The sequence below is a fragment of the Prionailurus viverrinus genome, chromosome A2 (assembly GCF_022837055.1).
Source record: "Prionailurus viverrinus isolate Anna chromosome A2, UM_Priviv_1.0, whole genome shotgun sequence".
NCBI lineage: Eukaryota > Metazoa > Chordata > Mammalia > Carnivora > Felidae > Prionailurus > Prionailurus viverrinus.
In genome coordinates this window covers 163,560,617-163,682,512 of record NC_062562.1, presented here as the reverse complement: position 1 = coordinate 163,682,512, position 121,896 = coordinate 163,560,617, and the positions used below count along the sequence as shown (strand labels likewise).

Below are 121,896 nucleotides of genomic sequence, written 5' to 3'. Positions count from 1 at the left end.
TCCTTTCTCTCTGAGATGTCATTTTGATAAACTCCTTCATGCTGAGGTGCAACGGGAGGACGCCCTCTCACTACTCTTTTCGCCCAGAGAGATTTGTGGTGGTTGACTGGGACCCACCTGCATCTCAGACGCCGTCCACTGGAGGTTGGTGGGCGGAGGTCTTCTTTGACCTTAGCCTGACTAGTCTGGCTGTGAGAGAAACAGCTGAGGCTGACGCACTAGAACTTTATTTGGGGTGAAGAGGGCAGAGACATGTGCAGGCTGGGCCCGCCCAAGATGTCAAGGTGCAGCCCGGAAGACACAGATGCCAGGTCTAGAGCCGTGTGACGAGGTAGCAGGTGCGGTGGGAGGCAGACAGAGTCTTGGTGACGGCACAGGGAGGGGTGGGGGGCCTGGTGAGACCCAGACCACTGCGCTGGGACAGGAGGCCTTGTTCCCACTGCCCTCCCCTCCTGAACCTCGGTGTCACCCCCTAGACTGGACCTGCCCCTCCTCCCTTGAAAGAGGGAGCCATTTCTTGTTACCTGGGGCCCAGGCTGAGGTGGGGAACTTGGGTTCCATGGCTGCCCAGCCCTTCCTGAAGCTGTGGGAGGAGGGAGAGGGTCAGAGGTGGGGAGGAGTCCTCCCTCCCAGGACCAGCCAAAGTCACTGCACGCTCCTCCCCCACCATTCTTTCCTCAGCTGGGTAGGGATGGTGTTCTAGGCTTCAGGGGAAGACATTGGAGATGGCAAAGAAGGAAGAAGGGTTTGTTACCAGATTGGTGCTAGAGTGCCTTTGGGAGTGCTTCCGGTTCCAGAAGTATCCCAGGACCCTGTCTTGGAACACCTGGGGGCAAGCAGTGGGGGAAGTGGCCATTGCACACCTTCTCCTGGATCTTATGCACTGATTCCTTCCCCCTCCCCCAGCTGGGACTCAGGCCTACCTCACAGAGGTAGTCCAGGATCTCAAGGATGGTGAGCAGGCTGGCCCCGATGAACAGCCCCATCTGGCCCCCAATGTCACCTGTGGAGACCAGGTTACCCATCAGCTCACAGCCACCTGGCAAGCCCACACCTCCCCAGACTTCTGGATGACCTGGATGCGCGCGTGCGCACACACACACACACACACACACACACACACACACACACACCGAGCAGTTCTGACACTTCATAGGCCTTTTTCTGCTCCACGGTCTCATAGTTGAGGGCCTCAAAGAAGATGTCCAGCACGAGCACGTTCTCTCTGGAGGAAAAGAGGCCAAGAAAGCTCGCTGGACACCCCCAGGTGATAGCTGCTGGCAGGAGGGAGGTGCGCGATCTCCCGTCTGTGACTCCTCTTAAGAGCCCCGGACGGGTGTCACGCCCCGTTTGCAGAAGAGATGCTATCACAAAGGTTAAACAGCTCGGCCAGAGTCCCAGGAGCCCCGCGATGATGTACAAGCTGGGCTTGCACCCTGGTGTGCGCACGAAGGCTCGCCCGCGGGCGGGTGCCCCCGCCCGCGGGAGGGTGCCCCCGCCCTTCCCCCCACCCTGCCCCGTCTGGTCCCGGGTGGCCCGACTCACACAATGTAGGCCTCGCTGCGGTTGTGTTTCCGGGCCAGGTAGCGGGCGGCGGCGCGGCTCGGGATCCGCACCATGGAGAGCTCCTTGGCGTAGCGCGTGCTGGCGCAGGGGTTGGGGCAGGTGCACGCGTCCTTCCGCAGCATGGCGTCTAAGGGCCACCACAGTCACCTGAGTCAGGGCCACCCGGCCGGCGAGTCCGGGAGCCGGAGCCGAGCGGGGGTGGGGACGCGGGGGAGGTCTGCCCCTTACCCAGCGCCGGGTCCGCGCAGTCCTTGTATTGCTGGGGGCTGCACACTGGCGCCCCGCCTGGCGTGGTGGGGGAGGAGACCGCTTCAGGAGCAGCTCCCAGGCCCCTTCGCCGTACCTGGACCCCCGCCTCCGCCCCCACCAGCTCCTTACCTGGCATATGCATCATTCGGCAGCCACACTTCCGAGCCACATAGCGGGCCTCACAGGCCAGGCGACACCCCATCAGACTATAGGGGGCTTGGGGGCCTGGGCTGGGGCTGGGAGGACCTAGGGGACCAGAAGGTTCCGGCTCAAAGTCGGGGTCCAGAGGTGCGGAGCTGCAGTCACCCCAGGGTGGTGGCAGGAAGCTCAGCTGTAGTTGGTCGGGTTAAGGAGGCTTCGGGGAGAAGTGGGGTGACCAGGTGCAGTGTGAGTGGTCACCGAGACGGCATGCCGAGGGCTGGAGGCCCCTGGGATGGTCTGAGATGTTGCGGCTGAAGTAGGGGGTTGGAAAAACCCGTAGGGGGTTGGAAAAACCCGTGAGGATACTCGCTGTTGCTGGCAGGACACGAAGGTCTGGTAGCCGGGGGCTGCCCCGAAGCCCAGCTGGTCGATGGTGGGCGGCTCCTCCTGGCTGTGGATCTGCACTCGGACCCCCACCTCGAACGGGGTCTCCTCTGCAGGGGAAAGGGGGACCCTGACGCCTGTGTCCCAGGAGCCCCCCTGCTGCAGACGGTTCGCCCCAGGACTGTGACGGGCCAACCCTGCCCGCCCTCACCCCCCCCCCCCCCCACCGACTTCACAGGAGAGGATGTACTCCTCTGGGGCCCTTCCTAGCGCCTCCTCTCCTTCCCAGATCCTTTTGTACACCATCTCTGCCACCCCTCCAGCCTGACACGGGTGCCCCCATACCCATGTCCCTCCACACGGGAAGATACTCATCCTGCTGCACATCCAGCATGATCTCCAGCCCGTTGCCCATGCCGCCCTTGGGAGTGGTGAGCAGCTCTGCCCCATCCGCACCGGAGTTAAAGGTGTAGCACTGACCCATCCGGGTGAAGATCTGTGGGTGAGCAGATGGGGGACAGAGCTCACCAGGAGACAAGGAGCCCGGCCAGCTCTTTCCCCCAGGCAAACATGAGACCTCTCCCCTCCCCATCCTCTATGTGGTCTCTTTGAACACGGAACCCACATCTCAGTGCCCCCGGCCCCTCCCACTTACCAGCACAACTAGTTGGACCCTTGTGGGCTCCCATCACCGCAGCCCCTCCTCCCCCTTCCTCAGCCCCCCAGCCCCCCAGCCCAGGGCACAGCCTGTAGGACAAGTGTGTCTTCAGAGAATGGCAAGAAAGGAAGTGGGTCTCAGTTGCCCTCCTCCAGGACTGGCAGAATGTTGGAGAGGCAGAGGGAAGACAAGCCCACTCCCCCAGGCAGGAGAGCGTTCTGCTCTAGAACGGCCCCACTAGATTCCCCCAGGCCCCAGGGGCAGGGGCTCCACAGACCAGAGCTCGGGCCCAGAGCCAGCCCCAGTGAGTGCCCTGTGCTGGAAGGCATGACCTTGTACATTGCAGTCCAGCTGAATGGCAGGCAGGGGTCCCCAAGGAGGGCCGTCTCCTGGGCTGGACAGAAAGGCACTGGTGGGGTGTGGAGCCTGTTGCCCTGCTGGGAAGGAAAGGATCCCCGGCACAGGTGTGAAGGTCCCCTAGCTTAGGAGGAGCCTGGGCCAGCAAGGCTGGGGGAATTGCGGGTCCTGGGCAGGTACTGGCCGGGTCCCTGGTAGGCCGGGCCGGCAGCCAGCTCACCACGGTGAAGTTCTCAGGACCGCACGGCCAGCCTCTGTAGCGGCAATCCAGCAGCATTTCCTCCAGGGCGTGTCCGGCCCTGGCGTACAGTCGAGCCATGTCGAAGGTGGGACTGGGCATGAAGCCGGGGGGCGCGGGGGGCCGGCCCAGGGCGCGCAGGAAGGCGGCATGCTCAGCGGGCTCCACGCCCAGCAGCGCGGGCCCGGCCCAGTGCAGGTCGTTGGGCGTGAGGCGTGAGCGGCGCAGTGGGTTGATGTTGCACAGGGTGATGGCGGGGAAGGTGAGCCGGTGGCTTTCGCGCTCGTCCAGGGCTGTCTCATGGTGGAACTCCCCGTAGTAGCGCACCCTCTCAGCCACCTGGTAGAGGAAGGCGGCCAGCGACAGGAGCACGGCTGCGGCCCAGAGCCCTCGGCGAGGCGTCAGGCCCCCAGGGCCGAAGACGTGGCCCAGCCCATGCATCGTGCAGCTGCTGGCGAACACGCGGATGTCCGAAGCTGGCCGCCGGGCCTCCTCTGGCCCAGGATGGGGCTTCATGGCTGAGGTCCAGGGTGGGGGACACTGAGAGGGCTGGGGATTGGCGATCAGGCTGCAGGGACTTGGAGAGAGGAAAGAGGGTCAGTCCGAGGACTGGGAGGGACTGAGGATTTGGGGGGCCGGGCAGGGGTCACTGCAGGGAAGGAGAGGGGAGGAGAGAGTGGGGAGAGGGGCCCAAACCAAGAAGCGGGAAGGCACTGGCCGGGCAGGTTCGGCTCGGCTGTCTCGAAGGAACCAGCCGGGGCTCCACTAGGCTCGGCGCTGGGCCGGGGGCTCGGCAGGAGAGGCCAGGTAGGGCGCAGCCGACTTGGGAGGCAGGGGCCGCTCTGCTGGAGGCTGCTCTGCGGAGCCAGGGCTGCCGCAGAGGATTGGGTTTCAGCAGTGAGGGGGCAAGGGGGCCCGCAGAGCAGTCTGGGGGGCAGGGAAGGTCCCTGGGGCCCCAGGCTGAGCCATTAGTGCAGCGTGTTGGGGGGGAGGGGCGTGGCTGTGGAGGCCAGAGGCGCCAGCGGAAAACCACAGCAATCCCGGGTAGGGCTTGAAGGGAGTCTGGAGAGATGTCGGGGCTGGGGGTGCCTTAATGGCCCTCTAGGTTCCCAGCTGCGGCCCTTGCGGTTGGGTGGAGGGTCAGTTGCTGACCCTCGGCCCGGTCCCTCCCTCCTTTTGTCTCTCCTCCCTTCCCACTAACCTCACTTGGGATAATTTGCTCCTTCACAAAGAGAGGAGTTGGCTCTTGACCAGGCTGGAAAGTGGTGGGAAGTTTGGAGTGGGCAGATTCGAGCCCCCAGCAGCCTACGCCGCGTGGCCAGGGTCTCTGCAGGTCTCAAGTCCCGGAGTGGTCTGAGTGTCCTCTTCCCACCTCCCCACGCTGAGGCCTCCTGAGAGGCTGGCCTCTGCCACAGTGACTGCGGCACTCTCCGGGGGAACACGGGTGCCCTAGAATTTCACTTTTTTTTTTTTTCACTTAAAAACATTCTGGAGACTGGAATTACCTCGTACCTGGAAAGCTTCCCCATTTTTTAAATGGATGCATTCTATTCCACTATGTGGGCGGACCAAGTTTTATCTACTCACAGTCCCATTGATGAACACTGGGGGTTTCCAGTCTTCCACTGTAAACAATGGTGCTCTCAATACCATTGCATGGTTGTAAATTCCCAGAAATAGAACTGCTGGGTCAAGAGGCAGCTGAATGGATAATTTGGTAGATACCACAAAACTCCCCACTGTGGGAATTCTACCATTTTGCACACCTGTATCATGGTGGGCAGTGTGCCTGTTTTGCGGGAGTGGGCGGGGCGGGGTTTTTGTTTTTTAATTTTTAAATGTTTATTTATTTCTGAGAGAGAGGGAGAAAGGGTGAGCAGGGGAGGGGAGACACACAGAGAGGGGGAGTCACAGAAACCGCAGCAGGCTCCAGGCTCTGAACAGTCAGCACAGAGCCCGATGCAGGGCTCGAACTCACAAACCATGAGATCATGACCTGAGCCGAAGTTGGACGCTTAACTGATTGAGACACCCAGGTGCCCCTCTTCTTCTTTTTTTTTTTTTAAGTAGGCTCCGTGCCTAACATGGGGCTTGAACTCATGACGCTGAGATCAAAAGTCACATGTTCTACCCACAGAGCCAGCTGGGTGCCCCTGCAGGGGGGCTTTTCTAAAGGAAGAGATACAGTGCCCCTGACCCAGCTGGGGTGCCCCGGGCCACAGTGCCCAGCATGGCATGGCAATGCCAGCCTTGAGAGGGCAGAGCTGGTACATTTGACTGAAGATGCTGCCGATGATCCAGAGGAGACGATGGGGCAGCCAGGGCAGGACTCCCAGCAGCTGGAGCAGACACCTCCAGGAAGTAGAGCGGCGGTCCGAAAGGCTGGTACCTACTGGCCTGCAGTGGGCCAAATGTGTCGTGCTGATCCAAGGCATGGGGACAAAGGACAGCAGGAGAGCCTGGTGGCTGAGGGCTGGGGGGGAGGGGGAGGGGTGGGGTCAGCCCAGACACCCCCCCAAGGAGGATGGCCAGGGCCTGGTGTCCAGCCCCGCATTTGGTGAAGTAAATTTTCACCTGCCTGTTACCGGGAATGGGGAGACGCTGTACGGTAGGCCTGGGAGAACACAGGTTTACCTCCACTAATTTATTTACTGAAGCTTATTTCACTTGAGGCCGCCGGGCTCACACTGGTAGGCTCCTGGCCATGAGTGGAAGAAACACAGCGCGCCAACGGACCATGATCATGCTGTGCTGTCGTCACCTGTCCACCTGTCTGTCCTCCTGACAAGACTTTCACGGGGGGGGGGGGCGGGGACATCCTCACGCCCATGGCAGCTGTGCGGCACATGATACACGGATCTTGGAAACAGGGAGTGAACAACAGTTTATTGTACACGTGACCAGCTCCCGAGGCTGTGGCACTGGGAGTTTTAAGTACTTTACCACAGATCATCCCATTTCAACTCTTAAACTCTCGGGATGAGGTACCGCCAGGCTTACGACCCACGTTGAATAGTCGCTGGAGCCAAGGTTGAGGCTGAGGCCACGTGGCGAGCGTGAGGCTGACCGCACAACCTTCCGGCTCAAGGCCCGCCACAGACCTCACTACTTCCCTGGGTTGAGGGGTGGGTGGGCTGGGATTTGGAGAGGCCGCCCTGAAGAGGTCCGGAGAGACCGGAGTCTGGCATCAGGAGGGGTCTCTTGGGGGGGGGCTGGGGCTGGAGCTGGGGGAGCAGGAGCTTGTCTGCTCTCTCTCCCTGGGAGGGGTCTGGCAGGCCGCCGTGGACCCGGCTGGGAGCAGAGGCTGGCTCTGGGCTGTGCCTCCTGGGTGGGCGTTTAGCGGCAAAGCAACCCAGAGCCAGCCCACGCGCTGCCCCCCTGGGCTGTGGCCGCCCCGGCAGTGACCTCTGATCTGTAAGGAAGCAGGTATCAAACTAGGGTGGCTGTGGCCCGGGGACATTTCAGGTGCTTTGTCCCAGAGGAGCATCTGCTCCTAAGCCACACCCAGAAGAGGCTGCGGGGCCTCCTGCACTCACACCTGAGCCGCTGCTGCTTCTTCCAGGCTGGCCTCCGGCTACAGCGGTTTCTGCTGGTCCTACGCACGGCTGCCGCCCCTGACACAGGGCACTGCCTGTCCAACTGATTTTGTGTTTTGTCAGCCTGGGGGCAAAGTATCAACTTCTCCCTAGAGGTTTGGTGACCACCAGCACCATACGACCCCTGTGGCTGGAGCCTGGGGTGTGTCGGTTCCTCCTTAGTCTCCTTCAGGGCTGGGTGTCCTCGTGTAAGGGGGCTGTCCACAATCTCACAGGGTGACGGAGATGAGGTGCACGGGGCCAGGGCAGGGCTGCGATGGCTTGGTGAGTCGGAAGCTCCTTGAGGAACAGACCATGGCATGCCCTGCCCCTTCTCCCCCTTCCCACGGGCTGGAGGCATGTGGGGCACTTGTTCCGCTGGACGGGAGTGGGAGGGGGGGATGAAACCTAGAAAAAGGACCATTATTCACGGAGCAGGGAGGAGGGGAAGCTGTTCTCAGGATGGGGACTGTGGGTTCGAGGGGCTGGCCGAAGGGGCGGGTTCCTTCCCCCAGGGCTCAGAGAGGCAGTGGGGATGGAGGAGAGAAGGGAGTCAGGCTAGGACAGTGAGGTCCTGGCATGGGTATGGGGAACCCCAGTGTGAACCCCTGATTTGTACAGAGGTGGGGCCGGAAGCCTTTAGGCTATCAGGTAGGGGGATACTTGGCAGGGTTCCTGAGAGGGGTTGGAAGGATCTGGGCAGACGGAGGGAACAGAGCAGGGGCCTGGGGACTCTGCCTCCTCTGTGCAGCCTAATGACTCATGGCTCTGGCAGGAGGGAGGTAGGCAGGAGGGGGAAACGGGGGCGGGGGGCGGAGGGAGTGGTCCCGACCTCCCCGCCTCCAGCTCAGTGAGAGTCCCAGGTTGCACTGTGAGCAGGGGAGCAGCAGCCCACACCCCAGTGCACTGGTCTTCCTGGGTGTTTGGTCCCTGGGAGCTCCCCTGAGCCGAGCCCCAGTCCTGGGTGCCGATGCTCGGCGGCAACCAGACCTTAAACAGCTGCTCTCAGGACTTGGGGTGGCGGTTCCTGGGGCCTCTGGGCATCTCGGGAGCTGGGACATCCAGGGCCTGTCTCCGGATGAGCTCCGCATAGAGCCCACCCTTCTTTAGGAGCTCTTCATGGGTTCCCACCTGGAGAGAGGAAGGAGGGGCAGACGGTCACCCCAACACAGTTCACAGCCCTAGGAGGGCTGGCTTCTCATCAGCCATCGAGCTCACTGTCCTCTCAGCCATCGTCCCTCCTGGAGACACTATGACCCCAGAGCACCGGCACGTCTGAACTCGCTAGTGCCATCTCCCTGCTTAGCTGGGTTTTGGAAGAGCATCTCCCTTATGGAACCCAGAGACTCCAGCTTTCACTTGAGTGAGCAGCTGGGAGCTGGGGGCCGGGCCTCATGCAGCCTCCCGGCCTTGCTGCAGACCAGCCTGTGGAGAACAGCTCCCTGCCTGCCCCTCTCCAGGGTCCCTGGTGCTGCCTCTGCTGTACCTCAGCCCCTAGTCCCCTTCTCCCTGGTGCTCCACACTTCTCTGAGTCCCTTCCCTTCGGTTCTGGGAGTCATGAGGTAGTTCTACTACCCCACGGGACAGTGGAAGAAACGGGCCCTGGGAGGCCAGGGCAGGAATTCCTGAATCCACACAGGGTGTTGCTTCCAGAATACGCCCCAGGCTCCCAGGGCCAGGCCAGACCCTCACAGCTGAGCCACTCTTTCCACTGCGTCCACGGCTAAAACTGTCCCAACCCACTGCCTGGCCCCCAGCTGACCTCACAGACTTGGCCGTGGGCCATGACGACGATGTGGTGGGCCCCACGCACGGTGCTGAGCCGGTGTGCGATGACCAACACCGTGCGGCCAGTGCTGGCGCGGTCCAGGGCCTCCTGCACGACCCGCTCGGACTCTGAGTCTAGTGCGCTGGTTGCCTCGTCCAGGATCAGCACCGTGGGCTGCTTGATGAGGGCACGGGCAATGGCTAGGCGCTGCTTCTGGCCACCAGACAGGGTTGCACCCCGCTCACCTGGGGAGAAAGGGGACAGGGCAGGGCCTTGAAGCGATCTTCAGCTCTGCACTTGGGGGCGGCCCTACAAAGGGGCACCTGGGCTGTCTAGAACTTTCCATCTGGTCCCTCAGGCTCACCACCTTGCACCATGCACATTCGCCTGCCTTGGATGGGTCAGCATCCTGATCCCATAACCCTGTGCAAACGCACATGTGCACTCACACCAGACAGCAGGAGGGGCGCACACTCGGGATTCAGTGCACCCTGGAGACACCCAGTGCCCCTCCCACACCGGGGTGGGGTCTCAGAGCCATGCCTGGGCCTGTGGCTCCAGCTGCCTTCTCCTGGCCTGCTGGGTCTCCGCCACCCTGGGGACGTCCACGACCCAGATGTGGGCCCTGGAGTGTAGTGACGGCTTGCCATGGGGCATTCTGGGAAGATCCCACTTGGGGTCTACCATGCTCACAGGAAAACAGCAGAGGGGGCAGCCTGGGAGTGAAAAACAGCACCATGGGGATGGTGGTCAGAGGTCAGCAAGGGCAGACTAAAGCCCCAGATGAGCCTGCTAGTGTGCTGGGGTCAGAGGTACAAGGAAGGTGCCTCTCGAGAGGTGTGGGCACAGCACCTCCAGTCGGGGGAGTGTGGACTCTGGGTGGTGACCAGAATGGGCTGGATCACTAATACAGCGTAGATGATGGCTATAGACAGGGGTGGTACCACCCCTGAAGTTCAGCCAGACTGAGGCCTAAGTTTCAAGATGCGCCAAGAACCCCAGATATGCCTACACCTTGAGACGTGCCAGAACATTCTGCAACACAGCCAAGGACTGGGGGTGATAAACATGGCCCCAGAGGTTGAAAAAAAGACCCCTTTGTGAATGCACAAAGCCGCGAGCCGCGATGTGAATATTCTAGTGTGAGGCCGCAACACTGCAACGTCCCAGAACCACGAAAGCCCTTCTCTGGGTAGGTCAGAAGGGAGACCTGTTCAGTCACATCAATCCCTGTGGGTAACTAGATGGAAACGCTTTTAAATTAAGGAACAAAAGGGCAGGAATGAAACAGGAGCCTGAAGCACAAGGAATTACGAGAAGATTAGCAGTCCAGTGCTTCTGGTCCCGTCTTAGGACGTGGAGGCCTCTGGGAAGCTCTGAAGGTCCCTGACACCACAGACCCCTTGCAAGTGTCCCTGGCCGGGTCCTGCGCCTACACTTTCTGAGGCATCCCCGTCTCTGCAGCCTGCGTGTGGTTGAACCACAGACCTGTGTCTGCCCCCCTCGGCCACGGACCTAGCCTTCCCTGATGCCAGGCCTGTGTCCCTGTGGCCTGTTCACGCAGGCCTGGCAGATCCAAGCAGAACACTGTCCCCGGGACTCACCGACTACGGTGTTGTAGCCCTCGGGGAAGCTGGTGATGAACTCGTGGGCATTGGCCTCCCGGGCAGCTGCGTAAACCTCTTCATCCGAGGCACCCAGCTTCCCAAAACGGATGTTCTCCATGATCGTCGTTCCGAACAGGACTGGCTCCTGCGGTGGCGGGGTGGGTCCACATGGGACATTCTGACTTTGCCCCAAACCCCGGAGGGGGGCAAAAAGGCGATTTTGGCCACACCGGAACTGGCCTCTTGCAAGACAGGTAGGGGCAATTCAAAGTTACAAGTCCAATAAAAAAAGAGAGATCTGTCAAAGTGGGGAGAGGCCGAGCTCCCTGCAGGGCACAGGGTCCCTCAGGAGTGGGATGGGGAGGTGGCTGAGCCAGCTGGCCTGGCAAAACCTCTCCTCTTGGGAGAGATGGGGAAGAAGGGGGTGTTCATTCTAGCTTTCTCTGCAGTGGTGGGTTGGTGAGGGTGCCCTCTTTATCCAATCACGGGAGGAGGGTGGACCCTCGCTGGGGGGCACCGCCTCACACAGAAGGAAAGAAGTGAGGCTGAGGGCTTCAGGGTGGGGCCACGGGGGCTTGCTTAGTCAGGGGCGGGGGTCTCTAGACCTTCTGAACACCACATGTTTGTCAGAGGACCCAGGGGTCCTAAAATAGGGTCCCACTGCACCTGGTTGGATGGCAGTAAGGGAGGAGCAGAGTTCCTGCCCCGGGGAGGCAAGGGCAGAGCTGCGGCGGGCTGGGGAGGGCAAGCCCCAGATCCCATGACCGCTGGGGAGCCAGTCAGGATGGCCTCAGCCCCCTACTCCCTCCCCACAAAGAGAGCAGGGGTAAAGTGGGCGGGAGGGAGGAAGAAGGGGAAAGGCCCAGGTGCAGTAAGGACCGTGAGAAAAGAGACGGCGTCTGCAAGTCGGAGATGCGCTTCCCACCTGGCTGATGAAGCCGATGACCTGGCCTCGGAGCCAGGAGGGATCGAGGGTTCGCAGGTCCCGCCCATCCAGGGTCACTATGCCGGCCGTGGGGTCGTAGAAGCGCTCGAGCAGGGAAGCCACCGTGGTCTTTCCTGGGGAAGTGGGGTTGGGGGCACAGGGCGGTCAGGGAGGTGGCATGGTTTCTGGAGGCTCTGCCAGGGAAGAGGGACCCCCGGTGACAGGTGAAGGGGCCCCTCCTCCCACCCCACTCTGAGTGGTTACCGTAGGAAGGAAGGTCCTAGGGTGGGAGGGCGGGGGGTTCCTCTCACCTCCGCCGGACTGGCCCACGAGGGCCACGATCTTGCCAGGGGGCAGCGTGAGGCTGAAGTCTTCGAGCACCTGGAAGCCGGGGCGGCAGGGGTAACTGGAAGGAGCCAACGGAGATCCTTAGTTAGACCAGGTCCTGGCCCCTTTCTGCCCTGGCCCCTGCTCGAGTCTCACTGTACCCCGAGGGGGGGGCTCGTTTAGAGGGAGACACGGACCCACAGGGCCTCACGCCCCCATGCCCACCCGCTGATGCCGCTGACCTGAAGCAGACGTTGTGGAACGTGACGGCCCCGCGCAGGTGTTCTCTGGGGATGCAGCAGCCCCCAGCCAGCGGAATGCACGGGCTCAGAGTCATGTACTCAAACACCCGGGCACCCGCACTGAGCCCCCGCACCACCTGGGGAGGGGGTTAATTAAAGTCCGAGGTGAGGGAGGGGTGGGGTCTGAGGGCAAGGCTGGCAGTGCAGCCCCATCTCCTGACACCCCCTCCACCTGACACCTGGTTCCTGCAGCACACAGGTGATGCTGGTTGCTGACAGGACTCCAGCCCAGATCCGATGTCCACACCACGGGGCCCGCCCCCTGACTGCCACTCACCTGGCCGAACAGGACAGAGAGGTTGGCCATGGACCTGTGAGGAGGAGAGAAAGATTCAAAGAGTGGGGACAGGAGCCCCAGAGAAGGCTGGTGCCAGAGGGAAGGGTATGGGTCTCAGCTGCATGGGGGCAGAGAGGACGTGGCGCGTGAGGCTAGGAAACGGGCAGCCTGAAGGCGAACACAGAGGATGTTCCCGAAATCTGGGACAGCAGGAGCCCTGGGATCCAGCAACACCAGATAGTTCACTGGCAGGTCGCTTCTCCTTGCAACCACGTTATCTCCTTGTTCTCTCCTTGGCCAGATGAAGCTGACAACTGTCTGCCACCTCAGGCCTGGGGGCTCCGGGGAGATGGGCACAGGAAGCAGGCACGGGGCTCAGGGGAGCTGGGCTCTGTGCTGCCTGCCTGCACCAACAACACGAGGGAGAGCGCCAGCACCGTGAACAGGTCGGGGCCACGAGGCCCACGGGGCAAGGTCAGCTCTAGTGCGGTGGACTCCTGGGGGAGCAAGGGCTAATTAAGGTGGAAAATGGATGTTAATCCTTTCAGAGAAAGAAGGAACTCGAAGACCCTGGAGCATGTGACGGGTGGGGGATGGGCCCCAAAACAAAGTTCCATAGAGACGCTAGCGCGGGCTTGCCCTGTGTAAGGCATGGTGCGAGTGTGTCTCTGCCCAGGGGGGGTCACCTCCTCTGCCGTGCAAGGCTGTCGGCTGCTGGAAGGTGGAGAGTCATGCTTCTCAGTCACCGGCCCTGACCGGGCTGGCCAGTCCGCGACAGTGCGCGTGTCTGTGAGTGTGCATGTGGGTCCTTGAAGTGGAAAAGACTGAGCGCCTTGAACGGGAAAGTCACTTCCTCCAGCGCCAGGGGTGAGGAGGGGAGGGGCCTGCAAGGAAATGGTTCTGGCAGGCTCAGAGAATTACTGGCATTTGCCGGAGTGAGTGGAGAGGCATTGAGCAAGGAAGAGCCAGGACAGTGAGTTATCTGTGGACGACAAGGGAGAACATCCTCCACAAGAGATCTGGAGGCCATTAGGGCCTGGCAGAGGTGCCCGGCAGCAACCAAAAAGCAGATGCACATGACACGTTGGTGCGCGATGACCTTGCTCTCAGAGACAGCTCAGGAGGCAGCCCTGAGAGCCCTGGCGGGGGGGTGGCCCCTTCCCGGTGAGGACAGACCTGGATGTAGACCAGGTGGCCTGGCCCTGACTGTGGTCTGTCTGGGTACCGCTCCGTCTCCTCCAGAGACCCAGTGCCACAAAAAGAACACCTAGAATGGGGTCTAAAGATTGAGGCTGCCTCCCTCCCCTCCCTTGCCCTGCTGGACCCCAGGAGGAAATACATCAGCCTCCTAAATAGATCGAATTCCTCCAAGGTGGGTGGTGAAGGATCTCCACGTGGGGAGGGCCCCCCACAAAGGATAGTCCTAAGGCCCGTGGCTGTGGGAGCAGCTCCGTGTAGCAGCCAGAGAGAAAGACAGCATAGATGAACTTCCTAGGCTTTTCTGTTTGTAAGAAAGCTCTGCTAACTGGCTAGCCCATGCTGTGGGGAGGAAAGGAAAGGGTCGGAACTCAGGCCACAAAGGGAAGTGGGGGCCCAGATGAAGGGGAGCCTGATGGAGGAGGGCCAGACTCGGGAGGTGTAGGGAAAGGGAGACCTTCCCATCACTGCCTGTGGAGGGCCATATGGTGACTGTGTGCGTGGAACCAGGCGGGTTTGTCGGGCTCCTCAGGACCAGAGCACGAGGCCAGGGCCTAGCCTGGGGTCTGTGCCAAGTCCCACCTCTACAACAGTCCTCTCGGTCCCCAGGCTACCAGGGAACAGTTCCCAGGCTGGAGGAGGGATGAGGCCACCCAGGGTCTGAACTTCAGAGAAGGTGTGAATGGGCCCAGATACGGGAGCACCAGACACAAATGGGGCCAAGGATGGGAGTCCTTTCTACCAACCCATCTTCAGACTGGCTCCAGTCTACCTGGGACAATAACAAGGCTGATGACGAGGGGCGCTGTAAGAAACAGGCAGTAAGACACAATGCAGAGCCGGGCCACGAGTGTCGGAAGCAATGGGGGAGGGGCCCGGAGGGGTGTTTGGGGTGAGAGTCTGTTCTCTTGACGTGCTTGACAGTAATTTGGGTCTCTGCTCTTCAATGATTTATTACAGCATATTTGCTCCTCTGTTATTCATCACGACATCTACTTATGCTTTACGTGCTCTCACATATGTGGTGTGGGGGGGAGATGATGAGAAACTGCAGCAGGAACTGCTAGCGTTTAGCTCAGAAGAGAAAGGAAAGGGGAGGCCTTGGGGGTTTTGAGCAAAGGGAGCCGAGAGGTCCGGGCAGACAGGCCCAGTGGGGCAGGTAGATCGCAGAACAACGAACACAGTGAGCTCCAGGCTGGGAAGGGCAGGGGAGAGGCTGAGCCGCTCAGCCCTGGGAAGGTCAGAGAGGATGGCAGGTGAGCTCGTAAAGAGCATGTCAAAGACGGTCTATCCATACGTGGAATCTCACTCGGCCTTAAAAAGGAAGGAAATTGACACAGGCTACGCTATGGACGAACCTGGAAGATATGCTGAGTGAGATAGGCCCGTCACAAAAGGACAAACGCTGTGCAATCTCACTTACGTGAGGCACCCAAAGTGGGCAAATCACGGACGTGGAGGTTGTCAGGGGCTGAGGGAAGGGGTTGTGGGGGCTCAGCATTTAACAGCCGGTTTCAGTGCTGCAGCACGAAGGGCGGGAGACGGATGGTGGTAACAGATCCACAAACTCTATGCTTACAAACGGTTAAGATGGTAAATGTGACATTACGTGTGTTTTGCTACAATGACCAATTTTTTAAGAAGCTGTCTCGGAAATTTCGGAGCCGTTTAGGCGGCCGAAGATGTCAGCTGCATTCCTGAGCATACGGACGGTGAATCAGGTTACAGGGTGCTCACGGATGGCACGGGGGCACTCTCCCCAGCCAGCCCCTGGGGCGGGCCACCATCCCCTGTCCCTCCACTCAGCAGGGCTCCTGCAGGACGGGGACAGCCTCACACTCACCTCTGCACCGTCTGGGAGGCCACCAGGAAGGACATGAGGTCTCCCCCTGTCAGCTCCTGTCCAGCCACGAGGGAGCCCCCAATAAACAGAGTGCCTAAGACCATGCCTGCGTGTGGAAAGGGACAGACGGTCAGGAAGGCGTCTGCCTGGAATAGCGTCTACCTGTTTCATGCGGAAATGAGTGTGTGTGTGTGCGCGCACACGTGCATGTGTGGTGGTGGAGCTCACACACCTGGCACTCCTACAGATGTCTGAAGGACATCAAGCAGGCGGAGAGCCGCCCCTCCCCTGCGTGGCTGGGACCTGCCCTTCACTGCTCCACGCTCATCCCCAGCCGTGACGGGGCGCGCCCACACCCCGGGTGGGGACTTGCTCACTCACAGTTGAAGGCAATGTTGGAGAGCCCCTGGAACAAGGCGATGCCCCTGCCCAGCTCCTCTGCCTTACAGCGGGACCCCTCCAGCTCTGCTCCGTAGCGTCTGGGGAGAGAGGCCAAGCCCGGCTGTCAGGAAGCAGCCGGGCTGGGGTGCAGGGCTGCTGGGGTGCATTCAGGGAGTCCTCCCTGCTTCATGCTCCTCTCCGTCTGGGACTCACTCCTCTTCCCGATGCTCCATGGCGAAGGCCCGCACGGTCCGAACGTTGCCCAGGGCCTCATCTGCTACGCCTGTCGCCCTTGCAATCTGCAAGGAGTCCAGGAAGTAGGCGGCTGGCTTGGGGACGGGGAGGAATGGCGGGGCAGACAGAAATGGGGAAAGCAAGGATGGCAGGAATGCTGGTACCTGCTCCTGACACTGGCGAGACAACTTTCGGAGAGCTGAGCCCATTAGGGTGCCAACTCCCATAAGAATGGGTGTGGCCACCATCAGCAGCAGCGTGAGGCGGGGGGACAGCATGGACAGGGACACCAGGCAGCCAGCCACCTGGGTGCAGCTTCGCAGTCCCTGGGGGAGAGAAGGGACGCAGGAAGGCTGTTTGGCATCAGCACCACGACACGGGGACTTCACCAAGGGTCCACTGGCTACAGCGGCCAAGGACGCTTCCGAAGGCCAAGGCCATGAGTCTGACCCTGGAAGGCCAACCGGCAGTCCACCCAGTCATAATGCATGACCCTTTCTCTCCTAGCAGGCATGAAAGGCGTGGGTGAGAATGTCTATGGACCACAGCCTCCTTCCCCCAGACAAATCCCAATTTGCTTTGCCTTTTGCTTTAGGAACTGAAAAAAAAAGAATCGAGCAGGAATGTCACCCAGGGACTGCTACGGGCCAGTGTGAGGCATGACCCAGCAGCCACAGTGACCATGTGGGTGGATGAGAACAGGACATCAGTAATGCAGTAAAAAGCCTTTACTCGTTCTCGTTAACACTTGTCAGCATGCCAGGCATTCTGGGGGTAAGGCAGGCCAGGGTGATTTTGCTCTTGGCAAGCCGGTCCAAGAAAGGCTCTTGTCTGAGTCCTTGGGAAGGTTTTCCGGGGAGGTAGAATTTCAGAACAGGAGCGAAACAGCCTGTCCTGACCTTGGACGATACCACAGTACCTCCCTTCCGTGAACTTCCCCACTCCCTCATCCACACCCTCACCAGACAGCAGGCTTCTCACTTGGTGCGAGCCTAGGCTCAGAGCCCAACAGCAAGGCGGGTGGGACTGGCCTGATGTGTCTACACTGGGGTGTGTGTGTGTGTGTGTGTGTGTGTGTGTGTGTGTGTATACACACAGGGGGGCCTGGGGAACTGACCTGGGAGATGACGAGTTTGAAAGATGATTTAAACTCTTGCACATCAGCTGTCAGTCGGCTCACCAGCTGCCCTGTCTTTTTAGCATCGAAGAAAGCAATATCTTGTCTGGTGGTAGGTCAAGGGTACAGTAGGTTGGGGAGAAGAGGAGACATTAGTTTAGGACAAGACCCTGCCCCTACATTTGTCCAGACCTCTGGGGCCAGCAGTTCCCCCTGCCCACACCCTGCACTGGCAGTACCGAAGCAGGTTGCTGAAGAGGGCCCTCCGCATGTCCACGGCCATGCGCTCGCCGATGCGGGACAGCAATACCAGGTACCCGAAGGTCAGCAGGCCCTGGGAGAGAGGCCGGGGCACTCAGGGGCGCCCAGGAGGCTCCTTTGGGTGCCCCCAGGCCCTCCCTCCTGTTGTACCTGAATGCCATAGAGGATGAGCAGGTAGGTGCTGAGATTCCGGGACTCAGTCAGGAAGCTGCCCACATGGTCCCTTGTGTACTTGGCCACAATCTCCACCAGCTGGCCCAGGAGCAGGGGGATCTGCACATTCACCAGGGCCGCACCCAGTGCCAGCTTGGGGGGGGGGGCAGACATTTAGAGGGGGCCATATTCTTCCCCATCCCTGGCCCTGACCTTGGCCCTCCCTCTCCTGCAGCTGTTCATGTTTGGCTGTGTGCTTCTTCGAATTCCAGCCCAGGCTGCCAGAGCCTGGGGATTCCTGTACCCTGCACAGCCAGCTGCCCTGTGCGGGATCGCCTGGCATCCCTTGGCTTCCAGTCCCTGAGGTAGCCAGCCCTTGCTGCTTCCTGAGGTCTATCCTGAGACTTGGTGAGGCAGACAAGCCGCCCCTGTGCAGCTCCAGCTGGTGCTTCTGCAAACCCCTGGCTAGGTCCTTCCCGGTCCCTGGTGTGGGCGAAAGGGGAGGGGCATCTCACCACGATGGCTGCCGCCAGGACCAGCAGGTGGGGGCGCAGAAACTGCCAGAAGAGCTTCCAGTTAAAGCGGGAATCCCCGACACAAGGTCTGGAGCAGGCAGGAGGGGCCTCTTCTGCCTCACACAGCGCCACAAGGCAGAGGCGGGGGCACTTACTCAACAGCACGGGGCCCAGAAGGATGCCCCCGACCCAGCGCCAGGCAGAGGGTCTTTGGCTGGGAGCTGGAGGCGCTCGAAGGAGGTGAGCCCGGAGCTGGGAGCGCAGCTGGGCCACAGCCCTGAGGAGGTAGGAGCTGTGGCGGCCATCAGAGCACCTGTAGGGAGACAATGGCATCGATGGCTCACGGCCCCGAGTGAACTTCAAGGGAGCAACCAATCAGGCCGGCTCTGGGCTGAGGCCTCTGGATAGCATTTCTTCCTCCGTAGGGTCCTACGCGACCCCTCCCAGGGCTGTTCTTTAGCACCTCAGTTTCTAAGAGAAACACACTGAGGCCAAGTCGCTGAGGAGCAAGACAATAGTCGGCAACCAAGTCGGAAAGGTGCTCTTTGCCGTGCCATCAGACAGCTGGGCCCCCTCAGCCTCCAGCGGCCCCTCTGGTCAGGGGCCATCTCCAACCCACGCGCTTTCTGATCACGGGACATCACTTTGGACGGCAGGTCGTCTGCAGGCACTCCTTCTACAGCTGAGGAAGCAGAGGTCCTAAGTGAGTCTGGTTCAGAGAGGCAAGAGGAGAGTGCCCCCTGGCCACACCCGGCACTGGGCTGGCTTGCAGTGGCGACGCCTGGCCCACGTGGCCCCCATGTTGCCAGCCAATGGTCCAGCTGTGTTTGATCCTCCCTTCTCTGGGAGGGAGACGCCCTTATTCTCACTTGATGGAAGAGAATGTCACGGGGACTGAGAGAGCTGGAATAATTTGTCCCCAAGCAGCAGCACCTGGACAAGAGGGGAACCCTGCTGTGTGACTCCAGGATCCAGGCTTGTTCTAGTCTGCCACGTGTGCTGTGCCCAAGGCTGGGTGTGGCAGGGCCTGGACCGGCCCCGTGTCTTCTGACCCCTGGTCACTGTTCATTGCACCCCAACACCCAGACTCCTCCCAGGCCCCGAGTGCTTATGTGGCAGCGTATGGAGAAAAACGGTGACAAACTCCCTCTCTTATCAACTGAAGGAGAAAAAAGAAATTAACAATCCAAATAATGTATCTTGTCATCTCAGACTGGCCCAAATCACCTTCTCTGGTCTGCGGTTTCTGCATCGATACGCGGTGATGTCGGGTAGAGAGCCTACTGCGTGCCCACACTCTGCTGTGAGGCACGGGGAACAAGAGGTAAACAGGACAGACCATGTAACTACCCTCATGGTGGGAAGGACTAACAGCTAATGACAAAGGTTGCTGAGTGTGAAAAGGGGAACGGCAGGTGCTCAGAGCACAGACCACGAATTCCCTGTGTGAGGGCATCAGGAGAGGCCTTCCTGACCAGACCCGAGGGAGAATGGGAAGGAGCTGGCTAAGTGAAGGGGGTGGGGATAAAGTGGGGGAGAGCTGTAGGCAGCAGGGAGCGTGTTTGGGACATGTGCAGGTACGAAAGAAGGAAGAGCTGGAACCTGAAATACAAGGGAGAGGAGACATGGGCAGGACAGGCATCGAAGTTTTTATAGGGGAGCTGGACTTTAGAGGGCAATGAAGACCATTCGTGGCTTTTAGGCTGAGGTATGACATAATCAAATCTGCATCTTAAAGATCACAGCAGAGGGGAGAAGGCTGGAGAAGGGCAAGCCTGGCTACGGGGACCCTGTTACAAGCAGAAGTTATTTGGCCAAGAGTAAATGGTGGGATGTTCAAAGATTCAAATGAGGTTATCGATGGGGAGAGGCTTTTAAAAACGGATACGGGGACGCCTAGGTGGCTCAGTCAGTTAAGCGTCTGGCCTTTGATTTTGGCTCAGGTTATGATCTCATGGTTCGTGAGATCAAGCCCTGCATCAGGCTCCGCGCTGACAGCGTGGAACCTGCTTGGGATTCTCTCTCTGCCCCTTGTACGATCTCTCTCTCTCAAAATAAATAAATAAACATCACAAAAAAACCCAACAACACAAAAAGGGTCACTTGGGTGGCTCAGTGGGTTAAGCATTCCACTCGTAATTACAGTTCAGGTCATGCATAATCTCACAGTTCATGACATTGAGCTCTGCACTGGGATTTTCTCTCCTCTCTCTGCCCCTCCCCTGCTTGCACGCATTCACTCGCTCTCTCAAAATAAATAAACATTAAAAAAAAAAAAAGGAATAAATAGAATGAGGTTTTTCTTTATTCGGATGGTCTTTTGTGTTCTCAGAGTTCTCAGAGTGTTCTGTGCTCCCAACTGCAGACTCCACCTAATTTTTCCCTTGTTTCAAGGAGGCCCGGGTCCTCTCTGTTATGCCTCCTTCCACCCCATTCCACATGCCTGGCTTTTATGTCTCATTTTCCACTTTATGTCTACCCTAAATTTTAGAGAAGCTCATCTTCCTTCTGCCCAGTGTAACTGTCCAATTTCCCCATGAGACTTTATATTCCTCGAGGGCAGGAAGCTCTATCTTATCCACATTCACCCCCAGCACTTAGCAGAGTTCTTGTACATAATAGATATTCAGCAAACGGTTATGGTTATGTTTGTTGAGTGCATGCCCTTGTTAGAAATGCAGAAGGGAGGGGAGCCTGGGTGGCTCAGTCGGTTGAGCGTCCGACTTCGGCTCAGGTCATGATCTCACGGTCTGTGAGTTCGAGCCCTGCGTCGGGCTCTGTGCTGACAGCTCAGAGCCTGGAGCCTGCTTCAGATTCTGTGTCTCCCTCTCTCTCTGACCCTCCCCCATTCATGCTCTGTCTCTGTCTCAAAAATAAATAAAAACATTAAAAAAAAAAAAAAAAAAAAAGAAATGCAGAAGGGAAAAATCTGACCTGTCCTGTTACTGCATTGTTTGCAAGTTGTAGACTTACTGAGGCCTACAGTAAGAAGTATGTTGTAAATTGCCACCCAGTACAATAAACACAGGTCACACAAAATTGAAATGCTTCACAAAACAATACTCTCCCTAATGTTAAAGCGGGTATTCTATTCTATTCACTTGTTTTAAAAAGTAGGCTCCACACTCAACGTGGGGCTTGAACTCAGACCCTGAGATCAAGAGTCACATGCTCACTAGGCACTCTCTATTACATTCACTTTTACATGATCCTACGCACTACGTTCATTTTTTGATCTACTGTGTTGTGACTTGCACATTTGAAAGACATTGCACTCGTGGGCACACAAATACTTGCATATTATCTGAGGTTTCTCTCCGGGTTTCTCTCTGGTTTAAATGATATCAACACCCTTACTCTCTTCCTAAGGAGTGTTTCAAGCATTTTAATAATTTACCATGGTTACTTTCCAACTTCTCTCATCTCCTCCAAACTAAGACTCTAAGCAAGGCTTGGTCACTGCCAAGAACTGGCAAATTACTTCCCAGCAACGGTACTTCTAGCTCCAGCTTGGCCCAGCTCTTCTCCTCTTTCAATCAGATGGGCTTTCAAAATGACACAAGTCCCTATCAGCTCACCCCTGCCAATCTGCTGCCTTCCTGGCCCACAGGTTATTCACTCCAGGATCAGAAAGGAATCCGTCCCTTCTCAAAAGCAGTTACACTGGGGTCGCAGTTTCAGGGTCTACGTTGGTTTCCTACCTGCCTCTCTCAGGACCAACGTGTGTAAACACACAAAAACACACATGTACGTGTTTCTAGGTTTTTTTTTTTTTAATCTCTGCTGAAAACATCCAGATCTAGGAACAATTTCTGTTCAGCTCATATTGAATCTTGGGAGCAACACCAACACTAAATGTCTCTGGACACGAACAGTTTTTGTCCAAATTGCCAGACCACTTCCAAGAAAGAGGACAGGGAGGGGGCAGGAACAGCACCCAGGCTCGACACCTGGCGCCCTCTGGTGGGAAGCACGGACCCGGTGTGGTCACCGACCTAGAGCGTTCCCTCCGCGCAGCCCACAGGCGGATACAGACGGGCCGAGTCTCCTGCTGGCACCTAGGTACTCGCTATAAATAACTGAAGCCAATCCCTGGGGAGCGACATTCTACCCCCGGGCCGGCCTACAACTTCCAGCAGGCCTCGCGCGAGCCCGGGACTCCATGTCCCGGCAGGCCCCACGCCCCGCCAGCCGGTCAACGGCCCGCGCTCCCAGTAGGTTTGTCACTTTTTACCTGACGGCCGCGAATGTCTGGAAGCGGAGGGGTAGTATCAGCCTGCCTGGGACAGGGCCACCCCGAATTCCGACCCGAAATAAGTGCACCAACATGATGGGACGTGAACACAGGAGCAGCCGGCAACGGCAGCTTCACCCTCATCCCATTGAGGGCTCCATGTTGGCGCCGGCCCCCATCCCGACAACCCCCTCGCGCCTCGGCGACGATTGGCGGAAAGACGCATCAATCTCGTCGCAAGCTGTGATTGAAGAAAGCCTTTTCGGTCCTTCTCCTTCCGGAAGTGTGATTGGACAGAGCCGACTATCCGCCCGCCCCCGGCTGTGGGCGGGGCCGAGCAAGTGGGGCATTGCTTTCCGCCTGCTGCCCGGGCCAGTCCTGGGGTGACTTCAGCAGCGTGTGCTTCGTGCGACCCTCCACCGCGGGGGTTATCCATAGTAACGCGCCAGCGTTACCCGGGACCTCGGGGTTGCTGGTCTATGGGTGCTGCCGGCGGACTCTAGATGTCCCAGGACTTCTAAGGAGTATAGAGTGTTGGTCCTAGGGGACGAGGGACCCAAAGGGGCCTGGGGGATTTTTTCAAAACATGTGCGCGTTCCATGTGATGCATCCCTTTCTCCCAGACAGATCAGAGCTCCAGGGATGGCAGCCACGTGTATTTGGGAAAAAAATTGTCCTGGTGATTCTGATACACTCCGCCTACTCAACGATTGAGAACCACTAGTGTGGAGGTCCCGTATAGCTTATGGAGGCGCCCCCCCCCCCCCCCCGATCCTTCTTTCCCACAGATGCCTTCTTACCGCAGTCAGGGTGACTTGTCTAGGACCCCACCTCCCAGCTTTTGCACCTCCGTTAAACACTTATTTATTTCTTCCGTGTAATTTGCATAGTTACCCTCCCCCCCTCCCGCCCCTCCACGGTCTATGACTTCTTTCTGGGTAGTGATTCTGGCTCATTCATCCATACTCCCTTCCCCTCCAAGTGGTGCCTGATAGAGAAAAGTGCCCTTTATAATAAATTAACTTGAATTGGCGTGCTGGTAGGGCAGCTGTCAATGAATGAATCAGGGGGGATACTGGGTATGAAAATGTGCCAGATTAGCTTGAGGTTGGGCTGGGTGTATGCGAGGGGTCCTAATGTGAATGTGGTGGAATACTGGGGTGAGGGAGGTTGAAAAGAGATCAGGCAAAACCCTACACAACCTGTAGGCAGATGTCTTGGCAGATGTCTCTAAGATATGGGAATTTCCTAGCTCCTCTGCAATGTGGGATTCCATCTTGGGCACTAGGATGCCACCTCTAGGAGTTCTGCCTCCTGCTCAGGGATAAAACTATGCAAGCCCCGAGCTACTTTAACAATTCCTGTCCCAGGAAGGCAGCACAGAAGGAGAAAAACAGGCATATCTGGTCTCGTGTTTTGTGAGCAATTCCATGATTGCCTCCACATTCCTCCAGTGAACACACTCTAGGAAGCACTTTGTTCCTCTCTCTCACAGATACTGTCCCCTAAGACAGCCCTCAGGCCCAAGCCCTGCAGGCCCTGACACCTGGGCAGCTGAGTCAGCACCTCAGGAATGGGCTTTAGTAGCAAACTTGGTGATTCAGGGCCCCAGGAATGGCGTCGAACATGCCAACAAACCAGCTGCCTCCTTCTCCTTGAGGTGGCAGAAAGGAACTCAACCAGCTCATCCCTGGGTATGCAAATTATCCTTCCTGATCCTGGCCCCCCAGCTGCCCTCTGCTGGCTCAGCTCTGATGCTTCTCAGGGGGCCCCCCAAACTGGATGAGGACTGGGGAAGAGAGTTTCGGTGTTTCCCAAGATAAAGAGGAAGACAAAACGGAACTCCCAAGGAGCCTTTTTCTACCGAAGCTCCCCAAACCACTCCTCACGTCTGGAATAGCTGCCTCTCCTTTCTTTACCTCCTCCCTTTCCTCAGTTTCCTGCAACCTGGCTGCCCAGTCTGGCAGTCTCCCCTCCCCTTCGTATTGGCAGGCAAACAGAACACCAGCCTTTTCTTTTGTTTTTTCTCCTTTTTGCTTTTGGTCTTAAAGCCTTTCTCTGTGGATCCCTGTGTGCATGTGTAGAGAGAGGAGACCAGGTTTCAAGAAATCAAAGATGTAACATCTTAGCCTCATAGCCTTAGAATCCTTTGGTAGGAGTTTCTTTTGGCTTTGTTATTTTGGCTGCTACTTTCTGGCCTTCCCTTTAAATCCATTCCAGGTCTGAGGAGGGGACAGTAGGTGTCTCTGGTCTGTATGTTCTCCGCCTCTGCCTCTCCAGCTTGTGCTCCTCCCAGGCACAGAGGCTTGGCCGTGACAGGTTTGGCCGCAGATTGCCCTGGAAGGGGTGTGAGTTGTCAGACAGGTGACTGCCGGCTTGGACGCCTGAGGCCTGCCCTGACTGAGTCACCTTGCTGTTGTTGTCACCATCCTTGCCGGAGTCCCTGCTCAGCAAACCAGACCTCTGTGGATACGGCAGCAGCTCCCATCCGTCCAAGCTTTCAGGAGAAGCTACTGGCCCGATGGTGAGGCAAGTGGGCTGGGGGGGGAACCGAGGGCGGCTGGGGCGGTGGAGAGACCTGGGGCCTGGATCAGTGCCTCTCCTCCCCATGCCGCTGCCCCCTCTCCCTCCTCCTCCATGTCGGGGGCCTGGCAGAGGGCGGATTTCCATCTTCTCTCTGTCCCCTGCCCCTCACACAAGAAGCTCCCCTTCCTCGGTCCCTCCCCCGGCCCTGGGACCCCCCTGCCCAGCGATGCAGGCCCCAGGGGGCTCTCAGCCTCCCCACAGTGCCCTCCCCACCCCAACAACGCAGGGAGGGCCCGCGATGACACCCAGCTCTGCTCCCCCCTCTTGGGGCTCCCACTCCACCCCACCCCTGGCCCCAGTGACTCCCCCTCCCTCGCACCGATGCCCCCAGGACCCTCCTGGGCTGCGGATAGGGCCTCTGATCCCTGAGCAGGATTATGAGCGGCTGGAGGACTGTGACCCCGAGGGGTCCCAAGATTCACCCCTCCACGGGGAGGAGCAGCAGCCCCTGCTCCATGTGCCCGAAGGGCTCCGAGGTGAGTGTGGGTGTGGGGCTGCGAGGGGAGCACGCTGGGGAGGGCCTGGGGGCTCCCGAGGATGTGAACTGGGTGCTCAGGGGAGAGCCAAGTCCCAACACTCTCCCCCCTGTGCCCAGGCTCCTGGCACCACATCCAGAACCTGGACAGCTTCTTCACCAAGATATCCTTTGTGCTCGGCCTGGCAGCACTGGCGTGGGAGGGCCCTTTGGTGCTGGTGCCATTCTTGGCCAGCGGCTCTCAGGGAGCAGTGGGTTGCGGAAGTGAGGGAGAGGTGTCTTCGAGAAAGGCCCTTCGTGCCTCAGGCTTCTTTCTTGACGCACCGCCACATCTATAGCTACCACCAGAGGAATGGCTTCGCCTGCATCCTGCTGGAGGATGTCTTCCAGCTGGGGTGAGATGCTTGTCCCAAGCCCCAGACTCTGTCACCTTGCTCCCTCAGCAGTGCCTGCTGCTTTTAGTCTGTGTCGCACCCCACCCAAGCAGCCCAGAGGCTCAGCAGGGAGGGGAGCACCCTCAGGGCTGACCTGGAGGTTGGGGCAGGAGCCCTCCCTGCCCTCAGACCTGACTACTGCACTCCCTGTCTCCCAGACAATTCGTCTTCATCGTCACCTTCACAACCTTCCTCCTTCGTTGCGTGGATTACAACATTCTCTTCGCCAACCAACCGAACAACAGGACAACACCTGGCTTGCTCCATGGCAAAGTCACCTTGGCAGATGCCATCCTGTCCTCCTCCCAGTGTGCCCAGCGGTGAGTGACAGCTGGTGGGGGGAGCGTCGAAGGGGGAGACGAGCAGACAAGCAGACAAGCACCGCCCCCCCATCCTTTTGTCCTTTGGTCTAAATCAGCAGTACTCCCAAGTTTTTGGTCTCAGCACACATTGAATACACTTAAACTTGATCAAGAACGCCCAAGAGCATTTGTTTATGAGGTATATTTACCTCATTCGAGACCTAAGCTGAGAATAGCTTTAAAATCTAAGAATACACCAGCACACGTTCCATCAGCTGCCGATGTGGTGTCACACACGTAGCTTCTGGAAAAGTCCACTGTATGCTCATGAGAGAATGAGCATGAAAACAGCAGAAAACCTTCGTCTTACCTGAAAAAAGTTGGGACCTTGCCGACACTTGTAAGGGCCTCAGGGTCTCCCAGGGCCCACACGCTGAGAGCTGCTGGTGGAGCTGGGTCCCTCTCTCTGTGACTTTTCCCTCGCTCCCCAAGTCTAGTCTCCCTTTCTATTGGGCCCCCACTTTCTCTCTGCTATCTGTCCCACCCCACACAGGATCCGCTCCAGCCCCCTGCTGGTTTTCCTTCTGATCCTGGCTGCAGCCTTCTGGCTGTTACAGCTGCTTCGCTCAGTCTGCAACCTCTTCAGCTACTGGGACATCCAGGTGTTTTACAGGGAGGCCCTGCACATCCCCCCGGTGAGCTGGGCGGGTGTGTCTGTGGAGGGGTGCCTTGTCAGGGGTGGGGACAGAGAATAGGGAGGAGCGGGGGCTGGACAGATGGAAGGGCCCACTGGAAAGCAGGCAGAAGGCCTCGCTGACACCTGCCCAGGCCCTGAGTAATGTTAGGAGAAGAGGTACCACCACTTACTTCTAAGGCTTGGTCCTTACCCGAGTGGCGTTTTGTTGACTTGGATTACAGCTGATGATTTAGGGTCACATGCTTGTGCTCCAAACAGTGGATATTTAGAGGAAGGGCGGTCATCCGACTTTACAGGGCAGGAGGAATTTGGGTGCGGCTGGGAAGGATAGGAGGTGGGAAGGCATTCGAAGGCCCGATGCAGGAGGTGGGGGGGTGGTGAGCATCTGTGGGCAGCAGTGAGGAGTGGACCCACCAGCCCGCAACTGAGTGGTCAGGCCCTGTTGGGTGATATCCCCTCCCCCCCCCCCACTTTCTGGCCTCCCTCACGGTTGCAGTGAGCCACTGTGTGGGCCCCTTCACTGTCCTAGTTCATGCTTTGCCCTTTCTTTCCTCCCCATCTCGTTCGTGCTCCTTCTTACTCTGTTCCCCAGTTCGTTCTTTAAGGCTCAGCTCAAAGGCTGTCTTCTGCAGCCTGCTTCCCTTGTTCCCCTCAGAAGCGCAGAACCTTCCGCATGGCTCTCCTGCAGGGCCAAGGGGAGAGGTTTCCAAAAGGCCCCTCGAGTGGGGGAGCACAGACAGAGTGCAGGGAGGATGGAGAGGGCCAGGGGAGCACCGGTGGGGGAAGGCAGGAGTTAGAGCACTGCTTCTCCAGGAGGCTGCTGACCCTTCTCTTCCTCCTCCTCCCTTCTTTCTCCCCCTCCCCCATTCCTTCCAGGGGAAGGGGAGAGCCTGGGATGGACTGGAGAGGCTGGCCTGGAGGGACTTGACTAAGCCGGACTGGGGCAGCTGGGTGAAACTGGGCTAACGTGAGGTTTGCAGATGAGACCCAAGTGAGATCTGACAGCACCCCACCCAGACATGGACACAGCCGGTGTCTTAGGAGGGTTAATGGGCGGTGGAGTGGGATGGGGCTGGGGGCGGGGGATCGGTCTCAAAGCATGCGGAGATAAGAGGTGGTGCGGCTTCAGGTCCTGTGTTGGCCTGCACCCTAGGGCTGGGAAGGAGAGACAGTTCCCATGTCCCAGCAGCAGTTCTGTGCCCTCTGTGAAGAACCAGGGCGGGGAGGTTTCAGAAAATCTGCTCCTGAGAAGCTGAGACCAAATACCTGAAGAAGTTAACTTACGAGGTGTCCCTGGGAAGCACAAGACTCAGGGCCTTGAGAGTGGCAGGGGCAGGAGGAACACAATTCAGGAGACAATGAAGGGAACTAAGCGCCCCGGTCAGTGACAAGGTTAGAGGAGGGCAAGAGAGGGCAGAACGGGCAAGGCGACAGGTTTCGCCCCTTGAACGACACTGGGTGAGGAAGGTGGGGAGGGGGCAGACGAGGGAGGTAGCTCCGTCAAGGTGAGTTTGGGCATCACCGCGCCGAGGAACCCAGCTGACGCTCAACAGCCCCCTCTCCTCAGGAGGAACTCAGCTCGGTGCCCTGGGCCGAGGTTCAGTCCCGCCTGCTGGCGCTGCAGAAGAGCGGGGGGCTGTGCGTGCAGCCGCGGCCGCTGACCGAGCTCGACGTCCACCACCGCATCCTGCGCTACACCAACTACAAGGTGGCGCTGGCCAACAAGGGCCTGCTGCCCGCGCGCTGCGCGCTGCCCTGGGGAGGCAGCGCGGCCTTCCTCAGCCGCGGCCTGGCGCTCAACGTCGACCTGCTTCTCTTCCGCGGGCCCTTCTCGCTCTTCCGCGGGGGCTGGGAGCTGCCCGACGCCTACAAGCGCAGCGACCAGCGAGGCGCCCTGTCCGCGCGCTGGCGGCGCACGGTGCTGCTGCTGGCCGCCGTGAACCTGGCGCTGAGCCCGCTGGTGCTGGCCTGGCAGGTGCTGCACGCCTTCTACAGCCACGCGGAGCTGCTGCGGCGCGAGCCGGGGGCGCTGGGGACGCGCCGCTGGTCCCGCCTGGCCCACCTGCAGCTCCGCCACTTCAACGAGCTGCCGCACGAGCTGCGCGCGCGCCTGGCGCGCGCCTACCGCCCCGCCGCCGCCTTCCTGCGCGCCGCCGCGCCCCCGGCGCCCCTGCTCGCGCTGCTGGCCCGCCAGCTCGTCTTCTTCGCTGGCGCGCTCTTCGCCGCGCTGCTCGTGCTCACCGTCTACGACGAGGACGTGCTGGCCGTGGAGCACGTGCTCACCGCCATGACCGCGCTCGGGGTCACCGCCACCGTGGCCAGGTGCTCGGGGAGCTGCCCGGGAAGGAGGGGGGCATTCCTCTGACCCGGGGCCGAGCCTCCCGCGAATCCCTACGACACCACCACCCCCAACCCCGCCCTGGGCGCCCCCTCTCCCCCGGCCCTGCCTCCCACCCGCACGTCCTCCTAACCGCGGGCCCCCTTCTGCACCCCCATCTCGATCTCCAGGTCTTTCATTCCGGAAGAACAGGGCCGGGGTCGTTCCCCGCAGTTCCTGCTGCAGGCGGCCTTGGCGCACATGCATTACCTCCCGGAGGAGCCCGGCCCTGCCGGCAAGGCCAGCGCTTACCGGCAGATGGCGCGGCTGCTTCAGTACCGAGCGGTGAGGGTCCGGCCCGAAGCGGGCCGCGGAGACCCCAGAGCCGCCAGCGTCTGGTCTGGGGGAGGGCGTGGGGCAAACGGGCTCCGGGCTGGCCATCCCGGGAGCCGGCAAGTGACTCTGGAGGTTTCCGGCCCTGGCAGGCGTCCTAGGAGACCTCTTTGTCCTGATCACGAGTCCCCTCAACGACTGTTTCTCAGCCTCACTTTGCTTCCCCAGGTCTCCCTCCTGGAGGAGCTCCTGTCTCCTCTTCTCACTCCGCTGTTTCTACTGTTCTGGTTTTGCCCCCGTTCCCTGGAGATCATTGACTTTTTTCATCACTTCACTGTGGATGTGGCTGGAGTTGGGGACATCTGTTCCTTTGCCCTGATGGATGTGAAGCGTCACGGCCACCCTCAGGTTAGAGCCCATCCCTGGCTGTGTGGGGTTGTGGTTGGATAGGGGTTTGCTTGCCTCACTTAAAGCAAAGCTGGGTTCCACCCCAAGTTCTATCACTGACCACCTGTGACCTGGAGCATGTCACTTGCCATGTGGTAGTGTCCTTATCTGTCAAATGAGGATGGTGACCGTAGCCAATGCACAGGGCTGTGAGGATTGCATGAGATGATGTGTGCAGTACCCTAACAGGGTTCCTGGCACATTGTAAGTCCAGTAAACAGGAGCGGAGACCATCAGAGAGGCTGAGAAATGAGCTGGTCAGTAGACGGGGCTGGCATAAGGCGGTCAGGCCAGCCAGCCCTGGGGTCCATCGTGCACATGCTGGCAAAACATTAAGCCTGCGCCCTACCCTTGTGCTGGCTCCAGACCCAGGTCCTGTTTTGCCGCTGTATTTTTGGTTGATCTTGAGCAAGTCCCCATCGTGGCTTCTGTTCTTTGACCTGGAAAACGGGGCTAGTGTTTCCTGTCACGCCTACCCCGCAAGGCTCCCACAGAAGCTATAAAAGCAGTGTCCACAGGATGTGAACGGTTGACTATTCTTGTTCTCAGTGGCTCTCGGCAGGACAGACAGAGGCCTCGCTCTCTCAGCGTGCGGAGGATGGAAAGACTGAGCTCTCCTTGATGAGGTTCTCCCTGGTGCATCCACAATGGCGCCCCCCAGGGCACAGCTCCAAGTTCCTGGGGCACCTTCGGGGCAGGGTCCAACAAGATGCAGCAGCCTGGGGCGCCACTTCTGTTCGCAGTCCCCCCACCCCGGGGGTGCTCAGTGACTCTTCCTCACCTCTGGTGAGTTGCAGCCTGGCCTACTCTTCTGCCCTCACCACCCCCAGGCTCTCCCCTCCAACTCATTGTTTGTATTGACCTGCTCCCTGGTCCAGCTTGCTCCCGGGCCTTCCCTAGACCTCCTCCCTCCCCTTCTGGCCTCATTTCTGACACCCTGTTCTCTTGCTCCCAGCCTGAGGCCTTCCTGGCCAACCTCTTGGTGCACCCCCTTCTGCCCCCGCGGGACCTGAGCCCCACAGCCCCCTGCCCAGCCGCAGCCACAGCCAGCCTCCTGGCCTCCATTTCCCGCATTGCCCAGGACCCGAGGTGAGGGGGAGTGGAGTGGGCCTGAGATGAGATGGAGAACAGCACGGGTGGCGGGGCTGATCCCCCAGGAGGAGTATGCAGGGGCACTGGGGGTGATTGGGAAGGGGAGATCAAGTCTGGCCCTCCCTGGGGGCCCTGGGGGGAGGGGCATGTCTTTGGACTACTGCACCCTCTGTTCCAGCTGTGTGTCCCCAGGAGGCACTGGGGGCCAGAAGCTGGCCCAGCTCCCAGAGCTTGCTTCTGCTGAGATGAGTCTGCATGCCATCTACCTGCACCAGGTGAGCAGAAGGGTGCCAGAAAGAGACATGTAGGGAGAAAGCAGCTGAATGAAATGGAGACTGAGCGTGGGGTAGAGTGTAAGGAGGTACACAATGGGAGCTGGAAGAGGAGGTTTTAAAACCCCCTGCACCTAGTCCAGGGGCTGTGCTTCACACTGAGGGGCAGAAAGGAAGCCCATCATTCTTCTTCGTTCCATTTAGCTCCATCAGCAGCAGCAGCAGGAACTGTGGGGTGAGGCTTCAGCCTCTTCCCTGTCCAGGCCCTGGTCCAGCCCCTCCCAGACACTCTCGCCTGATGAGGAGAAGCCGTCCTGGTCAAGTGATGGTGAGGTGGTCAGGGTGTGCGGGGGACAGACCCTGGGTTGACGGGGGGCATCACTGCACTGCCCAGCTGATGGCTCATCTCACCAGGCTCCAGTCCTGCCTCCAGCCCCAGACAGCAGTGGAGAACCCAGAGAACCCAGAATCTGCTCCCCGGGAGGTTTCAGGAGACCACAGATGCCCAGAAGGAGCCTGGCCAGGCCCCTAGCACTGACTGAGAGAGCTCCTCAGGGTCAGTATTGTCTAATTGGGGTGGGAGCTGGGGAATGAAGAGAAAGTTGGGTGGAGCCAGACTTGAAGGGATGGGGGCAGTGGTGGGAATTCAGGGTGATAGGGATGGTCATCTTTGGAATCTAAACCTCCGACTGCTTGCCAAGAGCCTTCTCCTCCTCCAGGTTCCGTGGCTTCTCCAGCCGTAGGAGATCAGACAAGGCCGAGTGGAAGGCCATGATGCCGAGCCATCTTTAAAGACCCCCGCCTCCCTGACTTTAGATCTAAGGATGTTTTAGTTGGGCAGGACTTGGGGGAGGTTAATGATAAGCTCATCCAAGAGAGCAGAGAAAGGGTAGGAGAGGAGATGCCAAAGGCATCTGGAGACAGTGTTAGAGACTATCCCCGTCTGAAGGGGCTAAGGGGACGCCACACCAACTAACTGTCCTCGAGCAATTGCCTGGGAAGAAATCCCCAGGTATCCTCAGGGTGGAGGACAGGGCCAAGGTGGAGGCCTAGCTAAATGCAAGGGAAACAGTGAGGGACGGGACCTGGATGGCAGTGGGCTCTCCAAGCCTGTCTGGCCTTCACGTTCCACTGGGGACTTATGAGTGGAAAGACTCTACAGAGGGCTGGTGGTTTTGGAGCTCAGCACTGGCAGTGCTGGCTTCGGAAGTGGGTGTGGATCCTCATCCTGTCTGAAACCGGCTGTAAAGGTTGCTCATGGCTTGCTGCACCTCTTTGTGACCTTCGTCTCTGGCGTCCCCACTCCTGGTGGAGGGCTGTACCTCCTTCTCAATCAAGAGCAAGGAAGCAACACAGAACTGTCCGTGATGGGCTGGAAGCCACATTTGCAGAGCGCTGGGTCAGAGTGGAGTGTGTAGGATAGGACTCCCTGTCAAAGCATTGTCACGCCCTCCAGCTGCACAAGTTAACAAAGCTTGTTCTGCAATTTTAATCGATGGGGCTGGGTTAGGCGTCTTGGTAGCACTTGTAACATCGGGTCCAGTCTCTTATGGTGAATTTTCAATAATAAATATTTTAATGATTTAGAGATTAGGATTCGAGATAAGATACTCCCAAGGAAGGTAAGGGGAACCTAAAACTCACCTAATGAACACAAAAAGGGGGTGACAGTAGGCCCGGGAATATCACTGCTGGGAGGGACCCTCCGGACCTGGGGCAGGTAAACAGACCTAGAGGGAGACACTTCCCTCATCCCCTGGAATACGTGGGCAGTCTCTGGATAGAGGTGGGACGGCACCTCGGGAGGGAGGGAGAGGTGGCTGGTCTGGTAACACCGACAGGAGAGCGGCAGAACCAGAGTAGACCTACGGCCCCTCTCCTGGAACTGGGATGGAAAACAAGAGGGGCTCTCAGGGACTGGGGGTGTCTGGGCCGGGAGGGTCGAACGCCCAGGGCACTGCGCCGCGCAGATGCCGCTCCTGCAGGGAAAAGCTCTGGGTGCGTATGCGGCTAGTCACCTCCTGGGTGCGCAGTGTGAGCCCGAAAATGTCCTCGTGATAGCGTTGCTGATCCTGCGGGGAAAGAGGGCAGCGCATCAGAACAAGACTGGGACCTAAGCGGGAGTGGGCCCCGCCCCCAGGATGGCCCCGCCCCGCCCCGCCCCGGCATGGTCCCGCCCCCCGCACCCGCAGCACGCCGATGACGTCGCCGGCCTCGTCCAGCTCCATGTCGCCCTCCGTCGCTAGGATTCGCTGCACCGTCTGCAGGACGCTGGTTGCCATGGTGACGTCGCCGCACACAAACATGTGGCCCCGCTCGAGGCACAGCACGCGGTGCACCTCAGCCGCCAGCTCCGTCCGCAGGATGTCCTGCACGTAGGTCTGAGGGAGGCGGAGGTTAAGCGGCGTGCCCTAAAGAGCGCGTGGGTCCCGGGGGCGGGGGAGGGGCGGGCCAGGCGGGGCTTAAGTGCGCGGCTCTGCGGCCTAGAGAGGTGGAGCCAAACAAGGGGCGGGGCTTGGTGACGGTGGGTGAGACCAAAAGGCACGCGGGAGGGGCCGAGTGGGGGCGGGGGCCTGCGTGCCGCGGGGTGCCAGCCGAGGGGCGGGGCGCCAGCTGAGGGGCGGGGCGGAGGGCGCGCACCGGAGGGGCGTGGTCGGGCCTGGGCCTGGGAGCCCTGCTGGAGCGCAAGAGGGCGCTTCCCCCGCCCCTAGCTCTAGGTTACCACGGCCTCAGGGGGTCGCACCTTAGGGCAGTCGGGCTCCCGAGAGAAGGCGGTGAGGACGCGTCCAAAAACCCCGCGCTGCTGGGCATCCTGCACCTCGTCGCGGTAGAGGTGGTCGAGCTGGGAGCATCGGCAGCCGAACACCAAGGTCATGGGGGCCGGGTGCAGCCCTGCAAGTAGCACTGCGGCTTGGGAGAGCCCCCTCCCAGGGGCGCAGCCCTAGCGACTTCGCCCACTGGCTACTGACAGCCCAAGCCTCTGGTGTCTGGCCTCCAGAAGAGTGCGGAATGCTTTCACAGAGACCTTGCCCGACCCTGGTTTACGGAGACGACGCTCACGGGGAGGCAGCTTACGAGAGGTGGTGGCTCCTCGGGTGGAACGACCAGCGGTGGCATTGCGCTAGAACGTGGGGCTTCTGACTCAGACGCCCTTGGCACCATCTGACACGGAAGTTCTAAGAGCCCCCATCTAGCACGGTCCCTGCTCCAACGCCATATTCTTCCACACCCTCAGTTTCCGCACTCTCTGCCTTCCTCTCCGTCACAGCCCCCTCCTTTTGTTTTACCGGGTGCCCTGCACACCCCATGTCCAACCTGAACATCCTGTAGCTTCCTTGGGTCTTGGACACAGCTGGGTGAGCTCTGGGGCAGTCCCAAGTACACTTTGGCCATTTGAGTCCTAGCCCCATTCTCTCCAGACTTCCAGTCCCCCCTGTACCCTTGTCTTTAATCCGGTTCGACTGCCTACTTTGTGTCTGGCACCAGGGAGCCAAGTGAACAGGGCACCGCCCTCTGGTTGACCTACTAAGTTTCTGTTCACCTCCGTGGCCTGTTCCTTGCCTTCCTTCCTGTCTTCCAGGTTTCTGTCTTCCAGTCTCTGTCCCTTTCCCCCCTCCTGCCTTCCAGTCATTCCCTGGGCCCCCAGTCTCACCTTTGCTGTCAATGTCGTGCAGCCGCTCCTGCCAAAATCCCCGGAAGGGGGCAATACCTGTGCCAGGGCCCACTAGGATGCAGGGCAAGCTGGGATCAGGCGGCAGCCGGAAGGAGGGAGCCCTAGTGGAGAAACACTGTCGGCCCCTGTGCTTCCCCAGCTCCCCCGATTCTTACCATCTTCCATTGAGGGCAGAGAAGAGAACTCAGGTTCCACTGATAAGTGAGATAATAACTTGCCACGTGTGTTCGACACAGTCTCGCTCACAGTGAGCACGATGTGTTTATGGAAAGAACTCTACCTGCAGGCAGAAACTCCCTGGACCTGTGCTTCTGGAGGTTGGGTCACAGGAAGTACAATGTAATTTGAAGTGAAGAATGTTCTGATGTCTCAGTTTAAGAGATTTACAAAACATGGGAAGGGAAGGACAGCTTTTGGCTCATAACGAGTTCACTCATTTTCAGTCATAGCCTTAATATGGGTATTTGGATCGTATTCAGTAGATTGGTACAGTGTGTGATTCCTCCTGATGGGTTTGGGTGACGGGACCTAGTTGGTGCCCATCCTAGAAACTCTTTTAAGTCCCCCCTGAGACTTTGGGTCCTGGCTGCCGGGTGGGGCAAGACTTCTGAACACGGCACGCAGGAAGGGCATCCTGAAGACTAACTTTCTTCCAGTCCTTACTGATACTTTGGTAACTTAACTAGTTCTCCCTGGACTAAGTGAGGACTAATCCTGGAACAGGACACAGTTCCCAAGTGCCTGACTGCCTCCCCAGTCAGACTGACCTCGAGGATGTAGCAAGGGATGGGTCGCCTGGGTGGCTCAGTCGGTTAAGCATCCGACTCTTGATTTCGGCTCAGGTCATGATCTCCCGGTTCGTGAGTTTGAGCCCCATGTTGGGCTCTGCGCTGACATTGCGGATTTGGGATTCTTACCCCCCCCCCCCCCAACCTCAAAAACAAACAAATAAATACAACTTTCAAAAAAGCCAAATAAGCAGGGGACATAGTGTACCTAAGTGCAGCAGGAGCTGCTGGGCGAATCCCAGCCCTGTCTCTGGGAGGGGAAGCTTCAGGGCAGGACGCTAAGTCCCGATGAGTAAAACGCCCAAAACTTCGTGGAAGTTCTGAAGTCGCTTGAGCGGACACCCCATCCTTGATACGTGTTGAGTCGGTCCTCCCTGCTCCCAGTCACCAAAGCTTCCACCCTCACCCTGTGCGACCACCTGCTGATTCCTCTGTCTGTCCCCGGCCGTCCCCGGGGCACTTTGTCCACCCCTGCTTGGATGGACACTCTCTCCTTTGATGTCCCTGAACTCCTCACTCACCCCCTGATGAAGCAAGGTACAGGATCTCCGGCCTTCAGCTGGCTCAGCCATGTGGAGCAGACTCCATAGTGCAGGGGGCCCAGTCCATCTGGGGGTTGGGGAGGAGAGGGTGCCGGTGAGGGGCCCGTCCCCGGGTCCCCGTGTGGCCCTGACCCCGGCCCTTCGCAACCTCACCCTGGGTCCTGTACGCCAGCACGGCCACTGTGAGGTGAATCTCTCCCGGGTGGGCGCTGGGCGCCGAGCTGACGGAGTAGTACCGGGGCTGGAGCAGGGGCAGCTGGGTGAGGAGCAGGGGGGCAGGCAGCGCCACGGACGGGAACTGTTCCAGCGCCTCCAGCAGCGTGGGGCACCGGAACCACTTCCATTCCTCGTAGCGCCGGGGGTCCTGGTGGGGGCGGGGCGTCACGGCTCTGGAACCTCCCAACCCTGCCTGCCGACCTCCCTTCTTCACTCCTGAACTGAGCCCCCTGGGGTCTCTGCCTCCTTAGTTCGGGCCAACAAACGTTTCTGGAGCGCCGAGAACTCAGCGATGAGTTAGTGACTCAGGGGCTGGGTCTTAAGCCCCAGGACACGTGAGCCAGGTACCTCCCCTTCCCCACCCAGCTCGTCCTGCCTCACCAGCCCCTGCTGCCCGCCGCCGGGGTGGCCCTGCACCTGGCTGAGGCTCTCCAGCTCCTGCTGTTCTCCGGACTCTTCCGCCAGGGTGCTGAGCAGTCGAAGGAGTTGAGGGCTGGGCGGGGAGGTGATGTCCAGGAAGAAGGTGAGAGCCTGGCGCAGCGTGCAGGGGGGCAGCCGGGGGTCCCGAACCCAGCTGGGGGGTGGGCCACCTGGGGGTTGGTGTACAGGGGAGGTATGAGGAAGAGGCCAGCTGGAACTGCGTGGTCTGAGGCGATGGTTGCTTGGGGGTAACACCAGCCCTGACCATCCATGTCTTGTGCTTTATTGGAGACGTTGCCTTTGAACAGTGGTGGTGAACCTGCCTGGGCAGCCCCTGTGTACGTGTGTGTGTGTGTGTGTGTGTGTGTGTGTTTGGGGCCCCTGGCTGGTTTGGGTTGGTCTGGGCTCTGCTTCTCCCCCGCTAACTTTAACCCTAGGCACTGGTGTGGCAGAGGGTGGACCCGACGGCAGCTATGGAGCAGGCTGGGCTGTCGGGAGGAGACTTTGGGAGGAGCTCAGAGGGAGAGGGCAGCCTTCTGGGGGGCATGGGGGGCAGGTACTGGGAAAGCCACCCTCTGTGGACCATCCCGCAACAAGGTCACCCTGACAGGAGGAGGCACAGGCGGCTCTGAGCACAGGCATTACGGCCGTGAGTGGAGGTGGAAGCTGCCTGCCAGGTCCTCAGCTCAAGGGGACCCTGAAGTCAGGGGGACAGGGCGGGCTGTCACTGTCATGTCCCAGACCACGCCTTCTCACCAGGGCTGCCCTTCTCCAGCTGCTCCACGGCCACAGGCTCTCCTGGCGGAGGCGGGTCCTCCACACGGCTCAGCAGCGCCTCCACGAGGCCCGGTCGGTTGGGCGGGCAGATGCCTATGTGGTCCCCCGGCTGGTACTGCAGCCCCTCCTGGCCTCCAGTGTCCAGGCGCACCAGGATCGTGGCCCGGCTGGGGGGTGAGGAGGTAGGGCAGTTAGGGGGAGCGAGGAGGACCTGGGAGGAGGGTGTTGGGACGGGGTGGCGGCGGGGGGGGGGGGGGAGGGAAGGAGAGGCCAGGACAGGGGTGTGGGTGGGGGGGAGGAGAGGTCAGGACAGGTGTGTGGGGGGAAGAGAAGCCAGGACAGGTTTGGGGGGGGGGAGCAGAGGCTAGGACAGATGTGGGAGGGGAGAAGAGTCCAGGACAGGTATGTGTGTGTGGGGGGGGAGAGGCCAGGACAGGTGTGAGTGGGGGCGGGGGTGGTTGTCCTCACGTGGACTTGCTGCTTTGCAGGTTTTCGACTGAGAGGATGGTAGCCTGGAACATCTTCCTCCTGTGCACATGGATCAGGCCTGGGGGGAGAGAGAGACTCAGCCAGAAGCCCGGCCCGGCCTCTGAGAGTTAGTCCTGGGGCCCCGAGAGCCCAGGGGGGGCCGGCAGGGTCAGGGGGAGGCCAGAGCCTCACCTGGCAGCAGCTGGAGGCCCTCCGCCTGGGTGCTGAGCCGGTACCTTTGGCGCTTCCAGCTCCGTTTGGCGCTGAATATGTCCCTGGCGGCAGCCTTGGCGTCCTCTCCCACGCAGAAAGTCTCACAGGAGGCCTGAGGGGCCAGGTGGGGGCTGAGGGCCTCTGGCCACCGGGGAGGGCCGGGGCAGAGAGGAGCTCAGGGGGGCTGAGGTGGGAGGCCGAGCTGGCCTGTTGGGTGTCCGGTTGTCGCCTTCCATTCCGGGGACTGTGGGAGTGGAGGGGCCCTGCCGTGGCTCACGCCTGTGGCAGGGGCGGCCCCGGCGGCGGGACAGAGAATGGGATCGAAATGGAGGCTGAGGCCGACCGTGCCTCGTTCTTCGGCCCATTTCGTAGCTCTCCCCTGACACCCACTCATTTGGGTCACACCGGCTGGTTACTTAATCTGGTGAGCGTTCATCTCTTAGGGAGCGCGGTGCTCGGCGCACGGTGCGTCTGTGCGTTCAGACCTGCGTTCAAACCCTGACTCCTGTGCTTAAATTCCACGTGCCTCAGTGACCCCATCTTTATACCCCGTGAGGTTCTGGCGAAGATTATGTAAAACCCTAGAGCGCTCCTGGCGCAGGACCCTGCATTTGGGGGGGCTGTGGAAAGGGTTTCTGGCTGGTCTGTCCCTCCTGAGTGGCTCACAAAGGCTGGAGGGGGCCCCTGGGGCAAGACCCCTGGGAGGGTGCATATTCTGTTTGTTTCTGTTCAGGTACAAGTCCTGCAAACTGCTTGGCCAGCTCCCGCCTTGAAATCCAGGGTCCCTCTGTGATTGGCTGCTCCCTCTCCTCCGACCTGTGTCACCAGTCTTGTTAATCTTTCTTTTGTGTGTGTAAAGTCTTATATCTCTTCCTTCCTTCCGTGGCCCCCTCCCTTCCTTCCTACCCCCACCGCTGCTGCCGGAGTTAGTGAGTTAGTTCAGCACCTTCCTGCTTCTAGTTGGATGTTCCTCTCATTGACCTCACGTCTTTAAAGTTGTGTCCCTAAAATCTCACAGTGCGCCCTGCTCTTCCTGTCCCACTCCTAGCTTCCAGGCACTCCCTTTCATGTGGTTTCTTTAGTCTTGTTTTCCATTCTCCTCCTCCTCCAACTTGAGCCTGTCTCTTTCTCCAGCTGGACTTTCTCTACCCCAGCAAGCCCTCTGCCTGCGCCAGGTGCCCCCACAGCCCCCCTCCAAGGATGTCCTCCTCCTCTCCGTCAGCCCAGACCTGCTAAGCTGTAGCCTGGGAACCTTGGTTGGGCCAGCCCTGCCCTGAAAGAGCGTCAGGAATGGGAGAGAAGGAGCCTGGCCAGCTTCAGGCATGACCCCCAGACCAGGCAGAGCTGCCCCTGGAGGAAGCCCAGGCTGAGAAAGTCACAGCTCTGTTAGTCTGGGTGTTCAGGTGGGAGCGGAAGCCTGGGTCAGATGCGGGGACAGATCCAGGGGCTCACCTGGAAGGCGGCCTGGGCCCAGCCACGGAAGGCCTCCTCCTGGCCACACAGCTCATCTCCCTGGCCCAGCTGCAGCAGCCGCTCGCCACCCAGCTCCTCCAGCCGCGTGTCCACCGCACGGGCAAAGGCACAGAAGTGGGGGTACGCCCGGGAGCCCAGCCCGAACACACAGAACCTGGGGTGCAGGGAGCCGTCACTGGAGCCCACACCCGTTCCAGCCCCACGCGTGCCCAGGCAGCGTGCCCGCCCTCCCCCGCCTCCCCTTGCTGCAGCCCCCCCCAGACCTGAGGGTACCCAGTGCCCCTGCACTGTCTGTGTTACTGGACTCCTTTCTCTTCCGCCTCCAGGAGGACACCAGCGGGTCTGAGCAGGAGACACTGTTGAAGCGGATTTTGTAACTCCTGGCAAAACAAGACCAAGACAGGGCCGTCACAGGGAGCTGGAGGCTCAGTGCGGGCCCAGACATAGCCAGGGGACAGCTTCAGGGTGTTTACATCTGGGGTAAGAAGGGCCCTGTCCTCGGGCTTGGCTCTGTCTCCCAGGGATCTCTGCGCCTTCAGGCCCTGCTGTGCCCCCCTTGTTCTGTCTGAAGGACACCTCAGGACTGACCAGACTGTGAGTGGGCAGGTCACAAGGGAGGAGGGCATCCTGAGCTGTGATGGGGCCCAGGCCCCCTCACCTCTGCCCTCCAGCTTGTGGAGGTGCAGAGGGGGAACATTTCAGCCCCCCTTTTCTCGTTGTCTCCAAATGCCTCACTGCCCTCCCTCCACCTCCCCCCAAAGTCCCACCCCCACTCACCTGTGTTGTTCTGGCCGAGGGGAGCTGTTGTAGGGACCAGACATTTCCATCAGGGCCGCCGCAAAACTCTGGCGAGGGGAAACGTGGTTATCGTGGTTAGTTTTGCTTTACTTCAAACCACACAGAAGTTGAAAACTGTACTGGGCTGATCCTTAGAATTCTTATCTGTAAATTGTGATTTTGTTTGGAAAATTTCAAACCAGGTAGTGGCTTTCTGGAAACATGACAGAACCTTAAAATGATAAAAGGGAAAATCTACCCTTACCTTCCCTCTAGTCCGGGCCCCCAAGGCAGGGGCCCTGTTGACAGGTGTTTAACCTCTGAGCTCTGTTTCGTTGTACTCAGAAATGTATCTGTATTTATAGTTTGTTAAAAAAGTAAAAATGGGGCCACACCATATTTATCTGCTTTTTCTTAACAACCTGTCATGGATATATCATGGATGCCCTTCCTTCCAGGTCATCACATGAAGAATGACCTCCTTTCGAAAAACAAAAATTTTTAAAATTCTTATTTATTTGGGAGAGAGAGGGAGAGAGACAGAGAGGGAAGGAGGGAGGGAGGGGGAAAGAGAGAGAGAGAGGGAAGGAGGGAGAGAGGGGGGGAGAGAGAGAGAGAGAGAGAGAGAGAGAGAGAGAGAGAGAGAGAGAACCCAAGCAGGGAAGGAACAGAGAGAGGGAGACACAGAATCCGAAGCAGGCTCCAGGCTCTGAGCTGTCAGCACAGAGCTTGACCCAGGGCTCAAACTCACGAACCCCGAGATCATGACCTGAACGGAAGTCAGATGCTTAACCGACTGAGCCAGCCAGGTGCCCCCGACCTCTCCTTCTTTGGAATGGCTACATAGTGCCCCCTCATTGGCAGGTACTACATGTAGGAGACTCCCCTCTGACTCAGGACCTCTGGGTGGTCTATGACCGATGCCCAAGCACTTGCATATATACACTCCTGCTGCCTCTTTTGCGTGTTTTGGTAGGGCCGCCCTTAAAAGTGGAGTTGCCAAGTCAGAGGATTTAAAGACCTGATGAGGAAGGTGAGTCAGACCATCCCCCAGCAACCAGGTAGAGCAGTGCTCTTTGCTCACTCCTGCCAGCACTGGATGTGGCCAGTCCTTGATGTTTCAGCCAACTCGATAGGGGGAGAACAGCCCTCAGTCTCCCTGCCATGCCTCCATCTCGTCTTCTGGAAGGCTGAGCCGCGTCATGTTCTGCCGTGAAAATAGCTATGGGCTACACGGAACATCTTGGCGCGGCAAAAGCCAGAAATGCAGCAAGGCTGGGACGTCTCAGCATTAACTGTAGATGCATTTGGGTGGTGGGGGTCTCTAGGTTCAAATACTGCCTAAATTTTGTTTTCTGAACCTTTTGTTGAAGGGTCACACATGCAGAAAAGCACACAGGTCTTTAATGTCCAGCTTTCTAGATTTTCACAAACTGAACCTACCTACGTAGTCCGCATCCTCTCCAGAAACATCACTAGAATCCTAGGATTCACCTCCTTACCCCTCTCAGTCACCAGCCCCCCCACCCCGCGGGGGCAACCGCTCTCCTGATTAAGTCACCACGAATTCCTTTTGTCTTCTCTGCACTGAATACAGAGTGAACCCTATGGTCTGATTCTTTTGTGTCTGGCTTCTTTCCCTCTACGTTACATTGTCAGGTTCATCTATATCGTGTGGTTGTGATCCGTTCGCCCTCATTGCTGTATAGACTTCGAATAAAACCACAATGTGTTTCTCCATTCTTACTGTTGATTGTCATTGGAATTGTCCCCAGTCTGGGACTATTAGGAACAATGTTGCCGTACACATTCTTGTTAGTGTCTTTAGCGAATACACCCCATTTTCTATGGGGCATATTCGTAGGTTTGCTCCATTTTTTAAAAAATCAGATAAAATTTACATACATTGAAATGCACAGATCGTAGTGTGCGGTTGAATCCATTTGGCTGTTCGGCAGGGTTTTTCTTTTGTTTGTTTGTTTGTTGGTCTTAAAGTTAAACACACATTTACCCGATGACCCAGCAATTTTCTCGTAGGTATTCATCCAAGAGAAATGAAAACATAGGCCCACGAAAGCCTTGCACAAGAATGTTCATGACAGCTTGATTCATAATAGCCAAACACTGGAAATGGCCCAAGTGTCCGTCAGCAGGAGAGCAGAGAAACACGCATTGTAGTCACATAGTGAGCACTGCTCAGAGGTCGAAAGGAATTAGGTGCTGAATCACTCACGGTGAGGTGAGCCTCAAAAGCAGGCCGAACACTTACCATGTGCTCCCCTTTCTATGACATCCTAGAGCGGGCGAAACTAAGGTGACAGAAGTCAGAAGGGTGCTGGCCTTCGGTAGGGATGGCCTGGAAAGGGGCTGGCTGGAGGCATTGACGAAGGGGACTGCCCAGGTGATGGAAATGTGCTGGGTCTTCGTCGGCTCGTGGGTCACACGGGTGCAAACACTACTCTTATACTAAAAGAGTAAGTGATTCTATCTTCCTTTGCAAGGCAGATGAGAATGGGGGCTGGCATGGGCCACATGGCAGGGGGAAGGCTTGCATCGGAATTCTGCTTTAGGGTACTTGAGGAGGTACTTCGTGCTAAGAAGGCATTTATCGCCTAGACGCTGAAACATGAGAGCCCTAGAAATGAGTGCACCTGGGGCCGCCAGGGACGGAGAAGCTGGAAAGATAATGGTTAATAATAAAGTGTTCTGTGGCGGTGCTCTAGTTTGCTTCTTTAAGGATTTGTTCAGAAAGCGAAGTTGCCTGATCTCTGTTGACATCTCTTTTTCTTTCGTCAAGGAAAGAAGAAAAGGAAAAGCCGACATTGTGTAGCGGGCGGAGTATCGCTGTTTTTCTAATTTGTTCATGCTTGAGAGCAGTCTAAACTCGTCGGTCAGCCCAGAAGTGCCTTCTATGTGTTAAATGCTTGTACTGATCATGGAAATGACTTGGGGACACACTGAAGCAGGTGTGTGTGTGTGTGTGTGTGTGTGTGTGTGTGTGTGTGTGTATGTCAGGGGCAGCCCCTGTGTGACCTGGAGAATGGCTTGTGCAGGCTCTGGGGTCCCAGTGGAATGTCCACACTCGCACTCTGGGGGACTCTCAGGGCATCACCACTCTCCGTTGGGGGGATGGGGTTCCTGTCCAGCCACTCCATGTTAAGTCTTCCCTCATTCCCAGTGGCCCCTTTACTGCTGGGTCTCACCTCTCCATTCTCTGGGGGATCACCATTCCCGAATGTGCTGGTCACGACCAGCACTAGCGTCTCATGCTCGAGGGACACGACATCATACTCATCCATGCACAGGACCTGTGGACAAGGAGAAGACAGATGTCCCAGGGACTTGGTCTCTGCTGCCCTCATACCTCTACTCTGGGCTCTCGAGGCAGGGCACAATTCCGACCCTGACTCAGGCCCTTACTCAATCCCTGAATCCATTTGGATCCCGGGGTTCCTCCTGGGCTCTGACTTGTGACCCTCTCCTGTCCTCCAGAGCACATCTGAAGATATGGATCAACCCCCCCCCCCCGCCCCTTCTAGGTCCCCACCCCTCTGGGCTTAGCCCTACCCGGGGATCGAAAGCCTTCCGGAAGAGTCTCCCCAGCTGCTGTGCATAGCTCTGGGCCCGGCCGGTCTCGGAGCCATACAGGATTGTTGCCTTTACTCGCTTTGCCATCACGGTGCCCATGAGTGAGGCAGAGATCTTCACCGCACTGCAGGCGAGGGTGGGGTGAGGGGGGTGTCCCAGGCACACAGAACCAGGGCCTCCCCCGGTGCACGGTCCAAGTAAGGTCTTGGGGCGCTGAGTGGTGGGTGTGGGAGTTGGTGGGCCTTCCCACTGCTAAAGCTGGTGCCCTGGGTGTGGGGGAACAGCAGCATTCCTAGGGCACCTACTTGGCCACTTCCTTAAAGGTCTTCTTCCTGGTGATGCCGGCACCCTTGGACCCACTTCCCTTCCACGGGTCTGGCTGTAGGGGTGTGATGGGGGGAGTGGAGGAGGAGGAGGTAAGTAAAGAAAGCAAAAATTTGGAGGCCCCTGGGGGCTGCTGACAGCGGGCAAGAGCTAGTGGGGTGGGCACCTGATAGTGGAAGGCAGGGGACAGGACATAGTTGACCATCTCCTGATGGAACACAGGGGTGAGGCTGCCGGAGATGGGGGGCACGATCCAGGCCCAGTCGGCAGGGCAGCCCCCCCTAGCCTTCTGCTCATTCTCCAGGTGCTTCATGAAGGAGGCCGTGGCAGCATGGTGGTCCACAATGGTCACTTTGGCCAGCTGGGGTTGGGGAGGCAGGGGCTTAGACTCAGCCTACAGACCCACACTTGTCACCCCGACCACCGCTGTGTCCTGGGTCACCCCACACCTAACACAGGCCGTGTCCCCCTACCATGCTGTCACCCCTGCACACGTGCAGCGTGCACGGCCACCCCCGAGGCTCAGTAGCAGCAGCTCCGGTCTCCCACATCTGGATGTCCTGCCCCCACAACCAAAACATCCTAAACTCTGGCCAAGTCCTCAGCAGGCAGTTTCCTCAAACAACAATGCTCAGCAGGCCTTCAATCCTGGAGTTAGCATTTCCAGAAGCCGGCGGGTCCCACAAACCACCATACCCACTGTGCCCTGGGGGCTTGCATTACTGAGCATGTGCTGGTCAGTAGGGCTCCCGGCGTACCAGACCATCCTACCGCGGCACCCGGAATCGCATGTGCTGTGTCCCCGGACCGGAGTTGCATTGCTGTGTCCCCAGACCTGCAGGCCCAGTGTGCCTCACGGACTATGGCACTTCTTCCTGTTGTCTCCAACTCCTACCCCGTCTCTAAGTGCCTCCCTCTCTTCCAGCCCCAGCCCCAGCCCCTTGCCCTCCTGGCCAGTCTGGGCCTGTGTACCTGGTAACTGTGCAGCACGGCCAAGTTGATTTCCACGGCTGCCTTGTCTTTCCACAGGGATGAGGTGGTCCGGGTATCCAAGTCCATGCAGACGGCCACATCCTGGGAGCAGGGGTGCATAGCGTTGGTAGGGACAAGGTGTAGGGGAGAGGACGGAGTAGAAGGTGCGAGGGTGGCCAGAGGCCTGACTGCTTAGTTTGGGGCTGGTTCAGGTCCTTGCCTGCAAAGGCACCCCAAAACATAGAGGGACCCTGGGTCAGTTACTTCTCTGCCCCGGGTCTTAATTTCTCGCCTCTAAAATGGGTCTTAACATTGTTTTGCAAGATCTGCTTTGAGAATCTGATGAAAGCTATAGAGCCGTAGGTCCTATTCCCAGAAAAACAATTCCATATTTGTACCAGTACACATGCATTCCTTTGCCCCAAACTTGTGGTCCCAGAGCCTCCAGAGTTCTAATTCGAGAGGCAGCTGGGACCTTAGATTCTCCCAGCTGCTGACAGTCTGTGGATCTGGTTGCGCATCAAAGGCTCCAGCCCGGAGGGGATGGGGCGGGCAGCCCCCCGCACCCCCTCCCTACCCTCTGGTCCTCACCTCCAGGATGTTGTATCGGTGCGGGTCACACAGGTTCCGCGTGCCGATCTCAGTGCTCATGTACCAGCCGCTGAAAGGGGCCGCGGGGAACTCCAGCCCCCCAATTTCCAGCAGCATGTTGCTCACCGCCGGGAGGGCGTACCAGCGCAGGCCCAGGGCCGCAAACCACTCCAGCCTGGGGGTGTCGGGGTGTGGGATCAAGCTGCCCGTGGAGCCTCGGTGCCTGGCCACCCCACCCCCGGGCAGCCCCTCCACCACCTGACCCAGGCCCTGCCATGCTCACGTGGGGTGCTCCAGGGGCACCTCGAGGACCAGCTCGGGGGGCAGGGCAAAGAGTTCCGGGGGCTCATCTGGGGCCTGGAGCAGTAGGGGCAGTACGTCAAAGCGGCCATTTCCTGGGGTCCAGCCGTGCTGGATGCAGAGCTGCGGGGAGCAGGGCCAGAGGGGCGTCTGAGGGGCCCAACCCCCCACTCTCCTCAGGGACCCCCTTCATCGGCATCTCCCTCCGTCATCTCAGTGAGGGTCCCCCCTCCCTGCTTCATCGCCCCCCCTTTGGACCCCGTGCCCCATCGCAGAGCCCTCACTGGCCGGCCTCCACTTCTCCGCCTCTCTGGGCCCACCTCAGTGATCTCCACGTTGGCTGGGTCCCCCCGCACGGAGCCATCCTGCTGCCTGTACCCCGCGTAGCGCACCAGTTGGCTGTTCCAGATTCGGAAGTCTCCGCGGCCTGGGGCGCGCTGGGGGAACACTGTGATGGCCGAGCTGACATGGGGACGACAGCTGTCAGAGCCCCACCTCTGCTGGCACCTAGGGGAGGGATGCCATCTGGCACAGCGTTGGCGGGGGGGGGGGGGCACTCACCGGAGGTTGCCCCGGTTGGTGGCGTACTTGATGTGGTTGCAGATGTAGGTGAACATCTCCTGGGCAGAGTTGCAATCCCGGGCATCAAACACCTGAGCCAGCCAAGGCAGGGGGACAGGGGGACACAGGGGTCTTGAGTATCAGCTCTAGGAGAAGGTAAGGAGGCAGGGGAGGGTGTCGCCACCTCCTGAGAAGCCCCCAAAGGCTGGAGGTGTTACTCGTCGTGGTTCTTTCTCCTCCAAGGAGCCTCCCTGACCGCGTGCACGCACACTGAGCCCTTCCTGCCCTGTGCCCCACACACCCAACGCAGCCTTGGCTGCCTTTATCTCCTTGCTGGGACATCTCCCCACCCCTGCAGAAGCTGACTCAGTACCTGCCACAGAGGAGGGACCCAGTCATTACCAACCCGACGGCCAGGGAGGGGTGCCAACTGACGGGGAGGCCACCTAAGGGTGTGGGTGGTGAGTTCCCCGTTACCTCATGGTGCTCAAGCAAAGGCGGGTGACCCCAGCCAGTCATCAGACTGTCCCTGAGCACTCTGCTGATGGGAAGGGGGTTGGCTGCACGAGGTGGCCGTCCAGGAGTCTGCCTGTCCTGATACTCCTATGCTAGTAGAAGCCATCTTGACTGGCTGAGGGTGGGGGGTGGGGGGCCCGCAGGGGGCCGGGAGATCCCTTTCCTGCTTGTGTTAGTGACCGAAGCAGGGGGTGGCAGTGGCTGGCCTGGGGCCACGGGAGGGATGTAGCAGTGAGTGTGATCACATTTGGAAGGTCTGATGGGTTCAAAGCTCAGCTTTGAACAACTTCAAGGGTATGCAAGGTTCAGACAGGATGGTTCTTTTATTTGAGACTTGTTTGGGATTTGCTGAGCATGTGGCTTTATTCCAAATTCTTTGGTGGCCAGTTATAGCTAAGGAGGCCAAGGTCATGGGTTAAGTTCCCCTGCAGGTCAGCTCGTTTCTCTTAGGCTGTTCCAGTGGTGGGAGCGTGAAGGAGTCTGTGGGGCCCAGGCAGGCACTAGAGGGCTGGGCTGGGCAGGTGAGGCCGGCACGGAAGAAACAGCCAGGGGCCTCTTCCAGAAGACTGCTTCTGTTGAACTGATGATACCGCCCAGGGACCACGGCTCAGCTGTCCTCACTGACCCAGTGTATCTGGGTGTTTCTCCTCGCAGCCAGTCAAGACACTGCCTCTGGACTTAACAACCAGGTGGTAGCTACTGGACTGGGGGCTCCCCAGGCGTACCGATCTCTAAGTCCCCACTGCTTGGGACCCCCCCAGGGAAGCCTCAGGGGCTGCCCTCACTGCTCCTTTCCTTTTTCGTGTCCCCCAGTCCCCATTCTGGGTGCTTGCTAGCCAGCCACACCTGCAGCTTCCCCCACTGGATCCGGCCCACGCAGCGGGGTGCATTTCTCCAAGCCTGCTTAGCCCCGAACACCAGCTCGCTCTCCCGAAGCTGGTATGTGCCTGCGGCTGCTATCTCGGCTTCCACCTCCTGAAGCCTCTGCTCATGGGCCTGGGAGCCACTCCTGTGGTGGAGCAGAAGGAAGTCGAGTCAGCGAGGGGTGGGGGGAGAGGTTCCCCAGGCTTTGTGTGGGTGTTGGGGGGAGGCTGGTGTCAGGGTGTGGGATAGGGGGCAGCTCCTGGGGAAGGTGATCATCATTTCGAGGCCTCGGCAGGACCAGGGCCCCAGGTCAGAGGACAAGGGTGGGCCGTGGGTCTCAAGGCACGGTGTCACCTCTTGATGGAGCTGTAGTACTGGTTGATGAAGTCCCTGGCCTGGCTCAGCAGCTGCTCAGTGGGTGGTGGGTCCTGGGAGGGCCGGCTCTGCAGTTTCCGTGGAAAAACCAGGGAGCCCAGGCAGCGTCTAGGGGTGCAGGGCCCCTCCTGGGTTGGGGTGGAGGGCAGAGGCAGAGAGAGCAGGGAGCACAAAGGTGAGGACCTGGTCAGGGTGCAGAGGCAGGGGAGGGGGCAGAGGGAGGGTGGGTCTGGGCAGGTGTGGGTTCAGGGCTGGGACCGAGACTGGAAGTAGGGGTGAGGTTGTGCCAGGTTATGGTAGGACTTGGGGCAAGGGCGGGAGGCCGGGAGTCACCAAAGTCCCCTGGGCGTCCCTTAACTCCTCTGGCTCTTCCCAGTCTCTCTTGTCTTTGGAGACCAAAGGACGAGTTCTAGAGGGGACTGGCCTTCGCCCCCCTGACCCTGACAGGGGATGGGGAGGGCTCCCGGCCTTACCTGCTGTGCCTGGGCACTCAGGGTGTCGTAAGTGATGCTCCCCACCTCCCAGTTCTTCACACGAGGGAACTTGGGCCCCTCCGGGGGCTTGGTGAGCGGAGGACTGCTGGGACCCAGGGGAGGGGTCACGGGGGAGGAACTTTTTTTCCCCCAGAGACGCCTCCGACAACATTCAGAACCGCAGTGATTGATTGCTTGCCTGCCATGTGCTTTCCTACACTTTCTCTGTCAGCCCCCTCGAAAACCTTAGGAGGTAGATAATATATTTGTGTCCTCATTTACAGACGAGGAGGGACCTGAGGCTCAGAAAAGTTAGGAATCTTGCCAGGGGCCACATGGGAAGAACCGGTCCCTTTAAAACCCAGGCCCACCTGTCTCCCAAGTCGCCAGACCCTGGGCTGCCCAGGGCTGCAAGCACTGAGCTCCTGAGCCCCTGGCCCAAGGCTGGGTCTCATCCCTGTTCAGGGCCCACCTCACCCCTTCTGGACAGGGGGGTCCAACCCCCCCGGAGCTGTGATGAACCCTACCTGGAGGGGGATGGAACCCACCCTTGAGCTGAGGGAAACCCTGGGATTCCTCAGCCCAGATTTTCCTCCCCAGTCACCCCCTGCTGACAGTAACTGTTGTGTGAAAGGAGGCCTCAGAGAGCCTTATCACTTCCTCCCAGAGGCTGAGGCCAGCCGCGGGGAGGAAGGGAGGGCCTCGGACTTTGGGTGCGCCAGTGCGGAGCCTTCCCCGTGGAGCTGCCTCCGGCCCTGCCACCCTGCCTGGCCTGGCACCCCACCTGGCCCTCAGCCGCCCTCTCTCTCTTCTCGGGGCTGAAGGTACCACGTTAGTTTGGGGTTGACAGCCGCTAGGAGGTGGAGCCTGGAGGAGAGGAATGCGGCCTGTTTGCTCTCTTCTCAGCCTCCCATGCCAAGGTCCTGAGTCTCCCGGGGGCCGACTCTCTCCCCTTCTAGATTGCCTTCTCACTCCCCTGTAACTACCTTCCCCAGCCCCTTTCTTCTCTTAAAAAATCCTCACTGTTTGTTGGAGGCTTGTCGTGAGCCAGAAACCCGCAACAATCCCATGGAGTAATTACTGCTATATCCCTGTTACGTATAAACGCTCAGAGAGGTGAAGTAACTTGCTCAAAGTCAAACAGCTCTTGGCGGCAGAGTAGCAATTCAAACCTGGTAAACTGGCACCTTTACCTCCCGCTTTCACCTGTTGCCCGCTGGTCCTGACCCTGGTCTCTTCTCCGAACCTCCCTGATTGTCCTGTTCTATCCACACCGGTAGGTAGCCCTTTTGTGTGGGCGACTTGGTCCTCCTGGCCGGGCTACAGGCTCTAGCCCTTCCCAGCCTGGGGCTCTAGGGCTTGACACCCTCCTGCCTGCCCCCTGCTTCTCGCCGCTTCCAGGGCCCTTACCTGCGGTCTGGCGCGGGTGGGGGTGGGGGTGCGGGTGCCGGTGCCCTGCCGGGCTCTGCTGTTGGGGAGGCTGGGCCCTGCTTGCCGCACAGGCCCAGGCCCAGCCCCAGCCCCAGGCCGCAGGGAGGCCCCGGCTCCTGGCCCACACTCTTCAAATTGCCCATGTCAGCCTCGCCTCCGCTCTGGCACTCTGAGCAGAGCCCAGGCCTTTTCCTTAGGAAGGGGAGGGGGCAGTGAGAGGGGGCTCTCCGGTGCTGGCCCTTGCCCCGCCCCTGCCCCACACACAATGGGACAGGAACAAGGCAGGCTGGGAGGCTCTAAAGCCTTGGGCTCCAAGCCCGCCCAGAGGGTGGGGGGCCGGACGCCTGGGTTCCGCTCAAAGGACTAGGACTGATAAGTGGGAAGCCAGGTGTTCTTGGAGCCCTGGGGCAGGGTGGGAGTGAGGGAGGGGGTAGGGGTTAGGGGAGGAGTCGGCAGGGTGGACAACCAGAGGGTCAGAGAGGCCTGTCAGTGTTGTCTGGCCAGAGTGGAGGACTTGGCCCTTGCCCTTGCTGGCCTTGCCCCGAGGACTTGGGTGGGAGGCGAACGCTGTGTCAGTAGCAGGGGACGATTCCTGGACTCCTAGTGACCACGGGCACCCCTAGGGTCCCTCCGGGTGCTCTCCTTCCCCACTCTCTCTACAGCTAAGCCCTCCTGGACCCCCACCTTTGAGTGCCTTTGGCTTCTTGGGGATACAGGCTCAACAAGGATTCAGTGACCCTTTGTCCTTGAGTCTGGCATTAGGGTATCCCTTCCCCTCCCAACCCCAATTTCCTGGAACCCCCGCCCCCCATGACTCAAATGGGGGACACAAAAGAGCAGGAAGCTGCCATCCAGGGCCTCCACCCCCACGCTGTCATCCAGTGACGCACGCTTCCCCGGGGGTGGTAGGTCAGCGGATAGGCCCAGCGGTCAGTGCTGAGGCAGGGCCTGCCCACCGGGAAGATCTCGCAAGAGTGCAGGGACGGGGAAACTACAATACCCAGGGTGCAGGAGGTGCACAGCAGCCCTCTTCAGGCACCTCGGGCCGTCGTGCAAACTGGGGTTTGTAGTTCTAAGCCACGGGGTTGGCGGGGGGCTAGAGAGAGGGTTTGAGCTGGGGCACTCCGGTCTAGGGGTCAGAGCCTCGTGGCTATGAGACCACAGAGACTCACAGAAGCTGTGAGAAAGAAACGGAAGGTGAGAGACTGGGAGAGGCAGAGACTGGGAGAGGCAGACAGGCAGACAAACAAACACGGAGATTTGTGTTGGCCGGGCTCCTCTGAAAAGCAGTGGAGGGTAAGGTTGGGGTGGGCCTGGGTGGGGGCCGGGCAGGCGGATCAGCCGGAAGGAACAGGCTGTACCGTGAGCTCTGGGGTCACACCAGGAAGGTAGGGTCTGCCAGCCCTGGGGGGAGGTGGGTGAGGGGACCTTGTAAACACAAAGTGGCCTCAGCTCCTGAACGCCTGGAGGGTTTGCTCCCATTCTCTTGCAAAGCGGCAAGTGGGAGGCAGACGCACAAGGTCCAAGCCCAATCCAGACCTGCCCCTGAGGGCCCCGGAGCCCGAGGCGCCACCCCACTCGCCCCCTTCTCCCAGCAAGGCAGGAGGTGGGTTCAGGCCCCTTTCCACTTCTGCTTCCCATTCTGCTGGGTCTTCACTATGCAGAGCCCCCGCTGGCCTGGCAGACAGCCTCCCAGAGCTCACTGTGGTCTGAGCCTCTTCCTGGCTGATCCTTGTTCCTTCTCTCCATTCACAGATATCAGACCTGCATCTTGTTCTGGAAGCTTCCATTGGCTTCCCTTTATCTTTCACAGACATGACTCCCAATGGATGTCTTTGGCTTCTAGCTCCTTCTTGGCGTACTTCCTGAAGGACCTGACCACCACACAGCCCCAGTATGTTTCCTCTGTGAGGCCTCCTTCAGCACCCCCTCTCTCTATGCTGCCCCACCCCCCAGGCCACTCTTTGTCTCCCCTGCCTCCAGGCCCTGGGAATATCTCTTGCTCTGGTTCCTCCCAGGGGTGACTCTTGGGCAGCTTTGCTGTCTGTCTTTGACTTCTCTCCCCCATGAACGTGTGTGCTCCGGAAGACCCAGGTCAAGTTCTTCTCATCTGGGATCCTGTTGGGCTTGAGTGCACTGTACCAGGTATATGCTTCACGAACATTGGTTGTTTAGCTGTGAGCATGTGCAGCCATCTAGAGACTGGAAGCTGTGTTCCGGAGGCAGGGGAGAGGGGCCACCGAGAAAGGGGTCGGCTGAGGCGGGACAGGTTTGGATGAACCGAAATAAAGCGTCAGTCTTGTGAAAGGTGATGGGTCCCAAGGAGGGGCATTTTCTGGTCACGAGGCGTGGTGGCGCTGATGGCTATATTGACGTTGATCTGGGCAGAGGGAGCCGTGGCAGAGGTTTTAGGAAGAGGAGAAAGCGTCAAAGGAAAGACAGAGAAAGGCTTTATCTTTCACCACAGGGAAGTTTTTCCTCTCCCACTCTTCCTGGGGCTGTGGCCAGTACTGGCCTGTGGGTCCTAACTTCCGGTGAGGGACTCTGGCCTTCCCGAATTTTCCACCTGTGGGCTGAGGCCTTTCTCTTCCCTCTTCAGGGCCTTGCCCAGTCATGTCTTTTTCCACTTTGCTCTTTGTCAGTCATCCCTGCTAGGGCATTAAGGCTTATGCGGCTCAGTGGACCATTGCTCTTATTAGCAGGTGCATTTTAAAGAGTAATTTCTGAAAAGACAACAATTTCAAGACCTGCAGACTTGAAGTTCCACTGATAGGAAAGTTTTTAATTTTGGATTGTGGGACTTTAAGCTGGAAGGTCTTTGAAGAGAATCCATTTGGGAGCCCAACCCCTGGGTTCCTGGCAGTGGGAAGGCTGGTCCAGACCCCACCCCCATCTGCCCTGGTCCGTGCAGGTGATAGACCCTTCTTAGGTAGGTAGCCAGGCCTGTGGCTCCTCCTGCTCCCTGAGAAGGATGCAAACCTTGTTCTTGCCTTCCCTTCAGAGCAGAGCAATGGGCAGGGCTTGAGATGGGATGCCCTGACCTTGGGGGAGGGAAGGCTCTGGCCTTGAAGGGGGGCGGGTGCGTAGAGCTGTGGGGGCTGTTGAGGGTGGCGGGTGATGGGAGCGGAAGGCCCTGACTCTTTATAGCCCAACCCGGAGTTGTTCAGTGTGAGCTGGAAGTGCCCCACCCTCCCCACTATGAGCAGCTTCCTTCCTGCCTGCTGGCAAGGCCTGGGTGGGGAACGGAGGGGAAAGGAGGGAAGGGAAGGGAAGGGAAGGGGGGCAACCCAGCAGAGGGAGGGGAGCACCCTTCTTCGTCTAGGAGCCTCCGTTTGATGTAACTCATGCTGGCTGGGTTGGGAGCAGAGAGGTTTGCTCAGCTTCCAGATGATACGGTGGAGGCTGGATGCTTGGCGGAGGGGCTTTGGGCCGGGTCTGGGGTGCTTAGGGCTCAGGCAGTGGGAGATGTTGCCTGTCTAAAGGGGGCTCCTGTGCTGGCACTGTGGAGCCATCGTGCCGCCCCAGCCCTTCTTGAGGGAGCCACATGAGGGCAGCAGAGAGCTGAAAAGAAGAGGTTGGAGAAAACGCCTGGGCTCAGGCACCCCTGGTCTATGATACCCAGGATGAGAAAGGGCCAGGGGCACACACCTCTGGGCCCATCTGGGGTGCACGTCCACATCAATCTTCTGGAACCTTGAAGTGGTTTGTTTGCATAAAGCCTGAAGTTCCTGATGACGGCTCTGTGACCAGCCCACCCTGGGAGAACAGGGGTATCTTCTCTTGGGAAACCTCCCTCCTTCTGCACAGGTCATCCCAGTACGGGGAACTGAAGGTGTAGGGAGCCACGTTTAGCACAACTTGAGGCATGAACATCAGGTGCCAGGGCTCCTGAGAGAGGAGGCAATTCTAGCAGCTGTGAGAGTTGGGGGAAGGAGTTTGGGGCCTCCCTTCGTAGACGCTTGTAGATGCTGCCTCAGTTGCACAGGTGGGCTCCCTAGGGCACATTGACCCTGTTCTGGATACTCCTCTGTCTCTTGGCTTTCAGACTAATAGGAAAATCAGGGGGTGGAGAGACATTTGAGACTCCTAAGACCTTACTCTGGGAGTGACCCGTGATGGTCAGCTTTTGGGAACTCCTGGGGAGTTGGCACTATCTTTGTGAGGGAAACCTGGGTATCTCCAGGCTTTGATTCTCTCTGAGGTTTAGACAGTTTCTTCTGAACCACAGACCTGAAAAGATTGTGTGTGTGTGTTTGTGTGTGTGTGTGTGCATGTGTGTAAACAGGAGTGTGTATGTACGTGAATGTGTATATGTATGTGTATGTGTATGTGTATGTGTGTATATGTGTAAACACACATATGCATGTGCCCTTGGGCAAGTGTTTCCTGGAACTTCCTCCTTGACCTGCCTCCTCTTCTGGTCCTTGCCCCTTCAACGCTAATTTGGACTAAGAACATCAAGATGAATATGAATGTTTTCACATCCATGGGGACTTGAAATTGCCCTTTGTTCCTGGGATCCAGAGTGAAAATGAAGAGTTTTTAAGGGTCAAGCTGAGGAATGCTGAATGACGATCATGGGGGCCCCTGATTCAGGCCATAGGGCCTCCACATAGGAGGCCACAGTTGTCAGGGACTGGTCTGACAGGCCTGCCCCCTTGCCCCCACCCTCCTCCTCTCTGTCTCCTCCAATCCTTCAGCCTGGCCCAGTTTCCTGGTGTGGTTGCTGTGGTGCTGGGTCTCTTGGGAACTGTGGCTTTGAACATCAAGTGTGCCCAGCATGGAAATTCCGTAGCAACCATCACGAGGATTGGCTAGGTGGAACCCCTTCTCCCTGCCTCTAAGGTGCTCTAGGGAGGGACCAGGCCCTCTCTCCAACCCAGGATGAGACGAGAAGCTTATGGATCCTGTAGCCTGATTTGTGAAATACAGAGACCCTGATCCCAAACCCTGATACTCCTTTCTTTAGACATTATGTTGTCTTCCTGCCCTCCCAACTGGATTATAAGCCCCTTGACTCCCAATAATTATAGAACTAGACATTCCTGCTGTTGATGATGATCCAGTCCTTTCTTGGGGTTCCCATTCTGTTGTCTGGCTTCCTAAATTCCAGCCTAGGCTGCTATAGGAACTGGCCAACCTCAGTTCCTGGAGGATCCGAATTTAGATATTGTTCTGCCCTGAGCATCCAGAAGAGGGAGCACCTGATCCCTTTCTTTTTCAGGGGAGAAAAACGGAATCCTCTCTTGCTGGACGTTTGGGGCCCCCGCGCATAATCGGCCTCTGCTATCACCTTCATACCCTCATCAGCTCTATCTTCCTACAACAAGGTCCCACTCTGGACTGCTAATTACCCAGAGGGACAGCTATGAGGTGTCCTGAGCCCTAAGCCAAATTCTCCCTAACCCCTGCTTTGTAAAGCCTTCCCTTCCCTTCCCTTTCTAGCCTTAAAACCATATCTCCTTACTCTGAAGTCAAAGCATTCGTTGTTTGTACCACTTCTTGCCACATGGGATCTAGGATGCCATTAATTGTATTTAGTTCCTGTAATATATAATCTATTCACATGTGAGCATGTTTTCTTCCCAACTAATTGCAAACTTTTCAAGATCCAGGGGCTGGGTTGTATGTTCTGCATTTCTCTAGGGCTTTCTCACAGCATAGAGCACATGAAAAGTGAGGGGTAATTATTTGTGAGTAGACTGGGGAGATGATGGAGTGGAAGACCTGGTGGGACCTGAGTTCTCTTTTCTAGTCCTTCATGTTGGTTGATGACTCATGGGATGGGGTAGCTACCCTTCAGGATGTGGAGTTAGTTTGGGGTTAGCATTCTCATGCTCATTCTCCCACCCAAGCTGGGGTAGGCTCTGAATTATGCCTGATGAGATTGGCAGAATGAACAGGGAATAGTTATGAAGAACTGACAAAGCCACCTCTGTATCTAGAGTTGTTTGGGTCTTGTATCTTCTCTGTCTGTCTCTCTCATACACATACCCCCCCAACGCACACCCTCCCACCCACACAAAGACATCTTGAATTCTTGATTTCTTTCAGCTCTTGTTATATGTGGTGTATAATCCCTGACCTGGTCCGGTGTCGGGGGTGGGAAATCACTTAACTAAGAACCAGGAGAGCTGCTTCTTGTACAGCTCTGTTTCTAACTTGTGGCACATTCCTGAGAAAAAAAGCTGCACTGCTCTGAATCTGTTTTCTCATCTAAAGTATGAAAGTGTTCCCTTCTGGCTCTAATATTTCATAAAGCAACACAAACCCCAAGGGAAAGCCAAGGAATTTCAAATGTAAAGTTCAGGGGAGGATTCATATGTTTTCCTTGATGACTTGGGTGGAGATGAGGGAGGAAGGCACTTTCTGGACATTCGTAAGTGAGACCGGAAGTGGTGCTTCTTAGCACCAATTGGCAAAGCCAGCTCTTGCTTCACCGTATGCTGCCTCCTGGAACTACTGGCCAGTTACTGAAGCATTTTCATGGTTTGGGGTGACTGTCTTATTCACTGTGTCCGTAGAAGGGCCCCTCTTTTGCTCACCTGAGCTGCCCTCCCTGGTTTCCTGCTGAATCTGGCAAGGAAGGCTTTCAGCACCTTGGACAGAGACAGAGCTCCCGCCCCGCTGGACCTGTGCAGCCAAGAGAGCTTGGGATCTCTTGCCAGGCCAGCTTCCCTGGCAGGGTGGCATCAAAGCGTGATATGCTCCTTAATATTTTTTAGTCCTTCAGAACACCCAAAAATAACCCCCCAATCTATGTCAAACAGTGCACTGGTTCTGCAAACTCTGAGGGCATTATTTAAAAACAACAACAATGAGATGCTTGGGTGGCTCAGTTGGTTAAGCGTCCAACTCTTGATTTCGGCTCAGATCATGATCTCATGGTTCGTGAGTTTGAGCCCTGCGTTGGGCTTGCACTGACAGGGCCAAGTCTGCTTGAGATTCTCTCTCTCTCTCTCTCTCTCTCTCTCTCAAAATAAATAAATAAACTTTAAAACAACAACAATTATATCCTAGAACAGTGTCAGGTACATAATAGGTGCTTAGCAAATAATTATTTTAAAGGAATACGTGCAAATTTAAGCCTCTAGACCAGTATCTTAGTGCCCTCTTTATAATCAGGTTCTCTCTCCCCATCAGTGCCTCCTATATCATAATTCTGGAGCTTCTACTATTCGATAAGTTCTGGAGCCTTGCTTAAGCCCCTTCTTGTGTCTCAGGAGGCTGAGCTCCATCCCTAAATAAAAAATACAGATGGCTATTAGGTTCTCAGGCAGAGGAAATTTAAGCTGACCTCCCCTCTTTGTCATTTGGGAGTAAGTAGATCGGTGGGAGGACTCCACATCTGACTCCTATTGGAATTTTGCTTAATGAAAATGTTCGCTCCCTCCCTCTGGGTACCCAAGAAAACCCTGCCCGTCCAGGAGGACCCAGCCTTCCGAGGGAGTCCTCCTGGTGCCCTAACCCAGTCAGAGCCCTCCCTCCTCTGAACTCCCCTGCACCTATTATCAGTAATACAGTGTCACACCAGATTGTTTTCATGACATTCATGCTCATTAGTCCTCCCCAGTTAGATTATGAACTCCTTGCAGGTGGAGTCTGTACCATAGGTCTATTTGTTTTCAAGAGACCCTACAGCGATGAGCACACAGCAGGGTGCAGTGGGAGACTGATGGGTTTGAGCGTCTTCTCACCTACCCTTGTGGGTCCCCCACTGCACTTATTTTTGGTTTGAAATAAATACGTAGGATGGACCAGGGTGCTATCTGTGGGGTCATCATTGGACTCAAGGGAGCTTGGATCAGAAAGCAAAGGCAGGAGGTGGAGCTGGAGTTGGGTGCTGGGGGAAAATAAAGGAATTGTTGATGGGTGGGGAGTGCAGTTGTGTAGAATTAAGGGAATCACTCACTGTTGGGTCTGGAAAGGATCTCAGAGATCAGATTGTTTGGTCTCCTCATTTTACAGGTAAGGAAAGTGAGATTTAGTGATCCTCCTAAAGTTACACAGCAAACAGGCCTCTTTCCATCACCTCTGACCTGGTTCAAGTCTTTGACATCCCTCCCCCGGACTAGTGCGTACCTTGCTGGGGAGGGTTATATTTTTTCAAGATGGTGGTGCCAATAATACCATCGCACATGTTTTTCTTATAATATGTCAGTCACACTCCTCCATTGAGAAGTGTGGGTCTTTTTCCTCTCTTTGAATCTGATGAGCCACGATTATGGCAGAAGTTCTTTTATGTGAATTTTGAGGCTACGTTATTAAAGGTGGTACAACTGTTGCCTGAACCGCTCTTGGGACACTTACCCTTCAACCCAGCCATCATGGTGTGAGGAAGCCAGGCAGCCACAAGGAAAGGCTTTTGGGTGTTCTGGCCCCAACCCTAGCTGACGGCCAGCATCACCACCAAATGTGAGCAAATGAGCTTTTTAGTCCCGATATGAGTGGCGCAGACCAAGTGGTCCTGGCTGAACCTGCCCAAATGGCAGAGACATGGACAAAATAAACACTGTCATTGATTTAAGTCCTGGAGTTTGGGATGGCTCTTAGGCAGCAATCAGTAATTGAAACACCTCATGTTTGCCTCAGTTTCTCCAAACTGTTATACACATTTCATTAATCCAACAGACCTTTATCAGATACCGACTATATGTTAGGATCTATACAAAGACAAATATGACTTCTATATTTGTGGGCCATACATTTCAGCTGCCATCATTGTTCTTGTGCACATAGAATGACATCCAGACTCCTCAGTCTAGTGCTAACGGCTCTCGTCTAATGCTCCAATGACACCACGCCAAACTGTTTTGTCCCCAGACCAAATCTTTATTCTCCAGTCTCGATGCCTTTGCTCATTGTTGTCTCTTCCACCTGCAGTGCTCCTGCCCTGCCCCATCTCGATCTTCAAAGACCTGCTCTGAAACCTCCTTCCCTTGCAGGGTCCTCCCTCCCAGACTCCCCCAGTTGAAGGTGAACACACCTCCTTGTAATCCCACAGCACTTAACGCAGACTGCACTGTTTCTTTCTGCCCTCTGCCTTTCTCAAGCCTCAGTAGACTGTAACTCCCTGGATGAGGGATCCTGGCTTATCCCTTCTGTTCCCCACCCCCCCCACCCCCCCAACAGTGTCTGGCACCTAGGGCCCAGTTTGTCAGAAGCCCCCAGTGGACATGTATGGATGTGACTGGTAGAACCAGAATCAGAAGTCAGGTTTCCTGAATCCTAGTGTCCAGCACCTTCCTTGCTTCTTTTGATACCCCCATGGCAGTGGAAAAGTCCCACCGACAGCTGGTAGCAGGTTGGTGGGAGACCTCGATTATGGGGCGGGGTTGACAGGGGGATTTGTAGATGGCAATGACTGGAGGGAGCTCTGGCTCCTTTGCTCCTTTGCTATGGGGCTGAGGTGGGTTGCCCTCCCTCCCCTCCTTTGACTCTCCCTTCCCTTCCTTCCTTGCTTTCAGCAAGCCCTGAGCCCCAGTTCTGGAGGGGCTTTTTTGACCTTATTCCCCTCCAACCCCAGTTCATATTTGAAAACATCCCGTTTCTCAGGACTCAGTTGTACAGAAAAATAAGACCACACAATGCAGCCTGAACTTCCCCTTGCACAGCGAGGGACCTCACTGTGTTCTTCCCTGCACCCCCCCCCCTCCCGGGGGGGGGGGTTCTGAGGAATCATTCCTCCATAAGCTGTCTTGCCTGCGCCCATCTGACTGGAACTGCTTCCCAGTCCCCTGTGATTGTCACTTGCTCTCTTGGGTCCTATTTTGTCTCTGTCTTGCCTGGCCTGCTCCTTGGGGGTCCACCAGTAAGCACAGACTTCAATTTCTTGCCTCGTTCCAGGATGCCCTGGCTTGACTCCCTCAAACTGAGCAGGAGCTCAAAGTGGGATGGGCAGGATGTTTTCTCCATAGACTTTTCTCCCTAAATTGTCTCTTTCTGGGAGCTGGGAGGAGCCTATGTGTCCCACTGTCAATACAGCCTCTCCCTTCCCTCAGTCACAGGCAGATTTCGGGGAGAGGTCTTCCCTGGAACCTCTTTGCAAATGGCTCTGTGAGCCCAAAGTAGGATGGGTAGATTCTGGTTACTCTGGGTTTTAAGGTTGGGCACATTCCTCTTGCTCCTTAATCTGGGGGTAATGGGGGTGGGAAGATGGGGCAGGCATGTTCATCAGCTTCTCTGTTGCCCTATACCTCTACATGCCTTGGTACCTGTGGCCCCAAGAAGGATGTCTTTGGAGACACCTCACCCCCATTTCATAGCTCCCCTTCCTCATCCCCATCCTTGGCTGTGGGGGTGGCTTAGTGGGACTGCCTTCAGACTCTCCTCTCAACCTCCAGGAAGTCAGAAACCTGCATTCTGCTTGACTTCAGAGAGAGAGAGAGAGAGAGAGAGAGATTTGCCTCTCCTTAGCCTGAGGGAACAGCTAGCTCTCTTCACACCTGTATCTGTGCCCAGGAGGAAGGCTACTCTGTGCCTGGTCTTTTCTCTTTTGGGAGGATCAAGGGTCCCTCTGATTTCTTCATCCTCCCATGGGATGAGAGCACAGGCCTGTCCCGGGAACACGGGTACCACAGCGGGAACAGCTGGCCAGGCCAAGTGACCAGCTCCCTTCCCTTTGGCCTTGGTTCTGGAGAGAAGGGAACGCCGCAGATGTCCTCCTCCATATCCTCTCTCCTGGTGCCTGTCCACACTGTGAACCCTTCCTGACTCTCTCAACCCCCCAGTCTGGAGGGGAAGCCACCCAGCTCCAACTTGAATCAGCCTGGACTTAGGGCAGGCAACCCAGTGTTGGGGAGGCAGGGGGTAGGTAGTGGTGGTGGTGGTGTGGAGGAGGGGCTGGGCTGTAGTACCCAGATGGGCTGTTGTGCCTGACACCAGGTCACAAAAGAAGGGGAGTTGTGCTAAGGAAGGCCCCAGGCGTCTTGGAGTGCGAGCGAGGAAGCTGCCGGAGGTGGAGAGGGCCGAAGGAATGACTGTACAGGCAAGAGCCTCTGGTCTTTTTTAGCATCAGCTGGTGGAGCCACCTCCTTCTCTCCCACTGGCTGCCTCCCTGAGTCACTGCCCACCCACCAGCAAATAAAAAAGAGGTGTCATCTGCTGGCCAGTGGCCCCATCTGGCCCCGGTGTGTGCATCTTTTTTGCTCCTGGGTGGAAGGTGCGAGTCTGGGTAGGGTGGTCTCACCAAGACCTCTTCCTCTGGGCCTTTCTCCTTCCAGACTCTGCTTCCTTCTTTGCCCTTTGTTCCTCCCCTCCCCCTACATCCCATGATGGTTCTCCCCGGTGGCAAGACCCACCCCCTTGCTCCAAGGACAGAGGCAGCTGCAAGCCCTCAGGGGCCCCCACATGGCCCCATCCATCTAGCGGAGCCTCAGATCTGGGCTGCAGGGGAGGGGACCCGAGGCTGGCTGCTCAGCTGGCGACTCCTCCCCACCGGCCAGCTCAGCTGTCAACACTCGGCCTCCCTGCCCTGGCCTTCGCAGGGCCCCGCCTGGCTGCGAAGACCGGGGACACCGTGCCCCAGAGACCCTCACTGAGACCCAGGCAGGCGGTGGGCAGGCGGCGGGCAGACACCCTGCCTGCCCTTGAGCATCCTCGGGCCTCCTTGCCTAAATAAGGGAGCTGCAGCTGGAGCGAGCCAGCTGGCCCGGGGGGGAGGGGCCTGCGGCTAGGCCAGGGTTTTCCGAGGGGCTGGGCCGCCGCAGCGCCGCAGGGCCCCGAGCCCTCCGCGGATTGGGCCTGCAAGGCTGGCCCGCGCTGCAGAGGGAGGGAGGGCCACTCGCACAAGGGGATCCCCAGGCTGGAAACTCGCGCTCAGGGGCCTATCTTTGATCCCGCAGCTAGGAGGCCGTGTCAAAATGTACCTTTCTACCTCTCTGTTCAGGAGAGCCCCGAATAACCCCAGAGAGGGCCGTGTGTGTGTGTGTGTGTGTGTGTGTGTGTGTGTGTGTGTGTGTTGGGGGGGGGTCGCCCCTGCTCTGGGTGCGTGCCCCTCCTAAATCTCACCCACCCTTATTCCAAATCGCGTCCCACCCGGGGCCTGCAGATCATCTTGCCCTTCACGTTTCCCGTGCCTCCCCTGACCCTGGGTTCATCCTCCCAGGGCCCAGGCCTCAGCCGTGTCACCTACAGCGGGCTTTGGGCGCTTGTTGTGTGTATCCAGCCTGTGCTTGGAGTGGTGGGCGACAAGGGCATAAGGGACCAGACCTCTCCAAGTCAGGTTTCTCAGTCCTTCCAGTCCGGGGGTCGGGGGTGGAATCCCCAGGCCCCTCCCTGGCCGTCTGAAGGCCGGTCATCACACCTACCCTCACTGTTCCCCTACCTAGGGGCCCCTTCCCCCTCTTTGGGGCGCGCGAGTCCCGGGGGCTCCTGGGCTGAGCGAGGGGCTGGGGTGGGGGAGCCCTTGACGCTGCTCAGCCAATGGGAAGGGCGGGCGCGCGGGGTGTGGGGGGGGGGGAAGAGGGCGGTGCTGCGGGCGCGCGGCGGGCGGGAGGGGGCCGGGAGGCGGGGGCCGGAGCCCGAGGGGCGCGCGCCGCGTTAACCCTTCCGCCGCCGGGCCGAGCCGCAGGCGCAGCCGGAGCCGCGGGCGCCGGAGCGGCTGTCGGCGCGGCGGGCGGGAGCCGGGAGCCCGGCGCTCGGGCGGGCGGAGCGCAGCGCGGGGACGCGGCGGAGCGGGGCCCGTGGCTCGGAGGGGGCCGGCAGACAGGTGTGCGGGCGGCCGGGCGGCCCGAGCTCAGGCGGCTCCAGGCCCGGCCCGCGGTCAGGAGCCGGGAGCCGAGCGGGGACCCCGCGCCCGCAACCGAGTCCCGGCCCCGCCCGTGGTCTGCTTGGCCGCGGGGTGCGGGGATCACGGCCGGGCCGGGCCACCCGAAGCCTGTGTCGGGCCGGGCCGGGCCGGGGTGGGTGGGGGCCCGCCCGGCCCGCCCATGGGCTCAGGATGCCGGTGCGGAGGGGCCATGTCGCGCCGCAGAACACCTTCCTGGACACCATCATCCGCAAGTTTGAGGGCCAGAGTGAGTGGGGGAGGGGGCCGGCGGGGAGGGGGCTCTGGGGGCGGGCCGAGCGCTCCCGAGTGTGAATGGAGGGGCGTGCCCCGGCCGTGTGCTTCGGGCTGGTGCGAATCAATGGGGGCTGGTGGCCTCAAGGCGCTGGCCAGGGGTCTCGAGGGCAAGGCTTGGTGCTGGGGGCCGTGGGTTTGGAGCCAAGGGGGCTGTATTGGGGCGCAGGGCTGGAGGCTCAGCTCAGGCTTCCAGGATCCGGAGTGTGTGTGACATCTCAAGTGTGCAGGTATCCCTAACTCCGGTGCCTGGATGTGGATGGGGCTGTGTGGGGGCAGGGAGAGAACATGTATGGTCCAAACTGTGAGACACTAAGTACTCTGTCTCAGTCGTCTTGACTGTGTTTTTGAGAGACTGAGAGCCAAGCACTTAGAGTCAGTGCCTAACCTGCTCCTGGGGTGTGTGTGTCACCCATGAGTTCGGCCCTGCTTGGGCAGTGGGGAGGTATTTTGGACAGAGCTGCAAACTGTGGGCTCCCAGGTGACAGGGTGTCATGGCCTGAGACTGGGCTCTAAGGGTCTAACAGGCTCAATGCAGTGCCCTCGTATTGTTGATTTTCCTGCCCTGAGCCCCTTTATGGGGACTACAGCACCCCTAAGCCTGGTCCAGTAGGGGAGGCTTCCAGAAGTGTCCCAGGCTAGGTGAATGTTCTGGTGTGGGTGTTTTATCCTCCCAGCATGTGTGCGTCTCTCTCCAAGGCTGCATGTGCCATGGTGGGTGTGACTGCCAAGGGCCCTGGGAGCAGGGAGCGGGTGACATTCCTTGCCCATGACCCTGTGAGCACAGGACAACGTGTGCTTGTAACTGTGGTGGGGGGGAGGGAGGGATCAGTTTGACGGGCAGCATTGTCTGAAGCCGAGGAACAAGATGATCCTGAGGGGGAGGAGACTGACACGGTGGAGGGCCACAAGGTGGGGTCTTTCCTTTTCAAAAGCTCCCGGAGGCTGTGTCTGCATGGAAAGAACCTGGGCTAGGATCTGGGGGCTCAGCTTCTGGCCCCACCTCTGCCACTGACTGCCACGTGACCTTGAGTGACTCTTCCTTCTCCGAATATCAGTTTCCACATCTGGAAAGGAGGGGGTGGCCAAAGGAGCCTTTCAGATCCCTTCTGTGGTGTATTCCAGGAGCTCGGAAGGGGTGGGGGTAGGGCCTGCCTTCGAAGAAACTCGCTCTTCTCTCTCTCGGCCTGGGAGCTGGTTTCTCTTCTCCAAAGCTGGTGTGTGTGGCTGGCACTCTGGACTGCCTTGGGCTTAGGTAGAGGTGGAGGCCAAGTCAGGGGTCTTTTCGTGTGACAAGGAACCCTGACTCCTGATGGCTGCCTGGGAGTTGTGGAGGCCTGGTGAACTGACCTAAAGATGACCCAACTTCAAAAACTAACTTCCCGGAGACAGGATAAGGGATGGCTTTAGGCAGCCTGTGTCGGGGAGCCCTTGCTGCAGCAGCCTGGGCCTTGTCCATGGGATTGCCCAGAGCTGCAGACTGAGAGGGCTGTGCCTGCTGGAAGGCGAGGGGGCAGAGTTCCAACTGCTACCCAAAGCCCCAGCATTAAAGGCCAAAGTGGCCGGAAACTTCTGTGTTTATAAAAAGCTCTTATCCCCGAGTATCTTCCCTGGCACCAGCTGGGTCTGCCGCCTGCCTGCTGCTCACCTGCCGGCTAGCTGGGCCTTGGGGGCAGGTGTGGAGCGGGTGACCCACGTCCAGCTGAAATGGGTCCATTGGGGCACCTCAGCTTGACGGGGTCAAACTGAAGAAGGCCTCCCTTCACTGGGTCTGTCTTCTTACAAGCGGGCCACTGTCTCAGGTCCATCCCTGGCTCCCGGTATTTTCCGGGATTGAAGCCTCAGGTCCCTTTCCTTGCTCCCTATGACCTTGGGCTTCTGCCTGTGATCCTCCTTTTATTCCTTCTTCTGTCAGACCTAAGTTCAAAAGCTAGCTCTTTTACAAGCTGCAAGATGTGGGCATGGCTCTGAACTTCTTTTGAGCCTCAGTTTCTTTATCTATAAAACAAAGCTAATGATGCCTATCTTATGGGGTTGTCAGAGTATTAAATGAGAGAGGGCATCGTAGGTGTTCACGTGGTACTTCCCTCGTCCCCTTTAGAGTGCCCACTGTCCAGCCCCTGACTGCCCTTAAGGGGAGCGTAAGTCCCGGGAAGTACTGACCTGGTAGGGTCCCCAGGTACTTGGGGGAGTGATATCCTAAGGATCCCGGGGTAAGGAGTGCCCAGTGTGCGGCCCCCCCCCACCCCCGCCCCCAGTCTAGAGAGCAGAGGTCAGGAAGAGAAGCCGGACGACCTGATGCAAAGGGAAGGCTAGCCGCCATCTCTGGCCCTTCCCAGGCTCCCTCTCCAGGCCCAGTGTTTATCCCTCCGCCGCGGCTGCTGACACGCGTTGCTGACACCCGCCCAGGCTGGCCTCGGCCCCGGGCGCGGAGGGGGCGGGGGCCGCTGGCAGCCTGCCCGGGGGAAGCCATGCAGCCAGCCCGCGGGCCGGGCGGGGGAGGGGGCGCGTCGCCGGGCAGGGCCGGCGGAGGCACCTGTGTCGGGCCACACAGCTGCATTCGCCCCCTGCTAGGGACCCCAGTCGCCGCTGTGCTGCCTGGAGCGGGGAGTCCCCCGGCGGGTGGCTGCGTGTGACAGGAGAATGCGCGGAAGGGCTGGGAGCCCCCGAGGCAGGGGTCCCTGCTCACGTGCCTGCTCATCCCCGCCCCCCCAGGCCGCAAGTTCATCATCGCCAACGCTCGGGTGGAGAACTGCGCCGTCATCTACTGCAACGACGGCTTCTGCGAGCTGTGTGGCTACTCGCGGGCCGAGGTGATGCAGCGGCCCTGCACCTGCGACTTCCTGCACGGGCCGCGCACGCAGCGCCGCGCGGCCGCGCAGATCGCGCAGGCCCTGCTGGGCGCGGAGGAGCGCAAAGTGGAGATCGCCTTCTACCGGAAGGATGGTAGGCGCGGGCCGGGGCGGGGCCGCGACGAGGGGGCGTGGTCGCGACGAGGGGGCGGGGCCGCGAGGGACTGGGGTGGGGGTAGGGACGGTTGGATCGGGCGAGGCCGGAGCGTGGCGGGAGACCCGGCGAGTGCCCTGCGGTGTGTGACCCCCAACTGGGGCCACTGCTGTGGGTCAGGTGGCAGGCGCCGGCTGGGCATTGGGGCTGCCGGACGGAGTGGGTCTCTTCACCTCATTCATTCCGGCGGGATGGTTTTCGGGGTGACCAAGGGGCTGTTTGGCTGTGGGTATGGCGCCTTTGGTTTCTTCTTTCCCTGGGCTAACGTGGGCAGGTTGAGGTAGATGGGCTGGAGTTTGACGGGGCCGGGATGGCAGGTGAGTGGAAGGAGTTGACAGAAGGTCAGGTTGGTGGCTGGGCACTGACTTCCGGCCCAGGCCTCTAGATCCCCTAGGGCAGCCCCTGCCAGGTGGTTGGTCTGGGGAGATGTCACTGAGGGTGAGGCAGGGGGGCTGCAGGACTCTGGCTCTCTGCTGTCCTTCTCCTGCTCCTCTCTCTCCTGTACTTAGGCTGCACCTGGCAGGAGGTGCGTGCCTCTCCCCACAACCTCCGTTCCCTTTGTCTCATGGTTTGAGTGCCCGCCCATCACCCATCACCCCTTCCTTCGCCAGGTGTCTCTGCTCAGCCACCGCCTCCCAGCCCAGCTGCTCTGGGCTTCCGGACAGTGGATAAACAGAACCCTGGGCGGGGCTGCTCTCGCACTGTGCCTGCCCTGGTGGGCTGGGCTCTGCTCAAGGAGGGCAGTGAAACAGGGCTTTGGCAGGCCTGCAGGTATTGGACGGCTGGGGAGGTGGCTCCAGAAGGTGCCACTGGACTGGCCATGGATGCCCAAACTCTGCTACTCACTAGTGTGTATCTGATGAGCATTTACTGAACCCCTGTGAGCCAGGTGCAGTGCTAGGGTCCTGTAGATAGCTCAGTGAACAAGACAGATGAGGTTACTGCCAGATGGGAGCTTACCTGCTGTAGATAGCACTCTCCGCTTTCCCCTGTGGGTAGGCAGAGTGAGCCAGCGGTCCTGTGTGCACCTGGCGCTGTCCCTGGAATATCCCCTGCATGCTCAGAGTCTAGCGAAGCTGCCTTGCATCTCTCGATGGCCCCGCTTTTGCAGGCGTGCACAGCCTGTGAGATCACTGGACCGCGTTAGAAGGGGCGCTCTCACTGGGGTCCTGTGGAAGGGAGTTTGCTTATAGAAAATGGGGTTCTGGCTGGGAGGCAGGGGCCAGGAGAGTAGATGCAAACTCTGAAGTCTTCTGTTTTTTCGCTGAAGTCTCCCCAGAACCTGAATCAGAGCAGATCTGTTTTTCTATCTGCCGGGCCATCTAGTGCTAGCACGCATTGGTGGGTGGCTTCTATGTGCTGGACGCTGGGCTAAATGCTTCACTTAGCTTATCTCATGGAATCTTCACAACAGCCCTGGGAGGTAGACACTATTTGTATCTCCATTTTATGGATGAGGAAACTGAAGTTCAGGGAAATTAAGAAATTGCACCAAAGTCGCACAGCTAGAAAGTGGCAGAGCTGGGAACGGAGCTCTGTCTGTCCGATCCGAGCCCGACCCGTCCTGCTTTGCCGTCACCTATTAAAAATGGCCCCACATAGGTACAGGCATATCTGTATCCTGCACGTGACTTTGTGTACAATTTGATTCTGAAAGTTTGCAAACCATTGGTGTGATGAAAGGAATGTTGATACGAAAGTCCTGGGATCAGGTCTAACACCAGAAATTAGGTAGCTTGAGAACTTGGTTCCTGCCTTGAGCCTGTTTCTGCTTCCAGGGTAAGGTGCTCACGCAGCCCCTTGGCAACGGGGGCCTGGGTGCTTCCATCTTCCCCGTGGTGCTCGGGGAACTGGCCCTCCCTCTCGTCCCAAGATGGCTCCTTTGGGAGAAGATGGCCATGGGACCCCTTCTTCCGAGGTGCTATCGGGAAATCTTGGTGACCTTGAGGATCACTTCATCCAGCCCACTTGAGTTACAGATGGAGAAGCTGAGAAGCAGAGGTCCAGTTACTAGTTAACCAGCGGATGAAGTGGGACTAGAACCCAGGCCCCCTGCCCAAGTGCACGTTCTTTCCTCCCTCCGGCTACTCTCCAAATGGGGATGCCATCCAGAAAATCGTGTGCCAGTCCTCTCTGCCTGCCCTCTTGTCTGCTCTCACCTAGTTTCTCCTGTTGGCCAACAGGCTGGCCTTGACCCTCGGGTCCTATGGGTCCCCATTTGTCCTGGCACTTGAGGCCCAGGATGCAGACAGATCTCCTCTGCCTCCCTTCTCTCTGCCTTGAAATGCTTAGTCCCTCGGGCAAATGCCTGTGGCCTGCCCCGTGCTGTGTATGCCGTGTCTGTGTATGAATAGGGAGGCAGAGGTGAGGAAGGGCAGTGCTGCCGCTCGCTTCTGTCCAGGCCCTTTTCTGGGTCTCTGCCTGGGCCAGCCACCGGAGAGTGGGTCCCCGGGCTTCAGCTCCAGGGAGGTGGGTGGCTGGGAAGGAGGCGGGGCCTTTTGCTGGCAGGCGCCACTGCGGACAGCTGTGCTGTGTCGGTGCCTCAAGCCTAGCTCTGTGCAGTGTCAGGGCCTGGAGCCAGACAGCCCCATTATTTAGGTGCTGGGACTTCTGGGAGGTGGGGAGGCCAGACTTGGGGCGGGGGGTGGGTGCGGGCTGGAGGGAGAGACACGAGGTGCCAGGGCTCGCCAGCCCTGTGTCCGTGCCCCTTAACACGAAGCCCAGGATTAAGACGGACCTGGGAGTAGAGCCAGCAGCTTGGGGTCGGCAGGCAGTAGCAGCCTGGGGGGCCCTGGGGCCACGTCTTGGCAGCAGGTGCTGCTGGTGCACACCTGTGTCCCTCCACGGTTGGAGGGGTGGGTTGTGGGTCCTTTGGCGGCTCTTCCTCACTTGCTCTGTCCTCTGCCAGGCCTCAGGGAGGCCCCCTGCTCTCTGTCCCTTTTGTTCTTTGCTCTCTGTTTTCATCTGTCTGCGCCCCGCCTCCCACCGAGTTCAGCCTCTGCTCAGGGACTCTGCTCCTCTTCTCTCCCGAGGTGGCCTCTCTGCCGACTCCTGTCCCCTTGGTCTTTATCTCCTCCTCCTTACACCTGTCTCCCTTCTTCCCTCCCTCCAGCACCCCTGAGCCTTCCTCCTCGCCTCTCTTCCTCTGCCCCTCTGGGCTCTATCTGGAAGTCTGTCTCTCTGGCTCCCCATACCTCTGCCTGTTCTGGCCTGGTCTCCACGTCCCTGTGTCCCCGGGGGCCTGTGCGTGGGTGGGGGACGGGGGTGTCTCTAGAGAAGAGTCAGTCGGCTTCTCCACTCCAGCTGCAGGCTGGTTGCCATGGCGACAGGGTCAGAGGGCCCCCACTGCAACAGCTGAGCTGTGGGCTGGGGGAGGGGTGGGGACCATGGGGCCAGCCTGCTCCCCGGTGTCCCTAGTGCCCACGGGGAGCCAGAGCCCCAGTGGTGGCCTCACACCCACTGCTGGGTGGTTCCCAGACTCAGACTACAGCGTCTCAGGTGTTTGGGCAGACACTTCGGGCCCCAGCAACCCTCCATATATACCGGGCCACTTCCCTGTTTCCTCCTTGTCCCCTGATCAGACTCCTCACTGTGACACTCTGAGACTCCTCCCTTTTCCATCGTGGCCGACCTCTGCCCAAGCTCAGACGCCCACCTCCTGTGCCCCTGCCCAGGTCGCGATCCTCAGGCGCCCAGACCCTCATCAATCGGGCTGCTGGTGAAGGAGCCCCTGGGTATACTGAGGCCAGGCAGGCAGGTGAGACAGAGGTGGGGGTCCAGGTGTGTCCTGTGTCCCTGAGATGGGAGCACACCAGAGCGATTCCTGGAGGAATGAGTTTAGACGCAGGCAGCACCTGTCTCAAGGGCGGAAGCCTCACAGGGGCTCCCTCCACCTTGGGCCTCCAGTCAGGGCCTGGGTGGCTCGGATATGTGGCATGTGAGAGCACGTGCACGTGCCCCTGCACGGTAGCCAGGAGCAGGGCCCAGGGGCCTGGGGGGCCCTGCTGCCCCCAGCCAGCATTTCTTCTGCAAGGCCGCTAGGGAAGGGTCATTCCTGAGCTAGAGTAGGGTTCCCTGGCCTGCTTCGGAGCTTCCTGTCCCAGCACCACCCAGGGGTGAGGTAGCCTGCCAAGACTGAGGGTGTCAGCCACTTCTGGCCCGCTCTGGGGTCTGGAGAGTGTTGAGAGGGCGGCTCCTCCGTGTTGTGTCTGCTGTAGCCCCCGGAGAGGAGCTATGTAAATATTTGTGCAGAAGCTTCGTCCACAATGAGAGCAGAGTTTGACGGTGGCCTTGGGCTCTGGGGAGGGGGGCTGTGGGCATCAGGAGGGCCGGCATGGGTGTGTGAGATGGGGTGAGACTCAGCCTCTTTGCTGCCTAGAGTGGCTTCCAGGGCGATGTGACTTGAGAGGTTCCAAGAAAGCCCTTTTGCACTTAAATATCCCCTCTGAGGATGCCGCAGATGCCTCCACTAGGGAAAGTTTTGCTTGGGTGGAGAATGAGCCTTGCTTTTGAAAAACATGTTCTCTCTCATCACCTGCCCCTGCATGTAGGGGGGAATGTGGAAATATCAGCCCCTTAGTGCGATGGACTTTGACAGAAACTTTCCTCCCTGATATGGGAGCAGGGCTAGAAGAGGTGGTCATGGTGGGACACCTGGGACACGAGACGAGAATGGGTGATTCGGGGCACCTGGGTGGCTCAGTCACTTAGGCGTCCGACTCTCGATCTCAGCCCAGGTCATGGTCTCACGGTTCATGGGATTGAGCCCCGCATCGGGCTCTGTGCTTATAGCATGGAGCCTGCTTGGGATTCTCTTCTGCCCTCTCTCTCTCTCTCTCTCTCTCTCTCTCTCTGTCCCTCCCCCCCCGCTTTCTCTCAAAATAGGTACATAAACTTAAAAAAAAAAAAAAGAATGGGAGAGGCTCTGGATGAACCGCTGCCCCCCAAAATCCCCTGCAGGCTTTAACCTAGGGGCCATAAAGCTCTCCATGCTGTGGACTGTGGGTGGCCTCACACAGGCCTCTCTCTGGTTTGGTCATCTGTCTACCAGACAAGAAGTGTCTTCTCCTTGGCCCATATTCTCCCTCCTTCCCAGTTCTGGATGAGATTGCCGTGTCTGACCTCCCCTGCTAGATCATAAGCTCCACAAGGGCAGAGAGCAGCCTGTCTGTTTTGTTTTCTGTGGTGTCTGTGTCTAGTCCACACTGGAGCTCGGTACAAATGCATGAATGAATGAATGAATGAATGAATGAATGAAGGGCTGGGCAGTGTGCTGTATTGTAGAAGCCCTATCCTCGGAGTCAATGACTTGGAACAATTTCTGGCTCAGCTAGACTTGCACCTGCTTGGCCATCGGCCATGTGTCCCCAGGTCCTGGCCAGCCGGGGGAAGTGAGCTGACCCAGGGCCTCAGCATCTCTGTCCCCTACGGTGCTCCCCTCCTGGCCTTGTGCCCTGCTCGCAACCCCTGCTCACCTCTCCCCCTCCTTCCCCAGGCTTCTGCCTCTCCCTCAAATCACTGAAACCGTATTTGTGTTCATGTTTCTTTTTTTTTTTTTCTTTCTCTTTCATTTCATTTTCCTTTTCATCTCACTCTCCAGCCCCATTACCCTCCCCTTAGGCAACCATTCAGATGTACTTACTGTGAATGTGTTGCTTGCATATGTTCTTGCAAAATGTGTATTTTGTCTGGATACACACAGGCTTAATTTATGTAAATGATATGTGCTATATATTATATTCTGGTGTTCACTTGACTTGCACAGGAGTATGCCTTTCAGTCCATCCAGGTTGCTACTTAACATCTAGTCTGTAGCTTTGTATTTTGTGGTGTGTACCCACCTCAGTTTACCTGCCCGCCCTCCTGGGCAGCCATCTCCAGATTTCCTGCATAAATAATGCCGCAGTGAACATCCTCAGCCATGGTCCCTTCTGGACTCGGGTGAGGATGTCTTTGGGGTGTATCTGCAGGGGTGGGATTGCTGGATCACAGGTTTGTGGACACTTAATTCAACTAAGCACTGTCAGACCGTACCCCAGCATAGCTACCCCCATCACCACTTGCCTAAACAGGGTACCAGATTTCTAGTCCCTCATATCTCTGCCACACTTGGCGTCATCCACGTTTATAATTTTTGCCAACCTAATATGTGAAAGTGATAACTGGCTGCCTTAAATTTGCATTTGTTTGATATTGTGTGAGTCCTGGCATGTCTTAGGCTCCATTGCGTTTTGTGTCGATTTTCCTGTGAGTTGCCTGTTCATATCCTTGCTCAGTTTTCTTTCTCTCTCTCTCTCTTTTTTTAATGTTTATTTATTTTTGAGAGAGAGAGGCAGAGAGAGAGAGAGAGAGAGAGAGAGAGAGAGATACACACACACACACACACACACACACACACACACACACACACGGAACACGAGCGGGGGAGGGGCAGAGAGAAAGACACAGAATCCAAAGCAGGCTCCAGGCTCCAAGCTGTCAGCACAGAGCCTGACGCGGGGCTCGAATCCAAGAACCTTCAGATCATGACCTGAGCTGAAGTCGGATGCTCAACCAACTGAGCCACCCAGGCGCCCATCTTTGCTCACTTTTCTCATGAAGCTACTGTCTTTTGTTCTTAGTGATTTGCAGGAGTTGCTTGGGTATTCTAGAAATACACATGCTTACAGTTAAATACTCAATATATGGGTTCCAGACATTCATTCCTGTTGGATGGAGATATTGCAAATATCTTCTCCCGTTCAATTACTTCTCAACTTTATCCAACAAAGACACTTTCTGTTGATACGAATTAACTGACTTTTAGCTTTGTTTGTGCTTTTGAAGTTTTGTTTAAGAAATTGGTCACCACCCTGAGGTTGCAGAGGGCTCCATTTTCTTCTATTAATTTAATTGTTTTACCTCTCTCAGTTGGCTTTCATCCATCCTGAGCCTCCCTCTGTGGTGTCAAGTGGGGATCAAGCTATATTTTTTTCCGTGTAGTGAGCCAATTTTCCCCACACACCTAGTAAACAGCCTGTTCTTTTCCAGCATTTGTGGGGCCACCTTGATCGTAGGCTAATTTCCCATCTATCCATGGGTCTGTCTTGGAGCTCCCTGTTCTGTTCCAAACATTTATTTGTCTCTTCTTGCATCAAAACCACACTAAAACAACTGTGGCATTTAGTATGTCTTAGTATCTGGAAAGGCGCATATTCCGTCTTCTTCTTTTTAAAGATTGACTCGGGTATTTGTGGATCTCTCTTCTTCTTTATGAACTTTAGAGAAAGTTTCTCGAGTTCCTGGAAAGAAAACCCATACTAGAATCTTGATTGGAATTAGATTAGTTTTACAGATCAATTTGGGGGAGAATTGACATCTGTATAATATCTGTCCCATCCGAGAGGCTGGACTATCTCTCCATTTATCAGATTGTTTCTGTACTCTTGATTAGTTTTAAGTATCCCGCCCCCCCCCGCCGCCCCCGCCTCCCCACAGAGGTCTTGTGCATTTTTGATCAATTCCTAGTTACTTTATAGTTTTTGTTGCTATTACGAAAGAGACCTTGTTTTTGACTACCTGTTCGAATAGTTTTGTGCTGGTGGAGAGAAATATTGTCCATTTTGGGGCTGACCTTGTATCTGGCAGCCTCAGTGAGCTTGCTTTCTTATTAGTTCTAATTGTTTCTCTGTTGATTTTGTTGGTTCCGTGGGGAGATGATCCTATCATCTGCAGACAATGCCGGTTTTCTATGTCTTTGTTTGGGTCATTGTCATGTGTTTTGATGGTCAGAGGTCCATCTGACTCCTCAGGAGGCTTCACGGGTGTCTGCATTTGTACCTGCATTTGTTCTTTGGAGCGTCCCAGCGTCCTGTGAACTGGGAGAGTCCTGGAGGGAATACAGCTCTTGCTTTAATGATTGAGAAGCTGTGGCCGCCTGGGCGATCGATGAGAGTGCTGGAATTGGGGTGGGTGTTCTCAAGGCATCCCCTGGCTCTCTGGGGTATGCTGGGAGCTAAGGTGGGCATGTAGTTCTGGGGCTTGCAGACAGTTGGAGGCAGGTAGGGACCCCAGGTTGTTTCCTGGTGGACTGTGGCTGTTTGCCCTCGCTGCCCAGTGGCAGGCTGTGCGGGAGTCACAGGAAAGAGCACTGGTAGGGGTCTGAGGCTCAGAAACTCCGTGCCTTTGCGGCTCTTGCTCTGGTCCCCTGCCCTGGTTCCTGGGCTGCCGGCCTTTATGTTCCACGCTGTTGATTAGATTTAATAGCACTTCAAGAAAAGACACCTTGATTCTCATGGTGGTTCCAACAACTGTCTCGACTCAGCACGGGTTTGAAATGGGCAAATTCTGTCATGAAAGGCCAGTTGGCCCCCTGGGATCTGAAAGGGAGTTTAGATGGGAGGGGGGATGGCCCTGTCTGCACCCACCTAAGTGCAGGTCACCACCCTGACGACCAGTCCTTGGACACCTGCTTGCCCAGCACTTCCTGTGAAACCAGCCCAGCCCTGGCCTCAGGGCTCCAGCTTGGGTAGGGGGTAAAGAAGGAAGCTCACCCCAGAAGCCAGTGCACAATTACCTCCTGCATTAGGGATATAGCGTTAGAAATTCTCAAAGAGACATATCACGTGGGCCAGATGGAGCAGTCAGTAACATCTTTGTAGAGGGGAGTCCTGCAGGTCCTGGAGGGATGGCAGGAGCTGGCAGGAGGAGGGGTGGGGGCTGTGGAGTTGGAGTACCAGGCGAAGCTGGGGTGCCCTGAAGGGGCTCTGAGGGAGCACCTGGGACCCGGCAGGCTGGGAGGCCCACCCGGGAGGGCGGGCTGAAAGGTCTGAGGTGGTTGGGATCAGGGATTCCGGAGGATTCCAAGGGGGGGCAGACTCCAGGAAGTAGGAGGGGGAAGGGAAAGCTTGGAGGAGGGGAATGAGAACGGAACTGGAGAGCAGCCTTCCCCACGTGAACATGGCCTTGTTTCACCTTCCCAAGGCTCCTGGGGACAGGGCAAGGTCGTGGCTTCCAGATTACATAGACACATGGCTGTGTCCCTGGAGGTGGATGGGGCTTGGACCCAGGGCTTGTCTAGAAAGAACTCTTCTCCTGAGGCTGTTGCATTGTCCCTGGGGAAAGGTGGCACAGGCTGGCCGTGCAGTGGGTTTGCGGGGGAGGGGTGGTAGTCTGGCTCGCAGCACAGAGGGCCCCAGAGGGCCCTATAAATGACCCTATAAATCCCTGGGAAGGTGTCAGGCTGGTGGAGGCGTCTGTCTGGAGATGGGAGATGGTCTTTCTGAGTCGGGGGCCGGATCATGGCTTCCCAGCTCCTGCCCTACAGCGGTCATTCTGCATTGCTCAGCTCCTGGAGGGAGTCAGGGGCAGAGGACCCTCCTCCCCCCCACCCCCACCCCACTCACTGGCTGACCTCTCAGGGTTCCCTATTCTGTCCCCTGAGCCTGCAATATCTCTGGCCTTCCCTGGGCCCCCAGCTGCCCATGAGAGCGGTGTTAGCGACACAGTGGCCCCTGGCCAGGAGCAGTTCCTGCTGCACCTTCCTGTCGCCGCCACCAGGCTAAATATAACCTGACACTGCACAGCCCTGGGCTGCCGCCGACAGAGACAGCCTCTCTGCCTGGGGGCGGACAGGGAGGACTGGAGCCCCAGCCTCTTGCCCTCAGTGTGACTTTGGGCCCAGCTCCTCCTGCCGAGAGCCAGGCAGGGAGGTGATCTGGGTGAGGATGGCTGCCTCCCCGAGGTCACCTTCCCTGCAGGGACCCGGCACCCTGCCTCGTTAGAGCTCTGGATGCTTCCACAAGGCCATCTGTCATTTCATCTGGCACCCAGGACAGGAATCACTTGTCCCTGCAGTACTTACAGGGAGACCGAAGCCCAGAGAGGTGGGTGGCCTGCCTGCAGCCACACAGCAATTGCCCAGTTCTCCAGCTGACTGGGGCAGGTCAGCTCAGCCCTGTAGGCTCTTCCCTCAGCCTGCGTTACTCTCTCTTCCTCCACCTCACGCTGGGCTCTGAAATGGGGTCCTTTTGACTCCTTGGCTCAGTGAGGCCAGGTGCCAGGCCTGTCCTGTGCACGGTGCCCCCAGTACATCATGTGGGTGCTCAGTGAATGTTCGTGGGGGAATGAAGAGACACGTTCAAAGGAGCAGTGATGACATCTCATTTACGGATGAGCATCTGGGACTCTGACCTGAGGGGCTTGCCCAAGGACACTCCGGGTCACCTCAGCCCTCCCCTTCTCTGCCTGCTGGGGGCTGCCCTGAAAGATAAGGCCTGTCCCTGTTGAAGCTGAGTATGGCTTCTGCCTGGAGCCCAGCCAAGGCCAGGGGTGCCCAGAGGTGGGAGATGCAGTTTGGGACTGTGGGTGGGGTCCCAGGTCCCTGGCTGGGTGGGGGTGCCGGGCAGGGACCCTGCCTCTGGCTGCGCGGCTGGGTGTGGTTGGCACCAGATGAAAGTGGGCCGGGCGATGTGTTCTGGTGGAAGACAGCAGGGGGTCGGGAGGGGCTGTACCTGCTGAACTTGGAATGTGTTCAGGCCTGATTCTCCCCTAGGACCCCGCCCCCTGCCTGTCCCTTCTCCCCTCCTTAGTGACCTGCCATCAGCTGCATGACCTCTGTTGGCTATTAGGATCCGAGGCACAGAGGAACCTGTCAGTGTATGGCTATTAATCAGCCATGGCCTCCGCTTTCATTGTGTCCATCCCCACAGGGCCTGGGGTGCCCCGAGCTCCGGGAGGTAGGCAAAGGCTGGACACCCAGCAGTCAAGTATCTTCAGCTGGGGCTGGGGGTTGTGTGTGTGTGGGGGTGGGGGTGTGGTGGTGGTGAATGGGGTATTCATTCATCCCTCAAGCCCTGCGGGGTGGGCGTGATTCCCCCCCCCCCCCCTCCCCCGTGTTACCCATGAGCACCCTGAGGCTCCAGGAGGGTAGGTGATTTGCCCAAGGTCATCCTGGAGCAGTGAGCAAAGGCCAGCTGACCGCACAGCCTGCAACCCCCCCCCCCCCTCCTTGGCACTGGGGAACCTCATAGCCTTTCTGTGGGCAGTGTGGGGTTCCTGCTGCTCCCCTCCAGGCTGTCCCTTCCCGGAGCGCTCCGTGCTGGTGGCCTCGGGAGAGTTGGCTGTGCCTGCCACAGAGTGGCTTTCCACGGAACTGCAGCCTGGCCCGGCTCTGGGCCCAAGTCAGCCTCTGCTCCAGGGGGAGCTGCCCTGGGGGCAGGGCAAGGTCGGAAGTGGGGGAGGAGCGAAGTGCAGGGTCCGGGGGTAGGTAGGAGTGGGTCTAGGGGAGGGTGAGGCGCCCTTCTGTGTGTGCAGTGCCAGCCCTGGAGGCAGCTGAGCCGTGGACTCTCTGCATTTCTTTGCTGGGAAGTTGTGTGAAGGTCAGAGCCCCACCACCCACAGGCTGCAATTTGCTCGGGCTGTCCCTGGGCCCAGCCCTTGACCTGTCTGAGCCTCAGCTGCCCTGAGGGACGCACACTCGCCATAATCCCAGCCAGTGATGGGATGGGGATCGCTGGCAGATCTGGCGGAAGAGCTGGGGAATGGGCGGCCTGACAGCCCGTGGGAGACCCAGCCAGCCCAGCAGGGTGGTGGGAGGAAAGTAGAGCCTCAGAGAGCCCTGGCTGACTTGGGGCCACTAGCTTTCCTTCCTTCCCTGTCCCCTTGAAAATAGCAGCTGGAGCCTCCCTCCTCACCCTCATCCCTGCAGCCCTCAGGCAGGGCTCCAGTTCACATTTTTGGAATAACCAGGGCTTTGACAGGGTTATTTGAAAGGAAAAATTCCTTGAATGTCGACCAAGGGAGAGGGCCAAGGGGGCTCTGCATGTCGATGTCTGTCTAGAGTGGGGAGCGGCTCTGTACCGAGAAGGGGCTTCTATCTGGAGTTTCAGCGGCCTGGCAGACGGTGGGGTGGCGATTTGGGATGCCACAGTCCTGGGCTACCTGAGTGACAGCATGCAGTTCTGGCTGCCTCTCTTGCAGAGAAGCCTGAACTGAGTGGGCGTGGGGTATTGAGGCCTTGGGTTCAGACTCCCGAGGCTCTGTGTTGGGGGCAGAATCCCCAGGCCATTCTCGAAGGGTTGGGCTCATCTCCATTTCAGACTTTGGACTTCTCTGAGACGAGTGTCCCCGGAGGAACCGAGGAATGAGAATCAGGGGCCTGGATTACTGGGGTCCCAGGGATGGGTGTTGGGGGTCTTGAGGGCTCAGGTTTCCTGGTCTCTGGCCTCTCCTTAGTCCTGATGAGGACCAGTCCCTGTTCAGGCCGCCGGCCATCACCATATTAGGGCATAAACTCTAGCCGGGCTGCCTGGGTGCCAAACGGTCTCCAGCTGGGCCCGGCCCCCTGCGGCTCGTGACACCGCAGTGGGGCTTCAGCCAGGCCATGTCAGAGGCCAGGGGTCAGGGGACAGCTGCTGGAGGGAGACCCAGACAGAGCCCTCAGCTCAGGTCTCCCAGGCTGAGCCGCGAGGGCAAAGATGCGGTGAGTGGAAGGACTTCGGGGTGGGGTGCGGAGAATTCCTGGCCAGCACTTCCCCTGGCCCAGCTCTCCCCCCCCTCCCCCCAACCCCTTATCCCAGTGCTGTCCTGTTCCGGTTGGTTTCAGAGGATGGCGTCAGGAGTGCTGATCTGCCTCCCTCTCCCGGCCTTGTCCCCAACAAGTCCTCCCCACACCGGGAGCATCTCCCAGGACTTAGGCCCTTTGTACCCGGCCTGCCCTGCTGGAGGCTCAGCCCTCAGGGCCTTGTTGGCAGGCATCTAGCACTAGCCCAAGTCCAAGTCTGGAGGCTGCGGGGGTGGGGGTGGGGTGGGGTGGGGGGGCAAGTTTGTTGGCTTCTTCCTCAACTCAGTTCACCACCCACACTTCCTCTCCACCCTCCTCCTTCCTGACCTCACCCTCACCATCAGCACTCCCCCATCCCTCACACCTGCTGCCAGGCCTGCTCTCTGGTGCATTGTTTTAGGTGCTAGCCCTTCAGAGGGGACAACTGAGACCAAGACCGACTGTGGGGAGTTAGGTAGGCCCCTGCAGTTCAGAGAAGACAGATGATCACGGGGGAGCCAAGGCAAGGAAAGAAGTTTGACCCAGAGCGAGAGGAAGATGAGGAACGCGTCTGGTCCCTGTTGGGTCCATAAAGAAGGAGGAACAGGGTGTTTACACGCCTTCCTGTTTCATCCAGGATCGCTTCCTGTGGGTGGGAGTTCTGAGCTGGGCCTCAGAGGCTGAGAGTGGTCACTCTCAGAAATGACGAGAGAGAAGGGTGAGGGGTGGTGCCCCGGACAAAGAGCAGAGGAGGACTGGGTACACTGGGCCTGGTGCACTGACCTCACCTGGTGTAGGGGCTCTGGTGGGCAGAGAGACAGAGATTGGGAGGGGAAAACAAAAGTCAAGGGACAGAGAGAACAAGGAGAGGCAGAGAGGAAAGGTCTGGAGGCCACGCTTCTCAACTCTCTGCCAAAGGGTTACTTGTCTTTATGTCTACAGTCACAGACCAGCCCCTTTGTGAACTACAAAATCACACGCGTGGACGTTGTGGGAAGCCCACATTGCTGTAATGGTTTTGAAACTCTTGCCCTCGACTGGTGAACGCAGCTTGTGGGTCAGCATAGCACTTGGGGACTCATGTAGGGAGAGCAGAGTCAGAGTACCTGTTAGTCCCTCACCGTGTTCGGCACGTGTTGACTTACTTCCTCTTTACAACTCATGAGAAAGGAATTACTATCATTCCCATTTCATAGGTGAGGAAAATGAGGCACAAGGAGGCTACATAAGTAAAGATAAAACAAAACAAAACAAAACAAAACAAAACAAAACAAAACAAAACAAAACAACTGGAAGCTGGATGCAGAGATCCTGGGCCTGAAGTCTGCGGGCTCACCTGCTGTGCCTGGCTGCCTTGGGCGAGGGAAGGCAAGGATACATCGAGAGGATAGGGAGGGAGACAGAGAGAGGGCTCCACAAGAAGCGGCGAGCACGGGGCGCCTGGGTGGCTCAGTCAGTTAAGCGTCCGACTTCGGCTCGAGTCGTAATCTCACGGTTCATGGGTTCGAGCCCCGAGTGGGGCTCTGTGCTGACAGCTCAGAGCCTGGAGCCTGCTTCGGATTCTGTGTCCCCCTCTCTCACTCTGCCTCCCCCACTCACGCTCTGTCTCTCTCTGTCTCTCAAAAATAAATAAATGTTAAAAAAAAAATTTTTAAAGCAGCAGTGAGCTGGAGTGGACAGATCGAGGGAGGGAGCTCAGGATGGCAGGCCCAGGGCAGAAGGAGGGGTCGGTGCAGGAGACACTGGAGAGGACGGGCCGGGAAATGTGGCTGAGGGCTGTGGGGGAGGCATGGACTGGCCCCTTTGGGTCCCGCTCTGCTGTGCCCACCTGAGGGGCCCTGGGGTCACAGTGGCCACGTCCTCCACTCTGCAGGGAGCTGCTTCCTGTGCCTGGTGGACGTGGTGCCCGTAAAGAATGAAGATGGAACTGTCATCATGTTTATCCTCAACTTTGAGGTGGTGATGGAAAAGGACGTGGTGGGGTCCCCGGCCCATGACACCAATCACCGTGGACCCCCCACCAGCTGGTTGGCCCCGGGTAAGTGTAACCATACTCTCAGGTCCCTTTCCTGAGGCCTTGAGGTTACCCAAGGTCAGTGCTCTGCAGGAAGTGGTGTTGGGGTGCCCCTTTCAGAGGTTGGGGAAAGAACACCAAGGATCTGGCCTAGGCCCATCTGGCTCAGGATGGACAGACAGGGCTGGGGTGACAGACTGAGCCCAGATTCACAGGTCTTTGGGACGGGACGTACCTGGTTTCCTAGCCTTACCTGCTTGGGTTCCTACCACAGTGTCTCCTGGGAGTGGTCCTCTCTTCAGCCCCAGGAATGAGGGATTCACCCTTCCCACATGGCCTTGACCATCTTGGAGCAGCTCTCCTGCTCATCAGAAGGGCCCTGTCTCTCAGGGATTCAACTCCCTCTCTGTGTCGCTTCTGCCCCCTGGGCCTTGATCCTGGCTGGACTGGCCAGCTCCCTGCTCTGGCCTTGGCTGACTGAGGATTTGAAGGGAATATTCACCATGGCTGGAGACACAGAGGCCTCACCTCGTGCTCCCGTAACACAAAGGCTCCCCCGCTTCTCCATGATGTCCTTTTTGGGTTTCATTTTAATTTTTCCCCCTGGCAGAAGATTCCACCTCTTGGCTTCTCAAGCGCTGGGAAGGCAGTGTTAATAACCCTGGCTTTACCTGTTCTGCAGGTACTGTCTGCAGGATGGCGGGGCATGGCCGGAAGGCATCGCTCCTCCATGCAAATGCAGGCTCTGCCATTGACTTGTGAGTTGCACAACTCACGGATGTCTAAATTTCCTCAAGTCTAAATTTCCTCAAGTCTAAACGGGGGATAATGATACCCACCGGCATTGTGAGAGTCAGGCCGTGTATGTGTATGTGGAGCCCACTGTGACCTGTGAGGCTCAAGAAACGGTAGTTTATTATTGTCAGAGCCTTAGATAAGATCCTATGCCGCAAGCTGTTTGAGACTTGAGTTCTGTGCAGCGGGAGTGGGGGCGAAGGTGTGCCGGCTGCCTGGGGCTCCCCACCTCCCTCCCCTCTGTGGCTGTGGCGCCAGCTCCTAGGCCTCCCGGCTGCCCTACCCCCCCCCCCCCCCCATCCCCCGTGGCCACCCGCCTCTCTTCTCCCCGCAGGCCGAGCCAAGACCTTCCGCCTGAAGCTGCCCGCGCTGCTGGCCTTGACGGCCCGGGAGTCATCGGTGCGGCCCGGCGGCGGCGGCGGCGGGGGCGGCGCGGGCGCCCCGGGGGCCGTGGTGGTGGACGTGGACCTGACGCCGGCGGCGCCCAGCCGCGAGTCGCTCGCCCTGGACGAGGTGACGGCCATGGACAACCACGTGGCAGGGCTGGGGCCAGCGGAGGAGCGGCGCGCGCTGGTGGGCTCCAGCTCACCGCCTGCCTGCGCGCCGGACACGCACCCCTCACCCCGGGCACACAGCCTCAACCCCGACGCCTCCGGCTCCAGCTGCAGCCTGGCCCGGACGCGCTCCCGGGAGAGCTGCGCCAGCGTGCGCCGCGCCTCCTCCGCTGACGACATCGAGGCCATGCGCGCCGGGCTGCCCCCGCCGCCGCGCCACGCCAGCACCGGTGAGGGCCGCAGCACCCGCCGGGCCTGCCCCGTTCGGGGCCCTCAGCTTCCTCCCTCTCAGCCTGGTCCTGTGCGCCTGGGAGATGGAAATCCCATTAAGCACTTACTTAATCCCATTAAGTGGCCTTTTACTCCATTAAATGTCCATTCATCCCATTACATTCTTCCACTGGCAGAGCCTTTGCTGGCTGGTGGAGCTCGCTCTCCCAGGATGGCCCGGAGCAGGGGTGGCCATGGGGAGTGTGAAGGGCAGGAGAGGCCTCTGGGTCCCAGCTACCATCTGGCCCTTGGGCGGGTGCCCAGGGCCCACTGAACAGACGTTTACGGAGGACCATCTTCCTCCATCACCTCACTGCTGTGCCATGGCATGCTTCCTTACAGTGGCGAGGACTCTGGCCTTGTTCTCAGTGACTGCCTGTCTCCTGAGTTGGCCTCACTGACTCACTGTACCCCGCGGCCTAGTCCACACCCGGCCTGCCACCCTGACCCGGCTCTCCCCTCCACTCCGGGGGCCATGCACCCCTGCCTGCCACCCTGACCCGGCTCTCCCCTCCACTCCAGGGGCCATGCACCCCCTGCGCAGCGGCCTGCTTAACTCCACGTCAGATTCCGACCTCGTGCGCTACCGTACCATTAGCAAGATTCCCCAAATCACCCTCAACTTTGTGGACCTCAAGGGGGACCCCTTCTTGGCTTCGCCCACCAGTGACCGGGAGATCATAGCACCCAAGATAAAGGAGAGGACCCACAATGTCACTGAGAAGGTCACCCAGGTATGTGCCTAGCTCCCTGGCTCTCCTCTCACCCTGGAGGAACTTGGAGGGGGTGGGAGTGGGCTGTGTTCAAAGGGGGGTGGTGGAGGGGGCTGGTCCGTGAGGGCCTCTGGAGGGTGGGCAGACCCCCTGGCTGGGGGTGGGGGTGGGGGATTGCAGAGCTGGGGTGAGAGACAAGTCTGAGAGGTCCTGAGGAAGAGAGACTTCAGGGGAGAGGAGGGGAGAAGAGGGGAGGGGAAAGAAGGGGAGGAAAAGAGAGAGGAAGGGAAGGGACCTTGGGATAGGGCAGATACAGAGAACAGGTTGATGGGGCACGGGAAGGACAAGGCAGTTGACACAAGGTGGGCTGGAGAAGGCAGCCACAGGGATGCGATGGGGTCTGCTCACTGGGTGTGGTGAAGGAGGTATGGGGTGGGCTAGGGGCAAACTTACAAGAGACTTCAAATGAGAAGGGGCCACGGAGGTCAAGGTCAGGGGTCTTGATTCTTCTAGGCAGATGTGATAAGCTAGAGGGAGGTGGGGGGGGTCCCGTGCTAGGGCTTGAACGGCTTGGAGGTATGCATCCCTGTCCCCAAACCACGGGACAGGGGAGGGGAGGGTATGATGGTGGGTGCCCTGATACAGAGGGATTAAGTCCCAGAGAAGACCACCAGCCTTTGGGGGCACTGCCCAAGACCGTCCGGTGGCAGGACCAGCCTGGTCTCCTGGTCCCCCGGTAGCAAGGTTGCTGGCACCACCCCCCACCGCCCGGTCCATGCCAACTCCTTCATATTCTGGCCTTGGGGGTGGGGTGGGGGAGAGGGTCCTGAGTGGGGATGCCTGCAGTAGGTGACGAGCCTGGGATGGTGGGGGCTCCTGGGCCGCACCTGCTGAGCCCCAGTCTCTGTTGCCCCCTCCTGCGCCTTCCTCGGCAGCTCCTTGAGTTGGCCCGAGAGAGGGAGCTGCCCCCTTTCGCCCGCTGTTGTCGCTGCCAGCCTCCTCGGCCCTCCTCCTGGCCCTGCTCCCGCTGCCTCTGGCTCTCTGGGTCCCTGCCAGGTCTCCAGCCCCTTGGCCTTGACTCCAGAATGTTCCCCCTCACCCCAGGCCCCATATCTGGTTGCCTGCCCCTCTCCCCCTCCTGCCTCTGCCTCTCGTTCCCACCTGGAGCCCCTGTTGTCTGCCCTGCTCCTGCGCCCGCAGCCTGTGCTTGTCGTGTTGTGGTCTGTGCTTTTGGTCTATATGTGGCAGCGTGCGTGTGTGTGTTCCTGGCTTTGCCTGTCACCGGGCGGTCTCTCCATCTCTGGGTGTCGGTCTGAGTCTGGCTGGCTGGGCACTGGACCGGAGGGGCGGGGGTGTCGGGGAGACCATTAATCTGCGGTGACAGGCCTGGCTGCCGGGGGGAGGGGGAGGGGCGCGGGCTGCGGGAGCGGCTGCAGCAGGAGCCCTGGATCGGGCCGCGGGGGAGGGGGCCGCTGGCCAGCCCAGGCAGGGCGGGGGAGCCCAGTGTGGCGGGGGTGGGGGTGGGGGCCTGGGAGGAGGGGCCGGCCGAGGAGCCGAGGTTCCGACCGCGGAGCTGCTGCTGGGCTGGCGGGCGGGCAGGGCGCAGCACGTTGGCAGCGGGGGCCCCGCACCGGGGGGCCATGGGCGGCCCGAGCCAAGCAGGCTGCTGTCCACACTCACTGCCAGGGTGACCCCAGCCCCGGGGCCCAGCCCCAGCGACCCTGGCTTCATGCCAGAGACGGCCCTGGGCGCCAGGCCGCCAGCCTCTGGGGTGCAGCCTGGGCTGGGACTGCTGCTGGGGCGCAGGTGGGGCGCTGGCCAGGCCCTCGGGCTCCAGGGCGGGCAGGCTGGGGGGAGCCAAGTCCTCCATGGCGGCCCCAGCAGGGAAGGCGAGCGGGACAGGGGCTCTGCAGCCCAGGGCCCAGAAAGGCCGGGTGAGGCGGGCCGTGCGCATCTCCAGCCTGGTGGCCCAGGAGGTAGGTGACCCTCCCCCCCTCCCCCCGGCCACTCCCCCCCTTCCCTGGGCCAGGGCACTGAGGCAGGCGGTGGCGAGGTGGCAATTTGGGTGCGGCCTGGAAGGCTCTGGCTCCGGGGCCGGGCCGGAAGAGGGCTTCTGAGAAGCAGGATGGTTCGGGGGAGCCGTGGGGGCTGCTGCTCTGCTCAGCCCACCGCTGGCCCCTTGCTCGCTCTCCTCCAGACCGGCTGTGCCCGGGTGGACAGTGCTTCTCTTGCCAGGGCTTTCCCTCTGCCATGGCTTCCCTGGCCCACAGTCCTGACTCCACATGCAAAAGGAGGAGAGGGAGAAGAGGAATGAGATGGGTGCCCAGAGACGATGACGGTGGGCGAAGGGGGAGGAGGAGGAGAGGAGCACGGTGGGACACCGGCGCGGCCTGGCCCTGGGGCTCTAATGCTCCCCACTGTGTGCCGGGGTGGGCCCTGAGGTGGGGGAGGGAGGCTTGGGCTGCTTCAAGGGTCTGAGGAGGGTGGGGGTCAGAGGCCACTGGATGGCAGTGAGGGCAACCGGAACTCAACCACCTGGATCACCTCTTCCCTGGCAGCCTGAGGTGCTGGTGGCTGTGCTGTCTTCCCCCAGGTTGATGATTCTGTAGGCACCTCCTGGGAGTCACCTCTCTGCCCCCAGGGGCTTCTGTCAGCCTGGAGCAGGCTCAGGGCAGTGGGAGGTGGCTTAGGAGTGAGGCTGAGAATCCCACCCACCACCTGCACCTGACTCTGCTTTGGCTCCTGGACTCCTCCCAGCAGGGGAGCAGGTGTGGGTGGGAAGAAGCCCACCCACAGGTGAGGACCCGGGATTTGGCTTAAATAAGCTTCAGTATTCTGTGGGACCACGAGTCAAGGGGGGGTTACATGCCTGGCCCAAGGCCGTATGGTAAGCTGGTGGTTGCAAGGCAAGGCCAGGCCCCTGTAAGGTGTGGGTCCAGGCCGTGAGTCCCAGGCTTGCCCCGTGTGTGTGCGGTTGGGCACTGGGCCTTGCTATGTGTGGACTCTGGGGTGGGGGTAGGGTCACTGCTGTTGGCCTCTGAGGCTTGGGGATGAGCCCCATCCAGGGGCAGGCACCTTCTTCCACCCATTGTCTGTGGGAGCCCTGGCTGGTTCCATTTTTTCAATCCTCATGTGACCAATGAAAGGCCACTGCTTCATGCTCTCTGCCTTAAGGAGCAAAGCAGCTAGGGCTGAAGGCAGGGCAAGGCACATGCTTCTTCCCGTCCCCCAGCCCCCAGCTGCTCCCCCCTGCCCACATCATACGTCTCTGGAGCTGCCCATATCTACTTTAGGGTGGCCAAACCCCTAACCATGGCCCGTCTTACCTTCCAGTTACTTCCTCTAAGGAGATGGTCTCCAAACAGCCCATCTGGTGATGGTGGGTCCAGGGGATCCCCAGCTTGAGTATGAATGGGAATCTTTGGGGGTTCCATCCACCCCAACTGTCCCCAGCCCAGAGGCCTGAGGATGCGGGGCCCCAGCACTCAGTGCTTCTTGGAACAGGGCCAGTAACCTTGGTTCTCAAGGGGCTGGCTGAGGCCTTGGGTTTGGCTCCCTAGGGTTGGCAGGGCCAAGGCTGGAGGGCCTAGTGGGGGGGCTCTTGGGTTGAGTCGGATGTCTGTAAGAGAGGATTCTCGGGGGCAGGAGGGGGCAACGGGGGACAGACAGGCTCCTGGCCCATTGTGGGAAGGCTGGCCTCAGTCCTTCCTAGTTTGGCTTGGGAAGAGAACGACACGGCTGCTGCCACCTGGTGTGGATGGCAGGCCTGCCTCTGAGAGGGCAGGATGTGAGGTGAGGCTGTGCAGGACTGGGTGTGACACTTCTGAACATTTGCCTGTGTGTGTGTCCTTCTGTGTATGCGTGGGCATGAGTATGGCTGGGTTAGGTCTTCTGTGGGCCTTTGTAGGTGTGTGGGAAGGCAGAGCTTGAGGGCTGCCCTGGGTCTGGGGAGTGATGTGTGTGTGTGTGTGTGTATGTGTGTGTGTTGTATATGTGGTGTCTGGGGGCAGTGGGCAAGGTCACGCGGTAGAGTTCTAACCATAGCTATGGGTGAGCATAGCTGGTGGGGAGTAGCATGTCTGGGTATCACTGCATGGTGCTCCGAATTCAGGTATCCAGACAGCAGGTCCGTGTGCCCCGTGGGGAAGTGGCGCGCCTGGGTCACGAGGTGGTCACTGACTGTGGCCACGTGGCCAAGGGATGGGCATTCCGACTGAAGCTTGTCGGCTCTCCCCCTTCCCCTGCTTGGTCTCTTCCCTGGAGGCCCAGCAGAGATGTCATCTGCTCCCACCCTGGAGATCTCACGCCCTCCCCTGCCCCGGACTCCAGTGGGACATCATCTCCTCACCTCTGCCCTCCCACCCTCCCTACCGGTCCAGGTCCTGTCCCTGGGGGCTGATGTGCTGCCAGAGTATAAGCTGCAGGCGCCGCGGATCCACCGCTGGACCATCCTGCACTACAGCCCCTTCAAGGCCGTGTGGGACTGGCTCATCCTGCTGCTGGTTATCTACACGGCCGTCTTCACACCTTACTCGGCCGCCTTCCTGCTGAAGGAGACGGAAGAGGGCTCCACGGCCCCTGACTGTGGCTATGCCTGCCAGCCGCTGGCCGTGGTGGACTTCATTGTGGACATCATGTTCATCGTGGACATCCTCATCAACTTCCGCACCACGTACGTGAATGCCAATGAGGAGGTGGTCAGCCATCCCGGCCGCATTGCCGTCCACTACTTCAAGGGCTGGTTCCTCATCGACATGGTGGCCGCCATCCCCTTCGACCTGCTCATCTTTGGCTCTGGCTCTGAGGAGGTAAGTTGGCAGGGAGGCCGAGGCCGGGAGGGCACCTGGAAAAGGAGAGAAGGTGAGGGGGTACAGGGGGTAGCTGCCCCTTGGCCACTGTCCCTCTCCAGGTGAGCCACTCCCCAGGCAGAGGGCCAGAGAGGCCGCCTTTTTGTCTTTGTCCATCCAAAGAGGCCGCCATGTTCTAATCACACAGAAGTGGCCTGGGAACTCGTGGGGGTTCTAGGCGGGCACCTAAGAGTGGGTGTTGCATCTTCCAGAGCCCCATTCTCACCGGGGGGGACCGTGAGCCCCCCTTTTGTCACAAAGCTAGGACAAAGATTAATGGGACTCTGTGGCGGGCTTAGGGAATGGGAGCTTCCGTCATTAGGAGGTCCTGGGAGGAGGTCTTTGGGGATTTTACTTCCAGTGCCCCCTCCCTCCTCACTTGTTCCCACACTGAACGTCTGTCCCCCCCCCCCCCCCCCCCCCCCCCCGCAGCTGATCGGGCTGCTGAAGACGGCGCGGCTGCTGCGGCTGGTGCGTGTGGCGAGGAAGCTGGACCGCTACTCGGAGTACGGGGCAGCCGTGCTCTTCCTGCTCATGTGCACTTTCGCGCTCATTGCGCACTGGCTGGCCTGCATCTGGTACGCCATCGGCAACATGGAGCAACCACACGTGGACTCCCGCATCGGCTGGCTGCACAACCTGGGCGACCAGATCGGCAAGCCCTACAACAGCAGCGGCCTGGGAGGCCCCTCCATCAAGGACAAGTACGTCACGGCCCTCTACTTCACCTTCAGCAGCCTCACCAGCGTGGGCTTTGGCAATGTCTCCCCCAACACCAACTCGGAGAAGATCTTCTCCATCTGTGTCATGCTCATTGGCTGTGAGTGTATCCTCGGGGGCGGGGTGGCCCGGAGTCTGGGAAGAGCCCGAGATGGGCCAGAGCAGGGCGGGGGGGTTGGGAGGGGGGGGGAAGCCCTGAGACCACCAGCAGAGCATGTGTGGGGGCTGGGACACCAGGCGGAGACTCAAGGCAGAGCCCAAGGGCACGTGGACCTGGGCTTCTGTGTTTGTGCGTCTCTCGTGTGTGCTTCCACTGAGATGTGACTGTGTGTGTCGTCGACCTGGTGCAGGGGCGGGCGGGGTCCCTCGGATGCTGATGTCCCCACTCACCCCCGCCCCCAGCCCTCATGTACGCCAGCATCTTCGGCAACGTGTCAGCCATCATCCAGCGGCTGTACTCCGGCACTGCCCGCTACCACACGCAGATGCTACGGGTGCGGGAGTTCATCCGCTTCCACCAAATCCCCAACCCCCTCCGCCAGCGTCTCGAGGAGTATTTCCAGCACGCCTGGTCCTACACCAACGGCATCGATATGAACGCGGTGAGGCCGCTCGGCTTCGCTGGTGGTGGGCTGGAGGGAGCAGGGTCACAGTGAGACTTCCCTGGATGCAGTGAGCACGTCTAACGGCATCACGTTCTTTGGTTCAGGCGGTCACAGTACTAGTGCCTAGAAGGACCCTGAGAAGTACGTTCTGCTTTTGATAGCGGAGATCGTGTACTGGGAGAACTCACTGTGGGGCGGGCCCAACCAGGCCCTTCCGTACAGGCAAAGCATTTAATCCTTACAACAGCCCCAGGCAGGAGCTGGTCTCTACACTTTACACTAGAGAATGGAGGCTGAGAGCAGGGAAGCATCGTTCCCAGAGGGCGAGCGAGGGCGCCCAGCTAGAAGGGGTGGACTCTCTGATGCTCCTCTCAGGGTCTCGGGGTGGGGGGTGCGGTGCCTGAAGACAGCGTGCTGAGCCAGCCCAACGCCCCCAGGTGCTGAAAGGCTTCCCCGAGTGCCTGCAGGCAGACATCTGTCTGCACCTGAACCGCTCGCTGCTACAGCACTGCAAGCCTTTCCGAGCGGCCACCAAGGGCTGCCTGAGGGCCCTGGCCATGAAGTTCAAGACGACACATGCACCGCCAGGGGACACGCTGGTGCATGCTGGGGACCTGCTCACCGCCCTCTACTTCATCTCCCGGGGCTCCATTGAGATCCTGCGGGGCGACGTTGTCGTGGCCATCCTGGGTACGGGGCTAGGTGCGGGGGACCGGGTGCTAGGTGGAGGCCTGGAGAGCTCTCAGGACACAGTTGTTGGGGCCGTGGACCCACTCCTGCCTGCAAGTAATTCACCTAAGCTTAGACCCTCCACGGGGGGGGGGGGGCAGTGGAGAGGAGCCCCACGTGGGACGGGGCTGCTGAACTCTGAGGGTTCTTAGACTCTGTTCCCTACAGGCTCTCCCCACAGGCAGGGACGCTCTTGCTTCCTGAAAGCAGAACCAAATCCAGATACTCCAAAGTGGGCAGTGGAGGGAGGTTATGCATCTGATTTTACTAAGGAAATTTACTCAGTTCCCTGCGGCCTCAGGTGATACAGCCCAGCCCAGCCCTCACCATCTTCAAAGCAAAGGGAGTCTCACCCCTCTTTCCCTCCCAGCTGTGCCTGGGCAGGGGGCTTCCTGTCCTCTGCCTGTCCTTCCCTCGGCCATGTGCCTCAGGGCAGATGCATCACAGGGGGCCATTTTAGATTTTTATTTCTCAGTTCAGTCAACACCTATACTCCACAAACAGCCCGAACACAACGACAACCCAAGTTTCACTATGTAACACTTAGCTTTAGTGCGTGTGATACATTCTGGTGTCTTCTGTGCTGTGATCAGCTTTGCTATCCTATTTTCTTTTGGTAAACAAAAATGCTGGTCTTGTTTCGCTGCCGTGTTATGACCTAGCTTGAAGGGCCCTGTTTATGAGGGTGCAGTGATTGGCCAGGATGGTGTTTGGGGCATAGGGTTTGGAGGGGGGTAAAAGTGGACTTAGAACCCAAGGAAGCCAGGGCCATGGGCAGAGAGGGGTGTATCCAGGCTGGTCCCACTGGCTGGTTCCAGTTGTTGGAAGGCAAGGAGGTCCAAGCCCTCTATGCCCCCACGGCACTGATGGCCATGCTGAACAAATCCTGCTTTGGGGAGCAGCGGGGAGATGGGGCTGGCTAGTGCCTCCCTGGCTCTGGGGGCTGGGGCTGGAGGGTGGGTGGCCAGCCCAAGGGGAGGCCCCCAGCCTCCAGCCCCCAGCCCAGGCTGAGAATGCCGGGAAGACAGATGCCTTTTCCCTGTACTGCTGCGCAGGGGCTGAGCCCCTACTCTTGGTGTCCTCCTACAGGGAAGAATGACATCTTTGGAGAGCCGTTAAACCTGTATGCTCGGCCCGGCAAGTCCAATGGGGACGTGCGGGCCCTCACCTACTGCGACCTGCACAAGATCCACCGGGATGACCTACTGGAGGTGCTGGACATGTACCCCGAGTTCTCGGACCACTTCTGGTCCAGCCTGGAAATCACCTTCAACCTGCGGGACGTGAGTGGGCTGCCCTGAGGAGGCTGTACCCTGGTGGCTGCCCCCGACTGGGGTGACCTCGCTGGGCCTGTTTCCCTGCCTGTCAAACGGTATCGGAGCTGGAGGAGGTCAAAGGCCCGGCCTCAGCTCTCTTGGTGGAGCAGAGCATCTGCGCGGGGAAAGCTTCCTCGCGGCGGGTGCCCCGGGCTCCATGTTCTCTACGTTAACGAGGGGGTTGGGGCTGACCCTGGCAGGGCAGGTGGGCGCGGAAGGGCCCTGACACCGCTTTTGGTTCTAGACCAACATGATCCCTGGGTCTCCCGGCAGCGCGGAGCTGGAGGGCGGCTTCAACAGGCAACGCAGGCGCAAGCTGTCCTTCCGCCGGCGCACCGACAAGGGTGAGGCGGGGGCGGGGCGGGGGCAGGGTCCAGGGGAGGGGGACGGGGCGCGGGGGCGGGCGGTAACTGCACGTAGCTCTGCAGACTCTCGTGCCCCTACCTTCGGTGTTCCCCATTCTCTCGCCCCTACTGCCCCAACGCTGTTCACTTCCCTTTAATGCCCACTTGAACTGGCACCTCCTCCGGGAAGCCCTCTTCCACCCTCCTGGGTGCCGACCTAAGCTTCTTTGGGCCTCAAGCGGCTGGCGGCTTGGCGCTGCCTTGAACTCATGAGGGCAGAAGAGAAAGACAAAGGAGGGCGAGGGGGCCAGCGCAGGGGGTCCCAGAGAGCCCCGCCCAGCAGTCAGCGGGTCCGAGTCGACCTGGTCCCGCCCCCCGGGGGTTCTCATTCCGCTTGAGCGTGGCTGGTGGTGGGGGGGCGGGGTTGGAGGGGGCCGGGGGGGGGGGTAAGAAGAGCGGAGGAAACAACCGGGGACAAACCAGGACGTCCTGGCGCAGCCCTCTCCCAGGCCTACTCGGTCCCCTCCCCTCCTCTCCCCTTCCGTGCCTCCTGCCTTCTCTGAGGCCCGTTCTCTGTTTCCCACAGACCCGGAACAGCCAGGGGAGGTGTCGGCCTTGGGGCCGGGCCGGGCGGGGGCAGGGCCGAGTAGCCGGGGCCGGCCAGGGGGACCGTGGGGGGAGAGCCCATCCAGCGGCCCCTCCAGCCCTGAGAGCAGTGAGGATGAGGGCCCAGGCCGCAGCTCCAGCCCCCTCCGCCTGGTGCCCTTCTCCAGCCCCAGGCCCCCCGGAGAGCCGCCGGGTGGGGAGCCCCTGACGGAGGAAGGGGAGAAGAGCAGTGACACTTGTAACCCGCTGTCAGGTAGGGTGAGGGCCCGGCTCAGGTGGGTGGGGCGTGGCATCTGACCTGGCCTCAACCCAGTTCTCTGGCTCCAGGCGCCTTCTCAGGAGTGTCCAACATCTTCAGCTTCTGGGGGGACAGTCGGGGCCGCCAGTACCAGGAGCTGCCTCGCTGCCCTGCCCCCACCCCCAGCCTCCTGAACATCCCCCTGTCCAGTCCCAGCCGGCGGCCCCGGGGTGATGTGGAGAGCAGGCTGGATGCCCTTCAGAGGCAGCTCAACAGGTGAGGGCGGCTCTGTGTGTTGAGGGGGCGGGGCCTGTGTGTGTGTGTGTGTGTGTGTGTGTGTGCGCGCGCGCGCGCTTCTGAGATCTGTGGGTTTCTGGTAGCATTATAGCCTGAAAGGAGGGTGTCTGCTCCGTGTGGGCTTGTCCGTGTGGGCCACACCCTGACCCCCTCCTCCCGTTCAGTGCTGAGAGAGGGACCGCACACATAGAATGGAGAGGGAGCCTGGGGTGGACCAGCTGGCTGGTCCGTAAGGTGGTTCCGAAATCACCCGGTGTCTCCACATCCCCGAGAGCCAGAGCATCCTCCTCCTTCTTGCCCCAGGCTGGAGACCCGGCTGAGTGCAGACATGGCCAGTGTCCTGCAGCTGCTGCAGAGGCAGATGACGCTGGTCCCACCTGCTTACAGTGCTGTGACCACCCCGGGGCCCGGCCCCCCCTCCACCTCCTCTCTGCTGCCCGTCAGCCCCATCCCCACCCTCACCCTGGACTCGCTTTCTCAGGTAAGTTCCAGAGCCCTCTGCCTGCCCAAGGCACCCCAGCCCTTGCCTTTTCTGCCCCCGGCCCACTCAAACCTGCTTTGCTGTCCTTTTCCTGAAACGCGGGGCCTCAGCTTCCTCCCACCCCCGTTTCTGCCCTCGTCCTGGACTGGACTTTTGGAGGAGGACTGCCTCGGGAGCTGCAGGCACAGGGCGAGGCAGGAGAGCCCCCAAACCAGAGCCCCCAAACAGCAGGACAAAGGAAACCAGCGGGCTGAGAGGGGTCGCCTAAACGGCTAGATCTACTCAGGGGGACTGTGTCATGGCCAGGAGGGGTCTCCGAGGCCTGGTGGTGGGTGCTGCGTGCCAGTCCACCCCCGGCACGGGGTCCCTGCTGTGACCAGCCACTGCTCGGCTCTGGCTCCGCTGCCCACCCGTGGCTCTCACGGTAGCCACTCTGCAGGGTTGTCTCGATGGCCTTGGCCGAGCCCCAAGGTGGCGCTTCTGGCCCGCATCTCTCCCCTCCCGCGGGAGTGGGCCTCTGTTGGCCTTCGTCCTCTCCTGAGTGGACTTGTGTGCTCCCGGCCCCCTGACAAGACAGCTGCGTCTGGGCCCCAAGAAGGGGGTTCTTCTGGCTCCCAGAGGTGGCCTGGGATCTGCTCCCCCCTTCCTCTGGCATCCGCTCCCCCTCCCATATGCTGCCTGCTCCTGTTTGCAGACACCAGGGCCCACGTCAGCAAATGTGCCAGTCTCCCTTCACGGCCTCCCCCGCGGAGCTCTCACAGCATGCTCGTCAGCATCCACAAACTCCTCCCGCCTGCCCTGGCACTCTCCCTGGCCTTCCGGGGCCTGGCCGCCAGCCTGCCTCTGCTTCTAGGTCCCTGAGTTCCTTCTAGATTGGAGGAAGGAGCCTTGTTTCTTTTCCTGTCCCAACTCAGGGCCCCTTATTCTGGGTTGGGTTTGGATTCGTCTGCCATGTTCCCTGGGGGGAAGAGGGGAGTGGCTGCAGCCTTGGGCTCCCCCTGTGTCAGGGGCCACTCCCAGGGCTCCCGGCTGCCCGCTTTGGCTCCTGCCCACTGCGAGTGCATTTCTCTTCTTCCAACCTCAGCGCTTGCCTGTTGTGCTCCAGGTCCCGCTCTGTGTGGCTCGGCCCTTGTCCTTGTCCCGTTGAGCCCTCTTCTGTTCCCCAGTCCTCTGTCACCGAATTCTCCCGACGCTCTCTATCATTTGACCCTCCTCTCTATTCACCCGAAAGCCCCCTCCGTCCCCTCACTCCCCTTCCACAGGCTCCTCGTCTGCTCACACTGTGTTCTCTCTGCAGGTTTCCCAGTTCATGGCGTTGGAGGAGCTCCCCCCGGGGACCCCAGAACTCCCCCAAGACGGCCCCACTCGACGCCTCTCCCTGCCGGGCCAGCTGGGGGCCCTCACCTCCCAGCCCCTGCACAGACATGGCTCAGACCCGGGCAGTTAGTGGGGCTGCCCATTGTGGACACGTGGCTCACCCAGGGTTCAGCGCACTGCCTGGGCCCCTCCCCTCGGAGGCCCTGCCCGGGAGGCCCTGGCCAAGAAAGGGGAGAGGAACATGAAGGCACAGCTCCCTCCCCCAGCCCTTGGGCCCATCTCTTCCTGCAGTCCCCTGGGCCCCAATAGGAGGGGCAGGGGCAGGGACAGGGCCGGGCAGTGGACGGGGGTCTGTGGTCTCCCCACTGCCCTGGGGGCATTAGCTGGTCTAACTGCCCGGAGGCACCCGGCCCTGGGCCTTAGGCACCTCAAGGACTTTTCTGCTATTTACTGCTCTTATTGTTAAGGATAATAATTAAGGATCATATGAATAATTAATGAAGATGCTGATGACTATGAATAATAAATAATTATCCTGAGGAGGCTCCAGGGTGCTGGACCGTGCGGCCCTGGGCCCGCTGTAGCGTGCGTTCACATTCACACATGTGCGCATGCGCCGGGCTCCGTGGGACTCTGGGCGTATCTGTCTACGTGGGCAGGGTCTGCAGGGGCTGCCCTGATACCTGGGGGTGGAGCGTGTGCAGAAGAGGTGTTCCCTGGGGTCTGCCGTGGGGCATCTCCAAGGCCTCCTGACTCCCACAAGGAGTTCCCGATAGCCAAGCACTGCCTGGACTGTTGTGAATAGAGAGGCAGTGCTCATGCGATGCCAGGACCGGGTCCAGCCCCTCAGGGTCGTGTTTCGCTGGGTGGCATACTGGCTCCCAGAGCTGACCATACACTGGCTTGTCCCATGACACGCTTCATGAACCCAGCCCACACTGACCCTAACCTGGGGCTGTGTTGGTTAATTCTGGCCCATGTACCCCAACCCCCTGACCTGGCCTTACCTCGACCCTAACCCAGACTCACTTGGGCTCTGTACAGTTGGGCCCCCATGGTGACCTGACTCTGGGGACACTGGTTTTCTCAGTCTCGACCAGAGCTCCTCAGGTGTGTGGCTGCAGATGGGCCTCGGTCACTATGATCTCTTGAGCACTTGTGATCTTCGATCACAGAGTTAATGCCTAGAGAGAGTGGGAGATTTTGGGTGGCTCATTCTCGTTACTGGGGGAATGAGTCAGAATCTACATCCTGGGGCCAGGGAAGGGTTGTGCCCTTGTGTGTGCCTGCGTGTGCATATGGTCTTGTGAGGACACACGGCCCCCTGGAGCCGTGGCTGGCAGTGACCGTGGCAGGGCACCTGCTGACCAGCAGGAGGAGCCAATGGGCAGCAGCCAGCTAGTGCTGCCCAAGGCCTCCAGAGCTGGCAGAGCAGTTTCCCACTGAATCCCCACAACCCCTGACCCTTTGAAGTGGGCTTGTTAACCTCGCCTTTTAAAAAAACATTTGTTTATTTTGAGAGAGAGGCGGGATTGGGGGGTAGGGCAGAGAGAGAGAGGGAGAGAGAATCCCAAGCAGGCCCTGAGCTGTCAGCACAGAGCCGGGCATGGGGCTCGATCCCATGAACCATGAGATCAGGACCTGAGCCGAAATCAGGAGTCGGATGCCCACTGACTGAGCTGCTCAGGCGCCCCAACATTGGTTTGAAATCAAATGTGGCTATTCTCACGGCGCATGCCTCGGATGGGGCGGGAGACCGTGCTCTCTTGAGAGTTCTTGCTATGCCCAGAGCAGGTAGGAGAGAAGGGAGAGAATTTCTCCTGTCCGCGTGATTCTGCACCAGGGCCCTGGCTCCCCTCCCAGGATTGCCGCATATGCTTGTGACTTGGGAGTTCACACGCACGACTTCCTGGGGGGTTGATGTATGTGATGTAGGGGGGGAGGTGGTGAGCAGAGCCCCTCAGCACAGGGCAGAGGCAGACACAGGCAGAGGTGACCGTGAGGCTGGCGGGGAGAAGTACAATACCGACAGCTCAGTGCACCTGGCACGCTGGGCCTGTGTGAGCTGGGCCAAGTGCCTGCCGTCTGATGCTCGCTGCATCCGTGTTACTGTCCGCCCTTGGCCTTAGAGTATACTCGTGGGACTCAGCCACAGTTCATACTACTCTGCCCCACAAGCGTGGGAGCTGGGGGAGGCTGGGGGAGGGGCTGGGGGCCACCCCAGTGAGTCAGGGCCTGGTGTTGGTGGGCACCTGGTGGGGAAGGAGAAGAAACCTTTGCCTGCACTCTCTAGGCTTTGTATCAGGTGGATGCCGGCCATCCCTCTGCGGCACCATACCAGCCCCCACAGCCAGTCACTGGCCCAGTGGGACTCTGGTGCTTGTCTGAGACGGACTCCCATGGGTGTCCCAGGGGTCAGTTGCTCAATCTGTAGCGGGAGAGCGGCCAGTGTGGTCAGGATGCCCTGGGCCAGGTCCTTGCCGAGAGCCACCTGCTGAGGGTGGGTGGAAGACAACAGTGACCGTGGCTTTAATTACTGGATCAGTTCGCCTGCACAGCTGCAGCTAGGTGCTCGGAACCTGCATCATTTAACCCTCAGGGGGAGAAGTAGTAAGTCCAAGTGGGCAGATTAAGGCTCAGGATGGTAGGTGACTGGCCGGTGGTCACACTACTCACAGGTGGCAGTGCAAAGCTTCAGACTGCATGGGAGGAGTGATAGTGACCTTGAGGGCATGACACTGGGGCTGACACTCACCGGCTGCAGGGCATAGGCTCGAGCCTGGGCCTTGCGGGCCTGAAAGGCAGGTAGGGTGCTGCACTTGGGAGTGCAGCCCGGTCTGGGAATCCAGCATGGAGACTCCCCCGGCTCCCATTCCTAGCCTGCTCTGGCCTTCCCCTCTCCTGGCCAGGTGACAGCCCCCTTCCTCCTGCCGGTCTGGGGTCATGTTCTGCCTAGCACACATGAGTGGCGCTATAAAGAATAGCTGTGCCCACAGCCTTCGAGCTCTCCGTTGGGCTGATGAAGGTCAAGTCTGCCATGACCACTCATAGTGGGCCCTAGGCCCCAGGGTGCCTGCACCTGATGGGGTTTCCTTCACTGGCTTGAGGCAGTAAGATACAGAGCAACAGGGGTACCCAGGCGGTTCGGTCGGTTAAGAGTCTGACTTTGGCTCAGGTCATGATCTCACGGTTCGTGAGTTCGAGCCCTGCATCGGGCTCTCTGCTGTCAGCACAGAGCCCACTTTGGATTCTCTGTCCCTCTCTCTCTGCCCTTCCCCTCTCTCAAAAATTAAGAAAAAAAAAGAGAGTAACGGCCCCATGGGGGTGTTTCTGTGGGACCTAGAACAATGCCCGGCATTGGGATGTGGTGTGTTTCCTGGACGGACAGACGGATGGATGGATACAAACACTGCCCTCCCTGCTGGGACAAAGACCCTGGGGTTGGACAGGCAGGGGCCGGGGAAGGTCTCATGTGGCTGGTGGAAGCAGAAGGAGGACGTCTTCCCAGGGTTCAGCCCCTCTCCCCGGCCGCACCCTCTCCCCTCCCCGTCCCCGTCACCAAGTTCTCCTCCATGCCAGTCCTCCTGTCTGCTCTACAGAGCTCTGTGGCAATTGCTCACTGCCCCAGACCTGCTCCCTGGCCGCTCCTGTCACCTGGGCTCCCAGAGCCACAAGGACTTTGGTGGAGGGGGAGGCAAAAGTGAGGATGCGGTCCCCTCCTCTCCTGCAAGCTGGGCACTCACGTGTTGGGGATTTGTTGTCCAGAGTTGAGGGTTCTCCCAAACCCAGAGGGCCAGAAGGGTGGGGCGGGGGCTGAGGAGGCTGTGGTGGGCAAAAGGAAAATGATCCGAGCAGTTGCCGACACCCAGGAAGACAGGGAGCTGAGCCCGGAGCTGGGTCAGAGCTTGGGGATAGGACCCCATGACGGGACAGAACCAGGCGGCCCGCCCCACCTTGACCTCTGCACCTGACAGTCCAGGAGCGGAGTGAGGCCCTCTCTGGTCCCCGCCTAGTGACTCAGTCACTGCTCTCGGTCCTGGTGCACCTGTTCCTTCGTGGACTCTCACCCCTGCTCAGTGCAGACAGGGGCCGCTCTCACATTTCATCGACACATAAGAGTAACTGATACTCATTCAGCACATCCTCTGTGGTGACCATTATTCCCACTGCCTGAAACCAAAGCCCAAGAGGCTGAATTAACTTGCCAGACATCCGCAGCTCCAGGGAGTATAAATCCAGATGGGCCAAGCCTCCAGCTGCTGGCTTAACTTTTGGGCACACTGCTGCCCTTGCTCTAGGGACAGTGACTAGGAGACCTTTGCAAGGGTCTGGGTTTCGAGAACCTTCCCTGCCTTGCAGACGTTTGTACCTTCTGCTCCTTTGACTGGAGGACCCTTCGCTTGGTGAATTCCTATTGGTCCTCAGGTGATTCTTGTTTCCAGGAAACACTTGGAACACCCCCTCTCTGGGGGCTGGGAGCCCCTTGTGCTCCCTCTGCTTTCCCTGCCCTAGATTGCCAGATATGGGGGTTTACTGCCTCTGTGCCACACTGTGTCCCTGTCTGTGTCCCCTAGCCCCAAGCACAGCAGTTCCCCCAGAGTAGGCACTCAGCAATTTACTAAAGGAACATTTCTGCATTTGGGTAGTGATTAGCAGTAAAATTCTTACATCAAAAGGGACTGCGTGCTTGACTTTGGGGGTTGTGTCTTCCTGTGCAGCCAGGCTTGAGGCATGAGGGTTGAGCAAGCAGCTCGGGCTTTCTGGCACTCCCTGAGTCTCTCTTGATGATTAGTAGACATGGGTCTGGTACCTTGGAGATGGCCCCCAAGGGCCCACGTTCTTTACATCTTCCATACCATTCTCTTGGCTCAGCTCAGCACATAGGGATGGGTCCCCGCTCTGAGTTACAGTTAGGGACCTTGTCTGGTGCCCTCTGGGGCTGGAATCCCTGCTGGTGGGCATCTCTGGGCACAGCTGGACATGCTGTGGTGGCCACAGCTCACCTGAGCTTTGAGGAACCCCTGCCCTGCTTCCCAGCACCACCCTCTCAAATGCCATGTCCCCAGCCTGGCCAAAATTTGAGAGGCAGCCCTTCAGCCTGGCCTTTTCTGGGTTCTGGTCTCTGCAGTGCGGGGGAAGGAGGTCTGGTGCCAGGGCTTTTCTGCTATTCACCTGCCCGCACTGCATAAGCACGTCCTAAAGGGAGAGACGGCCTTCTCTTTGCCTGCAGGACAAAGCCCTTTGTGTCAGTGTGAGTGACAGGGAAGGTTCTCTTCCTCCTTTTTGGACTCGCCTGTGTTTATACTTCTTTTGCCACGTGCCCGACACGCCAGCCACATGAGATCGTGTTCTGTTAACTGCGCTTGTGTTCTCCCTGTATCTGCTCCATTTTCCTCTCTTCTTGGAGTTCAAACTCTGTCATTCCTGGTCTGGAGAAATCCATCTATCCTTCAAGTCCTAGCTCAGATGGAGTCGGACCTCTCCGGGCTTCTCTGTTGATCTAAACCTCCTTATAGCACTCTCCCCAGATCTTTTTTTGCTTTAAGTTTTTATTTTTATTTTTTTATTCTGAGAGAGAGAGGAAGCTGGGGAGGGGCAGAGAGAGGGGGGAGAGAGAGAGAGAGAGAGAGAGAGAGAACCCCAAGCAGACTCCTCGCTATCAGCACAGAGCCCATGAACTGTGAGATCATGACTTGAGCCCAAGTCAAGAGTCAGATACTCAACCAACTGAGCCCCCCAGGCACCCCGCTCCTTAAACCTTTGTTAGTACCCCTGCCACACCCCACCTGTTGTTTTCTCTGTCTTCGGAAAGGGTGCTGGCTGAGTATTGGTCATCTTTACCTCTCCTCCAAGAGCCCTTCACTGTGGCCCTGGGGGGACTTTGCAGGCACTTTGGGAGCGTGCCTTGCTGCCTGTCTCCAGCTTCCCACTGTCCAGTTTCCACCTGGCCTCTGCGTAGAGGGTTCCCACTACTGCCTTCTTTTCGTTTGTCTTGTGATGGTCAAGGCTGAGAGAGAGTCCTCCTAGGGCTGTTCAGTTCCAGCTTCAGGTCTGTGGGACATATCCCCCAGGGGCTGGACAGTCCAGTGGGAACTGAAAGGTACTCTGCTGGGCCACTCAGATGAGACTTCACCCCGCTCGTATGGTATGAGGTGACTTCCTCATCGGCGTCCTGCTGGTCTCACCATGGGGACCGTAAACAGGACACATGGCGGGTCAGTCTATCTCAAGTACTCAAACACACTGAAACAAATTCGAAGCACAGACACTTCTAAGATGGGTATTTTGAGACACTTTTAGATAATTGTATGTCATAAGTGAGTGGTTGGTGTGAAAATTAATGCTTTAGTAAAAGATGGAATAGTAATAGTTTTCTTAAGGGTGCATGGTGCATGATATTAAACCCAACAAGAACTCGGTTTATCCCAATGTATCAGCGCAGGAGCATGGCAAATACAGCGAGACTTGATACTTTATTTTCTGATCCAAGTGCAGTTCAAGTTTTTGTTGTTGTTGTCGTTGTTAACTTTTGTCTTCCAAAAAAAAAAAAAAAAAAAAAAGAGGAGCACATATTCTGAGGCATTTGTTTAAATAATCAGCTTCATTATTTTATAATCATACCTTATAAGTGAGTTGGAAGTCTGTAAGAGCCATTGCTAAGAAACCAGAGCAGAAGAATTTAGCACAACTGTCTTACCATTATTTTAAAATTAGCAATAGCATAAGGTCTGGCTGCAAAAGACTTAGATGCTAACTGGCAAGAAAATCAGTCATTAGGGAAACAGTCTGGAGAGGGCTCCCGCAACCAGCCACCATATGTAATGGCTTTGTTTCCTCTTTCTGCCCCACCAGCAGCTGACAGCCGGAGAATCAGAGGGAACTTGATGATTAGGGACACGAGGAAGGTCAAATGAGGCTGTTCTCGTGGTCTTAAGCAGCCTCAGTGGAATAAAACTCTTAGCAGATGGGAAAATGACCGTGGAGTGCTTTATTTTAATGTCAAACTGCCCTAGGCGTCTCGGAATTGTGACCGACCTGCGGGGAGGGAAGTTGGTTTTATGTGGGGCACTGAGTGTCCATAAAGAAGAGTTATTCTCAGGGCCGGCACGGGGAGCGTGGGGAAATGAGGATTGGTTAAGCAACAATTTAGTGACACGACCCAGCTGCCCTCTGTTCTCCAGCCCTTGGGGAGCCCTGGCCTTAAAATGATGAGAAATGGGTCATGCTGCATCCCATGGAGAGAAGGATACCCTTCTCAATGCCTCGCCACATCCCCGTGGATGTCCAAGGGGTGAGGCTTCTGCTCTGGGTTAAGCCCCCTGTGACTTGTGTCTCTGCAGGCACCTGTCTCGTGAGCATGGTGTAGACCCCAATGCCTGCTGTCATCTCTCCTCCGTGCCACCCTGACTCAAGCTGGACACTCCCTCCACCCGCTTCATTGTCCCAAAGCACCACTAAGCAAAGGCTGCTGTGGGTAGCCGATGATTACTGAAGATGAGGGGTTGCTGTGGGTGCCAGCGGGTGACCTCACTACACAGCCCAGCAAACAACCGACAAGACGATGTCAAACTTTCCAGCTCTAAATTCTTGGCTGCCTCCTTCCCAGTGCCTTTCTCGTCAGCTGACCTCCTTCCTAGTCCTCCCAAGACCCTCTTGGTCGGTTCCCATCTTTCTGAAGACACTTCTCGGCCTCTTCTTTTCCCCCTGCTTCTCTGGCCTGCCCTCGGACATTCAGATTTCCCCTCAATGGTCTGGGCAGATCCATTGCAGTTGTTCCAGACTCTTCTCAGCAGACATTGCCTAAAGCTCTACGCCTCTCCTTCCAAGAGACCTTTTCAGGCTATTGGGACGTTATCCAGATTTATATCAGATGGACCCAGAGATGAACTAACTATGGCCCTAGAAGGGAGAGGTGGCTGCAGGAAAGCTTTCCTTCCTTCCTTCCATCCTTCCTTCTTTCCTTCCTTCCTTCCTTCCTTCTTTCCTTCCTTCCTTCCTTCCTTCCTTCCTTCTTTCCTTCCTCCCTCCCTCCCTTCTTCCCTCCCTTCTTTCCTTCTTTCCTTTTTCCCTGCCTTTCTTCCCTCCCCCTCTCCTCCTTCCCCCTTCCTTCCTCCCTCCCTCCCTCCTTCCTGATTAGCAAGCAGTTTCCCCACAACAGTGATTCCTAACGAGTCTAGCTCTAGAGGTGGGCACTTAGAGAGGAGGCGAGGAACAGGCAAAGGACACAGCACAGCAGAGGCAAAGCGTGGTCCAGATCTGAGGATGTCTCGGCTCAGTCCAGTGGCTCCTGTCACTGTCCCTCCACACAGGCAGTCCTGAAGGGCATAGAGATAGTGCTCCATTTTAAGCCAGGCTATCCAGCATGGGTCTTAGGAAAATTCGTTCATGAATCAGTTAGCTTCCCTCCTTCAGAGGCACACACTCCAGCTCCAGCTGAGGCCACTCTCTTGGGACCTCAAGCGTTTGGTGAAGGAACTGGGTCTGGCAGGGACCACAAGTGCCATTGCTGATTAGACACCCAACTTGTATCAGACCCTTTCCCCGGGGGGAGGTGGGGCTAGGGGCAAAGCCCTGCTGGCCGAGGACTGAGTCCTCATGGTTTCCCACTAGCTCTTTGCCCGCTGACTGGCAAACATTGAATGTTCTGGGTAACCATCACATTTGTGGCTTGGAAATGAGTAAAATGCAGAAAAGCTCCCAGTGACTTTGGTAGAGAGGCGGCTCCTTTGACTAAATGCTTGGCGATTTGGAAGTTACCGGTGCCAAGGGGACGGACACTTCTCTGTCTGCACACCGCCCTCACTGCACAACACCAGCAGCTGCCTCGCTCTGAGAGGAGCAAACTGGACCATCTGCGGGGGTTGTCATTACCCCAGGCTACCCTGTCTTGATTCTACGGCTCAACCAAGAGCAGGATAGTTTTCAATTAAAATATTTTTCTTGAGCTCCCCCTGGAATGGCAGAAAGCCAGGAAAGACCCTTAGATTGCAGAGTGCCGCCACCCCAATGTTCAGTGGAGGAGAATGGGGCCCAAAGTTGTCAAAGGCCGGAAGGTTGAGGGGCAAATAAGGCTTCCTGACCTCTAGCCACAAGTCAGGAGCTGTGTGGGACACAAGGGTGGTTGTGTGAGACCCAACCATGCGTGTCAGCCGCCCATAGTTCAGTCACAAACACAGGAGGGAAACGCAAGGGGATGACGAAGCTCCCACTTCTGTGAGGGCGCAGCAGCCCTTCATTTATTCCGAGTCAAGTCCTTCTCGTCCTCCAAGACCGGTCTTCCCCATGAAGACTTGTCAGTGATCCTCTGTGGCATTTCTGTGACATACTGTGCTCCTCCGTGCTGGGACCACTCTTGGTTGTGATGCTGTGTTGGCCAAGCAGACCTGGAACCTAGGAGAGAGCCTCCCTAATGTGGATGGGGGTGCTCTCCTCAGTAACGACAAGTCCGCTGCACGACTTTTTGGCTGTCTTTTCAGCCCTACAGCATAGAGGGGTTCCCTGTGGGGTTTCCATGGAGGCAGACGGGGGCTAGACATCTAGAATGTGGCAAGAAAGAGCTGGAACCCCTCATTCAGCCTATCTGCAGTGTGACCTGTTCCCAGTTTTCACAGTTCCTGGTTTCCCCCCTGGATGCAGGATGCCTCCTGTATCAGAGCCTTGCCCCTTGTCCAGCTCTGTGTTGGTCAAGTACAGCTTGGAATTGGGGGGGGGGGTGTTCAGTCTCCAGTATTGGAGGCTCCCGCTGACTGTGATGTGTCTGGTTCCAGTCCTCGCCATGCTTTCTTCCCACAAGAAATCTGGAAGCTGCCACATGCTGGACTGGGGCTCTGTGTGAATTACAGCCTGGGACCCAGGTAAGCTTGAAGTAGAAGCAATTTCTGCACAGAGCCACTTATGTGCCACCTGCTTACCTGCGACCCTGATCTCACCTGTGGCTGTGCTCCCACACCCAGGTGGTGGGCCCCAGATGACTCTCGAAAGGACTGACCTTGCATTTCTTGCTGTCAGTCTGGCCGGGCAGAAGTTTTCTGGACTGATATTGCGTTCTCCTTGCTGTAAAGGAGAGCTTGAGAAGGGGTTTTAGTAGACATCACAATAGCAGGCCACTCCCTGAAATCTTTCTCACGTAGGGGAGGAATCCACAAATTGAAATCTGAACTTGGCAGGGTCCCATTTGCTCCCCCAGGTCCTCAGACAGGGCCGGTCTGATGACAATCCACCGACGCATGACAGCAGCCATCACAGTTGTGATGGTAAGGTCTATTAGCTGTGGCTCGGGGCGGGGGTTCTGGGAGAGAGAGAGGAGTTTCCAACGGGAATTTAGGCTCCAACACACGGGGGAGTATGAGGTACCGGAGGAGTCTCAGTCCCTTTGGGCTGCTAGACAAAAATACCACAGATCCGGTGGCTTATCAACGACAGAAATTCATTTCTCAGTCCTGGAGACTGACAAGTCCAAGATCAAGGCATCAGCAGGTTCTGTGTCTGGGGAGGGCCTGCTTCCTGTTCACAGAGGGCCGTCCTCACACAGTGTAAGGGGCACCGATCCCCTTCCTGAGGGCTCCCCCGTCACGACCCAAAGGTCGCACCTCCTCATACAGTCACCTTGGGCATTGGGATTCAACATATGAATGGTTTTTTGGGGTGGGTGGACACACACATTCAGTTCGTGGCAGAATGGACCAGTCTTAGCAGGACACATCTACATGGACCCATGTAAGACATGCGCTCCCTGGCCAGAGAACAGGGTCCTGGGAACGAGCTCTAAATGATGGATTTGTTCTTTTTTGTAGTTTAGAGTAGGATTTATTTTATTTTATTTAAAATTAAAAAAAATGTTTATTTATTTTTGAGAGAGAGACAGAGCCCGGGTGCAGGCGGGAGAGGGACAGAGAGAGAAGGAGACACAGAATCTGAAGCAGGCTTCAGGCTCCTTGCTGTCCAGCACAGAGCCCAATGCAGGGCTCAAACTCATGAACCGCGAGATCTTGACATGAGCTGGTCAGACGCTTAACCGACTGAACCACTCGGGCGCCCCTATAGTTTCGAGTAGAATTTAAAAGCCCATTTAAGGGTTAAAAATTATGAAACAGACCTGATATAAACCAGGTTATTTTGGGGATACGTTTTACCGGTTGCTGTTGTGGAGAAGGTGGCATTTTTCACCTTTGGCAAAATAAAACCGAAATCTGTGTTAGTCTTGTCTTCCTAACACGACTATAAATTCCTTGAAGAGGGGGCTGAGTCTGAAGCTGACAAGAAGTGAAGGGAAGTCTGTCACCAGAGGAGCATGTGAAGGCCAGCCACAGAGCGATGCTTTCTGTCTCCTGCATCCTCTGTCCTGAGTGTAGGAAATAGAAGCCTCATGTTTTCACGGTGTCCATTTTGTCACTTGTCACCGAGCCTGGCACAGGGCTGGGCTCAGTACAGGCTGGTTGGCTGATTGAAAAATGCCAGGGTAGGGGACATCTGGGTGGCTCAGTCAGTTAAGCATCCGACTTCGGCTCAGGTCATGATCTTGAGGTCCATGAGTTCAAGCCCTGCATCCGGCTCTGTGCTGACAGCCTGGAGCCTGCTTCAGATTCTGCATTTCCTTCTCTCTGCCCCTCCCCAACTCTCTCTCTCTCTCTCTCTCTCTCTCTCAAAAGTAAATAAATATTAAAAAAAAAAAGAAAACTGTCAGGGTTGGAGGCGCCTGGGTGGCTCAGTTGGTTAAGCGTCTGACTTTGGCTCAGGTCATGATCTCGCAGTTCATGGGACTGAGCCCCACATCAGGCTCTCTGCTGTCAGCACAGAGCCCTCTTTGGGTCCTCTGCCTCCCTCTTTCTGCCCCTCTCCCGCTCATGCACACACACTCTCTCTCAAAAGTAAATAAACATTAAAAAAAATGAAGGGGTCCCTCGGTGGTTCAGTTGGTTGGGTGTCCAACTCTTGATTTTGGCTCAGGTCATGATCTCATGATTTGTGGGTTCGAGCCCCGTATCGGGCTCCGCGCTGACAGTGTTGAGCATGCTTGTGATCATCTCTCTCCTTCTTTGCCTCTCCCCTGCTCATACTCTATGTCTCTCTCAAAATAAATACCTTTTTTAATTAAAAAAAAGAGAAAATGAGGGGTTGGAAAAGTGGGCTGCGGGAAAGCCCCACAGGTGGTGGAGAAGGAGCCGGGAAACACATGGAAACAGTCTCATGGGGCCAGAGCTGGAAGACTTTTGGGGGAGCACTTGGTTCTATCCATTCATGACAGAGACTGACTGAGTCACTGAGCCCCAGAGAGAACACGGGGCTTGCCCAAGGTCACACAGATAATCGGTGTCAGGGCCAGGTCTAGAACGTAGGGCTTCTGGCCTCTCAATCCTGCCAGATGCCCAACTCATGACCTTCCAACCTTTCGGACAAACCCTCATAAAACCCGGGCTGTCCTTTGGGCCTGAAGGTAACACACTAGACTCCCGTCAGGCAGCCTGTGTTGAGAGCCTTCCTCTGGGACGGGGGCGGGGTTGTGCTGAGCCTCCTCTATAGGTGTTGCTATCTTTGAGGAGGAATCTGTTTCAATCACCATCACTCGGATAATCCACATGCTGCCCTCGTTCTATTGCCTCTCAGGCTCTTTCACTGGCCACCTCTCCATTTCTGACTCCCTGGCCACAGGATCAACCTCAAGGGAGCCGTGAGAGCCTGGGGTCAGAAGGCATAGAGCAACGTGACCTTGCCTTGCCCCTTACCCTGGCAGGTGCATCTTTCCTCTGGCCCATGGCTCTCGATCAGGGGTGATTTCGTCCCCAAGGATATACCTGGCAATGGCTGGATACACTTTCGGTTGTTACATCTAGGGGTGAGGGGTAGGTGGCATCTAGAGGGTAGAGGCCAGGGATGCTGCTAAAAGTCCTATGAGGCACAGGACAGCCCCTGTGACAAAGAGTTATCTGGCCTAAAATATTGGTAGTACCGAGGCTGAGAAATCCTGCTGTAACCCTACCTGCCCTTTACAATTTATTGGGGAAGGGGTTTCACAGCCCTCTTCCTGCACCCCCCCCCACCTTCCCAGTGTGGTGAGCCACTGTTTACCCAATATGACTCTTTACTGCCATGTGTTCCCACTCAAAGTGAAGGCAGACTTTCTACCTGTAGCAGGAGAAATATATTAAAAAGCGGACCATAGTTTGAGCAGGACGTCCTGGGAGAAAGTCAGAATATTCCCATCAGGAAACGAATGGCTTCTTTATTTAGACATACCTTGATGGGCCTATTCGGTCATTAAAGATGAGGTCCCTGGAGAATGGCCTGGCTAAGTGAGCTGGAGGTAGGGACGAAATAACAGAAATAATGTTTGAGATCTTATGGGCATCTTAGGAGAGGGGGAGGGACGCAGAAGTGAGAGGGAGAAGGAGCCAGAAGACGTCTAGGACCTGTGTAGACACACCGGCAGTAAGAAATTATTCTTTGGCAGGAAACAGTTGGTGAATTTTTAGGAGGATTGATGTTTGACCTTCAGTACTGGGTTATTTCCTACTCGTGGTAAAATTAGTCCCCGATGCTCTGCAAGCCTTTAGTAGAAGTTCATTACACACATCGCTGTGTGATAGAGGTGCTTTGGGGAGGGGGGAAAGGGGCATCTCTAGGAAGACACGGCTGCAAAATGGATGAGGCAAGAGCAGAGAGAGACGGTTAGGAACCAGGAGACACCCCAAGACTATGGCTGCAGCATGTTCCGACCCCTGCCCCCCAGATCTACGAGTGAAGGGGACTTTTTAAAGGGGTTTGCTGGGAGGGATAGGGGATGACAGGTCAGTCCCGTTACTGTGGTGGGGACTCCAGTCACATGGATGGTAACAACCCTTCACGGCTGAGGCTGCTAAGTGCCTGCCCTGACATTCAATGGAATCCCTGCTTTTGAGCCAAGCCCAGGGCTTCCCAGAAGAAGGACCACGTTGCCCAGCCTCCTCTGTGGCTGAGGTGGGAGTGAAAGTGTCCTGTGTAACTTTTGAAAGGTGCCTTTCAAGAGGAGGAGAACTCCCTTTTCACCTCTCCTCCTTCCTCTCCTTCCTGCTACTGGAGTGTGAAATGTCCAGTGAATGGCGCAAGACCTATAGGACGAAAGACCCCAGGTCTCTAGGGATGGAAGGGGTTCCGGGCCAGCCCTGATCGCCTGTCCCTGGATCGATTTTACAGGAGAGGATGGGGTGTTGGCCGCGTCACAGCCAGAGGCAGGCAAGGACAGGTGGGGAGAGGGAGCGCATGAGACTGGCCGCGGATGAGCTCCCCTGTGCCCAGAGCAGAGGAAGGCCAGGTTTGCTTCTCTGTGTCAGTCCCATACCCCTCTCCTAATCGGCCCCGGCTCTGCAATGGCCACCTCCTCGCGTGCTGTCCTGTTGTATCTGTCCATGTCCACTCCTAGCAGCACACGCTCTTCTGGGTACTTCAAGCCGGGGGTGGGGGGGATTTAGTGCCAGGAACATTGGCAACATGGGTTACAAATGTGGAAGAGGGAATGGGAAAACAAAAGGGAGGAAAGGGTGATGATCCCAGCAGGTCAGGGAGCTGCGGGTGCCCTGGGAGTGAGCCCGCCAACTCACACCAACCGCGGCTGCTGCAGGAGCCACCCCTGTGGCGACAGAGACCGCCAGCTCCCCAACAGCCGCCTGCAGGTGTCTGTTGCCTCAGTGCGCAGGGAGGAAAGGGATGCCTCTAGGGCCCAACTTTCCAGTCAGCCTCAGTCCTAGAAGTTTTTATTTTTTGAATTAAAATTTGTTTTTATTATGGAAATCTTGTTTTTTTTTAATTTTTACAAGTTTTTATTTATTTATTTTGAGAGAGAGAGAGGGAGCACAAGCTGAGGAAGGCAGGGAGAAGAGAGAGAGAGAGCTCCAAGCAGGCTTTGCACTGTCAGCATGGAGCCCCGTGTGGGGTTTGAACCCATGAACCACGAGACCGCGACCTGAGCTGAAACCAAGAGTCGGACGCCTAACCGACTGAGCCACCCAGGGGCCCCTTATTATGGAAATGTTAAACATGTACATAGCACCAAGCATATGAGAATAATCCTCTGTGTACCTATCCTCTAACTTCAACAGTCATCAATTTCTGCCCGATCTTGTGTCATCCGTACCAATGACTCCCCTGACACAGATGATTTTGCAAATCTGGGATGCAAAGCCCAGAGACCATATAATTCCATCAGAAAGTATTTCAGTATTTCTAAAAGCTGAAGACTCTTTTTAAAAAGCCCACAATTGCATAACCACACCTAAAATGTAATAATTCCTCCATATTATCCAATACCCAGTTAGTGATCCAAGTCCTTTAGTAGTTTCAAACATTTTTGAAAAAATATATTTATTTGAGTCAGAAACCAAATAAGGTTCATACCTTGCAGTTGGGGCTTTGGGACACTTAACTACCTTTTAATCCAGAGTATCTGTGTCCAGACGTTTTCCTTGCTTTTTTGGGTTTTGATCAAAGGATTTAGGTTGTCCATCTTTTAGAGTTTTCTACAACTGGAGTTTGCTGATTTCATCCATGTGATGTAGCTTAACATTAGGGTGACAACTGGCCCGGTTTGGCCAGTGCTAAAACGGAGGCGATCCTGAGCAAACCAGGATGGTCAGCTCACCTACATTTTCCTCTGTCACTTATATTTCTCATAAGTTGGTGGTTAAACCTACAGTCGTTATCAGACTCACATTTAATTTTTTGGCAGGATTATTCCCTGGTTGGTTGTGCGTTATTCCAACAGGAGACACATAAATAACTGATTGCTTCTCTCTCTCTCTCTCTTTTAAAACTTTTTAATGTTTATTTATTTTTGAGAGAGAGAGAGAGAGAGAGAGAGAGAGAATCCCAAGGAGCCTCCACACTGCCAGCTCGGAGCCTGATGTAGGGCTCGAACTCACGAACTATGAAATCATGACCTGAGCCAAAGTTGGATGCTTAATCGATTGAGCCCCCCAGGTGACCCTGGGCACATTTTTCTATTCCTTGATTTTTTACTTGCTATGTGGGAAACACTCCACGCTAGTGCAAAGAGATCTTCCTTGTTACTTTTCATAGCTGTATATGACTTCACCATGTGGCCATACTTTGTTTATTTAACCTGTCCTTTGTTGTTATTTATTTCCAGTCCTTTGTTGTCATTATAAAGTTGTGCTACAATAAATGGCCTTGTGCATATATCTTTTCATATATTTGCTAGTTTGTCTATAGGATAAATTCCCAAATATTCTGGGTCAGAGGCCACCGTGTACGTAATTTTGTAAGATATTGCTAAGTTTCCCACCAGCAAGGTAAGACTACTTTTATCCCTAACCTTGCAGACAGAGTACGTTGTCACACTTTTGGCTGTGTGCCTAATTTGGTAGGCGAGAAATTGCATTTCAGTGCATTTTTAATGTGTATGTTTCTGTCACGAGTTGAATTCCTGGGGAGCAGGCTCTGAGACAAAGACTAGCATGTAAGACAAAAGAATCTTTGGATGAACACCTGTGGAAGGGATGGGAACAAAGTAGGATCAGACAGAGGGACAAATTGAACAACCTCAACAGAGTGCCCTGCTACTCCTTAGAGAGCCCTGGAGCTGGGATGGAGGGATGGGCAGGGCTGCTCTTGCCTCGAGTTAACCCAGCATTGGATGTGGGCTGCTGGGAGAGAGGTGTGACCTTGGACAAGGCAGTTTTCTGCAGCTGAGGCAAACCCACATGAGTGCTGATAGCTGAGGGCCATCATCTGATGGCACTTGCAGTAGGGTGGGGGATTAAATCTTTTTTAGATTTCCTTGGGGGAAGGAAAAAGGGTGGTACATTGTAGCATCTGCCTTTGTCTCTTATCCATCTATATGATCTACCATCATTATTTTGTTTTTTAAGTTTTCTACCTACATCTATCTATCTATCTATCTACCTACCTATCATCTATCCATTCAATCCATTCATCCATCCATTCATCCATCCATCCATCCGTTAGCCTATTTGTATTGGTTTGAGATACTAGATATTCTTGGTATTTAAAAATGTGTTTCTATATATTTTTCCTGTCGTCTTTACGGCACTTTCTGCTTTATGAAAGTTGTTGCTAAGACATTGTGTGCATTGAAGTATTACTGTTAAATCTTCATCATGAATTTTAGACTTCAGACTTCAAAGTATTCAGTGACCTACTTTGGTTCACTTAATGCTCTTTGGCCCCAATTCTACCTTGCTAGATATTGAGATGGCAACTCATGATTTCTTTTTTATTTGTAGTTGCCTCTTCTATCTTTTACATACTTTTAATTTTCTTCTACCCATTTTTAATTTTTTTAATTTTTTAAAATAATGTTTATTTATTTCTGAAAGAGAGAGAGAGAGAGAGAGAGAGAGAGAGAGAGAGAACGAGTAGGGGAGAGGCAGACACAGAATCCAAAGCAGGCTCCAGGCTCTGAGCTGACAGCACAGAGCAAAACACGGGGCTCGAACTTGTAAATTTCAAGCTCATGACCTGAGCCAAAGCTGGACGCCCAACCGACTGAGCCACCCAGATGCCCCTTTCTACCCATTTTTTAAACATCTCTGCATCCCTTTGGGTTAGGAGAGTCTCTGACATGTAGTATGATATTAGATTTTGCCTTTGAAGCCAATCTGAATATATTTTTTTCTTTTAGTAGCTAAGTTAAACTCGATTGCATGTATTGATATGACCAATAGGCTTGGCCTCAGTCCGGTCACACTGGTTTACCACATGTAGGTCTCCATGGGATCTATTTTATGTGATCTCTTTTGGTATTTAGGAAGGTTTGAATTATTGTTCTAATGATGACATTTATTCAATACTGTTACATGATACCTTCAGTGCCCTGTTTTTGCCTATTTTTCTGTTAGTTCTCTACCAGGAGCAGTATTAAAATCAACCATTAACTTCTCTTTGCTCCCATCTCCCTCTCCCAGAATATAACCTGAAGCAACACACTTCTACTTCCTGCTCTTACCTGTGAGGCCATCGGCAAGCTGATTCTACTTTTTATGTCCTTTCCCTGCCCTCTCCCTCTCCCCGTTTTTGACAGTTGTATTATATTTACAGCATCTGGACCCAGGCATTGCCTTCCCTATGACCTCCCTTACAGTTGGTCATTTAGTCTTGGCACCTAGCTTGCTGCTTGCCCTTGCAATGTCTTTCCAGTCATTTTGTCGTTCGAAGCTCGTTCTCTAGCAGATTCTTTAGGAAGAGCTCTTGAGAGTGATGGTCCCCGAGCTCTTGAGTATTGATGGCAGTCTGTCTATGGTCTTTATACTTCATGGTTGGCTTGTTCACTTTTTATTGCCTTGAGTGTCTTACATATTTTACTCCATGGTCTTCTGGCATACAGTGTGGCTGAGAAGTCTAAATGCAAGCTGATATTCTCTCCTTTAGAGGCGACTTGGACTTTGTAACCAATGTACAAAGGTAGGTTTCTTTCTGAAGCACAATAGTTTCACGAGCCCACGACTCAGAATACAGTGTGCTGTGCTAGGTGTAGAGCGTGCCCATAAGTGCAGGTGTATCTTTATTTTAGGAAAAGATGTTCCATGCTTTCCTTTTGAGTATGATCCTGTTTAATAGCTTTGTTTTCTTCTTGGTAATTCCTGTTTTATAAATATTTCATCTTGGCCTAGCTCCTGTTACTTTCTCTACAGTTATTTTCATTTTCTTATTTGTTCCCTTTGAAGGGAACTTTTTCCTTTTTTATCTTTTATTTTACTGGGGACATCATCCATTGTTTGTTTGCATCCGTGATTCTCCTGGCTTGGGTTCATTTCTACAATGGTTTTTGTTTCCTCCTTGCCTTCACCTCCCCCCTCCCTCTTCTCCCCTCCCCCTCCCCCCACATCTCTCCCCCTCCCCTTATCTTCACACTGTCCCTTCCATCACATCTTCTCTGAGTTTCCCTAATTCTGAGTCATGATGTCTTTTCAGAGCTTCCAACATTTTAATTGTTTCAGCTAATTTCGAGACACTTAAAATTTTTTTAAATGTTTATTTATTTATTTTGAGAGAGAGAGTGTGCACACACACACACACACACACAGGCGGGGGAGGGGCAGAGAGAAACAGAGACAGAATTCCAAGCAGGCTCTGTGCCATCAGCGCAGAGCGCAATGTGGGGCTTGAACCCACGAACTGTGAGATCATGGCTTGAGCCGAGATCAAGAATTGGACACAGAATTGACTGCACCACCCAGGTGCCCCATTATTTCGAGATATTTGGACAACCCATTTACCTCCGTGTTCTGGTTTCTCCATCCTGGGGTGCCTTCCTTGGCTGTGAGGCCATTAAGCCTCTGCTTCTCATCCTTCTCTCAGACCCGCTCGGTAGGATATGTGAATGGGATTCCTCTCAGCTGCTCATGTTTAAGTAAAAGAACTTTCTGTATTGAGAGAGGAGAAGGTGGGGCCAAGATCGCTTTTGGGAACATCATCTAGAGCTCTCCTTTCTGTTCTTTTCACAGAATGTATAAGACATGGCCACTTGCTCCCCGACACCTGTCTTCTCTGACCCCCTTGCCCACCGCGTGGGGCCTTCCCTTCCCCTGCAGGCCTGAGCCAATCAACCCACTTCTCTGAGCCTGGGTGCTGAGTTTGGGTTCCGGACGGAGCTTTGGACCACACAGAAGCCCTTGTTCTCGCCCAGGAGCTTCGGGCTTCAAACCTCTCCCCGCTCCGGCTGCTCTTTTGTGATTCCTAGGCCCACCTGAGAGAGGGCCCACTGTTTTTCACTATCTTCATCCCAAACACTGGCTTATGGGATGCCGCGGGGCTGTGAGCAGTTTGCCCTTAAATTTATGTCTGCCGTCACAGTCTCTGCTGTGGATGGGGCTCATGGGTTTGAGTTTTGTTTTCCAGTTCTGTTCTCTTAAAAAATTTTTAAAAATGTTTATTCATTTTTGAGAGACAGAGAGAGACAGAGCATGAGTGGGCGAGGAAAAGAGAGAGAGGGAGACACAGAATCTGAAGCAGGCTCCAGGCTCTGAGCTGTCAGCACAGAGCCTGAAGCAGGGCTCGAACTCACGAACTGCAAGATCATGGTCTGAGCCGAAGTCAGAAGCTCAACCAACTGAGTCGCCCAGGAGCCCCCAGTTCTGTTCTCTTTTTCTGTGGAGATTTCAGGGGTGTTAACAACAACAATGACAACCAAGGGCCATAAATACTCATCGACTTTTTTATTAGTGGAAATCATTAAGAAATCTGAAGTGTAGGTATGTACCTGCTGGTATTAATGAAACACCAATCAGTCACTGTATCCTGTGTGTTGGAGAAATCTTGTTCAGGGCAATGTGTCCAAAGGACGCACACCGAGCAAACGTAAGCAAGATTTGGGGCTTATACTACATTGCCCGAGGCTGCTGTAACAACGCCCCACAAACTGGGTGGCTTAAAACAGCACACATTCATTTTCCTCACAGATCTGGAGGCCAGAGGTCCGAAAGTGTTGGCCAGTGATCCTCCCTCTGGAGGCTCTTTCTTCCTCTCCTGGGTCTGGTGGTTGCTGGCCTTCTTGGGCTGGTGATGGCATTGCTCTGGTCTCTGGCTCTGTGTCCACATGCCATTCTCCCTGTGTGTGTGTGTGTGTGTGTGCGTCTTTTGCCTTGTTTGTCAGCAAGTGACACCGGTCACTGGGTTAGGGCCCACCTAATCCAGTGGACCCTCGTCTTAAATTGATGACAGCTGCAAAGACCCTCTTCCAAAAAAGGCCAGGTTCACAGGTACAGAAGGACATGGATTTTGGGGGGACACTAGTCAACCCAATTCAAGGGTGTTAGGCTAGGTAAATGTATAATGGCAGGATTTCCTAGATAAAGAGAAACAGAAATGTCTCCAGAAAAAGAGTCAGAAGCTTAAAGGCCAGCTCTTCCCATCTCCAGCACCGAGCAAGAGGCAGGTGCCTTTTTGGTCAGCCATGGCCATGGTTCATGGCTCCCTCTGAGCTCCCACTGTGCCCTTGGATGCCTCCTCTGGGCTAATCCCCACATGGACCTTGCACCAGGCTGTGGGCTAAGTGTGGTCCAGAGAGACCCTTGTAGGAGGTCCCCAAACCTGAAAAGCTGTCAAAGAGAAGTCCTCTATCTCTGGACCCAGTGGTGCAGAGTGGATGAGAAGGGTGGTGCTGTGCTCCCTATTTTGACCACTGAATCCCTACAAATGAGCTTCTTTTTAAAAGCCTGAAACCCCCGCACAGGCGGAGAAGGAAACAAGGAGTCAGAATAGGTGCCAAGAGCTATAAATTTTCTCTGTCTGTCTGGGGCCATTATTCCATGGCCCACAGGCACTCACTTGGCAGCTCTGAGTGAATCAGTCACAGTCCCTGGTGCAGATGAATACATTGGTTATTTAATTAATTGGATGTACATAGTTCAGGGTCCTAGTACTTCCATGGGGCGTCTGCCAAATTCTCAGTAGTCTAGAAATATCCCAAGGAACTTTTCTGACTTACAAGGAGAATGGTTATAATCATACTTCCTTTGTTTGCTCTCAAAGTCTACGCCTCACCTGTCTGATAGAACAGTAACTCCACTCCAGTTCACCATTTCTGGGCAGTGTTTTGTCTTTAGAGCCTTTGCAGCTGCTTCACAACGAATATGGGAGAAGTTTCTTACCTAGTTGACATGGTCTCCTGCCTGATGAATGTGCCCTTTGCCTTTATGTATCATTTTTAAAGGGTTTGGAATTCTTTTGCAGGAATTTTAATTGCACTGGAAACCACACAGGGAAGTTCTGATGTGTGGGACAGGAGGTAGCGTGGTGTGGGGGGCTTAGCTGTTTAGTCTCCGGACGTCACAGCTCTCTGGTCTACCCCACCCTGTCTTGCGCCATTCTCCACAACCTTCTGTTTGTTGTCCACTAACATCATGCCCGCTTCCCCTCAACTCACAACGAGTCAGGCTCTCAGGTCCACACCGGCAACCAGCCACCTCCCAACCTCAGGCCAGTGTCCCTGATTGACTTCCTTTCTCTCCTAGATGGAGCATCTTTCTCAGGATGCTAATGAACAGTGCTTGTGGACCACCTGGGCATTCTTATCTGTCAGCCATGGGTATTTCCATTTCTGTGTCTCTTCATCCATCCTTTGCTTTCCTTCCATGATGGGGTCTTCACCTCCTTGATTTCTCCTCCTCCTCTGGTAACTAGATCTGTCTAGTCTATTTTCTCTCTATTCCTTTCTCTAATAGAGGGATTGGGCAGACTAAGCTCCAGGCAACAGAAACAATTAGCTATTTCAGTTAGGGAGGGATTGAAGATGGAGAATTCGGTGCCTATAAAGTTGTTGCCAAGATGAGGGATTAGGCTTGGGGCCAGGTCTGCAGGCCCAGCCCCCAGAGCAGAAATGGTGGGGCACCCCACAGCGAAGAAACCTAGAAGACACCACCTTAACCAAATGTTCAAAGTTAAGTTTGCAGTTCGGAGTCATGTCCCCAGAAAGAAGAAGGGCACTTTATCTCTGTGGGATTCTTCCCCAAAACACAGATCCCCTGTCTAATCATTACATGACATTAGATGAACCCACACTGAGGGACATTCTACAAAATACCTGATCAGCGCTCTTCGAAAGTGTCAAGATCATGAAAAAGAAGGGATGACTGAGAAACTGTCACAACCTGGATGGGATTCTGGAACAGAAAAAGGGCATGAATGAAAAAACTGGTGAAATCTGAAAAAGTCTATAGTTTAATTAATAGTACTGTAACAGTATTGATTTCTTAATTTTGACCAATGTGCCATGGTAATTTAAGATGTTAACTTTAGGGGAAGCTGGATGAAGGGTGTATGGGAACTCTCTGAATTATCTTTGCAACTTTTCTGCAAACCTAAAATTATTCCAAAATAAAAAGTTTACTAAAAAATATATACATCTTGGGGCGCCTGGGTGGCGCAGTCGGTTAAGCGTCCGACTTCAGCCAGGTCACGATCTCGCGGTCCGTGAGTTCGAGCCCCGTGTTGGGCTCTGGGCTGATGGCTCAGAGCCTGGAGCCTGTTTCTGATTCTGTGTCTCCCTCTCTCTCTGCCCCTCCCCCGTTCATGCTCTGTCTCTGTCTCAAAAATAAATAAACGTTAAAAAAAAAATTTAAAAAAAATCCATCTTTAAGAGAGCAAAAAAGCCAAGACACAGAGTGGAAGAATATATTCGCAATGCATATAACCCACAAAAGCTTCACATTTGGAGTATACAAAGAATCCTTACAAATCAATAAGAAAAAAACAGGACAAATCAATACAAAGGTGGCTAGAAGAATAGAACAGGCACATTACAAACGAGGAAAGCCAAGTGGCCAAAGAACATAGGAAAAAGTGCCTTATCTCATTAGGGAAATGCAGGTGAATGATTTCTTTTAAAAAAAGTTTTTTTTAACGTTTATTTATTTTTGAGAGGGAGAGCAAGAGTGGGGAAAGGGCAGAGAGAGAGAGAAAGAGAGAGAGAGAGAGATGCAGAATCCCAAGCAGGATCCAGGCTTTGAGCTGTCAGCACAGAGCCCAATGTGGGGCTCGAACCCACGAACCGTGGGATCATGACCTGAGCCAAAGTCGGAAGCTCAACCGACTGAGCCAGGCACCGCTGATTTCTTTAAATATTTGTTTTGTTACTTTTTCTTCCCCAGACACTCCAATTATGTGTAAGTTGGAACTTCTTGACCTTCTTTCCTATCTACCACTTCCTCTCTTTATTTGCTGTTCTTTTAGCTTCCCTAATTTCTGGCCTTTGTCCTTTTCTGTCTTCAGAGATGTCCGTTCTCTCTTGTGCCGCTTGTGGTTTTATCTTCGTTTCTGTGATGATTTTATTTTTGATTCTACTCGTTCCTGAATTTTGTCAGTTCACTTTTCATATTCTTCTGTTCCCTCACCTCTCTTTCTTGAGCTGTTGCTTCATTAAGTTTTAAAAAATTCATGGCAAAATATTTAGATATGATTTACATCTGTTTATTGTAACACAAATTTTGATAAGTGTTTATTCATCTCTTTCTTTCTCTTTCTTTCTTTCTTTCTTTCTTTCCTTCTTTCCTTCTTTCCTTCCTTCCTTTAGTTTGAGAGAGAGAGGGAGAAAAAGAGCATGTGGGGGAGGGGCAGAGGGAGAGAGACACACTCTTTTTTTTTAAACGTTTATTTATTTTTGAGGGGAGAGAGACAGAGCATCAGTGGGGGAGGAGAGAGACAGAGGGAGACACAGAATCTGAAACAGGATCCAGGCTCTGAGCTGTCAGCACAGAGCCCGACATGGGGCTCAAACTCACGGACCGTGAGATCATGATCTGAGCCAAAGTCGGACACTTAACTGACTGAGCCACCCAGGCACCCCAAGAAAGAGACACTCTTAGACTCCATACTCAGCAAGGAGCCCCTCTTGGGATTCAATCCTACTACCCTGGGATCATGACCTGAGCTGAAATCAAAAGTTGGATGCTCAACTGACTGAGCCAGCCAGGCGCCTCTATTTCTTTCACTTTTATGCTATGGGGTTTTCATATAAATTTCATATATAACTAAATATTATCCCTTCTTTGAAGCAAGCAAGTTTTCCTGGACCAGATATTTTCAGGAGGTTCCTGAGAGTTAGGGTCCTGGGACATTTCAGGCTAGCAAAAATTAACCTTGTAAACTTAAAAAAAGAAATGAATTTGTTCAACTTTCTTTTTCCCAGTCAGTGGAAATGGGAAGGTGTGGAGATGGGTTTCGGAGAGGGGAAAGAACTCCCAGCAAACAAAATCATTGCAGGATTGTAGTCTTGGAAGAAGGGAGTGGTGGAAATATTTGCTTCGGAGTTGGACGAGTTTCGGTTCAAATATGAGTGCCAACATGTGCGGATTATGTGACCCTGGAGACATTGTTTAAAGTCTGAGAATCACAAGGTGCATGGGTAGCTCAGTTGGTTAAACATCTGACCCAATTTCAGCTCAGGTCATGATCTCACGGTTCAAGGTATCCAGCTCTGTGTTGGGCTCCTTGCTGAGTGTGCAGTCTACTTGGGATTCTCTCTCTCTCTCTCTCTCTGCCATTCTCCACCCCTCAAAATAAATAAATAAACATTTAAAAAAAAGTCTCACAATCTCAGTAATATTACCTCCTCATGTGTGCTTACGAAAATGCAAAGGATATGGGAAAAGGTTTACAAAACATTCATTAGGTTAAGCAATAATAGTTGTCTGAGGGGCGCTGGGTGGCTCAGGTGGTTAAGCATTTGACTTTGGCTCAGGTCATGACCTCAAGGTTTGTGAGTTCAAGGCTCGCATCCTCCTCTCTGCTGTCAGCACAAAGCCTCTGTCTCCCTCTCTGCCCCTCTCCTGCTTGCGCTGTCTCTTAAAAAAAATAAAATAAACATTAAAAAAAATAGCTGTCCTAACAGGCAAACTCTAAACTCTCACAGGCATAGCCCAACAGTGGCTGATTTCTTGTAGGGGCAAACTCCGGGCAGCCCTGACCTGTGCTGTGACAGGGTCTGGGTTGCTTACATCTCGTGGCTCTGTCTTCTTGCCCCGTGGTCTGTACAGCTGTTGCCAAGCAGAACCTCAAGAGGTGCATCGGCTCTTGGTGTAGATTTAGGTGGGTTCCCTAAACCCAAGGGGGCTGGGAAACATGTGGGAGCCCAGAGATGTCTGGTCAGTACTATTTACTCACCCGTCTCCATTCTCTACTCCGTCAACAAAATAACGTTGGCTTTTGCAGTTTCCTTTGAATTATTATCTCCTAAGGATTCCTTTAGCATGTCCCAACATTGCCTCAGCTGTCATGTCAGGGAAGGAGGGTTCCACCTCTTCACAATCTGGCCAGGACTGGGGGGAGGATCAAGCATCCCCTTGAGGACGTTGGCAGGGAGGCTGGCCGCGGCAAAGACATTTCTAAATTTTTTAGAAAAACAAAGGAAATGAGAAAGAGGTTAGAGAAATTAAGCTCTATGTTTAAGATAGTGGAAAAGAACTGGGTCTGGTGTAAATAGAAATTCCTTACTCTTGGAATATTCCATTGAGTCCATACAAAACACAAATCCCCTCTACTGTGTCCCAGATGAGTGGACCTCTGACCAAGAATGGGGCATGTTCTTATTGGACAATATCTATTATTAGGCTAAATCTGTCTTCTGGCAAACTCCATCCACTGGTCCTGTCTCTTCTGTCGGCCACCACATTCACCCAGAACCCTGACAATGACTCAGGGTGCAAGGCAGATGCTTTATTCTTCTCAACTTTTTCTCCCCCAGGAAAACAAGCTCCAATACTTTGACCACTCCTTTTAGGACATGATTTTGAGATGCTGACAAGAAACAGCACCACAACCCTCACCAGTGGCCTGAGGTCACTGGTTTTATTAGCCTTCAACCCCTGGTCACCCCTATAGGGAGGAAATAGGGGACTCTCAAGACTTCGAAGCCTTGACCAACAACATCAACACAAATGGTAAGAGACAGAGCACCTCTGGGCCAAACACAAGCCCAAGAGATGTCATTGACAGAGCTAAACAAATAATGTGACGAAAGAAAAGGGAATTTGGGCATCAACATGGCACAAAACGGGGAGCCAGAGAGATGGAAGTTGACAGTGTATGTCCAGTATAATTGGGGGACAGGGACTTTGAATCTTAGTGACATGACCACAGGTCACAGAGAGCTGGTCTGCTTGCACAGGGATAGACATCGGTTCTTATCATAGGAATATCCTCCCTTACTATTAGCTGGGTCTGATTCCATGTGCACCAGGTGATGTTTAGATTACCAATTTTACTTCTGGTTTCCCTCATCGTCTGGTGGGAAACATTATAGTGGGGTCCCCTGCACCGAGAATGAATCCACTGGTGTCTGGACAATGTAAGCTGGAGAACATCAGCCTCTTGCTGGAAGAATGATTACCCCTGGGTACCGTGCATCCCTGATA

At 56.9% G+C, this 121,896-nt stretch overlaps 5 protein-coding genes across 21 annotated transcripts; 2 read left to right on the top strand and 3 right to left on the bottom strand.

Moving 5' to 3' along the window:
* Positions 1 to 217: 217 nt before the first annotated feature.
* On the bottom strand, positions 218 to 4,572 carry ASIC3 (acid sensing ion channel subunit 3). 3 transcript variants are annotated; one of them, XM_047849025.1, is made up of 11 exons: positions 3,576 to 4,572; positions 2,686 to 2,836; positions 2,323 to 2,450; positions 1,945 to 2,146; positions 1,795 to 1,851; positions 1,546 to 1,693; positions 1,134 to 1,225; positions 924 to 1,003; positions 755 to 826; positions 525 to 583; positions 218 to 392 (listed from the first exon to the last, which is right to left on the bottom strand). In XM_047849025.1, exons 1-11 carry the CDS (start codon positions 4,107 to 4,109, stop codon positions 314 to 316), a joined length of 1,602 nt encoding a protein of 533 aa, XP_047704981.1. In that variant the 5' UTR covers positions 4,110 to 4,572; the 3' UTR covers positions 218 to 313. The 3 variants fall into 3 exon arrangements, with proteins under 3 accessions (XP_047704981.1, XP_047704978.1, XP_047704980.1); XM_047849024.1 differs by having other exon boundaries at positions 280 to 415; XM_047849022.1 differs by lacking the exon at positions 525 to 583.
* Positions 4,573 to 6,458: 1,886 nt separating this feature from the next.
* Positions 6,459 to 22,505, bottom strand: ABCB8 (ATP binding cassette subfamily B member 8). 3 transcript variants are annotated; one of them, XM_047838070.1, is made up of 17 exons: positions 22,310 to 22,505; positions 18,076 to 18,388; positions 17,558 to 17,713; positions 17,386 to 17,480; positions 17,147 to 17,252; positions 16,194 to 16,355; positions 16,009 to 16,094; positions 15,796 to 15,893; positions 15,415 to 15,520; positions 12,375 to 12,408; positions 12,038 to 12,174; positions 11,780 to 11,874; positions 11,469 to 11,602; positions 10,541 to 10,688; positions 8,931 to 9,181; positions 8,159 to 8,299; positions 6,459 to 7,576 (listed from the first exon to the last, which is right to left on the bottom strand). In XM_047838070.1, the coding sequence occupies exons 1-16, from the start codon at positions 22,402 to 22,404 to the stop codon at positions 8,174 to 8,176; spliced, it is 2,142 nt and encodes a 713-aa protein (XP_047694026.1). In that variant the 5' UTR covers positions 22,405 to 22,505; the 3' UTR covers positions 6,459 to 7,576; positions 8,159 to 8,173. The 3 variants fall into 3 exon arrangements, with proteins under 3 accessions (XP_047694026.1, XP_047694017.1, XP_047694036.1); XM_047838061.1 differs by having other exon boundaries at positions 6,459 to 8,299; XM_047838080.1 differs by lacking the exon at positions 18,076 to 18,388 and having other exon boundaries at positions 6,459 to 8,299; positions 22,310 to 22,453.
* A 197-nt stretch (positions 22,506 to 22,702) lies between these two features.
* On the top strand, positions 22,703 to 32,854 carry ATG9B (autophagy related 9B). Its single transcript, XM_047838053.1, has 14 exons — positions 22,703 to 25,371; positions 25,491 to 25,534; positions 25,701 to 25,765; positions 25,963 to 26,124; positions 26,660 to 26,801; positions 28,371 to 29,125; positions 29,312 to 29,465; positions 29,682 to 29,861; positions 30,450 to 30,686; positions 30,856 to 30,989; positions 31,171 to 31,267; positions 31,469 to 31,592; positions 31,679 to 31,820; positions 31,984 to 32,854. The coding sequence occupies exons 1-13, from the start codon at positions 24,831 to 24,833 to the stop codon at positions 31,804 to 31,806; spliced, it is 2,763 nt and encodes a 920-aa protein (XP_047694009.1). The 5' UTR covers positions 22,703 to 24,830; the 3' UTR covers positions 31,807 to 31,820; positions 31,984 to 32,854.
* On the bottom strand, positions 32,817 to 50,841 carry NOS3 (nitric oxide synthase 3). 8 transcript variants are annotated; one of them, XM_047837984.1, is made up of 26 exons: positions 50,586 to 50,836; positions 49,176 to 49,281; positions 48,682 to 48,830; positions 48,310 to 48,472; positions 46,948 to 47,039; positions 46,707 to 46,848; positions 46,370 to 46,509; positions 46,087 to 46,261; positions 45,496 to 45,597; positions 44,690 to 44,884; positions 44,505 to 44,578; positions 44,179 to 44,323; positions 43,815 to 43,919; positions 40,612 to 40,679; positions 40,098 to 40,214; positions 39,814 to 39,988; positions 38,341 to 38,473; positions 38,149 to 38,227; positions 37,660 to 37,847; positions 36,901 to 37,073; positions 36,421 to 36,631; positions 36,247 to 36,334; positions 34,917 to 35,038; positions 34,008 to 34,156; positions 33,451 to 33,645; positions 32,817 to 33,336 (listed from the first exon to the last, which is right to left on the bottom strand). In XM_047837984.1, exons 1-26 carry the CDS (start codon positions 50,747 to 50,749, stop codon positions 33,175 to 33,177), a joined length of 3,612 nt encoding a protein of 1,203 aa, XP_047693940.1. In that variant the 5' UTR covers positions 50,750 to 50,836; the 3' UTR covers positions 32,817 to 33,174. The 8 variants fall into 8 exon arrangements, 7 of the variants coding, with proteins under 7 accessions (XP_047693940.1, XP_047693950.1, XP_047693964.1 ...); XM_047837994.1 differs by having other exon boundaries at positions 49,176 to 49,278; XM_047838008.1 differs by lacking the exons at positions 49,176 to 49,281; positions 50,586 to 50,836 and having other exon boundaries at positions 46,707 to 46,834; positions 46,948 to 47,093; positions 48,682 to 48,820.
* A 12,420-nt stretch (positions 50,842 to 63,261) lies between these two features.
* Positions 63,262 to 95,578, top strand: KCNH2 (potassium voltage-gated channel subfamily H member 2). Of its 6 annotated transcripts, none has more exons than XM_047850663.1 (15): positions 63,262 to 63,315; positions 66,382 to 66,612; positions 81,066 to 81,230; positions 82,336 to 82,785; positions 83,348 to 83,559; positions 87,918 to 88,346; positions 88,818 to 89,205; positions 89,508 to 89,707; positions 90,148 to 90,400; positions 91,529 to 91,722; positions 92,000 to 92,099; positions 92,686 to 92,958; positions 93,033 to 93,219; positions 93,544 to 93,721; positions 95,019 to 95,578. In XM_047850663.1, exons 2-15 carry the CDS (start codon positions 66,483 to 66,485, stop codon positions 95,166 to 95,168), a joined length of 3,309 nt encoding a protein of 1,102 aa, XP_047706619.1. In that variant the 5' UTR covers positions 63,262 to 63,315; positions 66,382 to 66,482; the 3' UTR covers positions 95,169 to 95,578. The 6 variants fall into 6 exon arrangements, with proteins under 6 accessions (XP_047706619.1, XP_047706618.1, XP_047706617.1 ...); XM_047850662.1 differs by having other exon boundaries at positions 63,289 to 63,622; positions 93,628 to 93,721; XM_047850661.1 differs by having other exon boundaries at positions 63,289 to 63,622.
* Positions 95,579 to 121,896: the final 26,318 nt, after the last annotated feature.

Coding starts and splice junctions, on each gene's coding strand:
- ABCB8 (XM_047838061.1), bottom strand. CDS start 22,404: ATGTTGGTGCACTTATTTCGGGTCGGAATTCGGGGTGGCCCTGTCCCA. Junction 10,689..11,468: donor TCATCGGCTTCATCAGCCAG/GTGGGAAGCGCA, acceptor CCGCCACCGCAG/GAGCCAGTCCTGTTCGGAAC. Junction 8,300..8,930: donor CCCACGGCCAAGTCTGTGAG/GTCAGCTGGGGG, acceptor TCCTCTCTCCAG/GTGGGAACCCATGAAGAGCT.
- ATG9B (XM_047838053.1), top strand. CDS start 24,831: ATGGTGAGGCAAGTGGGCTGGGGGGGGAACCGAGGGCGGCTGGGGCGG. Junction 29,126..29,311: donor GTCACCGCCACCGTGGCCAG/GTGCTCGGGGAG, acceptor CTCGATCTCCAG/GTCTTTCATTCCGGAAGAAC. Junction 29,862..30,449: donor AGCGTCACGGCCACCCTCAG/GTTAGAGCCCAT, acceptor TCTTGTTCTCAG/TGGCTCTCGGCAGGACAGAC.
- NOS3 (XM_047837984.1), bottom strand. CDS start 50,749: ATGGGCAATTTGAAGAGTGTGGGCCAGGAGCCGGGGCCTCCCTGCGGC. Junction 44,885..45,495: donor CCGTGCTGCACAGTTACCAG/GTACACAGGCCC, acceptor CCCCAACCCCAG/CTGGCCAAAGTGACCATTGT. Junction 35,039..36,246: donor GTACCTTGCTTCATCAGGGG/GTGAGTGAGGAG, acceptor TTTCTCCACTAG/GGCTCCCTCCTTCCGGCTGC.
- KCNH2 (XM_047850661.1), top strand. CDS start 63,547: ATGCCGGTGCGGAGGGGCCATGTCGCGCCGCAGAACACCTTCCTGGAC. Junction 81,231..82,335: donor CACCAGCTGGTTGGCCCCGG/GTAAGTGTAACC, acceptor TTCTCCCCGCAG/GCCGAGCCAAGACCTTCCGC. Junction 82,786..83,347: donor GCCGCGCCACGCCAGCACCG/GTGAGGGCCGCA, acceptor CCTCCACTCCAG/GGGCCATGCACCCCCTGCGC.
- ASIC3 (XM_047849024.1), bottom strand. CDS start 4,109: ATGAAGCCCCATCCTGGGCCAGAGGAGGCCCGGCGGCCAGCTTCGGAC. Junction 2,837..3,575: donor GTCCTGAGAACTTCACCGTG/GTGAGCTGGCTG, acceptor GCTCACCCACAG/ATCTTCACCCGGATGGGTCA. Junction 827..923: donor TCCTGGACTACCTCTGTGAG/GTAGGCCTGAGT, acceptor GCTTGCCCCCAG/GTGTTCCAAGACAGGGTCCT.